Genomic DNA, 106483 nt, shown 5'->3' on the forward strand with positions numbered 1-106483 from the left:
ATACAGATTATAATAAATTGGGGCTGTAGCCATGATCCTTGTGGTACCCCACAGTTTGCCAATTGCCAATTTGGAAATAAACCATTTAATGGTTCAATGGTTCAATTTGATATCAGAGAATATATACAGTATACAACCCAAAATTCCTACTCTTCACAGGCATCCACGAAGCAGAAAAATCACAAAGAATGGATACAGAAACATTCGAACCCTTAGGCCCCACCCCCAACTGATTTCCATTCGTTAGTCACTCTTGTATCCATATCAATATATATCTTCTGTATAGCTTTGGTCTCCATACTCAAGCAATGATATTTCTGCATAGGAGACAGTGCAGATAAAGTTCACTTCATTGATTCCTGAGATGAAAGGGCTGTAAGAAACATTGATCTCTGTGGGCCTGCATTTTTTGGTTATGGGATGAAGTGTATTACTTTACTATGTAAGAATCTGAGGGAGATTGACAGGGTGGATACTGAGAGGCTTTTTTCACATGTGGTTTCATATGAGGGGTCACCTATTTAAGACAAGATGAGGATGAAGTTCTTTTCTCTGAACATCTTGAAGCTTTGTTATTCTCAACTCCAAAATATGTGAAATGGAGTCATTAAATATATTTAAGATGGAGATTGACAGATATTTGAACCATGAGGAAGTCAGTGGCTCTGGGGAGGATGCCAGAAAAGTAATTGTAGGAGCCATGTATTGTGAGTTGAGCATTTATTGGGTTTATTATGCTAAGTAGTCACATGAGTTACGTATTCATGCCTATTTTGTAGCTGGAGGCTGTGGAGGTCATATCTTTGCTGCCAGCTGAGATAATGCTCAATAATGCCTAATTGTATGTTTGCTAATTGCTAATAAAGGATTGGAATTCTTTAAGCGTGCTCCAGCAGAGCAGTTCTCTAGTAAGAGTTCCTGTGTTGATGTGGAACAGAGAAAATCCAAGATACTCAGTGACAAAATGGATACATTTGAGGATCAAAGTCTATGAGGCACAAATTTAAACCACAAGGGGTTCATTCTCAGCCTGCACCAAGGAGGTTCTCTGAACCTACGTCATATCCAATAGCACAAGGTACTTCTAGGAACATTGATTTATGGTATGATGACACTCGTGATTCAGATGATAAAGGTTACCCTAAAGAGCTTGTCAAAAGTTGCCAGGAGGCTAGACCGGAGCAAAGATATCTAACGGTCCAAGCTTTACCACAGGAAAGTTTGGCGATGAGCACGTAATTTCTGTGGCCTATGTGGAAAATGCTCTTTCTTGGCAGTATATCAAATCAGAAGATATGAAAGCCCTTCGAGATTACAATCTTTTCTATAGAAGTTGTTGTGATGGCTTGAAAGATGTGCAGGCCATGCATGAATTGAACATGCCTGCTAATGTGGAGATTGTTGGGGATAACTTGCCCAATGAACTTGGCAAAGAATGGAGGTCGGCGGTGTTTGACCTGCAAGAAAGGAACAACCGTAAGGTTAATTTCACTGATGTTGTAGACTTTATTGAAAGCAAAGTGAAGATTGTTACACATCCAGTGTTTGGGAAAGTATACAAAGCTACATTGCCAGCAGCAAGTAAAAAAAACTGAGTCACAAATTCAAGCTAAAGGAAGAGGCTCTACTGTGGAAAGTGAAACTGAGCCCGGAGCTGATGAAAAGAGTGCAGATTCGGAACTACCCATGAATGAAGCAAACACTGTAGCAAGTAACGCCCTGGTATCTAGTGGTTTTTCAGGCTGGTGATCATGATTGTAAACTTCCTGTAATTCCACTTCAAATGAACTCTAAGAAGGGTAACAATACAGTGGTTACTTAAGCTTTCCAAGATCAAGGAAGTACAGCAGTGCGCCTCATGAACAAGCTTAACTTCACACGACAAGTAACATGCATGCTCTTGACACCATGGTTCAAGAGAACGTTGTGGGTAGCCACGGTGTTTCGGGGTTGGAAGTGGCCGGCTTGGATAGTGAAAACTATTGTGAACTACCTAACATCTATACACAGGAACATATGCCTGTCCACAGAGGGTACGTTCCTCGTCAGAGAGATCTTCATGAATGGTCTCACCTGAATCATGTTTATTTGATGGAAGTTGATTCAGAAATTGAGCTGCTGGTAGGGATGAATCTACCTAAGGCAGTGGAGATGTTGCAAGTGATTTGCTAAGTTAATGATGGACCCTGTGCAACCAAAGCAATGCTGGATTGGACAGTTAATGGACCATTGAAAGGAGACTGCGATGGTGGAAGAGACTGCACTCGGCCAGTTAATGGGACTTGGATGAACTTTGGCAGCAACATTTCAAGACAGATTTCCCAAATGCAGTCAAGAGGGACAACCTGGTTTGGCAGGAGAAGAGCACAATCCAGGATAGACTGCTTACCAAAGAATATATTTGTGTAAACATTGAGGTTTCATGTCTCTTGTGTCTTGGTAGCATGTAGTTGTTATTATAGTATAATAATTAGGGGGCTGGAATGTAGGAGCCATGTGCCTGTTCTCTGTCTGCATTGTATTCTGTGTTGTGGGGTGTATGGGGTGTCAGGGAGGGGTAGCACCTCTGGTGGGAGAACATGCTGCGTCCTTTTCAACGCAAACACAAGGAAATCTGCAGATGCTGGAATTTCAAGCAACACACATAAAAATTGCTGGTGAATGCAGCAGGCCAGGCAGCATCACTAGGAAGAGGTACAGTCGACGTTTCAGGCCGAGACCCTTCATCAGGACTAAATGAAAGAAAAGCTAATAAGAGATTTGAAAGTTGGAGGGGGAGATCCGAAATGATAGGAGAAGACAGGAGGGGGAGGGATGGAGCCAAGAGCTGGACAGTTGATTGGCTAAAGGGATATGAGAGGATCATGGGACACTCCCTCGGCCTCCTGTCCCATGATCCTCTCACATCCCCTTTGCCAATCAACTGTCCAGCCCTTGGCTCCATCCCTCCCCCTCCTGTCTTCTCTTATCATTTCGGATCTCCCCCTCCCCCTCCCCTTTCAAATCTCTTATTAGCTCTTCTTTCAGTTAGTCCTGACAAAGGGTCCCGGCCGGAAACATTGACTGTACCTCTTCCTAGAGATGCTGCCTGGCCTACTGCATTCACCAGCAATTTTTATGTGTGTTGCGTCCTTTTCAAGGCAGTTAGTCCACCTTTGGTCCCCACCTGCATTCAGCTCTCACCTGTGGCTCCCTGTAGCTGTTTGCATGCGACAGTGGCCACACCCCGGGCAACGGCTTCGACAAGCCAGCTAGTTGATGGGTCTCAAACCCTCGGTGAGACAGGGAGATGTCTATCCCAGCATGTGAAGACAGACTCTGGCAGATTGAGCGGACGAGACCAATGGAAGGTCCAACGGTCAAGAAGGCGGTCTCTGCAAGCGTCATGGAACGTGTAGAGCAGGACAAGACACAGAAGACGTCCTGGTCATCCACTGCGCCTAGTTCCATCTCCAGCCGTCTCGACTCTGCCTTGCCACTGGATCCAGATGGGAACTGGGAGGAGAGAGTGAGGCTGACGCTGCGCAACTCTCCCTCACTTAAATCCAAATCACGCGCTAGTCTCGACACCATCATAATGGTGTCAAGGTCCTCATCGACGTCGACGACAGATGAACTGAAATTCTGTGTGTGTTTATGTTTATTACGGTCACTGGACAAATCAGCGGGGGTGTGGTCAATGCAAAGGAGGTAAGTTACGTATTCTTGCTTCATTTCATGACAGTTTGTAGCTTGGTGCTGTGGACATAATGCTCAATGATGCTTAATTGTATGTCTGCTAATTGATGATAAAGGATTGGAATAGGGAATTTGACTCTCTGGAGCAATCGGTGCAGCTGTAGGCGTGTCGCACCAGTGTAACAACTCCGCGGGGTCAGGGGCCGGTGGCAATTGTTTTATTTTGATTTTGGACCAATTTTTGCCACTACGGTGATATTGAATCTATTATTGAATCTTCTATTCCACACTCTGGCCCTCCTCTTATCTCTTCTCCTCACCTTCTAGCTTGTACTCCTTCCCCTCCCCTCACCTTGTTCTAGGCTCTTCTTCCTCCCTTTCCAGTCCTGATGAAGGCTCTCAGCCTGAAACATTGACTGTTCATCCTTCCCCATAGGTGCTGCCCGGCCTGCTGGATTTCCCCAGCATTTTGTGTGTGTTGCTCTGGATTTCCAGCATCTGCAGAATCTCTTGTGAAAGTGATACTGAAGGTAGGACTGGATCAGCCATGATCTTGTTGAATGGTGGGGCAGACTTGAGGAGACAAGTCCATGACCTGTGTACTTGCTTCTTATTTTCTTATGTCACTGCATGCCTCTGAGACTGACACTACCAACAGGCACCCTAATGGAGAAATAACTCTAGTGTTACTGCTTCCATATCTGCTGTAAAGCGATTAACGTCTGCAACCTCTCACAGGGCAACATTCCTAACATCAAGAAAACTTAGGAAATTGCAAATGTTGAAATAAAAATCAGAAGAAATGAGTTGGAAACACCGAGCGCTCAGTGTCTCCATTATATTTTCTGACCCTCTACCTTCTCTATATCAAGGCTGCATCTGTTGTCTCCAGTGGGCCACGTGCCAAATCCAGACTCCTGAAATCTGCCTTCCAAACTCCATCCATGCTCATCAGGTGGCAAGGAAACGGGAAAAAAGAAAAACTGAACAATGAAAGAGTGGCACTCTGGATTCTTCCAACAGCATTAGTGTTTATTCCTTTGATTGTTAATTACATGTGTTGGTTGGTTACCTGCATTAAATTTTCGAATTTACATTCAGCATTGCTAAGCCACTCCCTCTTGTAACAAACTGGGAAGCCATTTGCATATCTTGGGAAATTGAGCATCTCTCCCTGGGGACATGATGCTTCATCTGAAGGTAGGGAAATGGCCATGCCCTTCGAAGCAGCATAAAAGTACAATAAAAATTATTGTCTGCATGGTCTGAAATCACATTTGTTGAACTGTTTGGGACTAAGTACAAGACAGCTCTAAGAATTACTTTTAACAGTTTTGGAAATCTATTTTCTCTATAATTTCTAAAGCTTTAAAAATTAATTTACAACCTAATAAATTGACAGTTTTGTTCGGTATAATTCCTCAATATATTCACGGTATTTCTATGTCAGACCAACATGTAATTGCATTTGTTACATTATTGGCCAGAAGGGCTATTTTATTGAAAGGGAAAGATGCCTCTGCTCCCACTTTGATACAATGGTTCTCTCAGGTGATGTTGTCTCTTAGTTTGGAGAAAATTTGAAGTCGAACTTTTGATCCTTGATTTGACTTTGAGAAAAGGTGGGGTTCTTTTGCCCGCTACTATCATTTGATTTGAGTTAATTAAGATGGTCCCCTTCTGATTCTTGTGTAATTGGATTTGGTTGGCGGATTGATGTCTTTCTTTTATGGAAGCTTGTATGGAGTATAGCTCCGGGGTTGAGCTCCCAATGGGGTTTTTTTTTTCTCGTTTTTTTTCGGTCAGTAGGGTTTTTTTTTGTTTTAGTTAGTAGGGGTTCTTTTTTCCCTCTTTTTTTTTTCCAAAAAAAAAGTTTTAACATTTTGTTTTTTCTTATTATTGGTTAATCAGTTATTTGATACTTTAACTCTTATTGTACATATTGATATGTTGAATTGATTACTTTAATGTTTTTTTGTTGATTTTCAATAATAATTAATAAAAAAGATTTAAAAATGAAGAATTACTTTTCTAAGGATCTTTGTGAATAAGCCTACTATCTTTTGACTGTGGGTAGCTTTTCCGTTTTAATTCATATAATTGGTAGTATAGAATTTGTTCAATGGGTTTCATTGGTTTAGCTTAAGCCCATCTAATGAAATTTATAAAATACTACTTCAGCCACAAGTGCACTTTAATCATTTTAGGCTTCTGTTAATGTTGATTGTGTCCGGTAAATTCTGTAGTGGTACTCATTTCATTCACAGTTTTTCTATTCCATTCAAATGGCCAAATCCTGTAACATTATCTTGATCGGCTATACATATGAATGAATATGGAAGACTTTATAAATTATTCACCTTTTATCTTCATAGTGACAAAGCAGAGGGTGTTGATTTCATAGTGGTTATGTCAACATAAAGTTGAGATTGTTCACCTCAATCTATAAACAACAATATATACAAAAGCAGAAAATGTTGGCATGCTCAGCAGGTCGGGCCGTACTGCCTGCATGTGGAAGAGTGCATGTTCTGCATCAAGAATCCTTCATTCGTGTCCTGGAAGGCAACTTCTGCCAAAACAAGTGTGGCTAGAGTCATACACAGGTGTTAAGATCCTTTTGACATTTCTTGTACGGACAATCCAAGCATTTAATTTGACAATTCAATCAGGATGTGAAAGGCCTTGTGGAACAATGAAAAGCAGAAACAAATAGCAGGTCAATTATCGGAAGGACTGTAGAAATAAAGTCATATGAAGCTCACTGAGAAGGGAGTTATATGATGAGGTCATTATCAACTGATCATCTTGTGGTTAACACGGATGTCCTGAAAAGATTAAACATTGTAAATGTTATTTTAAACCTATTTAATTGTTATAAACAATAATTGATATTCAGTTATTTATGTATAATGTTACCGTAAACTTGTACTTTGCAGAACAACTTCTAAGTAAGAACAGAACGGAGATGTAAATGAAATCTTTGCCTTGGATTAGTTAACTCCACTATTTATAAATTAGTTAAAATCAAACTTGTTCCCATTTCAGGACAATCTCAGAATTTGTCAGAGAATAAATTGTTGAAAATACCATTTTACATCTCAAGGAAAGGCAGAAGTGGTGACATTGACTTCAGGATTTACTCACTGTGGGGCACAGACATTCTGGTTCTATCTCAGTCCCACTCCCCCGGAACATTGGGCACTTCTCCCACAACCTATGGACTCACTCTCAATGATTCTTCATCTCATGTTCTCAACATTTATTGCTTATTTAATTATGATTACATTTATTTTTGTTTGCCCATTTTGTTGTTTTGCACAGCAGTTGTTTGTCCTGATGGGTGTGCCCTTCATTGGTTCGATTGTGTTTCTTGAATTTACTGAGTACACCAATAAGAAAACAAATCTCAGGGTTGTATATTGCAATATACATGTACTTTGATAATTATGGATAAATACTTTGTGTCTTCAAGAACACAGCAGAAATACCTGTACTAAAAGCCCTGGATAAACCAGGAGATTTGCAGTCTGCTGTGGTTTAGATCTGTGGTGTTGAAGACTGGTGATCCAGAACTCTACAAGTAGTCTAGATTTGACCTACAGAAGACTATCTTGAACGAAAAAGCAATTTTCAGTGAAGTTAGAGACTGTATTGGATACACACCCGATATGACAGGGTTTGCAAGGGGAAATTGGGAGAACACACAACAGTTCTCATAGAGGGGTCGGCACTGGAAGGGGTTAGCAGTATCAGCTTCCTGGGTGTCAACATCTTTGAAAATCTATCCTGGGCCCAACATACCGATGCAAGTACGAGAAATGCACACCAGCAGCTATGTTAGGTGTTTGAGGACACTTGGTATGTCACCAAAGGCTACAAATTCCTACAGATGTACCGTGAAGGGTATTCTGACTGGCTGTATCACAGTCTGCTATGAAGGCTCCAATGCCTTCATAGGATTGGGAAGAGCTGCAGAGTGTTGTAAACTTGGTCAGCCCTATCACCGGCACTAGCCTCCCCTCTACGGAGGACATCTTCAAATGGCAATGCCTCAAGAAGATGGCATCCCTTACAAAGGAACCGCACCATCTCGGACATGCCCCCTTCTCAATTGCTACCATAAATAAGGAGGTGTAGGAGCCTGAAGATGCATACTGAACATTTTAGGAACAGTTTATTCCCCTCCGCCAGTAGATTTCTGAATGGAGAATGAACTTTGCCTCACTATTTTGCTTTCTTTTTGCACTGTTTGTTTATTTTTAATATATTCCTATTGTATTTTGTAGTAATTTGTACGCATTGCGCTGTACTGTTCCTGCAAAACAACAAATGTCACCACTTATGTCAATGAAAACAAACCTGATTCTGATTCTACCACAACTCTGCTTCGCCATACTCAGACAAACCAGATTGTTGTAAAAACCCAACACGTGCCTTTACCAAAGGGGGACCAGCTGTCATCTTGTGCCCATTTAGCCTGAATGCGACTTCTGTGCATTTAAACATTAAATGGCTTTTTATCGCCGGCGGAAGTTGACAGCTGCATCAAATAATTGATTTTCGCGGCACAAGAGGATCTCCTATCATCGAATTCCCTGGCCAGACTCTCCCTCCCGATTCAGGAATACATCCTTAAGGGCAGAAAATGTTTCAAAATGTTTTCTTTTTAAAGTTACAGGAATGATGCAATTTGACGGCTGAGCTCATGTTCCAGAACAAACCATATCATTAAAAGGGGTGCATTATTCCTAGCAACTCAATCGTTCGAGACTTAAACATCTTTTGACTCTATTCCGCAATAACACCTTATAGATTGAATGGTGAAATGTGTAATATAAACATCTGAAAACTGGCTAGCTGCCTGAGTTCTCCCGATACGGTGGGCCCCGGCAGACGGCCCTCTCCATGCTGACGGGTGGTTGAGACCGGCAGGCCGCCCCTGAACTGGATACAGCGCCGAGCCCAGCGTTACCTTGTAGCGGGGTTTGTTTCTTTCCCCAAGCCGAGACTCTAAATCAGTGGGCAACATGAAATGGATGTTTAAAGAGGACCATTCTTTAGGTGAGTTTGTCGATGGCCGTTAATACCTGCGGCGATGCGAATTTTAATTTTTTTCCCAGCATTTGACGTACTCAGTCAGGGCCTCACACTGACCTGCGCAGTTTGTATCTTGTTTGTTTTTCTTTAGGGTGTATAAATTGTTTAATTCTAGTTACCCTCATGGGTTTTTGGAAGTGGTACGCCTTACATTCTAACGTTACGTACTTCACGTTAAAACGCGTTCTATGCAGTATTTTCTGTTTTTCGTTGTTTTGAAAACTGTTATTTATTTGCGTTCGTATCTGTAATAGCCTGCCCAACCCTTTTCTATTTCAACAGCCCCCACCCAGTCGTCTTCTTTCCTCAAAATACAAGTACCATAGATAGATCTGTAAGTGTGACCACTTAAACCCTTGTGTAAGAAACTGCATTTATATAATGACTTCCGTCAAAATAATGTTGCAAAAAGGTAAACAAATATTGTACAACAAACTGTTATATAGATACAAGGTTCATTAGTCACATGGGGGGAGGGGATTTACCTCATTTGTGGCTTTGATTGGATAAATATTGGCAAAGCCATGGAGAAATTTCGTCTATTTTCCACTTGGGATTGAGGAAGACATGTTCCTATACCTTTTTTGTGGGTTCTGAGTTGACTAAAGAGTGCTGGCCCAAATCTGATACAGCTATGGATGGTGCAGGCCTTGTGTTTTGACCTATGATGGTTAAGCACGATGTTGCAGTGCTTTTGGCTGCTTGCATGTGGTCTTTTCATGCTCGCATGCGAAGATAACAGGCTGTCGTGCTGGATGACATTCTTTCATTTTGAATGTCAAAGGCCAGAGCTTCCCATAAATTGGTGAGCGTGTTGGACTTCTTTTCAAGGAGGTTTTGAGATTATCCTTGAAGCATTCACACAGTTCACCTGGAAATTTCTTACCCTGATACAAATTGGAGTTGAGTGCTTGTTTCGGGAATCTGGAGTTTGGCATGAAAAATGCTGGTTGAGCCTGGTGAAGAACACAGCTGGGTATGTTATTTTGAAGAGGATGCTGACATTACTTTGTCTATTCTGCTAATGCATTTGAAGGATCTTACAGTGAGCACCCTGCTCTCACAAACAGGCTTGTTATGACAACCTTGTGGTTTCGAATCGATACAAACTTACAGTCAATTAGACCTGAATTTGGCTTTAACACTCACATCCACTACCAGACTGTTCTTGTAATCTCAAAATGAATTGTTGGTGGTTCATATTTCTACCTCTGCACCTTACACCTTTATCCTCCACCTCCACAGCAACTGAAATTCGGTCACGACTTCATCAGCTCAAGAAGTGATGTCTCTCCTCGTTCCCTACCCGACAACCACATTCTGTCCTTTCTCATTTATGTTTTTTATTGTTTTTCACTGACTCCCCATTCCCTAACATATTGAAATCGAACTTCTGATGTCTGTGATGTTGCCTTTTCCTTTGACTGCAGTCTGCTGTACTGGTAGGAATCTGTATGTACATCAATAAAAACAACAGAAAAGCTTGAGTCACTTGGCAGGTCGGGCAACATTTTGTAGCTGACCCAATTCCCACACTTTTCTCCTCCAATGATAGGGTTTCCCTTGTCCTTGCTTTCCTCCCACCAATGGATTATCCAGCATATTTACTGACAGTTTCCCTTCCACTCAGTCTAGATGAGGGGTTCTTTACCCGGGGTCCACAGGCACTTTGGGGGTCTGCTGTAGATTCCAGGGGGTCCGTGAACCTGGATGGGAGAGAAAGTTTGCACCTTTATTTTCACGAACTTCGAATTGAAATTTAGCATTTCCTTCAATTATGAACGTAGCCAACAAACAACACGTCTCTGCGAACAACAGGAATTCTGCAGATGCTGGAAATTCAAGCAACACACATCAAAGTTGCTGGTGAACACAGCAGGCCAGGCAGCATCTCTAGGAAGCAGTGCACTCGACGTTTCAGGCCGAGACCCTTCGTCAGGACTCTGCGAATCAGGATTTTGAGTACTTTTAACCACTGAAACAAAAATTCAAAACCAACTGGATGTCCAACATGACCTGCTTTGTCAAAGACCACCCCCTAATTTAATATACTTATTCAAGTTGAGCAACAATAGCCTTCACACTAATAAGCCCTTAACAGTAAAATTCATTTCTAACTTGCCTATATTTTAAATGTATAGTCTTGTTATTTAATGTGCTAATAAAGAAGCACATATTACTATTTCACAAATCTGCTCTTTTTAATATTTTGCTGTGTTTCAATATAATAGGTTTCTTCTATAATTCTAAGTATTTTATTTTGTATATTTAAGTACATTATTCTGAGAAGGGGACCATAGACTTCACCAGCCTGCCAAATGAGCCCATGGAATTTAAACAAAAGTTTAAGAACCCCTAGTCTAGATGAAGGGTTTTGTCCTGAAACATTGACTGCACTTTCCTTCTACATATCTTACCTGGCTCAATTCCTTCAACAGATTTTGCTCCAAACTCCAGCATCTACAGTGTCTTGTGTTGCCATATATATTGATACCATTGACAGGCATGTTTTCCCTTCTATCCAGCATTCTGATGAGTCTGTTCCACGTGCCCTGGTTTCATTTTGCATCTCTGCCAATTCCTACTCTCCACACAACAACTTACCATGTTGCTCTGAAGGAAGAGCAACTTCTTTATCTTCCTTCCATCTTGATGTGAAACACTGATTCACTTGTACTGGTGCATTTTTCTGTATATCCCAGTTTTCCTTTGTTTCCTTAAAGTGGAGACTAGTAAGTTTTCGATATTGAATGAGCTCATTGATAAGCTTCCACGATCCTCCCTAGTAGACACTCCCAAGTATTCTTCATCGCAATCTGAATGAGGAAAGCTCTCCTAATTTCAGTGTAAATGGTCTAGCTATTCTGAGATTGTGATCTAGGGAAACATCCTCCCTGCACTTAACCTATATGAATGTTGTATGTTTCTGTTCTCTGACCATATAGGTCAAGACAAGAGTACAAGATATCTTGTATGACAAACCTGCTATCCTAGCAATAGTGAATCTTCATTATACTTATGTCCCTTTTCTTTAGATAACAAGACCAAAACATTGTAACTTATTCCGTCAAGTGCTGACTGACTATGCACTGTATAATTGCAGAAACACATTTGACCTTGAGCCTTCAGTTACTGGCCACCTTCACTTCTGATTTTTTCCTTTGGCTGTTTACATTCTTCTAAAGCAGCTCATTATAATAAGCTTTTCATCTTCTGACCACATATTATAACCTTCAGGACTGAATCAAGAATTCAATTTCAGCTTACTAGCCTTTCCAGTTTGTATCAGAGCTAATCAATTCTGATGAAAGGTCGCTTACTATTTCTCTCTTTGCATATCATGCCTGAGTTATCCCTGCACAAGATGTTGGGGAAGCACGGCGGTTTAGGCAGCACCTGTGGAGGGAAATGAAAAGTCAATATTTCGGATTGAGATCCTTCATCAGGACTGGAGAGGGAGGGTCCTAAGCCAAAGTATCTTGGCCTAAAACGTGGACTGTTCATTTCCCTCCATAAAGTTTGCCTCAGTTAGTAAGATCCTCCAGCATTTTGTGAATATTACTCAAAATTTCCATCATCTGCAGAATCACTTATCTCATTCCAGCACAGTTTTATTTCTGATTTCCATCAATTGCAGTGTGTATGTATCTCTCAGTTGTACCAATGTTTTTACTCTCTCTCCTATCATCATTATTTCCTTCTGTTTTGTATATCTTCTCCAGACAGATGATCCACAATTAACAAGCCTTTACCATTCTTCTTTTCTAACTTTTCCCAGTCCATATAAAAAGGCATTGAACATCAAATATTAACTTTTGTTCCTTTCCCCACACGTACTGCCTGAGCTACAAAATATTTACAGCTTTTTCTGATTGTACTAAAAGTTGTCACTTAATACAGTATGAGCCTTTAATGTTATAAAGTGACGTTACTCTGATAGATGCAGTACATAATCACCTGTGGCTTTTATGTAATAATGGATATCTACACATTGATTTTGGTTTAAGAAAACTTGTGTATTTAACACAGCAGAATAAATAATGTAATCTGATTATTGTTGGGATAGTTTTCTGTCTGATAATTAGATGGTGCAATATACAGAAGGTTATATTATGGAGCATAAGGTCTTGCAGTTCCATCAGAAGACAGTTTCCTTGACCTCCTTCCATTTTCTGACTTAATGTTTTAGAAATAGGAGCAGGTGTCCACAAAAGCAGTGCACTATTACAGCTTGTAAAAAGAGCTTTCATTATTTTTTTTAGATCATGTCATCCTTGATTATTCAACACTCCAATTAATATCAAGATTAAAAGAGGAGTAGTACACAGTGAAGATCTTAATTTAAATTTGGCATTCACCGAGTTTAAACCAGATGATAGCTTTAGATGATAAATGAAAATAAATTGATATATGTGAACAAGATATTCTTAATGATCTCTTTAATAGTTGGTAGTAGTTTTCTCATTAGCTTGCATTAATAATTACTTTTCTGCAGGGCACAAAAATTGACATGGAAAATAAATGAGGTTTAAGATGAAATATTTTAAGAAACTGATTCAATGCAGTTTATATTACAGTTAAAATAATCAGTAAAGGTTAAGTGTGTTTTATGTGGATGAAGACTGAGTATAATTCCTGGAAATGCTAAATTTGTTGTTTGCCCCATATACATCTTGCTAATATAATTTTTAATATAACCTTTCACACTTCAAGCTTCAAAACTGTGTCTGCATGTACAAAAGCAAAATGGTGCAGATATTGAAAATCAGAAATATGAACAGCAAATATGCTGAAACTCAGGTTGATCAATATTCATGGATAAAGAAATATGGTTAATGTTTCAGATCAATAATCTTCAACCATACTAGAAAAAATATATAAAATCAATTATTCATCATGTCTTGTACTAAGTGTCTCGACAATGTGAAGGTACTCAAGGGTCTGCGAACTGTCCTCTAAACCCCAAAAGGAAACAGCTGACGGCAGTACTGTGCCATCTGGTAACGTGTTTAAAATGTGTCAAGAGTCTTCAGCGTCATTTCAATCCATGCATTCAGTGATGACCTCATTCTTTGGTTGCACTTCCCTATGACTAGTCCCTGCTTTTCATGTTGCTCTGGATTAGTCAAGGCCGAAGTCCCTAGTTGAAAAGCTGACCAGTTTTCAGAATGCGAGACAAACAGAAGGGAAATCAATGCTCTTCTTCTGTTTTTTGTCCACATCTCTGCAACGTCCTGGCTTACAACTATCCAAGTGCCCTTCCGTTTGCTTACCTCCAAATTTACTACCCACTACTTTCAACTTACTAGGTCCTAAGGTCTAGAATATGCCTCAACGTACTTTAAAATCTACTTCTTTGTCTTGTGACTGTGAACTGAGTCACTGGAGGCACTGAAGCTTAGTCACAGTCATACTTTATTGATCCCGGGGGAAATTGGTTTTCGTTACAGTTGCACCATAAATAATAAATAGTAATAGTACCATCAATAGTTAAAGAGTAATATGTAAATTAAGCCAGGAAATAAGTCCAGGACCAGCCTATTGGCTCAGGGTGTCTGACCCTCCAAGGGAGGAGTTGTAAAGTTTGATGGCCACAGGCAGGAATGACTTCCTATGACGCTCTGTGTTGCATCTCGGTGGAATGAGTCTCTCGCTGAATGTACTCCTGTGCCCACCCAGTACATTATGTAGTGGATGGGAGACATTGTCCAAGATGGCATACAACTTGGACAGCATCCTCTTTTCAGACACCACCGCCAGAGAGTCCAGTTCCATCCCCACAACATCACTGGCCTTACGAATGAGTTTGTTGATTCTGTTGGTGTCTGCTACCCTCAGCCTGCTGCCCCAGCACACAACAGCAAACCATGATCGCACTGGCCACCACAGACTCGTAGAACATCCTCAGCATCGTCCGGCACATGTTAAAGGACCTCAGTCTCCTCAGGAAATAGAGACGGCTCTGACCCTTCTTGTAGACAGCCTCAGTGTTCTTTGACCAGTCCAGTTTATTGTCAGTTTGTATCCCCAGGTATTTGTAATCCTCCACCATGTCCACACTGACCCCCTGGATGGAAATAGGGGTCGCTGGTACCTTAGCTCTCCTCAGGTCTACCACCAGCTCCTTAGTCTTTTTCACATTAAGCTGCAGATAATTCTGCTCACACCATGTGACAAAGTTTCCTACTGTAGCCCTGTACTCAGCCTCATCTCCCTTGCTGATGCATCCAGCTATGGCAGAGTCATTGGAGAACTTCTGAAGATGACAAGACTCTGTGCAGTAGTTGAAGTCCGAGGTGTAAATGGTGAAGAGAAAGGGAGACAAGACAGTCCCCTGTGGAGCCCCAGTGCTGCTGATCACTCTGTCGGACACAGTGTTGCAAGCACACGTACTGTGGTCTGCCAGTCAGGTAATCAAGAATCCATGATACCAGGGAAGCATCCACCTGCATTGCTGTCAGCTTCTTCTCTGGCAGAGCAGGGCGGATGGTGTTTAACGCACTGGAGAAGTCAAAAAAACATGACCCTCAGAGTGCTCGCTGGCTTGTCCAGGTGGGCGTAGACACGGTTCAGCAGGTAGACGATGGCATCCTCAACTCCTAGTCAGGGCTGGTAGGCGAACTGGAGGGGATCTAAGTGTGGCCTGACCATAGGCCGGAGCAGCTCCAGAACAAGTCTCTCCAGGGTCTTCATGATGTGGGAGGTCAATGCCACCGGTCTGTAGTCATTGAGACCACTGGGGTGCGACGTCTTCGGCACAGGGACGAGGCAGGACATCTTCCACAGTACAGGAACCCTCCGGAGCCTCAGGCTCAGATTGAAGACATGGTGAAGTACTCCACATAGCTGAGGGGCACAGGATTTGAGCACCCTGGTACTGACACCATCCGGTCCTGCAGCCTTGCTCAGGTTGAGATGTTTCAGCTGTCTTCTCACCTGTTCAGCTGTGAAGCCCACCATGGTGGTTTCGTGTGGGGAAGTGGTATAGTCATGAGAGCAGGGTGGGGGACTGTGAGGAGGGGTAGGAGGGGAGAGTGGAATATGTGTTGGTTGGGGGCCGACAACAGATGACTCATGGGGGATGGGCAGGGGCCACAATGTCAAATCTGTTAAAGAACAGGTTAAGTTCATTGGCCCTGTCCACACTCCCTTCAGCTCCTCTGTTGCTAGTTTGCCGGAACCCTGTGATGGTCCTCATCCCCCTCCAGACCCCTCTCATGTTGTTCTGCTGGAGTTTCCACTCAAGCTTCCTCCTGTACCTGTCTTTAGCCTCCCTAATCCTGGCTTATTGGTACAAATCTTTCTTCATCACAATAAGCAGGCGTTCTCTTAGAGACCTTCTTTCCAAAATTAAAGTACATTCATTAAGTTTTGTTACTCATAAACACAGGGACAACAGCAAGTGACTCAATGCAACTTCAAAAGTTCGAAGTAAGGTACATTTATTATCAAACTACGCATAATTCTGTATATACTACCTTGAGATTGTTTTTCTTGCAGGCACTCACAATAGAACAGAGAAATACAATAGGATCAATGAAAAACTACACAAAGACTGACAAATAACCAATGTGCAAAAGAAGACAAACTGTGCAGATATTTAAAAAAAAGTAAATAAATAATACTGAGAACATGAGTTGTAGAGTTCTTGAAAATGAGTCCATAGGTTGTGGAATCTGTTCAGAGTTGAGGTAAATGAAGCTATCCATTCTGGTTCAGGAGCCTGATTGTTGAGAAGTAATAACTGTTCCTGAACCTGGTGGTATGGGACCTTAAGGCTTCTGTACCTCCTTCCTGAGGCAAGATGGCAATTTCAATAGCTACAACGACATCATTGACTTCAGTACTGTGTGTCTAATAAATGGTTCTATATTTATGATGGGTGTACACCATAACTCGGATTACATCTATGCATGTTTGAGTACCTTTGCTGTGACACAGAGATGGTCTATAAGCTTTGCGGACAGGGAACCCAGACACCCAAAGTTCGTGTTGTGAGGGGTGACTCTTTGAGTATACAAAATATCCCAGTTATTGTTAGACAGAACAAATATGTTTGTGGCCATGTTTGATGGGTTAATGCCAGAATAAATTGAATGGTGCTGGATTTGATGTAGACCAGTTAAACTAGCCCCATTGTCTTGTGTGTGGTGAATGTGTACGAGACTATCTCAATCACATCAGTTTGCAGACCATATCTCTTAAGCAGCATACTGCTGTGGGCCAGCCAGTGCTTTGTAGATAGAACTGTTTACTTTGAAAACAGTGCTTTTCATTTCAAGCTGTTAACTGATCACAGTTGACGTTAGAACAGGTTTTCTTGAAGATTGGTTCTCGTTTGAATTAATGCCTGCTGTATCTGCATAATAACATAACTCCTGAATCTCTTTGACAGTCTAAGGGATAAAAATTCTGTGGCAGGAGCACTTTACTGCTGCATTTGAGATTCCCTGTTTGTTCAAGGAATGCAGGTTGTTAGAAATCCAAATGTTGAGTAATCTGAAAAACTTAAAACTTTATAAGATTAATTGGCAATGAGTTTTGAATACCAATTGGTGTCGACTTATTGCTCATCAAAACTTGTGTGATGCTCATGACTAATTTTAAACTTGATACCAGACCTCACATCAGTCCAATGTAAAATTACACCAGTTGATAGATGCTGTATATTCCAATGGTTTAGATTCTCAGTGTCAACGTGAGGATTCTACAGTCATATTGTTCGAAGCGCCTTGCTGATGTTTGGCATGTGAAGAACGTCACAGGTCCTCTGCAGTGGACGCTATTGAAGCAGACACTGGATTAAAGCAAGTCTGTGCTTGAAATCCCCAAGTACAATTTATTGTTGTCAAAACCGAGAAGGGCAAACATGTGCTCCTTCACTGTTGAGATCAAAAACCAGACCAACATTTCGGCAGGCTGACCTGGTGCATTTGGTTACTTTAAAGCTTCTACTTCCAGAACAGAAATAAGTGTTTTTTGGCTGAAATGTTTTATACCCTTGTCTTGAAAAGATGAATGATGCATAAACTTTACTTGACATCCACTACCAGGTTGATTGAATTTAGAGGTCATGTTATGATCAGAACAGTTTCAGCACACTGAAGTTGGTTATGGTCGAGGGAGCACACCAGTCCTCGTTGAGTGGAAAGGTTTCAAGTTCCTGGGTGTCAACATCTTTGAAGATCTATCCAGGGCCCAACGTATTGGTACAATACAAAGAAGACATGACAGTGGCTATATTTTATTAGAAGTTTGAGAAGACTTGACATGTCACCAAAGACTTGCAAATTTCTACAGATGTACCATGGAGAGCATTCTAACTAGTTACATCACTGGTGTGCTATGGAGGAGCCACTGTACTGGATCGGAAAAAGCTGCAGAAAGTTGTAAACTCAGCCAGCTGAGTCATGGGCACTCATTCCCCAGCATCGAGGATGTCTTCCAAAGACGATGCCTCAAAAGGGCAGCATTCATCATTAAGAACCTCCTTCACCCAGGACGCGTCCTCTTTGCATTGCTACCATGAAGGTGGTGGTACAGGAGCCTGAAGACACACACTCAACATTTCGAGAACAGATACTTCCCATCAGATTTCTGAATGGACAGTGAACCCATGAACACTACTTCACTATTTCCCCCCTTTTTGCACTACTAATTTAATTTTTTAATAACTTATTGCAATTTACAGTATTTCCATCATGTATTGCAATATATTGCTGCCACAAAACAAAAAAAATTGCAACATGTGCCAGTGATTTTAAAGCTAATTCAGATTCAAAGTAACAAGATACAGTGAAAAGCTTGTCATAGAATCATGAAACACTACAGCACAGAAACAGGTCCTTCAGCTTGTGCCAAACTATTATTCTGCCTAGTTCCATCAACCTGCACCCAGACCATAGCCTTCCAGACCCCTCCCATCTATACCTATCCAAATTTCTCTTAAATCAAACACACGTCCACCATCTTAGTGAAGAAATTCCCCATCATGTTCTCCTTAAACATTTCACTTTTCACCCTTACCCACGATCTCCAGTTGAAGACTCACCAACCTCTGGGGGGGGAAAAAACTGCTTGCATTTCTCCTGTCTATACCACTCAGAATTTTGTATACCTCTATCAAATCTCACCTCATTCTCCTACACTCCAGGGAATAAAATCCTAATCTATTCAACTTTTCCTATAACTCAGGTCCTCAAGTCCTGGCAACATCCTTGTAAATTTTCTCTGCACTCTTTCAAACATAGTGTTGTCTTTCCTGTAGGTGGTTGACCAAAACTGCATGCAGTACTCCAAATTAGGACTCACCGGCATCTTTTACAACTTCCACATAATATCCCAACTCACATACTCAGTACTTTTATTTATGAAGGCCAGTGTGCTAAAAGCTTTTTTATGATGTCACTTCAAGGAATTAGATCTGTATTCTGGGGTCCTTCTGTTCTACTTCACTCCTCAGTGCCCTACCCTGTGCAAGTCCTACCTTGTTTTTTTCCTCCTAAATTGCAACACCACACATTTGGCTGCATTAAATTCCACCTAACATTTTTCAGCCCACTACAAGCTTTGATAGCATTCCCATGCAGGATATTATAAAAGGCCTCGCTAAAGTCCATGTGGACAACATCCACTGGCTTTTCTTTATCCTGATAATTTCCTTGAAAAACTCTACAAGATTGGTTAGACATGACCTACCATAAACAAAAACATGTTGACTATTCTTAATCAGTTCTTGTGTATCCAAGTGCTTATACATCTTGTCCTTCCAATAACTTATCCATTACTGATGTCAGGCTCACCAGCCTATAATTTCCAGGCTTATTCTTAAAGGCTCCTTAAGCCTTTCTTAAACAATGGAACAACATTAGCTATCCTCTAGTACCTCAGCTGTGGCTAAGGACACGTTTATATAGCTCAGACAGGGCCTCTGTAATTTCCGCATTAGACTCCCACAAGGTCCAAGAGAATACTTTGTCAGACACTGGGGATTTACCCACCCTGATTTGCATCAAGCCAGCAAGTTCCTTCTCTGTAATCTTTATACAGTCCATGACATCACTTCCATTTGGCCTCACTTCAGAAGACTTTGTCTCACCTTCTGAGTAAATACAGATGCAATACACTGGTCTTGCATACAGTTCATACAGATCAAATTGATGCCACTGTGCATTGAGGTAGAACAAGATAAAGCAGAGATGATGTCATCAACAATGAGGTGTAAAGATAAAAGCTATAGAGAAAATGCAGTTCATGTAAACGATAAAGTCCAAAAACGTAACAAGGTACATTTTGAAGTCAGAAGTCCATCTTATTGTATAAGAGGTCTGTTCAAGACTGTGATAACAGAAGCTCTCCTTGAGCCTGGTGAAATGTACTTTTAGTCTTTTGGGTATCTACTGCCGAATAGGAGAGTGGAGAAGAGAAAATACCCAGAGTGGGTGGGGTCTTTGATTATGCTGGTTGCTTTACTGAGAGTGCAAAGTATAGACAGAGTCCATAGTGGTAAGGCTGGTTTCCATGATATACTGAACTGTGTCCACAACTGTGCAGCTTCTTCATTTCATGTGCAGAGAAGATGCTTTACCATGGCGATATGTGTCTGGACAGATTGCTTTCTATGATACATTGATTAAAAATTGGTAAAGGTCGACGAGGATACGCCACATTTCTTTGGCCTCCTAAGGAGGTAGAGATGTTGGTAAGCTTTCTTGGTTGTGACATTAATGTGGTTAGACCAGGACAGGATATTGGTATTCTTTAGAGATTCTTTAGAGATCTAGAGTGCTTAAGGAAGTAGCCCAAGAAATAGTGGGTGCATTAGTGATAATTTTTCAAAACTCGTTAGATTCTAGACTAGTTCCTGAGGATTGGAGGGTGGCTAATGTAACCCCACTTTTTAAAAAAGGAGGGAGAGAGAAACCGGGGAATTATAGACCAGTTAGCCTAACGTCGGTGGTGGGGAAACTGCTGGAGTCAGTTATCAAAGATGTGATAACAGCACATTTGGAAAGTGGTGAAATCATTGGACAAAGTCAGCATGGATTTGTGAAAGGAAAATCATGTCTGACGAATCTCATAGAATTTTTTGAGGATGTAACTAGTAGAGTGGATCGGGGAGAACCAGTGGATGTGGTATATTTGGATTTTCAAAAGGCTTTTGACAAGGTCCCACACAGGAGATTAGTGTGCAAACTTAAAGCACACGGTATTGGGGGTAAGGTATTGATGTGGATGGAGAATTGGTTAGCAGGCAGGAAGCAAAGAGTGGGAATAAACGGGACCTTTTCAGGATGGCAGGCGGTGACTAGTGGGGTACCGCAAGGCTCAGTGCTGGGACCCCAGTTGTTTACAATATATATTAATGACTTGGATGAGGGAATTAAATGCAGCATCTCCAAGTTTGCGGATGACATGAAGCTGGGTGGTAGTGTTAACTGTGAGGAGGATACTAAGAGGATGCAGGGTGACTTGGATAGGTTGGGTGAGTGGGCAAATTCATGGCAGATGCAATTTAATGTGGATAAATGTGAAGTTATCCACTTTGGTGGCAAAAATAGGAAAACAGATTATTATCTGAATGGTGGCCGATTAGGAAAAGGGGAGGTGCAACGAGACCTGGGTGTCATTATACACCAGTCATTGAAAGTGGGCATGCAGGTACAGCAGGTGGTGAAAAAGGCAAATGGTATGCTGGCATTTATAGGGAGAGGATTTGAGTACAGGAGCAGGGAGGTACTACTGCAGTTGTACAAGGCCTTGGTGAGACCACACCTGGGGTATTGTGTGCGGTTTTGGTCCCCTAATCTGAGGAAAGACATCCTTGCCATAGAGGGAGTACAAAGAAGGTTCGCCAGATTGATTCCTGGGATGGCAGGACTTTCATATGAAGAAAGACTGGATGAACTGGGCTTGTACTCATTGGAATTTAGAAGATTGAGGGGGGATCTGATTGAAACGTATAAAATCCTAAGGGGATTGGACAGGCTAGATGCAGGAAGATTGTTCCCGATGTTGGGGAAGTCCAGAACGAGGGGCCACAGTTTGAGGATAAAGGGGAAGCCTTTTAGGACCAAGATTAGGAAAAACTTCTTCAAACAGAGAGTGGTGAATCTGTGGAATTGTCTGCCACAGGAAACAGTTGAGGCCAGTTCATTGGCTATATTTAAGAGGGAGTTAGATATGGCCCTTGTGGCTATGGGGGTCAGGGGGTATGGAGGGAAGGCTGGGGCGGGGTTCTGAGTTGGATGATCAGCCATGATCATAATAAATGGTGGTGCAGGCTCCAAGGGCCGAATGACCTACTCCTGCACCTATTTTCTATGTTTCTATAAAGGCATTTATTTTAAACACAAGAGATTTTACAAATTCTTCAGTCACTTGAAATATTGGTATAATTCAACATTGTGAATAATGTATGTACAATTTATTGGTTTCAAATACCAATCCCCATAATCCTAAATAACTTTGGTGTTCAGGGAAGCGAAAGTATCAATAATCTATCTAGTAAAATATATTTTTGTTTAAGGAAATGAAAAAAAAGTCAACCATTGACTGAGATTTCTTTTCAAGGGCATCTCATGAACAAAAGTTTTCCACTTCTATTTGAGCCCCTGTTAGTTAGGGGACCGGTGGCAATAATTTTTACAACCCTGGATTATAGAGACAAATAACTTTGTTTTCTCACTGCTGACTGCTGCTGGAAGGATACATGGACACTGGGTAATGAAGGCACACATAGAAAGTTGGCCTGTTTTGAGCTACGTGCAATTAATTACCTCTTGAAGGAGATTCTATATATGAGCTGCACTGTGACTGTAGCCTAGCAAATGAGTGAACACTACTAAAGATGAAGTAGAATCATCTGTATACGGTTAGACAGATGCTCATGTTAAATTTCTTTCCATTAATAGTGACCTTTTCTTTACAGAACACAGGTGTGTTGAATCTGCCAAAATTAGAGCAAAATATCCAGATAGAGTACCAGTAAGTATCTTTTAAGTAAAATGACTTTTTTTAAACTTTGAGAATTCAATGTGTAATTTTGACAAAAGGGGAAAAATGTTTTTATTCCTGCCTCTATTCCAAAAACATTCTTAAAAAATAATTGGATAAATACTTGAAAAAGTAAACTTTGAAAGTTTATATTATAAGTACAGGGGAATATTATAAGTATGATGGGCTGAATGTTTGCTTCTGTAGAGCTATTGTAATAATAATAAGTACTTCATTGATTCTGAGTGTGAAATTATCTCATTACAGTGGCAACAATTAAAATCACACCTAGCAATAATAAACATAATTATATTAACTAAAGTTTAAAATAATATATACAACAATTTACTAATGTGCAATGATGTACAAAAAACAGAGACTATGATACTATGAGATGTGTTCTCCTGTCACACACAGATGAACTGTTGTATTTGCTTATTGCATTTGGCAGGAAAGATTTTCAGTAATGATCCTTGTGACAGTGGAGCTGAATAAGCCTGCTCAAAAGGGTGCTCTGTTGCTTATTCAGCAGGTCATGGAGAGGATGTGCCTGGTTGTTCATAATGGATAACATTTTGTTTGGTGACTTCCTCTCCACCACAAACTCAAAACAGTCTGGGTTGTAGCCAAGGGAAAAAATGTAGTGGTAAATGTGATGGCTATAGGCATGTCTTCTTGATGGTTGGCAGGAACAGGGCCCAAAGGACCTATTTCTGTGCCAAGTTCAAATTGAGCATATAAACTTAACAAAATAGTTCTTACTTAATACACATTTATGCTTCAGGCTGATAATTAGTTTGAATGAAATGTCAGGGTGTTAGTCGTAGTCTACAGAAAGATATTGGCCCTCTGGTAAACCGGGCTGAGCAATGGCAGATGGAATTTAAATCTGATAATTGTCAGATGATGCATTTTTGGAAGTGAAATAAAGGTAGGACATGCAGAATGAATGGTAAGATCTTATTGAGGAGCAGGGTCCTTGGAGTACATCCAAAAATTCCTGAAGCTAGCACAGGTAGGTAATAGTTATAGAAAACAAATATGATGCTGGGTTTGTTTTCCACGGAGTGGAGAAGGCTAAGGGGGTTAAGAAGTGTACAAAATTATAAAAGGCAATAGATAGCGTAGGTAGCAGTAAACATTTCCCACTGAACAGAGGTACCCTTAACCAACAGATGTAGGTAAGGTTGGTAAGTTTTGAAGGGATTTAGGGAATAATTTGTTCATCCACAAGAGAGGTTGAAGCAAACATCCTCACAACATTTAGATAGTATATGGATGAGCTTGTCAATTGACAAGAAAAAAAGTAGTGGTAAATGTGATGACTACTTGGATCCTTGTCAAAGGCCTTATTGAAATCCATACAGACAACATCCACTTCCCAACCTTCACCTATCTCCTTAGATAAACACCAAAAGGTTCGTCAGACATGTCCTCCCACACACAAACCATGCTGACTATTTCTGATCTGGCCTTAACTATCCAAGTGAAGGTTGATCATGCTCCTCAGAACTCCCTCCAGTAAATTCACAGTCTTAATTCTGTAGATTCAGTTCATCATTTAAGTCTTTATCAATCTCATTTATATATTAACATTCTCAGATATGTCTGAACACCCAATTATGTACTCTTCTGTGAATGTGCCAGAATTAATTTACTTACTTCCAAATTTGGAGTATCTGCAAAAATAAGTTATCTGTACTATCAGATACCAACTTTATTTGTATTTGTTTTATGGTTCTAATAGGTGATAGTGGAGAAGGTGTCTGGCTCACAGATAGTGGATATCGACAAAAGGAAGTACCTGGTGCCCTCTGATATTACAGTGGCGCAGTTCATGTGGATCATTAGGAAGCGGATCCAGCTGCCGTCTGAGAAAGCCATCTTCCTTTTTGTAGATAAGACAGTGCCTCAGTCCAGGTGAGTGGTTTAATTACTTTCACTAATAGCCAACTGTGAGAAATCTGAACCATCTTTTTCATTGCATGTAAAAAAAAACTAAGAATTCAATTTATCAAAATGGGAAGTTGAATATTTTAAATGGGACATGTTTACGCTGAATCAGGAATCAGATGTCTTAATTTTTTTAACATTATTTATGCAGCAGTGAAAATAGGTTTATACCTAAATCTCCAGTTATAGATAATGAGAATTACGTCTATTTTTAATGGGATAAAAACATGTCATGCACAATAGTTAAAAATGCCACTAATAAGTGTAATCATAATTCATTTGTAATATTACTCAAGCCCTGTCTAAATTCTCCTTTTATCATTGTATCTCCATGTAGTAATATTCAGTTCAATTCTCCTTTGTATGCTAGCTGTTTATACAGAATCTCTGAAAGCACAGAGTGTATTTGATGTGTTAGGTTGTGAGTACTTGCAATATGAGGCTAATACACAGAAGTCATACACACAGTTCATGGTTCTGAATTCTAACACAGCATTTTCTGAAATTGAATTCAACTCTTCACTTGTGGGCCAGCATAAGAGGAAAAGAAAAAAACTGCTCAATTCGGTTTGTTCACTCATGTTCTTGAGAAAACACGTTCGTGCTTGGTGTCAGTCCCTTGCTATGTGTTGCTCTCATCTGCTGTAATCATGCAGTTGAATCTACCACCATTGTATGATTTGGATTTAGGAGTTAAGTCATTTTTCACAGTAAAGATCAATTGATTATATTATTATTATTAAAGTATAAGAATGAACCTAAATGAACACAAATTAATCCAGTCCCTTCCTTGGCAGTAAAATTCTCCTGATGGCTCTGTTTAAAAACATTGAGCAACCAGAAAATGAATATGCTATTCTGATGAATATTCATTCCTTGCATTGGGATCCATGTCATATTTGGGGATCCTCTGATCTTTCACAGGTGTTTCGCAGAGTTTACGTTGGGCTGTAAAAAAGCAGGTTATGATGTCTCTTCATAAATTGTAATTCAACTCGTTAACTTTTGTTTTTAATTTCACAAAATACAAAAGGTGGTTATCACAATTTTAATCAAAATGGACTTCTGATAAGTTGATGTTGGTGTGATCATAATTTGTATTGAATTGTGCATGAACAAGTTATACAGGGTAAAACTGAATCCCACTGTCTGTAGCTATTGTGATTACTAGTTGCTGTGAAACAAATATTTATTGACTTATCATGTGCTTGGCTATTGGTGTCTTTAGCTTGTGCATTCTGAAGAAGCACAGATGCTAAAGATGCCAAACTCAGTGCCGGTCAGAAGAAGATGCTAATGTTTCAGAATATTTCAGCTACTTATCTGGCACTTTAATACTGCAAGTTTCCTGCTTCATTAGTTTCTGTTCTTGGATACAACTTCAGAGAAAGTTATTACTTCCTTTAAGGCATAATTTGATGGCCAATTAATTATTCTGTATCAGTCTTCCAGCTGTAGAATTTTGTTCCTAAGATACATCAAGGAGAGATTTTAAAATATCAAAACAGGTTTTATTAATTTTTTAAAATGGCATTAGGTATGTAGTTTTGCAATATTCAGTGAGAGGTGAAGACGCATTCTGATTATTACTGGCGTGAAAACCTGGCATAAGTGGATCTGTTATAGATTGTGCCTAGTTACCTTTTACTTTGAAGTCAATTCACAGTAAAAATTCCAAGTTTTTATTTTACAAATAGAACTACTGAACACTAAGTAGTTTGCTTTCTAGCTATGAAAGATAACCAAATGAGATTCTAAAGGTAAATTACAGATGTAAACAAACATCTAGTTTGATTCTAAATTGAGTCTGTTTAAAATGTAAATCTGCTTATATCCAGCTCAATAAAATTATCAATCTTCTTCCTGCCTCAGACCCATTGCTTCTCAAACCATGACATTTGTCTTTGTATTTCTCACTACTGATTTCTCTGGATTTCTGGTCTCTATCTTCAGCAAATTACAGCTGTACATTTCTTAACCTGTTCTAAAGTCTTTTTTTCTCACCTTTTAGTTGCAACTGTCCCCATAAACCCTCTTCCTTGTTTAAAAAATTTTTAATTTCAAAATCACAACAAAGCCCTGTGACTAGCCTACAACAGGTAATCTTACTCCAAAAATTACTTCTCTTTTGCCTCTTGAACTTCTGTGATGTTTCCTTAAATATAAAGACATTAAATGAGCACATTTTTTCATTAACCTCACTGATTATTCAGCCTTACAAAGTGAGTATACTAGTACAGCAATGTTTAATGTTTATTTCTCTCAATAGTTTGACCATGGGCCAGCTGTACGAGAAGGAGAAAGATGAAGATGGATTTTTGTACGTGGCTTATAGTGGAGAGAACACGTTTGGCTACTAAATATCTGTGCTTCAGCTCACCCACCAATTATGCTCACCCATTGGCAAGCGTACTACTGTAGATACATTATCTTTTTGGAATTTTTTGTGAGTGAAACCTTAACTATTACATTAATACATTTAATACTTGCATTCATTTTGTTTAAATTATTAGTTTTATTTGCAGTTAAATATTGTGATGTGCCTGCTGTTTGAAATTTTTAATTAGTTAAGAACTGTATTTTAAGTTGTGTAAATATGGAATAAGGTGGCTGGAACAACCTAACCAATAATAAAACACATCAGAATTTACAAATGCCTTTTTTCAGTTTTATTTTTAATATAGATATTCAGAATGTAAGACTATTTTATTAACACGAGGAATTCTGCAGATGCTGGAAATTCTCAAATCTCTTACTAGCTCTTCCTTTAGTTAGTCCTGACAAAGGGTCTCGGCCCAAACGTCAACTGTACCTCTTCCTAGAGCTGCTGCGTTCACCAGCAACTTTGATGTGTGTTGACTATTTTATTAATTTTCCTATAAAGTGCTCAAAATATTATGTATCTATAGATAGGCAAAACAGAACTACTTTTTCATGTAAGAGACTCCACATCAAATACCCAACATGTACCTATCCAGACTTCCCTTAAACATTGAAATTGAGCTTGCACGCAATACTTGCGCTGGCAGCTCTTTCTCACGACCCTCTGGGTGAGGTTTCCCCTCACATTCCTCTTAAACTTTTCACCTTTCATCCTTAACCCATGAACTCTAGTTGTAGACTCACCCAACTTCAGTGGGAAAAGCTTGTTTACAGTACTCTTACTCTACCACTCAAAATTTTGTATCCCACTACCAAATCTCCCCAAGGAATAAAGTCCTAACCTATTCGATCATTCCTTATAACCCGGTTCCAGTAATATTCTATAAATTTTCTCAGTACTCTTTCAACCTTATTTACATTTTTCCTGGAGGAAAATGCAAACAATACTCCAAATTAGGCCTCACCAAAGTCTTATACAACTTCAACATAATGTCCCATCTCCTGTACTCAATACTTTGATTTATGAAGATCAATGTACGAAAAGCTTTCTGTACGACCATATTTACCTGCGATGTCACTTTCAATAAATTATGAACCTGTGTTCCCAGATCCCTTTGTTCTTTTGCACTCCTCATTGCCCTACTGTTCACTGTGTAAGACCTACCTTGGTTGATCCAACCAAAGTGCACCACCTCACATTTGGCTGACCTCCCATTTTTCCAGCTGGTTCAGATCCTGCTGCAAGCTGATAATCTTCTTCGCTGTCCACTACACCGCCAATCTTGGTGTCATTTGCAAATTTGCTGATCCAATTAACTACCTTATCATCCAGATCACTGATGTAAATGACTAAAAATGGACCCAGCACCAACCCCTGTGGCACTCCACTCGTCACAGGCCTCCAGTCAGAGGAGCAACCATCTACTACCACTCTTCAGCTTCTCCCAGAAAGCCAATGTCTAATCCAATCTATTACTTCATCTTGAATGCCAAGCAACTGAACCTTCTTGAGCAACTTCCCTTGTGGGACCTTGTAAATGGTCTTGTAGACAACATCCACTGCCTTGCCTCATCAACTTTCTCGAAAAATTCTTTAATATTGCTTAGACACAACCTACCACGCACAAAGCAATGCTGACTATCCCTGATCAATCAATGTCCGTACAAATACTCATATATCCTCTCCCTTAGAATACCTCCCAATAACTTTACCACTGCTGCTGTCAGGCTCACCAGCCTATAACTTCCTGGTTTATTTTAAAATCCTTTCTCTGAATAATGAAACAACAATAGCTATCTTCCAGTCCTCTGGTACCTCACCTGGCACTAAGGTTAATTTAAATATCTCTACTAGGGCCCCTGAAATTTCTGCAGTTCCCTCCCATGGGGTTCGAGGGACACCTTGTCAGGCTCTGGGGATTTATCCACCCGAATTTGCCTCAAGTCATCAAACACCTCCTCCCCTGTAATCTGTATGGGGGGGGCCGGCTGGTGGCCCAATGGCATCAGCGCCGGACTCTGGAGCGAAGGCTCTCGAGTTCGAATCCAAGTCAGGCCACCCCCCGAGCACACTTTCCATCCGTGCCGGGTTGAGTGTCGAGCTAGCCACTCGGTCTCATAAAAAACAAGGGTCAAGTCAGGAACGTTCATATCGTGACCCGGTTAATCCGAAAGGAGACCAGTTCTGACACCACGCGCCAGACAGGAGTGGCTGACTGGTGCGACACGCTAAAAAAAATCTGTATGGGGTCCGTGAAGTCGATGTTATAGACTCTGTGTCTGTCTCCTGAGTAAATACAGAAGCAAAAAAAACTTATCATCTTCCCCCATCTCTTTTGGCTCTACACATGGATGTACCATCTGATTTCCAGAGGATCAATTTTGTCCATTGCGATCCTATTGCTCTTAACATATTTGTAGAATTCTAGGATTCTCCTTCACCTTGTCTGCTAGGGCAACCTCGTGCCTTCTTTTAGCCCTCCTGATTTCTTTCTTAAGTGTTCTCTTGCATTTCTTATACTCCATAAGTACCTCATTTGTTCCTAACTTCCAATACCTGCTGTTCAGCTCCTTGTTTTTTTTTTTCTTAACCAGGGCCGCTATCTCTTGAAAAACAAGGTTCCCTAAAACTGTTCTCTTTATCTTTTATTCTTACAAGCTTTCTACTCTCAAAATTTCACTTTTGAAGGCTAGTTACCAAGTACACCATTGTCAGAAAATAGCCTGCCCCAATCCACACCGATACCATCCAAATTGGACTTTCTCCAATTCAGAATCTCAGCCTGTGGCTCAGACCTATCTTTTTCCAGATTTACTTTGAAACTAATGACATTATGATCACTAGATGCAAAGTGTTCCCCTACGCAAACTTCTGTCATCTGCCGGGTCTCATTCCCTATTAGCAGATCAAGTGCTGCACACTCTCTCGTTGGGACTTCTACGTACTGATTAAGGAAACTTTCCTGAACACATGTGACAAACTATTCCATCAAGTCCTTTTACAGCATGGGATTTCTAGTCAATACGTGGAAAGTTACAATCACCTACTATAACAAATTTATGTTTCTTGCAGCAGTCTACGATCTTTCTTCAAATTTGTTCTTCTAAATCCCGTGGAGCCCCATTAACGTGATCATACCTTTCTTATTCCTCGGTTCTACCCATAAAGCCACACTAGACGAGTTCCCCAGTCTGTCCTGACTGAGCACTGCTGTGGCATTTTCCCTAACTAGTAATGCCACCCCTCTCCCTTTAACCTGTCCCGCTCTATCATGTCCAAAATACCAGTACCCCAGAATACTGAGCTACCAGTCCTGCAACCAAGTCTCACTAATATCATAATTCCATGCTAAATTAAATACCAACAGCATAACAGTAAAGATGTGAACCAGGGCATTACACATTGTTTTACAATATTGAATCACAGTGGATTTAATCTGGCTTTCTTTGACACGGATCAACAGAAAAAGACCTTAGTGTCAAAGTGAAATCAGATCTCTACAAACTGATCTAAATTAATTACAAGTATAAACAAGATACTTGATTGCATAAGCATTCAGCCTTTTTAATATGACACACCAAATCATCACTGGTGCAGCCAGTTGGCTTTAGAAGTCACACAATTAGTTAAATGGAGATTACTTATGTGAAGTCAAAGGGTTTCAGTTGATTGTGGTAAAAACACACCTGCATCTGGAAGGTCCAACAGCTGATGAGATGGTATCCTGGCAAAAACTACACCATGAAGACAAAGGGACATTCCAAGCAACTCCATGAAAAGGTTTTTGAAAAGCACAAGTCAGAAGATGGATAAAGAAAATTTCCAAGTCACTTAATATCCCTTGGGTGTACAATTACGTCAATCATCAAGAAATGGAAAGAATATGGCTTCCTAGAGCAGGCCATCCTCAAAAACTGAGTGACCGTGTGAGAAGGGGACTAGTGAGGGAAGCCACCAAGAGACCTATGACAACGTTGGAGGAGTTACAAGCTTCAGTGGCTGAGATGGGAGAGGCTGCGCATACAACTATTATTGCCTGGATACTTCACCAATTGCAGCTTTATGGAAAAGTGGCAAAGAGAAAACCGCTGTTGAAAAAAAATCACATGAAATCTCGGCTAGAGTTTGCCAGAAGGCACATAGGAGACTCTGAAGTCAGCTGGAAGATGGTTCTATGGTCTGATGAAACCAAAATCGAGTTTTTTGGTCATCAGACTAGATACTATGTTTGGCGTAAGCCAAACATGGCATGTCATGAAAAACACACCATCCCTACCGTGAAGCATGGTAGTGGCTGCATCATGCTGTGGGGATGTTTCACTACAGCAGGTCTTGGAAGGGTTGTGAAGGTAGAGGGTAAAATGATTGCAGCAATATGCAGGGAAATCCTGGAGAAAAACCTGATGTAGTCTGCATGAGAACTGTGTCTTGGGAGAAGATTTGTTTTCCAGCAAGACAATGACCCCAAGCATAAAGCCAAAGCTACACAGGAACAGCTTAAAACCAACAAAGTTAATGGCCTGGAGTGGCCAAGTCAGAATCCAGACCTCAATCCAATTGAGAATTTGTGGCTGGACTTGAAAAGGGCTGTTCACCCACAATCCTCTTGCAGTTTTGTAAAGAAGAAGGGGGAAAAATTGTAGTGTTCAGATGTGCAAAGCTGATAGAGACCTATCAACATGTAATAAATTTAAATCAATTTGTAGAAATTTGTTTTCACTTTGTTGTGAAAGAGTCTTTTCTGTTGATCAGTGTCAAAAAGGCCAAATTAAATACTCTGTGATTCAATGTTGTAAAACAATAAAACATGAAAATTTCCAAGGGAGGCAAATATTTTTTATAAGGACTGTATAGTGAATAGACACAGATTCTTGGTAAGATGCCATTGATCACATCCAGTCAGTTAAAACAGGGGTCCCCAACCTTTTTTTACAGTTAGGGTTGCCAACTTTCTCACTCCCAAATAAGGGACAAAAGTAGCAGTCAAATACGGGACAGCGTTCACCCAGAGAAAGATTACCATGAGCATAAAGCCTTGAGCAGGCACCTGTGTACGCATGTGTGATGTGCGCATGCGCATACGTGCCAATTTTTTTTTCCCCACAGATCGGTTTTGACTTAATCTTCCCGACTACGCTGTACATACATTATTTCTACTTTATATAGGCTGAATACTTATCATATCATTCCTGCTTTTACTATATGTTAGTGTTACTTATTTTTGTTTTTATGTGTTATTTGGTATGATTTGTTAGGTTATTTTTTTGGGTCTGGGAACACTCAAAAATTTTTCTCATATAAATTAATAGTAATTGCTTCTGCGCTTTACACATTTTCGGCACAAAAGGTTTCATAGGAACGCTGTATCTTAGCGGGAAAAATACGGAACAAGGGTGGTCCCGTATGGGACAAACCAATTGAGCCCAATATATGGAATGTCCTGGCTAAAATGGGACAATTGGCAACCCTATGTTCAAGTTCAACAGTGCGTGACGGAATGAGGAAAGGTGCAGCTGACTCATATGGTTTCCTCACAGCCCGGTAGCACATGCTTTGTGGCCCAGTACCAGTCCGCGGCCCGGTGGTTGGGGACCGCTGAGTTAAAATACCCAAATTTTAACCCAGTTCTGATGCTCAGGCAATTCCCTTTCATGAATATTAGTTAACAGTCTTAGGGACTTCATCCTTTTTGGATGATTACATAAATGACATTAGAAAGCAGTGCTGTCTGCTTTCACCATTGTCCCTGCATTTAAGAAAACCAAGGTAGTATGCCTGAATGATTGGCGCCCTGTCGCACTCACCTCAATTTTAAGTAAATGCTTTGAGATGCTGGTTAAAGACTACATCTGCAGCATGTTACACCCACACTGTACTCCCTACAATTTGCCAATCGATGGAACTGGTCTACTGATGACGCCATCACCACAGCAGTACACACTGTCCTCACTCACCTGGAGAAGAGGGATGCAGATGTTAGAATTCTGTTCAGCATTCAACACCATAATTCCCCCAGATTTTCAAGTCAAGTCAAGTCGTCACTTTTTATTGTCATTTTGACCATAACAGCTAGTACAGTACACAGTAAAAATGAGACAACATTTTTCAGGACCATGGTACTACATGAAACAACACAAAAACTACACTAGACTACAGACCTACTGAGGGCTGCATAAAGTACACAGAACAGTGCAGGCATTACAATAAATAATAAACAAGACAATAGGCACAGCGAAGGGCAGCAAGCATTTTGACAGGAAGCTCAGGGACCTCGGCCTGCACCCCACCTTATGCAGCTGGATCCTGGACTTCCTATCAGATCGTCGATAGGTGGTAAGGATGGGCTCCCTCACCTCTGTCCCTGTGACCCTCAACACAGGTAACCCCCAAGGTTGTGTTCTGAGTCCCCTCCTCTACTCCCTTTACACCCACGACTGTGCTGCCATACACAGCTCCAATCTGCTGATCAAATTCGCAGATGACATGACTTTGATCGGCCTTATTTCTAGTGGTGACAAGACAGTCTACCAAGGAAAGGTCAACACCCTGACACAATGGTGCCAAGAAAACAACCTCTCCCTCAATATCCAAAAAACAAACGAGCTGATTGTGAATTACAGAAAGAACAGAGACAGGCTCGCCCTGATCAACATCAATGGGACTGTAGTTGAGAGGGTGAATAGTTTCAAGTTCATCTGTATACACATCACCGAAAATCTCACCTGGACTGCACACACTGCTTCGTGGCAAAAAAAAAACACAAAGCACACCAATGTCTCTTCTACCTCAGGCCACTGAAGAAGTTCAGCATGAGCCCCTAAATCTTCAAGACCTTCTATAGGGGCACCATTGAGAGCATCCTGAATGGCTGTACTACTGCCTGGTATGGAAACTGCACCAACCTTGATTGCTGGGCACAGCAGAGAGTGGTACAGACAGCCTAACACATCTGTAGATGTGAACTTTCCTTCATTGACATTTATAGCAGCAGGTGTGTAAAGAAGGTCTGGAAGATCATCGGGAAAACCAGTCACCCCAACCATAAACTCTTTCATCTGCTTCCCCCTGGCAAACACTACCGCAGCATTAAAGCCAGGACCATCAGGCTACAGGACAGCTTCTTTCTACAAGCCATTAGACTTTTAAATTCACATGTCTGTACATTGTGATGGAGTCATAACACAAAGATTTTTACTCCCTCACATTGTGGGATGGATGTAAAATTTAAATAAATTCAATTCAAATCACCCCAAGTATCATGAAGTTTTTTTTTAAAATCCTCAGTGTAATAATGAAATTTTTGTCAAGAGAAATACCAATGATAACTGCGGCCTTTCAAAATTGCATCTTTTGTTAAAAAGTAAAATCACATCCAAGACCAAAATAGAAAATTCTCCTCAGTTATTGAAGCTCTGAATTTCTTTACTGCCTGTGGAAAAAGTCCATGCAAAACTGAGAACATGGTCAAGATAGAAAGGAATGGGGTGTGTCTGGAAGCTCCAGTTTTAAGCCCCAACAAATTTTCTTTATGACCCTATGGAAAAATAGTATCATTGTTTTAATTGTTTGTATTAGAGACAGAGGTCACAAAGAACAGTACATTTACTGTCCTGAAACATTTCTTCCCTACCAGAACTGATGACTAGTTCAGTCACAACCGGATTTCACATTATACCTATCAACAAGATGCATTTCCAAAACACTATAGATATTATGGTGTCAGTTACATATGAACTTTGCAAACATTTTGTCAGCTGCAGAATAATATTAGTTTCCTGAAGTTACCTTTGTTAGCTTAGGAAACATTAACTCCAATTTAATTCATTTCTAATTATTTGAAATCAATCTGCAGCAGAAGAAGTATTCCAATTAAAACTTTATGTTAGCACATGTTAAGATTCAAAGAATATATTCCTATATTACATCATTCACTATTTTACCTCAATGTAATCTATATCCTTTCCCATAGCTTTTGAAAGCCTAGCAATGCTACAAATGCTATTTCTTAAATATTCTTTTACTGCTACATTCTCCAGTTAGTCCACCTTGCTACTGAGAAGTAAGTGCCAAAATGTCTCCATCCTTATTGGTTTGCGAATGTACTGGTAAAGAAAATCCTCAGAAGCAGATATCAAAAGTTTTTCTTAATCGCTCCTTATAGTATTATTACTCTCCTAGTCTAAACTCTCTGGTTTTTGCACATTTCTACTCCCAAAAGATAATTGTTTCTGAATTGGTAGATTCTGCTCTTGAAAATTCTCTAATTACTACTGACATCCCTAAAAAGGCTAATTATCCTCTACCTGACTCCATCCAAAATCTTAACAATTTTGTTATACAGCTATTCCTCCCTTTTATACATATTTTTCCATCTTTTCAATAACACATCACACACCTATCCAAATTTAAATCCAGGGTGGGTCCTAGCTCTTGTGAGGTGCAACCTATATACCATGCACAGATCCATTCTTGTCCAGTATCGGTCCCAGTGGCCCAGGAATCTAAAGCCTTCACTTCTTTCATCTGCACTATTTGCTTAATAGTATAAATCACTGAGTAATCCCCTTTGATGGTATGCATCTCTTACCTAACCCACTAAAAATCTGCTTTCATTTTGGTAGCTCCAATGCACATGATCACAAACAGCTGCACAGGGTTGTGAACTCAACCAGCTCCATCATGGGCAGAACTCTCCCCATCACCAAGACATCTTCAAGAGGTAGTGCCTGAAGAATGTGGCATCCATCACCAAGGACACTCGCCATTTGGGACATGCCCTCTTATCATTACTGCCATCAGGGAGGAGGCACAAAAACGTGAAGATCCACACTCAATGATTCAGAAATAGCTTCTTCCCAAGAGCCATCAGATTTGTGAATGGTCAATAAACACTAATTTGTTATTCTGTTTTTTTTGCACACTTTTTATACATTGTAATAAAATCACTATAACAAAAATTTTACATCTTTGCACTGTACTGCTGCTGCAAAAGAACAAAAGAATCATACAGGTCAGTGATGATAAACCAGGTTCTCATTCTTTGATGTTGACATGTATCAGTACTTCTGGCTGATTCCCTTTACCAGCACCACTCTGTCCTCCAGATATCCTCACCCTATCCTTTGCCTTGACATCAAGGGGGCAAAACCAAACAACTTCCCCTTGCTTCACTGAGTTCCCTTGCTCAACATTCAGTAGAAATAACAATGATAGTGCAATCTCACATGACTGGAATTAAATCAGCCTTTTACAAATACCCTTGCTCTCTCAGTTCACATTCTTCACACAAGGTAGAAACTCCACCATTGCGATGCATGTTTCCAGCTATTTAATTGCAACATTGACAAGTAGCTTGTTCACTAACACCGTAAATAAAATCATGAGGTCCAAGAACATTTAACAGTGGTACTGAACTAAATTTACAAATTAGTATCCTCACAAAGTTCTTGTTTTTTAGACTAAGTAGAAATTCAACTCCGAAGAAACAGCCTTTAGCGATCAGAGGTAACCAACCATACAGATGAGTAGAGGAGAAAGGAAGATACAAGAGACAAGGCTTTTCAACTTGGGTCCTTCACTCCTTCTTTCCCCAAATCCAAAATAAATTCAAAGGCAAGCTGCAATAGACAATCATTATCAACTAATAATAATGCACCATAATTTCCTTTTATCTTTATAATCTCCAGCTCAGAAATGGCTAAAACCACAAATTATAATATTATAAGTGAGGTAGTGATTACTTATAAAGATTAAGATACTTTTAATTCCAAAAGTGAATTGTTAATATCAAACTTAATTGTCCAAGGTCTTAAAATGTTACAGTATTTATAAATCCTAAGCTTCTTATGGGATAGCAGGGAGGGAATAAGTGCACATTGTATCAAATTGCAGTGTGATACAAATACTTCCATGCAAGTGTTAAAATGATACCTTCCTTTTGTACTTCTGTGATCCAGAGTGGACTATTTAATCAAAGGCAAGTTTTAAATTTAATTGCTTTCAGACGGATTATTCCTTCAAGTTTTGTGAATGAGTGCAAATTTGTAAAATATATCCTCCACCTCATAATATTGCTGAAATAATGGTGGATGTACTCAAGAGATCAAGCAATCTCAATGAAGGAGTTAAGATTTGTGTTCCTGACCTTTGAAGCATTTACTCTCGTTTCACCCTGCATTGATATTGCCTAACCTATGCCAGCCCTTGTTTCCATTTCCCATTTCGAACTTCTGAGATACTCCCTATCTGATGAACAAGAGCAGAAATTTAGCAGGGAACACAAGTTCATATAATGAAAGGAAGTGAGACAGACTGAACATTGCTCATTGTTTCCAAAATGGAACTGTGCCTATTTTTTTTTGAATATTGTAACAGGATACTCATGATTTTTTTTTTTGTTTTGACAGTTTCCACAATTCAAATGCTTAAATCTGAAATTTTATTTCAGCAATCTCCATGAGCACGCTTCCAGGGCTTGTAATGATCAGTCCTTGAAAAGTCAAGTTGAAGAAAATTTCCAGTACTGTATATCTGACAAACACATCTAGCTTTCGATCCTCCTGTGTGCAGCATGATTTTGTGCAAGGAAACTTTACTCCAAGCAAATTTTGTTTTTATATATACAGGTCTTCACCAGGTTACAACAGGGTTCCATTCATGAGAACTGTTTGTAACCTAAACAGTATGCAAGTTGGAAATGAGACCAGCCAGTAATACACTTAAATAAAAACAGAACCCGGCAAAGGCAACAAGTTGCTAAATCAGGGTTCTTATCACTCACTTTCTGATATTGCCACAAACCATTCCCAATCAGAAGAAAGTGTATGTAACCTTGCAGCAGTTGGTAAATCTATCCTGTCAGTACCTGAAATGTTCATTCAAATACACAGGCCATACACAAGTTAGGCAGCCATCTTATATTAAGAGAATATTTGATATTCATCCAGCAGTTAATGTAGTGAGTACAAGTCTCTATGAGAAACCTTAACTTTGTTTTCTAAAGTAAAGACTTTTGTGTTTTTAGGGCAACCCAGTATAATTGTTACAAATTGATGCCAACAATGTTCATTTCTGGAAATATTATGCATTAAATATGTATTGTTGGATCCAGGGTACTGTGGATGAGATTAATCTCTCCATAAACATGAGCATTAAAGTACCACTGAGTAGTGTTTGAAGAGGAACAGAAAAATTCTCAAGTTCTGCCAAACATTTATCATTTCAGGTAACAAAAGAAAATTAAAGTTATGACAAGCTATGATAACCAAGCAGTTTACCACAAAGTGGAAAGTGTATTTCTAAAGTATATTACACTACTACTCTACAGAGACCATATCTCCTTACACAGTACTGATTGATTATACTTAGTCTCTCAAATCTAAACACTCATGGTATAAGTGCCCCCAGACTGTGCTGGGAACCTAGTTCAAATCTTGAACTCCACTAGTGTTCTTGCTGCAAATGATTGCTTGGCAATGGAGCGTCTGCCTGTGAGGGCTGGTGTTGTGCCCAATGGGGTGAGCAATGTGGCTACCCACTGCGAAATACGAGATTCAGAGTTGCTGGGTACTTGCAACACCTGCTCTTTGTGTTGTGATACTGTCAAATTCTCCAACTCCTGAGCCTAGAAATTACTCTCTGCTACAAAGCTCAATAGTAGAGAGCTTCAAACACATCTAACACACACAATAAACATCTATGTAATGCGTCAATAAATGGACTGGCTGCTGCCAGTATTCAGTAGTGACCTGCATTCACAGAGTCAGCTAGGTGCAGCATGAACCCTATGTTGTGACACCTGAACAGCTGCACCACTAACCCCAGCTCAATATCAATACCGATAGGTAGCTTTTCACATCAGACTGAAGATGATCCATTGCTGCGAGGGTAGCAACCAAGGACGGAGATATGCATCAAATTCTCAGTACATCAGCAGCTACAGGAATGGCAGGGTTTGCACCAGCACAATCAGTGATAAGTCTCTCCACATATAATGCTATATCACTCCTCTTTGGTACCAATTCCACTGGAGCTCTCATGCTCCAGAAATACCTCCTAACCACTAAGTGAGGTACCAGTGTATTAACTGGAAAGTGCAATGGAATATCCTGAGGAGAGAACAGTCACTACACAAATGCAAAATTCTTTCATTTATGGGTAGCAAGTCAAAATTACCATGTGAGAGACTACTTCTGTTAATTATCCCAATACACTATTTCACGTATCTTTGCAATACGTTCTAATGTGCTTGAAAATGGAAAAAAAATGAAGCTCAAAATACTTACATGCAAAGATGTTTATTTATGAAGTATGGGAAAGTGCTTTTGAAGTAAGTTATTAACCGTAGGCATATGGTTTCTTTACTATGCCTTTTCTTAAAAAGTGTCCCATACTTTGCAAAACGAACACACTAGAAAGTCACACACATCAAAGTTGCTGGTGAACGCAGCAGGCCAGGCAGCATCTGTAGGAAGAGGTGCAGTTGACGTTTCAGGCCGAGACCCTTCATACTTGGGAGAGTTGTTTATAATACAATATGGCCAAAGAAAGAGGTTAACAAGTATGGATTATTAGCAGAGAAAGAAATAAATCTAAAATTATACACACAAAGAATTAGGTTCCTAATGCTACAAACCAAATAAAAATATAAAAAGGTGTCTAACTTGCACTACTATTCCAAGCTATTAAATACCAATAACACAATTCTGGTAAATTACTAGAATTGGAGGCCAACAAATTTCCCTTTTAGTTTCAATCTAGGAATAGTCAACAATCAGTTTAATTAAAAGCTAACAGTTAAAAAAAAATTGCTCATACATGTTTTATCCCTGCAAGATTTCAAAGGCAAAGATAAAAAAAAATCTGCTGTGACCATCCACATGGCAGAAAAGGCAATTATCTTTGTCATGTTACTGTATTGTTTGCTACCTAATAAAATTGTAGCAAGTCCCTTGGGGTTCTAATCCACGTTACAAATGCTTGCTTCAGTACTTCATTCCATGCTTGTTGGTAATCTGCTGCAGCTTCCTTGAATTCCCAGTAAGTTTTTAGTTTAACGTTTCTGTAAGAGCAATGTAATAATGAGTAAGAGAATAATCATGGTTATGAATAATGAAATACTAAAAACAGGAACCTAATATGATAAAAGCTTCACAAAATAAAATTTAAAATAACAATTCTTCTCTTTATTCCCTGGTTATATTTTCATACAGTTGTTCTTAGTCAACAGTTGTTTTTAATGCCACAAGTCACAGACACCTTTTCTACATCAGCAACCTGCAATTTGTGGTAACTATAGTACCAAGTAGATATTGCACATGCCATGCTATCAATATCATTTGTTTTCTTTTTGGTGAACAACTTCAGAGTACTGCTTCATTGTACATGGCATACTTCTACAGCATCATAATTAAAGATTTGTCATTTGTTTGAATTCTAAAGCAATGCAAATGGAGAAAATCCAATTTGTACATTGCTCAAATTTGAAAACAATGAATACAATTTCACCAAACACTGCATAATTACTGAAGAGACTGGGAGATTTTCTCTATGTTAGGGATAGAGTGGGCAGTATAGTGATGCAGAATTAGTGCTACTATCACTTGCCACCATCTCCTAACCCCATCCCCCCCCACACCTGGTGCTACCTGCCTGTCCACTTACACCATTCCTCAGTTCACCAATCAGCTAAGTTCCTATCCTACCACTCTTTAGCCAGAGAGTGGCGGACCTGTGGAATTCTTTGCCACAGGCAGCTGTGGAGGTCAAGTCCTTATGTATATTTAAGGCAGAAGTTGATAGAGTCTTGACTGGTCAGAGTGCGAAGGGATATGGGGAGAAGGCAGGAGATTGGGATGAGAGGAAAATTGGATCAGCCATGATGAAATGGGGGAGCAGACTCGATGGGCCAAATAGTCTAACTCTGCTCCTATATCTTATGGTCACTCCCCCTCTCCTCTTCTTACTCGTCATTTGCCCACTCCACACTCAGTCTGGATGCAGGGTTCGACCCAAAATGTTGACACTGATTCCTCAGATACTAGCCAACCACCGAGATCCTTCAGCAGATTGTTTGTTGCTCCAGATATCAGAATCAGCAGACTTTTGTATTCCAGTCTGGGGTTACCTGTACACTCTGCAGAGTACCCCTGTGGCCTTAAAAACAAGTTTGGATACTGTTGTGGGCAGGAGAACAACCTAGCAGGGTAAAGCCAGAGCGAGAAGGTCTCTGGCACTGAGCCTGGCTCTGCGGCTCAGCAGGGAAGGGCAAGAAGGTGAGTGCAGTGGCGATAAGTGAGTCAGTAGTTAGTGGAACAGACAGGAAATTCTGTGGACGTGAAAGAGACTCCCGGATAGTATGTTGACTCCGAGGTGCCAAGGTCAGGGACATCTCAGATTGGGTCCACAGCATTCATCAGGGGGAGGAACAGTGAGCAGAAGTCATGGTACATATTAGGAACATAGAAAACCCACAGCACAATACAGGCCCTTCAGCCCACAATGCTGTGCCAAACATGTACTTACTTTAGAAATTACCTAGGGTAACCCATAGCCCTCTATTTTTCTAAACCACGTACCTATCCGGGACCCCATCGTACCCACCTCCACCACCGTCGCTGGCAGCCTATTCCACACACTCACCACTCTCTGCGTAAAAAACTTATCCCTGACATTCCCTCTGTACCTACTTCCAAGCACCTTAAAACTGTGCTCTCTCATGTTAGCCATTTCAGCCGTGGGAAAAAGCCTCTGACTATTCACATGATCAATGCCTCTCATCATCTCATACACCTCTCATCCTCTGTCACTCCAAGGAGAAAAGGCCAAGTTATATTGGTACCAACAAAAAAAGGGATGAGATCTTGAAGAGGGAATATAGGGAGTTACGAAGCTAAAAAGCAGGACCTCAAGGGTGGAAATCTCTGGATTGCTGCCTGTGCCACGTGCTAGTGAGGTTAAGGATATGGTTTGCCAGGAATGTGTGGTTGAAGAATAGGTCCAGGTGAGTGGGGTTTCAGACTTGTAGATCACTGGGACCTTTTCTGGGGAAGTATGACCTGTAGAAAAGTGACGGGTTATACCTGATCTTAAGAATGACGAAAGTCCTTGTGGGCAGATTTGCTAGAGCTGTTGGGAGGGTTTAAACTAGGTTGGCAGGAGGATGGGAACCAGAGTGATAGGTCAGATGATGGAACAGTTGGTGTAAAGGTAGATGCAATATATAGGGAGACTGTGAGAAAGAATAGGCCGTGGATAGGGCATAAGCTGTCAGTTGGATGGATTGAAGTGTGTTTAATGTGAGAAGTATGAGGAAAATGGATAATGAAATTAGGGCTCTGTGGTGGAATGAATCAGATTTGATCAGGGAGCTTAAGGGAGAGTAACTCTTGGGAGGCAGTGATCATAATATGAGAGAAGAGCAAAGATGTGATGTTGAGGCTTTATAAACATTGTTCAGCCTGCCCTTGGAGTATTGTCAGCAGTTTTGGGCCCCCTATCTGAGAAAAGATGCACTGGCATTGGAGAGGGTCCAGAGAAGTTAACGAGAATTATCCCAAGAATTAAAGGGTTAATGTATAGGAATGCTTGATGGCTCTGGGCCTGTACTCGCTGGAGTTTAGAAGAATGAGAGAGGATCTCATTGAAACCTATCAAATATTGAAATGCCTAGATAGAGAGGATGTGAAGAGGAAGTTTCCTATAGTGGGCAAGTCTAGAACCAGAGGACACAGCCTCAGAATAGAGATGAGAAGGAATTTCTTTAGTCAGAGGGTGGTGAATCTGTGAAATTCATTGCCATGGATGGCTGTGGAGGCCAAGTTATTTAGCATATTTAAAGCAGAGGCTGATAGATTCTTGGTTAGTTAAGGCGTCAAAGGTTACAAGGAGAAAGCAGAATGAGGTGACAGGGATGATAAATCAGCAATGATGGAATGGTGGAAGAGACTCGATGGGCCAAATGGCCTAATTCTGCTGCTATGGTCAGTGACTAATGGTGCTCCACAGGGATCCATCTGTTCTGAGATCGCTACTCTTTGTGATTTTTATAAATGACCTGATGAAGAAATTAAAAAGGTGGGTTAAGAAGTTTGCAGATGATATTAAGGTTGTTGGTGGTGTGGATAATGTAAAAAGTTAACATAGGTTACAATGGGACATTCCCAGGATACAGAGCAGGGATGAGAAGTAGCAAGTGGAGAAAAGTGTGAAGTGATACACTTTGGAAGGTCAAAACTTGTTGGCAGAGTAAAAAGGTCAAAGGCAAGATTCTTTGCAGTGTGGAGAAACAGAAGGACCTTGGGGTACAAATCCACACATACCTCACAGATGCCTTCAAGTTGAGAGAGTGATCAAAAAGGTACATGCTATGCTGACCTTCGTTAGTTGGGGGATTAAGTTCAAGAGCCGTGAGGTAATTTTGCAGCTCTAGTGAACTCTGGTTAGAGCACACTTGGAGTAATGTGTTCAGTTCTGATCACTTCATTATAGGAAGGATGTGGAAGCTTTTGACAGAGTGCAGAGATTTACCAGCTTGCTGCCTGGGTTACAGAATATATCTGATGAGAAAAGATTGAGTGAGGTAGGGCTTTTCTCTTTGTAGTGAAAGAGAATGACAGCAGACTTAACAGATATATTGGACAGCCAGGGTGACATTTACTAACACAAGAGGACATACTTTTGAGGTGAATGGGAGAAAGTATAGAGGGGATGTCATTGTTGGATTTTTAAAAAATATATAAAAGAGTGGTAAGTGCATGGAATACATTCCCTAGATGGTGATAGTGGCACACAGAGTGGAGACATTTGTGAGACTTTTAGATAGGCACATGGATGAAAGAAAAATGGAGGGCTATGAGGGAGAGAACAGTTAGATGGATCTTGGAGAAGGTTAAAAGACTGGCACAACATAATGGGTTGAAGGGCCTGTAATGTGCTGTACTGCTTTAAGTTTTATGTCTCCGTACAACAATCACAATGCAGTTGAAAGGTTATGCTGTGGGTAAAAGCTTTTCCAGGACCCTAAATCCATAAGACATAGGAGCAGAATTAGGCCATTCAGCACATCAAATCTGTTCTGCCATTTGATCATGGCAGATTTATTTTCCCTTTCAATCCCATTCTTCTCCCTTCTCCCTATAATCTTTGACATCCTTACTAAGCAAGAACCTATCACACTCCGCTTTAAATCTACCCAATGACTTAACCTCCCCAGTCGTTTGTGGCAATGAATTCCACAGATCCACCACCCTCTGGCTACAGAATCTAACTAAGTACATCTGTTTGGTATAAAAATCTACTACAAGCTGCACTCAACATACTTTATTTTCACTCTTAATTGAATTCAGCACTGAGTGAAAAATAAGCCAAATACACTCCACATGTTGGCCAATTTGAATTATTAGGCTCAGTATCAGGACACCAAACTTACTTAAGTCTGGGAATAAACAGCTTGTCTTTTCAAACTGAAACAGCTGCAAAACATTTACCTTTTGTATCGGCTCCAGTGTGACAACGTTAAAAATAGATTTGTTTCTGTGCTTAAACATACGACCATGCAGTGACCAATAAAATTCTGTGAGGCAACATCATATGATACACATTACCTCAAACTTTCAAAATTCTGTGTAATTAGAAACATACAGTGAAGCCTTCTTATTTAAAGGCATGCAATAAGTAAAGGCAGCAGTGTTCCAGCCCCCAACTGCTGTAAATCCTGCATATTCAGAAATCAAGAATATGTTTACTTAATAATTATTTACAGAACATGGGCACTATGGGCAATGCCAATACCATTACTCATCCAAAACTACCCTTAAAAAGGCGGTAGGAAGTCACTTTCTCGAACCACTGCAATCTTTCTGGTGATAGTGCCCATGACATATTATCGGTTAGAGAGTTCCAAATTTGGATATAGTGACAATGAAAGATTGGCAGTGTGTTTCCGTTTCAGAATATCATGTGAGTTGGAGGGAAATTTGATAACGTTCTTAATTATCTCAGGGTTAGGTGGTTCTATCAGAGGAGCAAAGGCACTAACTGTGGGCATTTAGTAGTTGGCATACAGTTAATGCATCGATAGTGAGGGAGTGAATGTTTGGGGGCGGGGGGTGGAAGGGCTCAATCAAGCAGACCTAATTCTATATGATTCTGAGCTTCTTTGAGTGTTATCAGATGCAGTCATCCAGATAATATTCCATCGTACTCCTGATATCTAGCTTGTTGAGGATGAAAAGGCTTTGGGAAATTAGACAGTGCTTCACATAGTAGGACACCCAGCCTCAGACGAACTCTTTAAGCTATGGTATTTATGTATCCAATCCAAATGAGTTCCTGGTCAATGGTGATCCTAGGAAGTTGGAGGAGAACTCTGAGATAGTTGTACCTTTGAATAAGGTGTGGAAGAGCTTAGGTCCTATTAGTTGGTTGGCATATGTTGCAAAGCTCATGTCCAAATGTCATTTAGGTTGTCAGGGAGAAGCAGGTTCGTGAGTTCCATAAGTGAGACAGAAGACACTAATTACAAGTAAGCACATTAACCATTTATTTTACAGACAAACAGTGAAACACTTGAGATCAAACATCAATGTCAAACAAGTACTCATCGAAGCCACTCTTAAGTTACAAAAACTATGTCACTAAACATTCAGTAATACTTCAAACTCAACAGGTACTTTGTTAAGTCTCCCCAAATTACACAACTACTGAACTAAACATTCAACAAACAGGTACGTAGCTATGTGTGCATGCAGATCCTCATATATCTATAGCACGCTTTTCCAGTGGTCCTTCAGCACTGGTCACAACCTCAGTGTGAAGATGAGCCCCTGGAGACAGAGAGTGAGTCTCTTGCACATGCTGCTCTTATACCCCTGAGGCGCCCAGAACTGGAAAACAATGGGGAAAGAGCTGCTGCATCCTTCAAATAGGCCAATCAACGACTGGGATAGCAGAAGGACTTTCTATTGGCGAGTAAATTAACACTTCACATTACATGGCCTGAACATTTTCCATTTCATGTTGACTGTGAAAGGAATTGTACAATCAGCAGCAAACATCCCCACTTCTGATCTTACGAGGTGGAAGGAAAATCATGGTTTAAGCAGCTGAAGAAACCTCACTAACCTGAGGAATCCTTGCAGCAATATCCTGCAGCTAAGATCACGAACTCCAATAAACACCTTCTTCTGTGCGGATAAACCTAACTAATAGACTATTTCATGATTGATTCCAACTAGCTTCAGCTTTATCAGATGCAGCAATATTATCCTCATGCAAGGACAATTACATTATTGAACTCTGGAAGTTAGGTTTGGACACATTTGGACAAACACTGCAAAGAGGTCTGTACCTGAATAGTCTTGGCAAAACAATTCTGTTGATGGCCATAATACAATTTCAACTAGCTTAATAAAAAGAATGAGTGATTGATCTTTCTTGTAGTATGGCTGATAATTGAAATAATGAGTGCATGGAAAATGTTGCTCATATAGAAACATGGACAAAACTGACATGCAATCAATTTAGTAGAAAGTGTACTTATCTACTTGGTTATACTTTTTAGGCAAATTTTTCTGAAAGCTGCAAGGAATAGAGTATTTGTTCAGTAACATGACTGTATATGATAGATGATCTGAGTAAACTGCAAGACATAAAGAGCGCTTGCTATCTGGAACCAAAATGGGCATGTTCATTTTGTAGAGAAATATTAACACATTCAAGTGATTGATGCAAGAAAATACTTCTAAAAATTGCACATACAAGCTAACAATTTTGTTGCAATACTCCAGAACTTCAACTAAAAGAGTTTATTGAAATGTTGAAGGGCAACTCAAATACCAGCCTCAAATTACATTCCCACACTACATTGGATCAATTTCAACCACTCACTTAAATAAGCAGCCTCCAACTTAAATTACAGGTATTTCTAATTCATTCCTAAAAGAATTCATTATCTTGCTTTACTTAGCACCATTCACTGAGAAATATCCTTCCTCACAGAGGCACAGTGAATGCTGAACATCACTGAAATAGTCAGAGATGAGCAACAGAGGATTAAAATAACTTTTAAAGGCAAAGTAGGAGGAAGATGAAGGGATTTAGCAGAATTGAAAAGTGGAAGAAGAAACAGATTAAGATGGCAAAAGAAAAAGTCATGAGGTCAGAACTAGGAAATCAAGTGGTTGGTTTACAATATAGTGAATGTATTGTACATTAGGTTTAAAACTAGTTGATGAACAGTATCCTCATAAAGACTGAAATATATGAATAATGAACTAAAAATATATTAGATGATTGGGATATTATGGTCAGGGAGAAACTGTATAAAAGAAAATCCGATGTTGAAATGTTTAACAAAAGATTTTGGCAGAACTCTAAAGGCAGCAAGCTGTAACTCTGCCTATGAGTAAGGGCATACAACATTCCTCAGGACAAGATGAACACACTTTGCTAGCTGGAAGACAAATAAGGGAAAGGGAAATTCTAGAACAAATTTCTTTGTAGATATACAGCACTTGAAAATGTACTTGCCTGAAGGAATTGCATAAAAATTCTAAGGCCACTCAGTGTCAAAAATGAAAAAAGCCATGATCACGTTTGCAAACCATAGAATCATTGACCGTGACCTCTGTTAGTTCAGTAACAAGGTGAGGCAAATTAGACACAAATGGGTCATTGGAATGCTAATGGACTCCTCAAAATAGGAAATATAAGCTCTCAGGTAGGCAGCTAACCAGGCAATGGAGACATTACGCTAACCTTGGCATAACATCTTGATCAACTCGAGCAGACCTGCAAAACATTCACTACAGCCACTGCATTATACTTTAGCCCTTTGTTTTTGTGATCTGCTAAAAAAGTTAAAAATTTACAAAAACTGCTTTGGCAAGAATTAAGGTGTGTCAAATGTGAGTCATCCCACAGTTGATGGACTGAATTGTAAAGCATTGACAATGATCTTGGAAGTTACAAAACTGTATTGACAATTTTGGATAGGATCACAGCCTGGATTCAATTATGGACCGAGTATATCAGGGATGAACCAAGAGTAACTACCCTGAACACCACAACTAATTTAGTAGCAAGGGGTATCAATGGGAAAACACTCCCATAGTTAGATTGCTGCCTCACACAAAACAAATGGTGGTGCTTGCCAGAGGCCCTAAGGACAATCACTACAGAGATTACGTAGTGCACAAGTAGAACTATTTTCAGCAGCTTCATCAAGATCTTCTTTCCATTATGAGGTTGGAAGTGAGATAGAACATGACAATACAGGCCCTTTGGCCCACAATGTTGTGCCAATCTTTAAACCTACTCCAAGACCAATCTAATACTTCCTTCCTGCATAGCCCTCCATTTTTCATTCATCTACGTGCCTAAGAGTTTCTTAAATGTCCCTCATGTATTTGCATCTACACATCCTCAGCACCCACCCTCACTCTGTGCAAAAGTCTGCCGCTGACATCTCTATACTTTACTTCAATCAGCTTAAAATTATGCCCCCTCATATTAGCCATTTACACCCTGGAAAAATGGAACAGGCTATCCACCCTATCAATGCCCCTTATCATTTTGTACACTTTTGGCGAGTTGCCTTTCATCCTCCTCACCAAAGAGAAAAACCCTAGCTTGCTATGTTTTACGAGTCTGTGGTCTGTGGTGGCCAGTGCTATCATGTTTGCTGTTGTGTACTGGGGCAGCAGGCTGAGGGTAGTAGACACCAACAGAATCAACAAACTCATTCGTAAGGCCAGTGATGTTGTGGGGATGGAACTGGACTCTCTGACGGTGGTGTCTGAAAAGAGGATGCTGTCTAAGTTGCATGCCATCTTGGTCAATGTCTCCCATCCACTACATAATGTACTGGGTGGGCACAGGAGTACATTCAGCCAGAGACTCATTCCACTGAGATGCAGCACAGAGCGTCATAGGAAGTCATTCCTGCCTGTGGCCATCAAACTTTACAACTCCTCCCTTGGAGGGTCAGACACCCTGAGCCGATAGGCTGGTCCTGGACTTATTTCATAATTTACTGGCATAATTTACATAGTACTATTTAACTATTTATGGTTCTATTACTATTTATTATTTATGGTGCAACTGTAACAAAAACCAATTTCGCCCTGGGATCAATAAAGTATGACTACTACTACTACTACAACAACAACAGAGAACACAGAAACAGGCCGTTTGGCCCGCAATGTTGAACTGAACTAATGATATTAGTAACCAAACTAATCCCTTCTGCCTACACAGTGACAATATCCTTCCATTTCCTGCAAATTCATGTGCCATCTAAGAGGATCTTGAAGTGGTTGTAGGCTTCCAGTAAGATGATGGTGCACTTAGGTGCAGCGGACTCTCTGAATCCAACCAATGGTGTGATTGCTTGCACTTTATGTCAACATCACGGTTGCTGTGAGGTCTAGGCTCTCACATTCATGCCTTGGGGTCACCTCTTGCAGCCACAAAGAAAGATGCCAGAGCTGGCTGTGTGCTACCGGTCCCAGGCTGAGTTGGAGGCTGGCACCTCCCGTTGGTCCTGCCCTCCAGCGTTCGCTTAGTGGGAGACAAGCTGGATTGCCTCCAGTTCATTTGCGGCTGAACTGTGCGCAATGTAAGGAACTGCTGTTATCCTACAGCCACATTTCTTGCAGACACTCAGGGACTTGGGCTATATTATTATTTTTAATTTTTCTTGTATCTATGTTTTCTGCTAACATAATTATATATGTTCTATGTGCTGTGTGCAATTGTTGGTTCTGTGTTTTGCACCTTGGCCCCAGAGGAACACAATTTCATTTGGCTGTATTAATGTATATGGTTGAAAGACAATTAAAGTTGAATTTGAAAGCCTCTATCATATTTGCCTCCACCATCACCCTAGGCAGTGCATTTCAGGCACCCACTACTCTCCTTTAAATTTACCCCTGCATAGCTTCTTTGTACTTAACCCTCTCACTTTAAATACATGCCCTCTAATATTAGACATTTCAACTCTGGGAAAAAGATACTGGCTCTATGCATGCCTCTCAATCTTATAGACCTCTACCAGAACCCCTCTTAGCCTCTGCTGCTCCAGAAAAAAAAATCCAATTTTATCCAACCTCTCCTTATAACATGTGACCTCTAATTCAGCCAGCACCCTGGTAAACCTCTTCTGCATCCTCTCCAAACTATCCTTCCCAACAAGAAATGAATGCAATACTTCATATGTGGCCTAACTGCAGTTTTATAAAGCTGCAGTGTAACTTCCCAACTCTTGAACTCAGTTCCTTAATTAATAACAACAAGCATGTCATAAGCTTTCTTTACTACTTTATCAGTAATATTCTCTTCTCATTGCTGCCATCAGGAAGGTACAGGAGCCTCAGAACTCACACCACCAGGTTCAGGAACAATTATTACCCCTCAACCATCAGGATCTTAAACCAAAGGAGATAACTTCACTTGCCTCATCACTGAAATGTTCCCTAAACCTATGGACTCACTTTCAAGGACTCTTCATCTCATGTTCTCGATAATTATTGCTTCTTAATTTATTATTTCTTTTTGTATTTGCACAGTTAGTTGTCTTTTGCACACTGGTTATACAACAAGTTGTTGTGATCCTTCATTGATTCTATATATACTTTGATAATAAATTTATTTTGAATTTTGAACCTGTTAGCCGCTTTCAGGGAGCTATATAGATGACCCCAAGATCCCTCTGCTCATCAACATTGTTACAGGTCTTGCCATTAAAAGTCTCTTACATTTGATTTTCAAGGTGCAACACTTCACATTTGGCCAGGTTAAACTCCACCTGCCATTTCTCCGTCCAAATCTGGTTCTGATATGTATCCCATTGTACTCTTTGCCAGTCTTCTACACTACCCTCTTATCTTCATATCATCTGCAAACTTCCTAACCCATTCAGCTACATTTTCATCCAGGTCCTTTATACATTTCAAAAACAGCAGATGACCTAGAATGGATCCCTGCAGAACATCACTAGTTGCAAACCTCCAGTTAGAATATGTCCCATCGACCACTACCCTCCATCTTTTATAGGCAAGCCAATTCTGAATATAAATGGCCGATTCACTGCGATCCCATGCAGCTTAATCTTCTGGTTGAGCCTCCCACGAAGGACCTTGTCAAACGCCTTAAAAAAATCTATGTAGACAACATCCACAGCTCTATCTTCAACAACTGCTTTCAATACCTCTTCAAAAAGCTCCAAAGTAGTATGACCTGACTTGTCCTACACAAAGAAATGCTGACAGTCTCCAATTAGGCGTACATTTCCAATTGCTCATAAATTTTATCCTTGAGAATCATCTCCAATAACACCATTAACACGATATTCACTGGACAATCGTTTTCAGGATTACCCCTATTTCCCTTCTTGTATAATAGAACAGTATAATAGGACTTTGCCTGTGGTGAGAGAGGGCATGAAGATGTTAATCAAGGCCCTAGCAATCTAAACTTGCCTTTCCTAATAACCTGGGGTATATCCTATCAGGCTAATCAAGATGAAGACTTATAACTCTTAATGTTGTTTCACAACCTCCTTCTTTATCTTGAAATTCCTAACAAATTTGCATGCTCCACACTGATCTTCCTATCCTTCACATCCTTTTCCTTGTTAAGTACTAGTTCTCCTTGGTTCTTTCATTTTAGACCACAATATTAAAACTGCACAAGATTAATAATATTCTATCAGCTATCTTTTCTTTGAGAGTTAGTTTCTAATAAAAGTAAAAGTATGTCATTTAATTATTCCTGGCCATATCACAAGAGTCTGTTGAAACAAAGAATTTTGTTAATGTTCCATAAAATTTTTTTTTTAAATTGTCATAGTGCCGTCACCACCACATACTTAACAGTTCAGATCCAGTCAGAATAAACTTGGATTGCAAACCAATTTGGCATAAAGAATCTAGTGTTTTCCCAGCATACATGACGAATAAACTCTTCTTGGGCCTCCAGCCGGGTACAAGTATCAATTATAACTGACGTTTCGATGACAAACTCTGCCACCTTCATCAGGGATGATGCCCGGGCATGTCTAATCTGGTGGTATTTATACCCCTGTTGTCCATCCCTCCTGATTGGATAGTCCACAGCCATTTAGGTTTTCACTCTCCTGCCTTGCTTACAATCGAATTCCAGTTCTCTCAGCATTTATTAAAATTCTTTTCCTCCAGTTTTATTAAATGGCTTCCTTTACCAGGCGTTGAAATTGTGTGCCATCAAAGTCAATCCTATGGCAATTGCAAATGCAGTGTTCTACTATCATCGATTTCCCTGTCTGGCCGATATACGCTGCTCCGCATTCACAGGGAATCCTGGAAACACTGGCCAACCTGAGTCCCAGGTCATCTTTGACCCACATAAGCTGTGACTTGAGCCTCCTTATGGATTTGTGGATGGTATTAATCTGGTATTTCTTCAGGATCCTGGCAATCCTCCAGAAACTGTAGGAATATAGGGAAGACAGGCAGTAGTGATGGGTTCCTCCTCGTTCTTTGGTTTCTTGGCTTTCCTGTCAGCCGTTTTAAGCACCCGATTGATTTTCTTCACCTTGTATCCATTCTGTAGGAACATTGTGCATAATCATATTATTTCCTCAGGGAGACCCTCCAGGTCTGAAATAGTTTTCCCATGGTAAATCAAAGTAGAAAGAACCACTCCACTTTGGGCCAATGAATCCTGAAGTATTACCAGGCATCATCCCGACGAAGATGGCAGAGTTTGCCATCAAAATGCCAGTTATAATTGATGCCTGTACCCGGCTGGAAGCCCAAGAAGAGTTTATTTATGATTTGGCATAATTTATGTTTGGGTTTGGAAAAATAGGGGATTACGTTTTGTTCCATTGTTCCACAGGCAAAACTAGATGAACAATTGTGTGTTAACTAGTGAGGTATGGTGGCAAATGCAAACATGGTCAAATTATTCCCTGTGGCTAAAACTAACTGTATGAAGCATTCTGCCTAACTGAACAAACATCAAAATCATGAACACTGATTTCTCTAAATTCCGTTAATGCCTCTCCTCCCCTTCTTACCCCATCCCTTATTTATTATTCCCCCTCCCCTCTCTTTTTTCTTTCTGTACCTCTCATAATCACTCCTTGCCTACTCTCCATCTTCTTCTGGGCTCCCTTCCCCCTTTCTTTCTCCCTGGGCCTCTCATCCCATGATCCTCCCCCTTCTCCAGCTCTATATCCCTTTTGCCAATCAACTTTCCAGCTCTTAGCTTCATTCCTCCCCCTCCTGTCTTCTCCTATCATTTCAGATCTCCCCCTCCCACTTTCAAATCCCTATCTCTTCTTTCAGTTAATCCTGACGAAGGGTCTCGGCCCGAAACATCTACTGTACTTCTTCCTATAGATGCTGCCTGGCCTGCTGCGTTCCACCAGCATTTTGTGTGTGTTGCTTTAATCACCAAAAAAGGCATCTCTCACCCTGAAGTCTAACAATTAGGAACTAAAGCAGTTCATTCATCTAATTTTGTTCACCATGCCAGTTCTGATTAATTTAATCATTTACCTTTTCCTCCATATTCTTCAATACTCGTCTTCCAAGTATCTATCCTATTTCAAGACGTATTCTAGATGTTCATTCTGTGCAATGTTTTCCCTGAGATTACTTTTAACCCCAGATTCAGAACAAATTCCAAGACCGTCTTTATTTGTTTTTATATTCCCCAGAGATAAAAATAATTTTCCCATTACTAATTCATTATTTTCAACACCTCAATCACATTATCTCACCTCAGAGGACTATATCAAAACATTTGTTACGGTGGTTTAATTCCTATTTTTATTAAATTATATTAATTTTAGTGACTTGTGTAAATAACCCCAAATCTTCACTCTTGGGACCTAGTAGTGTGATCTTCTGCAATACAGAAAAGTAAACATGTGCCCATTTGTACACACATTTGTAATGAACTGTACTTGCCAAGGCAAAGACAAATTACCCATGCACTGACATTTAAACTATTACTTTCAGAAAGAAATTGAGAAGAGTGTTAATTATGTATTTCATTCTTAATAATACGCTAATAAACATCTACATCACGCTACATTTATATACTATTAGTTAACACTTAAGAAGTAAGATTACTAGGAAGCACTCTACTCTTTAAAAAAAAAGTAACTCATTGCAATACTATAACTGACATGATATTCTCGTATAGTAATCTTCAATGTATTCAAGCCGTCGTTCTGTAATCTATACTTGAATAAAAGTAATGGCTTTCATTGTTAAACAGTCCTCTAATAAATGCACTCAAATTATAACTACCTTGTAAACCAACAATATTTGATTAGATTTTTATAAATATTTCTGTATTTTGCTAAATATACTGTGACCTACCGAAGGGATTCTGGATAGTTCTGTTCAGAAAGAAAAGTGAGGAGCTCTTGGAATAACACAAAAAGCTCAGCCTTGCAAATTCTACACCTATAAATAAAAAAATCAGCTTTAGCACATTGTAACACCAAATTTATTTGTATTAATGATGCCACTTCATCTCCAAACATTGCTAGTCAGTTTCTTAATGGATCCACACACCACATCTTACATTAATTGGGAGGATTGCATTTCTACTGGTATTTTAAAGGAATGCTGCACTTGTATGTTACTGTGAGTGTTTGATGTACAAAGATCCCAAATTCCTCTGTACACTTAGCTATCACTATTTAAATAATCATCTGACGCCTGTAGTGGATAATGTCACATTTATTTATATTATCCTGTCTTTGTCCTGTATGTGTTTCACTCAATGACATTCCTTACATGACCTTGAAATTTCTTGCATCTTCTTCACATTCGCCATTCCCATCCTGTTTCACATCATCAGCAAACTTATAAATATAGAATTTTGATCCCTTATCCAAATCATCGAGAGACATGTATAGCCCAAACAATGATCTCTGTGGTGCCTCAGTAGTCACTATCTGCTTCTGAAAAGGGGTATCCTGAGAGGATGAGGAACACAAGCAAGGTCGCACAGTGAAATGAACCACCTGCTGCACGTCATCCGTTCTCTCAGAGCCTCCTTTAAGTACGGGACTGAAAACAGCAGGAATAGAAGAGAGAAAATTGAGAACAAATTGAAATGTGGCGCTTCTATCAATTCTTTCCATTCTGTAATTGACGTAGCCTGACCATATATTGATTTACAATGAACCTCAACTGTTTCAGGTGGAATTTCCCAGTGATGAATGTGGGTTCACCTCTTATTACACCACAGTGCGACCAACCACTTATCTAGTCTATGCTTGGTCAAACCAGTGTAGAGGAGACCACATAACGAGCACTAAATGCAATACAGTGACTAGGTAACACACTAAAATGCTGGATGAACTCAGCAGACCAAGCAACAGAGTAAAGAGTAAACAGTCAATGTTTTGGGCCAAGACCCTTCATCAGGACTGTTGCTTAGGATTTCCAGCATCTGCAGTTTCTCATGTTAGTGCTCCCCCTTCCCCCCCCAAACTCTTGCCCTGCTCTGACCCATTGGTTTCAATCTGCCCATCATCCCTTCCACATCACCTCCTCCTAGCCTCCATCTTCTATACCCCAGCTCCATCCGCCCATCATGCTTCTCCACACCAGGTTTCACCCATCGCCGCCAGCTGCTGCTACACCCCTCCAGCTCATCTCATCTCCCTTCTACTCCAGTCCCAATGCAGGGACACCAAGTATCCCCATCTATACAAATGTTGTTTGACCTGCAGTGTTCCAACAGCAATTTTAGTTCAGTTCCAACATCTGCTGTATCTTATGCCTCTCCAAAAAAAGTCTTCTTAAAAACCTCTTTCTGTTCAAGCTCTCAGTTTACCTCACTGTCTTTGTCCTTCGCTTGCCATGTAAATCTATCCAAATTCCTTATCAAAACGTTTCTTGGGATGTTTTCAATCAGCTACAAGCAATATTTTGTTATCCTTCTCAAAATTCAGCATCTCACATATTTCTGTATCAAATTATCAAATTTCAACTGACATCTGCTCTATTAACCAACTCCTCTTATTGACTGCTGTGTATAGAAAGGAATCAAGAATACCCTGACTAATGTTAGACCATAAGATATAGGAGCAGAATTAGACCATTTGGCCCATCGAGTCTGCTCCACCATTCAGTCAGGGGCTCATCCAATTCTTCCAGTCATTCCCACTCCCTTGCCTTCTCCTCAAACCCTTTGATGTCCTGGCTAATCAAGAACCTATCTATCTCTGCCTTAAATGTACCCAATGACTTAGCCTCCATAGTCGCTCGTGGCAACGAATTCCACAGATTTACCATCCTCTGAATAAAGTAATTTTTCCGCATCTCTGTTCTAAATGGACGTCCTTCAATCCTGAAGTCGTGCCCTCTTGTCCTACACTCCCCTACCATGGGAAATAACTTTGCCATATCTAATCTGTTCAGGCCTTTTAACATTTGGAATGTTTCTATGAGGTCCCCCCTCCCCACCTCCATTCTCCTGAACTCCAAGGAATACAGCCCAAGAGCTTCCAGATGTTCCTCATAAAGTAACCCTTTCATTCCTGGAATCATTCTTGTGAATCTTCTCTGAACTCTCTCCAATGTCAGTATATCCCTTCTAAAATAAGGAGCCCAAAACTGCACACAATACTCCAAATATGGTCTCACAAGTGTCTTATAGAGCCTCAATATCACATCTCTGCTCTTATATTCTAAATGTTAAATTAATGTTAAATTAATTTTAAATGTTTTATGGTGAATGTACAAAACTTATTTATAAATCAACAATATCTTAACTAATTAAAATGAATGATCTTTACCTCGCTTGTGGGGTTCCAAGTATCTTTTTTGTGGCTCCTTGTTTATAGCCATTTACAGAGACATCTAGTGGCTGGTCTGGTATAGCACTCCAACTTATTGCTGCAAGGGATTTTTAAAAAGGAATTTATAAGGTAATGACTGTCATAGAATGATTTTTGAAATTTTTTTTTAGAGACACAGCAAGATAAATCAAGCAATTAGTACATACAAAAATAGTATTACATCACTATAGTGAACCCTAAGTTGGCTTGATTTTAAAAAAAGCTGCATTTGGAAAAGGAAATATGGTAATTTGTGACCAAAGTTGATTAAGGGCAATTAAGATGAGAAACATGTTCCCTGCCTGCTCAGAGTTAAATGACTGTGACTCCTGTACAAAAGTCCAGCTCTGAAGCAGTGAATGACATCTCTCTGTCCTGTGAATTTCCATTCAGAGCTGGGAGCTGTACATGTGGCTGGTTTTGGAAGCTGTACGATGGAGGGTGGGAGGAAGAAAAAGCAGAAATGTTTCGGGTGGCAGCCGTGTATGCCCACCAATATATGAGTACAATACCCGTTCAATGGAGTCTATTCTCTCATGATCTTTATCCCATTATCAATAGGTTTAAGAGTAGCTACTCTTGTTGAATATACATACTGTACAAAGTTTATTCAATTACTACAGTATCACAACAAAAACCTACACACAATATTCAGACTACATAAAACACACTATTCATGGTTTCAAATTAGAATATCATTATCACTCTTAACAACACACTTATTCCCAGAAATCCCCCCACTGTACTCATGGATACCACCAGCTTCTTCTCCAGGGTCACCTGGGCACGAACATAACCCCAAGAGGAGTAGGCAATCGGCTTGGACAGAACCTTCAATTGTGCACTACAGATAGCCACTTCCCTTCAACTATCTGGTCTTTAACCAACCTGCACAACCTAAATGACCTACCTTGGTATAGCAATACTATGACCGCTTTGCACTGCAATGGACTTTGTTTTATTGTTCTAATTGTGTACTTGCAAAATCTGCATATAGTTTGTTTTATTTATATTGTTCATGTAAATGCTGCTTATCTTATACAAAGTGTCTGTGATGGTGCACATGATAATAAACTCAACTTTGTCTTTGACTAGATCAAGATATTGCTCATGAAGTCCACATGGCAGACAACAAGTGAACCATTGTAAAAGAAACCATGCACAGGCAACTTCCACTAAACAACATAAATTTTAATTCCTTCTGCAACTCTTCATAAAATTAAGTTGTCCTTGCCTGGATGAATCAAGACTTAACATTCTAGACATGGCTGATGAGTGGTAAATAGAAGTTTCAGCATGTGAGTTCCAAGTAACAGCCAGCTCTAATACGAGAATATCTAACCACCTACCCTTGATATTCAGGTGCACTACAGTGGCTAGTTTTCCAACATCAACATCATAGGGGTCACTATTGACCAGAAACACAACTGGATCAACTACTTAAATACCATGCCTTCAAGAGCAGATCAGAGGCAGGGTATACTGCAGATAGTGCCTCACCTCCTCAGATTCTGAAATCTCCACTATTTACAAGATACAAATCAGCAGTGGTCTTGCCTCAATAAATACAACTCCAACAGCTCTCAGGAAGTTCAACACCATTGAGGACCAAAGCAGCCTGGTTGATGGCACCACATCTCTGCCACAGGTACACAGCTGACATAATGCACTGCGGTTACTTGCCTAGGCTACTCCAACAGCATCCCCCACCATCACGACCAAAACAAGGGCAGCAGGTGGAGAGTAACAGAACCCACTTGCAGTTCCTCTCCCAGTGCAATCTGACTTAAAATATATTGCTGGTCCTTTATTGTTGTTGGGTCCAAACCCTTGAACTCCATAACCAGTATCACTGTGGGAATTTCTTCAGGGGATGACAACTGCTCATTGCTTTCTTCTCAAGAGCAATTAGACAGACAACAAATGCTGATTTTAATAGCAACCCTCAGATCATGAAAAATGAATAATAAAAAAATTATGTTCATACTTTAAATGGACTACACACTATAGAACAGAAGCATTCCATTTATAAGTACAGTTTATTTATAATAAACAAATATTCTGCATAAAACACTTTTATTCATCTAATGAAAGTTATACAAAATATACAACCCAGAAACAGGAACATCCCAACACACCACTGTTTACCCTCCACAAGCCTTCTTCCATTTTTCCTAATCAACAGTGTAATCCTACATTTCTTTCTCCTTTACACACTATCTTAAATACTCTTAAACACATCTATACTATTTACCTCAAGTTTTTCCTCTGGTACCATATTTCATATTCTCACTGCTCTCTGGGCTAAGCTTTCTTCTCAATGACCTATATTGCTGTTTTATGACCATTTTATAATAATGACCTCAAAAATTCAAAACTCAATCTGCTCAATACGTTTTCAGAAAAGCACTTTAAGTTGGCCAGAGTTTTCAAAATTTGGCACAAGATCATAAAAGAGGGCACTACAGCAGATAACCTAAAGCTGTCATTGATCGAAGAATGTCCAAAAGGTGCATTTATCCCAAGCTAACATGTTCAGCAGTAGTGGGATATGCAATGGCATGTGCAAGTTTTCAACTATGAAAAGAATTACCAAAATTTATTTTAACTTTATTTCAGCAGTTACGTGAAATTGACAGCATGAGAATTGACTGCTGTCAGACAACTTAAGTGGTATTGAAAATTTAATATTACAACTCTGAAACTTCATTTCTTCAGAAGGTCATACACTTTTTTCACTTCCACTTTCACATCTCTTTTAATAACATCTCTCATTAGCAACCTGTACATGATTTAAACTTAATTTATGTATTCTGGCTAAAATGCTGGATCATAAATTGTTTCATACCATTTCTGGAAAGCATTAAAATAGTATTTTGGGTTACCGTAATACTATTTGCAAAAGTTATATGAACATTGATTTCTTCAAATACAAGAGGCTCAGTCAAAACAATTTCAGTCATAATGGAGAAGGTGGATAAACAGACGAAGTAATTGACTTATGAAATAACAAAAACATCAAGAGTTAGACCTGTTCCACTAACAGCATTGTAGCAACCATACAGCTTTGTTTTAATGAGGTTAATGTGTTAAAGATTAACAATAAATTTTCAAGCAGCAAGTAGAGAAGGCTGAATACAGACTAAAAGACAAAGAGAGTAAGATGGCACTGCCTTGTGGTCAGCTAATTTTATACTTCATAGGTAAGAAAAAATTCCATTCAATTCATAGGTAAGAGTCAACCAATGAGAAAGCTCTACTCAAATAATGCAGCACCAAGAAAAGCTTCTAGAACTTTCCAGAATTATACCAATGTAACCACTAGGGAATACGCTGAATAATTGCATATACATACTGTGGTCTATTGGAAACATACCAAACTGTTACATGGAAATAAGAACTACTTAAAATACAAGCAAATAATTAATCATTAATCCTCAAAGAAAACAACAATTTAATAGTCTAATCTAAGAACAGTCAGATCCAATAATGGGAAGAATTGTTTTTGTGCTGATGTTCAGTGATTTGGCTGTCAGAGTGATTTGTATACAACACAAGTTAGTGCAAGACAACATGCAGATGAAGTACACAAAACAAGGTATGGTCTTTATTGCAAGAAAAGTTGAGAACAAGAGTAAAAGTGACTTGAAGATTAGCTCTCCCTAACAAGAAAAATATGGGGGAGTACAATGAAGATTAACTGGACTGATTCCTTTTACGGGAATTGTCTTATGAGGAAAGGTTAATCAGACAGGGTCTCTGCTCTCTCGAGATGGAATGAGAGTAACATTAAATGATACAAAATTCTTAGTGTTTTTATGGTAGTTGTAGTGATAATGTTTTTCTTGGCTGCTGTGTCTAGCACGAGGGGTCTATCTCAAAATAAGGGGTGAGTTGTTCAAGACTGAGATAAGAAGAAATTTCTTCATCAACAACATGGAGAATCCTTGCAAGCCTTTACACAAGAATGCTGTGAAGATTTAATATATTCAAGGACAGGGATCAGTAGAGTATAGGATATTATGGAAACCAAGGGTTGTGCACTCAGCATAGGGAATTGGCATTGAGATAAAAGATCAGCCACAACAACACTGAATGGCTGAGCAGGCATAAGAAGCTAAGTGACTAAGTTTCTTGTCTGTTCTCCTGAAATTCTGAAAAGAATTTGTAAAAGTAATTGTTAAAATCAAATTCAATACCTGCTGCACAAGGTACAAGCCTCCCTTTGCTGGAATCATAGTTACTTTGCGCTGAATGGCGACTGTGTGCAAACTCCAGCTGTGACTGCTGCATCTTCACATCTTGCACTCTGAATTCCTTTGGCAGTGAAGTTATGTTACGGCACCTTTAGAAGGCAAAAGCAAATAAACAGTTAAGAAACATTCTCTCCAGATATAGATGAAATCTTTTCTGTATTACTCAGTTGAGATAATTACATCTTTAAAACAGTTTTTACTTAAATATCTAAGCAACTGGGTAGACACATGCTTTCACACTTAAGGTTAAAGTGTTTTAAACCAAATCATTTCTAGAATATGTCAAAGTATGTAGTGTTATCTCTGCAAAAGCATTAGTTCTATAATACAGGGCCTTGTAAAAGTATTCAGCCCTAACAACTAGCTTCACATTTTACTGTCTCATTTTCTAAATTTGTAGTAGGATTTTTGAGCTAATCTACAAAACATTGTGCATCATGTCAAATCAAAAGAAAAAATTCCAAAACCTGCCAACAATTTACTAAGAATTAAAAACCAAAATTGTGAGGCTGAAAAAAACATTCATCCCCTTTGTAATTACTACACTAGCTTTCCTCAGGTACAGTACGCTACATTACTTTACCAACTCACCTCATCCAATTTGTTGATGTAGAAAATTGGACGATCAGCTGCTTTCAATAAATTCTTAAAAATAAGTACCCCTTTTCTCTGTAAGGTCCAACAGTATGGTAGATTTTCAACAGACCAAACCAAAAAGATGACAAAAGAACTTTCAAGACAAGTCAGAGAAATTATAATAGAGAAGTACAAGACTACGAGACTATCTTAAAGACACTGAACATACCTCTGAGTTCAGTGCAGTCCATCGTGAAAAAGTGGGAAAAATATTAAACGGCAGCCATTCTACCTAGGTCAGGCTGCTGCTCGAAACTTAGTTGCCAGAGAAGATTAGTACTTATAAGAGAGGCTACTGTGACACCAACAGTCACTCTGAGTGAGCTGTAGAGGTCAGTAGCTGCATCTGGAAATGGAGTTCATGACTCCTCAATCTCCAAGGCCTTGTACAAAAAGGGTATTTATGGAAGAGTGGCAAAGGGAACACCATCCTTACTGTAAAGTACGGTGGATGTAACAGCATGTTTCAGCAGCTGGTCCTGGAAATCAGGTCAGGATTGATGGGAAGATGAATGCTGCAAAATACAAACAGATCCTGGATAAAAATCTACTAGCCTCTGCCAGAAAGCTTAAACTGGGGAGGAAGTTCATCTTTCAGAATAACAATGACCCAAAACACACTGCCAGATCAACCACTGAGTGGCTTTAAATGAAGAAAACTAATGCCCTTGAGTTACCCTGTCAGAGTCCTCACCTTAACCCAATCGAACATCTCTGGCAAGACCTCAAGATTGCTATCCACCACCACTCCCCAACTAACCTGGCACAGCTTCAGCAATTTTGCAAAGCGGAATGGACAAATCTTGCTCCATCACACTGTGCAAAGCTAATAGTTTCAGCCAAAAAGATGACTGGCTGTAATAGTTGCAAGGGCTTGTTCAACTAAGCACTGAAAGGGGGATGAATACTTTTGAACTACTGACATTTCAGATTTTGAATTTTTAATTTTTCATGCTTTACAATTTTCACTGTTTTTGGGGCTCCACTTGGGGGGGGGGAAGGAGCATGTGATACACAAATAAAAATTCTCAGTTAAATTTATCGAAACCCCTGGCTGTAATCCTCATTTATGTGAACAAAGAGTTGGGGCTGAATAATTTTCCAAGGCACTGTATAAAAGAAGCAGTTTACAGGGCATTGCTAATTTTGCAGATCTAAAGGCAACCAGAGCTCAAAAACATTACAATGCAAGTTCAATGGGCACACAAATTCCTAGTTTTCAACTAGGATTAAAAAACATAAGCACCAATTATACCATTTAATGGTGGTTTGTTGAAATGTAAGCAGCCATGTCGCATCTTTCAAATTTTAAAGATTTGGATATGTTCAGGTTTAAAGTTGCTGTTGACCAGGAGAACATTCAATGATACCAAGAACACAATAGCAAAATGTCATTCACACAGACTATGAACATGTAAGGATATGAAAAAGGACATCCATTATTGTTTCCAATGATTAGGGAAATGTTTATGAAGTATTGTGAAGACTTGACAAAGATCTCTGCCTCTTTTAACATGACAAATTCCTTTGCTGTACTGTGTAATTTTGGATCTCATAAATGTTACATAATTCACAAAGATCAAAAAAGCATGTTGGAAAATTAATTTCAGCTAACTTGAATGATATTAACTTACAGTGAAGGCGAGGAGGCTGTGCTCCTCCGCCTAAACACTGCTTCCTAATAAGGCAGTCCCAGCTTGCCCCCAGTCTCTTGCTATTTTATGTACAGTATGCATACTGCCCACTTTACCCAATTAGAGAAAGATTTCCATCAAATATTTTGATGCAAAGTTAATCAATATCTTCTGCAATATGAGGGCTATAAATGGGTGCTCTATGAAGAGGTAGCCATTTTACTATCAAAGACATGAATCAATCTTTAAAAAAAAAGGCAGAGTATGACCATAAAAATTTGCTAATTTCTCATTGCTGCTAATCAATTTCAGGTTGCCAAATTAAACTTAAATGCACCAAAACAAGGGAGTCAGGTGACATTTGAGTACTGGTTGGTTCTTATCCACTGGGATAGAATTGAGAGGGCTAATCCAATTCAGTTCTGGATATTTATCAAATTTAGAGAAAGGAGACATTCATTACATCTATTTGGCTGATTTGAAATAAGATGTCTTCCAGACCTATAATTTATTCAGCCTCAACAGTAACCTTTATTCTCTAGTTTTATTGATTAATTTGAGTTTCCTGTTTCAGCAATGATGCAATTATACTTAACTAGGAGGACAGCTGAATTCAATCTGTCATCGGGCTTCAATTATACCAGTGCCTAGGAAGAATGTGGAAACTTGCCTCAGTGACTGTTGTACAGCGTGAGGAAGAACACCGAGGAGTTGAGAATAAAACATATCAACTCCTGCCTGAGAAGCAACTTGGACATATTCCAATTTGCCTATCAGTAAGGAAGGTCCATGGCAGATGCCATTTCCCTTGGCAGTCAATAACATCATCCCTCAAAATTAATCAATAAGCCCCAAGACCTTGGCCTCTATTCCTCCTTGTGTAATTGGATTCTCAATTTCCTTACTTGCAGAACCCAGTCAATTTGGATTGGTAACAATATCTTCTCCACAATCTCCATCAGCACGGGTGCACGACAAGGCTGTGTGCTTAGCCCCCTGCTCTACTCACTTTATACTTATGACTGTGTGGCTAAGCACAGCTCCATTGCCACCTTCAAGTTTGCTGGTGGCACCACTGTTGTGGGCCAAATCAAAGGTGGTGATGAATCACCAGAGAGGAGGGAGATTGAAAATCTGGCTGGGTGTTGCCACAACAACGACTTCTCACTCAATGTCAGCAAGACCAAGAGCTAATTATAGAATTCAGGAGGAGGAAACCATAGGTACTCATCAGAGGATCAGAGTGGAAAGGTCAGCCACTTTCAATTCCTGTGTTATCATTTCAGAGGATCTGTCCAGTATCCAGCATGTGACATTATGAAGTAAGCAGGGCAGCACCTCTATTTCATTAGATGTTTGCAAAAATTCAGAACGACATCCAAAACTATTCTAGATGTGTGGTGGAGAGAATATTGACTGGTTGCATCACAGCCTGGTATGGAAACACCAATGCCCTTGAATGGAAAATCCTACAAAAACTAGGGGATGCAGCTCAGTCCGTCATGGGTCAAACCCTCTCCACCACTGAGCACATCTGCACTGAAGAAGGCAGCATCTACCATCAAGAACCCCTACCACTGAATCCATGATCTCTTCTCACTGCTGCCATCAGGAAAAGTGGTACGGAACCTCAGGACCCACACCACCAGGTTCAGGAACAGTTATTACCCCTCAGCTATCAGGCTCTTAAGTCAGAGGGGATAACTTCATTCAGCTTCACTCTCACTGAACTGTTCCCACAACCAATGGACTAATTTTCAAGGATCCTTCATCTCATGTTCTCAATATCTATTGCTTATTTATTTATTTATTTATTTATTTATTTATTACTAATTTCCTTTGTGTCTGCAGTTTGTTATCTTTTGAATATTGGTTATACTTGTCGGTCATGTTGGATGCAGTCCTTCATTGATTCTATTTTATTTCTTCGATTTACAGTGTATGCTCACAAAAAAATGAATCTCAGGGCTGTATACAGTGGCATATATGTACTTTGATAATAGATTTACTTTGAACTTTGATTTTATAAGATGAGAAGTACACTGAAATTAGCAAACAGGACAGATAAAGGATCTTTCAACACTAACTCTGACAAATGTATCAAGTGAATACATCTAAAGTTGTAACTAACTGGTTTAACAAGATAAATCAAGTTTAGTGCTTAAAATTTTTGAATGACTAATAAATACTGCATATTGAACTATTAGATCTCTTTAAGCAAACAAATTCAAATTACTCAGAGTAGATTTCTTCCTGCATGGCCTGTGCATGTTCTTCAAAATAAATCATTATTACCTATCTATTATAGCCCTCTTCATGACATCATAGTTATACGGACAGTGTCCTACTACAATAGAAGAGAAATACACTGGCTCCTTGAGGAAGTGCATGAGAAGTGCTCCTTGACAACCAAGAATATTCCAACGTGCAAGTTTATCACTACACGACATTGATAATGTTCTGCTGCCTCTTCCTGGTTTCACTCTCAATGATTCCACACAGTGATAGTCAACTCCAGGCTTCAGAGAATCCTGAAGGCCACCTGGCACACATTTAGCGCCAGTTCGGTGTATATCCAAAACTTTATTTTGCATCTGTTTGGTTTTCTCCATAGCCAATGAAAACGTATTTTGAGATGGAGTGGTATAACAGTTGCTCTTGGACATTATTTCTGCTTCATAAAGTTGATTATTGTTGATCTGGATAGTATTACTTTCTTTCTCAGACAGATGACCGGGTTTGTTTTCACAAACACTGCTACTTTCAGGTAAATCTCCATTTTCATCAGCTATTTTTATCCTTTTTTTAGGAACCACTGTAAAATTTGCATCGCCTTTTTGTCTTTTGCCCTGCAGGTGCTCTTCATAATGGAATAATTGTGCATCTTCAGTATTTTTATTAACTTGAACAGCAATAATATTTTGCTCTTCACTCCCCATGGCTCTCATGTTCATAGAAGGTTCACTGTAATTTTCTACCTTTGGAATAATAGAAGCATCACCACCTACGAGGAACAGATAAGATTTCTATCAAATCACTCAAAAACTTCATCGTCGTTAGTCTTCATACTTCACTGGAAGAAATATACAGAACTGAGGCACCTCAGAACAAAATATGAATTATAACTATTTCTAAATTGCTAATTACAGATCATGCATTTGCTGTTGATATCCATTTTCCAACAGCTTCCCATTTTAAATTATGGTATTAAAAATGATGATTCTGAAGATAAATGTGATAGCAGCTTGGTAGTGTAGAGGTTAGCATAATGCTTTACAGCACCAGTGATCACAAGATTGTGGTTCAATTCCCACTGCTGTCAGTAAGGAGTTTGCACATTCGCCTTGTGCTGCGTTGGGTTTCCTCCCACATTCCCTTCCCAAAATCATACAAGTCAGGGCTTGTAAGTTGTGGGCATGCTATAGTGGAAGCATGGCGACACCTGTGGGCTACTCCCAACACATCCTTGGACATGTTTGTCGTTAATGCAAAACAACGTATTTCACTGTATGTTTTGATGTAGATGTGACAAATAAAGCTATCCTTTAATACTTTAATCTTTACACTCTTTATTGCAGGGTGAAAATCTCAAATATCAGAGGGCATAAAGTAATGAAAGAAGGAACTAGGATCTTTGGCCAAATCGCTCTGTGCCAACCAACATGTTCATCAAAGCTTCTCCCATTTGACCCAAATCTCTTTTAAACTTTTCCCATCTGTGTACCTACACAAGTGCCTTTCAAACGTTGTTATTGTACCTGCCTAAACTATTTTGTCTGGTGGCTCACTCCATATACAAATTACTCTTTATTCACCCAATGATTTTATACCCCTCCATAAGGTTTCCCCCTCAGTCCTCTATGCTCCAAAGGATGAAGTCCTAGCTGCTCAGCCTTTCCCTCAGGCTCTTGAGAACAGGGAATGTTCTTGCAGGTTTTCTGTGCAAACTTTTCAGCTGTGAAGGTGAGCAGAGTAAAGCTTAAAGGATTTGTAACGCAAGATCTGGTACTCAGTTCCCACTCTGCAAGCATGGACAGGTAGGTACATGGAATGTGCTGCCAAGTGGATACAATGGAAACAATTAACAATTTAGAGGGAATCACATAAACAGGACGAGGATGGAAGGATAAAGACATGAGCAGGCAGATGGGATTAGATTAAATTGGCATCATAGTTAGCACAGACATTATGGATGAAAGGACCTGTTCCTGTGCTGAGGTGTTCTATGTAGGAGTAACTTGAAAGGCCACAGATTTGATGTTTGAAACAACAGTTGATTTATTAAAAAAAAAACTGGTGCATACCAGGTGACCAGTCACAGCTGATTTACCCGAATATGAACCTGGAACAGCTTTTACATTCTCAGTTGATGAGATTACCAGTGACACTACCTTTTGATAACAGAATGGTGGTTCCAGGAAGATTTAATCAAGACATAGGATCAGAACTAGGCCATTCAGTCCATCAAGTCTGCTGAACCACTTGATCATGGCTGATTTATTGTCCCTCTCAAACACATTCTCCTGCCTTCTCCTCATAACCTTTGACTCCCTTACTAATTAAATACCTATTAACGTCCTCTTTAAATGTGCCCAATGATTGCTGTTTGTGATGATAAATTCCACAGAATCACCACACTCTAGCTTAAGAAATTCACCCTCCTCTCTGTCCTACAGGTACACAATTCTATTCTGAGGCTGTGCTGTCTGGTCCTAGACTACCCCACTTTAGGAAATATGCACTGCATGTCCACTCTTACTTTTTCTACCAAAAACCCTTCCTTCATTAATTTCCTCTTAAAAAAAAATTTCGTTCCTGGGATCATTCTTGTAAACCTCCTCTGGATCCTCTCCAGCAATTAGCTGATAGGTTGCAGAATAAAATGATTATCCACAGGTCTTAGACTCCCCCCTCTATTGGAAATATGCACCGGCACGTCCACTGTATCTCGGCCTTTCAGTATTCGGTAGGTTTTAATGAGATCTCCTCATTCTTCTAAATTCCAATGAGTACAGTCTAGAATCAGCAAATGCTCTGCATTCATTAACCTTTTCATTCCTGAAATCATTCTTGTAAACCTCCTCTGGATCCTCTCTAGTACAGCCTCTCCAGTAATTAGCTGATGGATTACAGAATAAAATGATTATCCGTGGGCGAATACACTCTTCTTGGGCTTCTAGCTGGGTACAGGTATTGACTATAACCTACATTTCCATGACATTAGGGGTGAAGATGGCGGAGTTTGGCATTGAAACATCAGTTATAATCCATACCTGTACCCAGCTGGAAGCCCGAATATTCGTCATATACACCTGGAAAGCACTAGATCCTTTTTTTATATTCCACATATCTAACAGTAAATCTAATTTTCTACCAAAACAACAGGTGCACACTATAATATTATTACTCAAGTTCCTGAAACTTGACGACATCGCTTCTATGCTCCATGTTGCTACTTCAGGGCTTTGTCTGCAGTTTCCACTAGAACAATCCATAAAGAAGTTTTCTTCCATCTTTCAATTTCAAAACTTGAAAATAAACTCAATTTGACTTCAAGATGAAAAAGGAATTATTTCTGGAATTATTTAAGTAGTTGAATGCTGTGATAACAGAAAATGAAAAATATGTTTATTCTGGTTCACGGTATTTATAGATTCTAAATCAATCTGCCTAATAAAAGCATTAAACAGTCTAGACACATTGAGAGAAAAGAGAAATGGAAGAAAAAGGAGCAATTTGGACACTAATAGTTCATTACCAATTTGATAGAGTAAGATTGTTTACCCTTGATTTAAACTAGGAGTTTTCCACTCTTCCTAAATTCTATATAATTTACACAGAAAGCTCAGGATTTATTTAATCTCAACAGCAATAAGTGACAATTGAATCATTAGTGGGACTCTAGTTCAGAGCAGTACTATTTGATGTTCTATTTTCTTAAATTATGAACAATGAGATAAATCATTATCTTAAACAAACATGGATAGAATGCATTTATCACCCTGCATGCATCAGAAATGAAAACCATAGATGAAAAGCTGACCACGTAGAGGAAATATGGATATCATAAATGAGTTATTTTATAACCTTTGTGAATTATGTTTTGGAGCAATGCTAAAGTGGCTAAGAAATCATATTTCAGAAATCAATCTAAACTAATTACAAGAAAAAAAATGACTAACATAGTTCTTTCAGTGATACAACTTCTGCAATATGCTATGTTTTACCTGTCTCTGTTCCTGTTCAGAGTTACATAAAATCCTTGAGATTATCAAAGTGGCCAACAGGAACACCATCACAAATGACACAGCTTGATTCACATCAATTAAGTATTCCAAAAAGCGTACAAACAAATAATAGATGAATATCTTCTTTTGCGGGACATGACATATACCCATTATAAGGAAAAAATACTTAAAAGTAGAACTCACTACTCAAATTATTCCATATCTTTCCCTCATTCTTTTACTGATGCCTGCATCTAGTCATTACATTTCCTACAAAATCTTCAAATTTCCATTTCTCTCCTTTCCTTGGACGGTTTAAAATATTTCACTGTTCAAAATTCAAACAATCAGAAGTTATTCTACTAGTTAACTTACATGGAGTGTGGCTAATAAAGAACACAAAGGTAATGCCTGGCTTCAGTTTCCATTTTCCCCTTTCGCTGCTTGTGATGAAGATGCTATTTTTATTTTTGAATGCCTCTTTAAGTTGATGATACAAGTACCTACAATACAGAGGTTGAAATAAATGAAAATTTATAATGGTAAATAAAAGCATCTTTGACATTTCCATTTAGGATTATTAACATCTAGAATCAAGGTGTGATGAAAACTTAAGTTTTCAACTTAGATCAAAACCAGTACTCTTCGTAACTTTGAGTATATTTTTCATCTTCCCAATGGTTTATCTTTCAGCAAACATTGATTATATTATGGTCTAGTGTATTAAAGCAGCAACATGCAGGAACAGGGACTGAAGAGATGTAGGAATGGTTTTTTCCATGATATCAAAATTCAGATTTTGAAGTTAATGAAATAATTTATTTAGCCACACACTCAGACAGGCACAACAATGTTTCACATAGATGAATAAATCATTTACTTTATTTAGAAGCAGTTCAAGAATCTCATCATGGAAATGTGCCCCTCTCTTTAAACAATAATAGGATAATTAATATGCATTTGATGCTGAACACATAGTATATAGTACATTGTTCTTTAGGCCCAAAACTAATCAATGCCTAATACATTCAATCAATTCATTCCCAATGAAGGGGCTCCACAGGTCATGGATGAACTGAATTACAAAAATCCAGCCATGCATATTCTGCCATATATTACAAAAGATGTTTCAAGCTAATAATATTTCCTGATATTCACTAATGTACTGTATATATTCTATTAGTTTAATTATAGGTTGCATTGGGATGATTATTAAATGACATGAAATTACAGTAAAATTACATCAATATAGAAAATCAATCATTCTAACATATAGAGAAAATTTCTAATGGAGAATTCCAATGAACAGAATTGTTACATAAACTAGGAACCGTCTTTATTTCCTGACAGAATGAATGAGCAGTATTAACGCCACATAATTTGGTCATTATTTACTCAGGTAAACACTTAGCATCTTTAAAAACAAGTTATGGAACAATGTACTTTAGTACAAGAGTAAAAAGAATTCCTTCAAGAGGACCACTACCTTGTTGTGATTTGGAGGTTTGCGTGCCTCAATGACCCAGAGAGCTATGCTGGCTGAAGTTGGGGCTTTATGCTTTGGCTCTTGGTAGGGTCACCCATGCCAAATAGGTCAAGGGTAGAGGCTAGTCCAAGAGTGGTTCACTAGTCCTCCAGGTTCAGGGGTTCAGCTCAGGGCTAACAACCCTGACTGGTAAAACAGAATTGTTATGAAAACAGCAATGAAAAATCCTTCTACATCTGAGTAGTCAAGGACAGACAGAGATGGAGGACCTTCATTCCTAAATGCCAGCAGTGTAACAGGCAGTAAGTAAAAAAGAAAAAAGAATTCATCGAATTTTTATCTTTGCAAGTCTAACAACAATTTAAATTTTGACTTTTTAAAATGATAATTTAGAAAAGAAAGGCTGTGTTTAATAAAGAATAAAGTGCTCACCTCAGGAACCCACGCCGTGCAGTCACCTCTGCATGGCTGTCATTAACAACATCACCTAGAAATATTGGATAAATATGAAACATGCAAACAGAACAAATCAAAATATCTTTATAATGAGAAATGTGAATCTGCTAACAGTCGCAAATGCTACAATAGTAGAGTTGGTGGTGAGGAAGGTAAAATCAATGCCAACATTCATTTCAAGAGGTTTAGAATACAAGAGCAAGAATATAATGCTGAGGCTTTATAAGGCACTGGTGAGGCCTCACCTTGAATATTGTGAACAGTTTTGGGCTCCTCATGTGGGCACACGGCCAAGTGGTTAAGGCATCGGACTAGCGACCTGAAGGTCGTGAGTTCAAGCCCCAGCCGAGGGAACATGTTGTGTCCTTGAGCAAGGCACTTAATCACACATTGCTCTGCAACGACACTGGTGCCAAGCTGTATGGGTCCTAGTGTCGTTCCCTTGGACAACATTGGTGTCGTGGAGAGGGGAGACTTGCAGCATGGGCAACTGCTGGTCTTCCATACAACCTTGCCCAGGCCTGCGCCCTGGAGAGTGAAGACTTTCCAGGCGCAGATCCACTGTCTCGCAAGACTAACGGATGCCTTAATTTGGGCTCCTCATCTAAGGAAAGGTGCTGGCATTGGAGAGGGTTCAGAGGAGGTTCACAACGATGATTCCGGGAATTAAAGGGTTATCATATGAGGAACATTTGATAGCTCTGGGTCTGTACTTGCTGAAATTTAGGAAAATGAGGGAGGATCTCATTGAAATCTTTCGAATGTTGAAAGGCCTGGACAGAGTAGATGTAGAAAGGATGTTTCCCATGGTGGGGGAGTCAAGGACAAGAGGGCACAGCCTCAGTATAGAGAAGCATCCACTTAAAACAGAGTTGCAGAGAAACTTCTTTAGCCAGAGGGTGGTGAATTTATGGAATTTATTACCACAGGCAGCTGTGGAGGCCGGGTCATTGGTTGTATTCAAGGCAGAGCTTGATAGGTTCTTGGTTGGACACCACATTAAAGGTTACAGGGAGAAGGCCAGGGAGTAGGACTGAGGGTGGGGGGGGGGGGGAAATCAGCAGTGATTGAATGGCAGAGTAGACTCAATGGGCCAAATGGCCTAATTCTGCCCCTGAATCTTATGGCCTTAATAAACTTTGCAGATTACATTTTCACTACAGCTAAGTCAGCTCTGATTTGTTGGAAAAATTTATATGTTTGGCAGGGATAAAAAAACATCAGATGTGTATGGCAGGCCAAAAACAATTTCAAGACTGACAATTACATAGCTACTCCTCTTTTTGAAATAATTTCAGAGTACAAGCTGTTTCTGAACAACTCACATAGAACATAGATACAGAGGAGGTGTTGGGGTAAGTTGTTTTTTTTTTTACGCAGAGAGTGGTGAGTGCGTGGAATGGGCTGCCAGCGGCGGCGGTAGAAGCGGAAATGGTAGGGTCTTTTAAGAGACTCCTGGACGGATACATGGAAATTAGAAAAAATACAGGTAAGCCTAGGTAGTTCTAAGGAAAGGACATGTTTGGCACAGCTTTGTGAGCCGAAGGGCCTGTATTGTGCTGAAGGGTTTCTATGTTTCTAGCTATAACACGTTTGAGAGATTAAGTTATTGATGTCAGCGGCAATGCACAAACAGGATGTTCAGGTTTTGGGTGTGAATGCATATTCACCTTTAATGGCTAATGATTTATAATCAAATATACATTTTGCTTCTTGTAAATGAGGCAACTTTTAAAATTATTACTTTATTTGGACATGAACTTTAAAATATTTCTTATTAGAAATTGATTTGTATTTTAACTGTAGAATATATCAATCTTAATTACAGCAGTACAAGGGAGCTTTGAATGCAACTCAAGTATTTCTTTGGAAGTGTGATAAAATTTCAGAGGCAGTTTTTTTTTAAATCCAACTTCCTTTCTATTACAAAAGAGCACTATAACCAGAAGGGAAAATGACACTGTCTAATTATTTGGCTAATTAATACTGGGAAAATAGCAGACACCTCACAAAACAATTTTTAAGTAGAAAAAAGTAAAGACATGTTACAGTTGCACCTGTCAAACTTGCCATTTCTGTTCTGCTTTGTCATTCAAACAAAATGGAAACCACTGAAAATTATTTGTGAGGTGTCAAGAAAAGGCAACTTTGTTTCATCAAGGGAGGAAGGGAAATAAAACAAATACAAAGCTCAATTATTTTAGAACACTAATTTCTTTTCAAAGTAATTTTACAATCGACAAATTAAATATAACACAAATTTGGTGACAGACCCATACGAAGAGTTCAATTACCTTGAAGTCAACGGAGAAAAAGGTTTTGAGCCAATACATTGGGGGAGAAGGCTATTTCTGTTCTGTTCAATCAAAAGGAACTGATCCATCTTAATTGGTTTTCAATTTACGCATGGAATATGAACATTTCTGTCTATAATTGTTCTTAAAACAGTAATGATGACTCACATTGTTGTACTAAGGGAGGAGAGGGGTATTCCAACAGTGTGGTTAGGTAGGGAATTCCCATTTTTTGACAAAGTAATAGCTAAGGGGGATGATGGGAAGAGGACTCAGGTATAAATTGAGTTTACTGACCGTGAAGTTCTAAACAAAGATCTTAAGACCTTTAAAGGGATGATGATGGACTTTAGGTAGACTAAGCCTGCACTGCTCCGTTACTATTGATGGTGAGGACGCAGATGTGATGAGGACCTACAGGTACCTGGGGGTGCACCTGGATGACAGACTTGAGTGGAGCACCAACACAGAGGCTGTATACAAAAGGAACCACAGTCGCCGCTACTTCCTGAGGAAACTAAGGATCTTTGGAGTATGCAGGCCTCTCCTTCACATATTCTACCAGTCTGTTATCACCAGTACAATCTTCTATGCGGTGATGTGCTGGGGCAATGGCATCAACACGGGTGATGCCACAGGCTCAATAAGCTAATTAGAAAGGTTGGCTCTGTTATGTGTCAAACTGAACAGACTGGAGGCTGTGGTAGAACAAAGGACCCTACAGAAAATCCTGGCAATTCTGGACAACGTTTCTCACCTGTGCATACCATCTTGGCTGATCAGAGGAGCACTTTTAGTAACAGACTAAGACAACTGCGCTGCTCCAAAGAGTGCCATATGGGGTCATTCTTACCCTCGGCCACTAGGCTCTATACTGAGTCAATTACAGCCGGGGAGTGATGACGCCCTCTTGTTAGACTGTTTGATGTAATTTTGTTTTATTCTTTCTCACTTCTCTTCTAATATTTGTACATTTGTATATCTGTGCACTTGCAATGCTACTGTACACTGTAATTTCCTTTGGGATTAATGAAATATCTATCTATCTATCATAAGACTATAAAACATAGGAGCAGAATTAGGCCATTTGATCCGTTGAGTCTGCTCCGCCATTACATCATGGTTGATATATTTTCCCTCTCCCTATCTCCTGCCTTCTCCCCATATCCCTTCATGCCCTGACTAATCAAGAATCTACCAACCCCTGCCTTAAATATACTCAATGACTTGCCCTCCACAGCTACCTTAAGCCCCATCTGATACAGTAACTACAGGTACCCTCACTAAATGATGGTTATGCTACAGCTACCTACTCTTCAAAAGCTAGTTCACTTCTCTGTCTATCCTCCACAGCAAGTTTAGCTACCAATACCCACTATTTCAGCAATGAGTCCCTCTTCCCTATCAAGAAGGAGATACTTCCAACTAACAAAGTAGTTAAACACAGTTAAGCAACACACATCAAAGTTGCTGTCTGTAGGAAGAGGTGCAGTCAACGTTTCAGGCCGAGACCCTTCGTCAGGACTAACTGAAGGAAGAGTGAGTAAGGGATTTGAAAGTTGGAGGGGGAGGGGGAGATCCAAAATGATAGGAGAAGACAGGAGGGGGAGGGATAGAGCCAAGAGCTGGACAGGTGATAGGCAAAAGGGGATACGAGAGGATCATGGGACAGGAGGTCCGGGAAGAAAGACCGGGGGGGGGGGACCCAGAGGATGGGCAAGAGGTATATTCAGAGGGACAGAGGGAGTAAAAGGAGAGTGAGAGAAAGAATGTGTGCGTAAAAATGAGTAACAGATGGGGTACGAGGGGGAGGTGGGGCATTAGCGGAAGTTAGAGAGTCGATGTTCATGCCATCAGGTTGGAGGCTACCCAGACGGAATATAAGGTGTTGTTCCTCCAACCTGAGTGTGGCTTCATCTTTACAGCAGAGGAGGCCGTGGATGGACATGTCAGAATGGGAATGGGATGTGGAATTAAAATGTGTGGCCACTGGGAGATCCTGCTTTCTCTGGCGGACAGAGCGTAGATGTTCAGCAAAGCGGTCTCCCAGTCTGCGTCGGGTCTCGCCAATATATAAAAGGCCACATCGGGAGCACCGGACGCAGTATATCACCCCAGTCGACTCACAGGTGAAGTGTTGCCTCACCTGGAAGGACTGTTTGGGGCCCTGAATGGTTAAACACAGTTCATTTGTTTTCAATGATACACATTTAAATTCAGATAACATTCTTAAAACATATTTAAAACTCAGAGGATTTCTAATTTATAAAATAATTTCAAATTTCAAACTACTTCTAAAGCACAAAGGATTTCCAAAACACAGATACAATTCTTATAAGCTAAAAAGACATACCAACAAGTTGTAGATGATTAAATAATCCGTTGTAGAAATCGGTCAGGGGAAAGGACTCTAGTTCACCATATCTTCCTGTCATGCTTCTTGATGTTTCTTAACCATTCTTAACAAGCCTGGCTGCTCTCTTACATTCATACTGTTTTTCTGCCACTTGGGTGACCTCACACACTTGCTATTTTCTCAGTTACCTTTTTACACAAATGGTCTAAAAGTTTCTGGAGACAGAGATCCCAGTACCCACAATTGATGCTATGAAGCTGACTCTGAGTACTCAAACCTTCCAACATTAATAGATCAGCTATTTGATGTGCTAAATGATAGTATCAATCTGGTCTGAAAGCTTCCTTAAATTGAATAACTTATCTAGCATTTCTGGTTTGATACAAGCCTAATTAAGATCAGCTTATCATCTTACACTGCTTGTCTTGAGCAGTTAGCTCCTTTCGGTGGGCGTGCATGTCTGTCTGCTATAGACAGTGCTGTTTGTTTGCATAGTTTTCAGTGGTTAGCACAACACTTTACAGTACATGTGACCTGGGTTCAATTTCTGCCACTGCCTATAAGGAGCTTGCACGTTCTCCCCATGACCACGTGGGTTTCCAAAGACCTACCAATTGGTAGGTTAACTGATCACTGTAAATTGTCCCGTGATTAGGATAGGGTTAAATCAGTAGGTTGCTGTGCAGCGTGGCTCGAAGGGCCTACTCCACACTGTATCTCTATAAAATAAAAAGATAAAAGAATATTGGTTGAAAGCTTAACACAACTCTTTGATCTTTAGAAGCTCACAGCTACTGTTTTCAGAAAGCTGAGCTTGCCAAAAAAGAAGGGCTCCCGGCCTGGACACTGAATATCCATTGCAAAAGTCAATCATGATCAAGTGGGCAAAGGAGCAAGTCTGATTGAATATCACTTCAGACCATCTTTTATGTTCTTAATTACTTCAATGAAAATTGGACCGGGTAAATGAACCTAATTATTAAGCATATGTAGATTTAATTTCTGAAAGTTATCACTGACTTCACTTTAAAAGATCCTATTACATAAATAAAATAGCACTGATAAATATTATAAGAGAGTTTGACAAATGAATTACGCTATTTATAATCTGACAAACAATCTAATACTAAAACTCTCATGCTCTGTCTGTCTGTCACCTCCAGTTAGTGCAAACAGCGGTACTTTTTTTTTGGCTAAATTGAATTAAAATGCGCGAATTTACAGAATGCAGGCAAAGTTCACGGTTAAATATTCGTATAAAATTGCACATTCCCCAAAAATCAGCAGGCTGGCTTTCACCCGAGACCCAATCCACCATCATGGAAATCAAGACGCGACAGCCCAACGCATGCGCACGGCCAGCCTCAGCAGCGACACCTACTGGAGCAAAAGGGCAAGGCAGCTCTATTTCGAGGGGTCACATTCTGATAATCACCATTAGCACGTGCAGGATTGGGACAGATATACCTGCCATCCTTCAATAAGAGATAATTAAATATTGTAATGATGTACTTCGAGACACCCATAAAAACCCTTTGCTGCAGTCAAAGGACAGCGGTGACTATATCATGCAACACACATCAAAGTTGCTGGTGAACGCAGCAGGCCAGGCAGCATCTCTAGGAAGAGGTACAGTCGACGTTTCAGGCCGAGACCCTTCGTCAGGACTAACCTTCGTTCGGCCTGAAACGTCGACTGACCTCTTCCTAGAGGTGCTGCCTGGCCTGCTGCGTTCACCAGCAACTTTGATGTGTGTTGCTTGAATTTCCAGCATCTGCAGTATTCTTGTTGTTTGCGTGACTATATCATGTCCATTTAGGAGACTGCCAACCACATCATCAAGAATAATCAGCATCCTTTGGTGTTAGTGCTTCATATCGTCTATCCAGCATTAAGGTAAAAAAAAAAAAAAAATGGTCAGCCTAATTATGCCGTATGGAAAGGGAAGGGGGACATTATGGTCAAGAGATGACGTCAAACGTCATCGGGAAGCGGCGAGGAGAAGGAAAGAACAAGAATTGGATGAGGCCAGGGCCACAGGACTTCAGGACCAAAGAGTCAGGACAAAAAAAGATGAGAGAAGAAGAGACAGAGGAGGATAGGCATGCACGTCTCCAGGATCAGAGACAAACAACAAACAGCAGAAGAGCTGAAGAGACGGGGGATGCACGTCTTCAGAATGACAATGAGAGGCACAAGGGTGGCAGATAAACCAGAAATGATGCCATCAAAAGTGTCCTTCGTTAAATGAGAGCAGCTATATTTGCTTTGCTACACGTCGTTCTTCTTTAATAAACTGAGGTTTTCTACTTCAGTTTCCAAAGCAAAGCGATACACCAATAGCATTCAGGAAAATGTTATGTTCATTCTGGTCACATCAGACTGCACTACCCTTCTCTCAAAGGGTGCCCCAACAGGTCACCCTGTTGTCTTGTAAAATACAAACATGACATTGAGGAAGTATCATTACCTAACTGATTTATCATAAATACATACCATTTTTACTCATTTTTGTCTGTCCAATGCATTTTGATCCAGTTCCCATGGCAACAACTTCCAGAAATTCTGCAAAAAATAGAGTCTCCTTAGAAACTTCCAGATTCCTTTATTTCAAACATTACCATGTGAATGCCAGCAAGATTATTGGACCAGCAGTCAGACTTCAGTACCATGATCCATGGAAACAAGTTCAAAGCTTACCATGACAGCTGAAAGATCTACTGTGTATTCAGTAAAATAAATCTGGAGTTTATTTTTTATAGGAAGCTCATAACCACGATGAAGATATTATTAAAAACATTCGTCTCCCTCAAGGAAGGAAATCACTGTGCTTCTCTGGTCTGGAATACAGAGGATTTGAGCCCCACCAACGATTCTTAACTACTTCCTCACTTTGGGGAAAAAGTAGATTTTCCCGACAGTATTCATGACCTGTGAGTGAATAAAAAAAGTAATCCCAGTCCAATGTGATCCTCTGAGATGCTAACTTGGTGAAAGATGGAAAAATAAAATTCTGAAAGATAACTCTGCCTATTACATGCCCTCTTTCTTCAAACTCCCACAAATATTTTTCTTCATTCAAAATTCTTTCCCATGCACCACTCTAAGACAGCATGAATCATAATGCTTGGGGTCCTCAACGTCCTCACTTGATTTCAACATCTGTTCACTGTGGGCATCGTTTAATCAGATTCATTTACTTATCATGAGTACATCAAAACATGTATCACAAACAAGAGAAAATCTGCAGCTGCTGGAAATCAAAGTAATACACTCAAAATGCTGCAGGAACTCGGCAGGCCAGGCAGCGTCTACGGGAAAGAGTAAACAAGTCGACGTTTCCGGCCGAGGCCCTTCACCAAGACTGATGAAGTCCTAATGAAGTATCTCAGCCAGAAATGTCGACTGTTTACTCTTATCCAAAGATGCTGCCTTGCCTGCCGAGTTCCTCCAGCATTTTGAGTGAACTGTTTCATTTCTGATAGCAACCAAAACCACCTAAGGATGTGCAGGGGGGTAGTACACAAGTGTCATCACATGTTCTGCTGCCAACATAGCACACAGAACAAGAGCAACAAAACAACAGCAAACCAAATCAACATACACAAAATATTGGAGCAGGTCAGGCAGCGTCTGTGGAAACCAAGCCCCTTTCCTAAACACACACACACACACACACACACACACACACACACACAGTCCTCCAATCCCAGGCCAGGCCATCTGTGAGCCTCCAGCGGACTCTGAACTCCAGGTTTCAAACTCTGGACTTGCTGACGAGGGGACCCCAAACTCCAGGCCTCAAGTTCCACAGTTACCAACTCATGCACATAGTGGGGTCATCACCCCTCATTCCTCCAGTCAGCACAGACCTCCAATTCCACCGATCCCACTGGGGACTCACTAACTGGTGGGGGGGGGGGTTGGTGGTGGTACACCAACACTCGTTCTCACTGTTCTTCTTCCGCATTGCTTGCCATCAGCCTGCCATCCATCCACAGATGGCCTTCAAATGCAGAGCAGAGGCCTAGACTCCAGCCTGACCTCCAACTCCCCACATTCCTATCCCTAAACCCTAAGCTGACCCCGAGCACCCCTCTCTGTCTCCAAAGCCATCCTTACAAACCTAAAAAAAAAGCTGTCTGAGCCATGACCTCAATGGAGACCATAGCTTGGTGCCATCTTCACTGGAATCTTATTGCAGCAGCATGGGGCAACATCTACAGATAATATTCCAAGCCAATAACATTGATTTAGATCATTTCAACTTAACTCCAATTCCAAGCAAAAAAGGTAATAAACTGACAGTGTCACTCATTGCATATGATGGTACACAAAACCAACTTCTGGAACATTATGTAGTCTCACGAAACATAGTTCAGCTGAACAGTTAAGGAATCTATTTCTGCCCAGAATCAACAAAGTATAATGTAAGCACTGAGCTGAAGTCCCTGCCATCATTAACTCCATCAAAGAAACATGTCCATTGGTAGGAAACCCCTTTTGCTCTAAGTATGTTCAGTTGTTCAACATGCAAATCACTCATATCCTCCTTGTTGTTCAGCATAAACATTTACTGATGGAAATTACAAAAACATATTACTTTCAATCTTCAGCCAAGCAGAATAGTTATGGAAACTGGATACATCATCAAGATTTCAAATAGAGAAATTTTATTCTAGTGCTGGAATTAAATGCATTGACTTTCTGTTGTAAACTCACCATCACCTCTGAGAGATTCTAAGCCAAGCTATTGAAAAGTCTGAACCATCAGAATTTCTATTCATTATTTGTACTCCACATCAACGCAGGATTTGGTGTAGTCAAGTCAGAAAATAAAACACACAAAAAGCTGGAGGAACTCAGCAAGCTTCCAAATAATTTGATAGTTAAGCATGCCAAATATGCACAGTTCCACTGCTAGAATTTAATTAATTAAAATTAAGCTTTTTACCCCAGCACAGCACTTGTAAACTTGTAATTCCAAAGGCACAGTTGGATATTAACGTGAAAATTGTCATAAGTAACTTTTCAGAGAAATAATCCACATATCTCCCCAAGACTTTCTTTAATAAACCCAGTGAATACAATGTTTCTGTAGATACTCCAGGACTCAATGGGAGGACCCTTCCTGCCTATGATAACTTCCCATTGATACCCGATGGTAATTCTCAAAAATAGCATTAAGACCATACCAAAGAACAAAATCAGATAGGGCCACCTCAGGCAATTTGTGAATCCAAAATAATTACTAAATTTGGGAAAATTGAAAACAGAAAAAAATGACTGTTGTAAAACTAATCTTAATTTACCTTCCTCATGTTTGTAATTTTCCTGACTGGGTATGTCTATTGAAAAGGCTATTGATGGTCTTTTCACTCCACCAACCCTACACAGGAAATGGCTGTTACACATTTGGTGACTAGCCCTTCAACTTTTCAATATTTGCTGGAGCAATTCACCAGATTTGTTAAGCACCCGCCTTATATTAATTGCTATTAATATAGAAGGCTGACAATCTCAGATGATTATTTGAAAATGCTATCAGCAAAGCGTTCACTGAGAGATTCAAATTTAACGTTCTGGAATGATAATGTGACAACTGAAAAGAGTCTGCTGGCAAGTTTAGCTAATGGCATCATATGTTGAGTCTAACAAGATTATCAAATTTACTTTAGACATTTTTGTTTTATTTACAGAGCATGAAATGTTATAAGTCTGTCATCCATGTAGCAAAAAAACTGCACCGATCAGAACAGGACCAAAACCAGTATAACAGGCTCTGGAGATGGGTCAGAAAGCAAGGTTAGCCGTGGCCTGTAGACTGCATGCTGTACACAATTGAAAATTATGGAAATAAACAGTGAGAAATAATCAAAAGTAATAATTTCTCATTAGTATTAAAACAATCACCATATTCACACGTATTTGACATCAAAATTTCACAATGTTTAAAATGTGCATCTATAAAACATTCCCCATGACAGATAGCAGAAATGTGCTGCTGTCTCACCATCATTGCTCTTAATGCTTGGTTTCTCCTCAACTTTTACCACAGCAGCGAGTAGAGTCCATTCTCGTCCTGGATCCGGCAGACCTTTCTTTGGTAGCTTGGTAGAATAATGTGTATAGCACATACTGGCAATTTCATCTGTTGTCCACATTGCTGAAAATCTCATGAAGAACAAGAAAATAAATTGCGGTTACAAATGAAAACAGGAACAACATAGAAAATACTTTGGGTTGAAGAAAAAGTCATCATCAACACACACAATATGCTGGATGAACTCAGCAGGCTAGGCAGCACCATTGAAGAGTAAACAGTTGATGTTTCAGGTCCTGAAGAAAGGTCTTGGCCTGATAAGTTGACTGTTTATTCTTTTCCACAGATGCTGCCTGTCCTGCTGAGTTCCTCCAGCATTTTGTGTGTGTTGTTTGGATTTCCAGCATCTGTGGATTTTCTCAGGAAGGTTATCACCAAAATGTTTTTTTTCTTTTTCAAGCTCTGAATTTTGCACAATTGCCCCAAGCAATGTTGTCCTCACTACCTCACAGTTAAAGAGATTAGCTTTATTTGTTGTCTGTATATCAAAACATATAGAGAAATACATTGTTTGTGTTAATAATCAACACAGTCCAAGAATGTGCTGAGAGAAGTTCACAAGTATCACCATGCTTCTGGCAACAAAATTGCATGCCCACAATTCCTTACAGAGAGTGGCGAGTCTTCCGTTCACTGGTGCTGTAAAGCACTATGCTAGTTGTTATGCTACTGTACAGTCCCATACATTTCTTCAACACTCTACCTCAGTCACATCTCTGATCACTTCCCACTTTCTATTCTGAACTTGTCTTCATTCTGTGCCTATTCAATGGAATAAATCAATACACCAGAGACAGCAACTTATCTTGTTTATGATAGTTTGATATGGCAACTGCTCTGTATGTGACTGCAGGAAACTGCAGTGATGTGGAGACAGCTCAATACTCCATGGGAACCAGCCTCCCCTAATGGACTTTGTCTATACTTCCCACTGCCTCAGTAAAGCAGCCAGCATAATCGAAGACTCCATCCACCTTGGACATTCTTTCTACTCCTCTCTTACACTGAGCAGAAGATACAAAAGCCTGAATTCAGCACCAGCAGACTCAAGGACTTTTGTCAGGCTCTTGAATGTACCTCTTGTAAAACATGAGTTTTTGACCTCACAATCTTCCTCATTTACCTGCACAGCACTTTTTCAATAGTGCTTAGATTCGATTCTTCATTCTTACTGTTTTACTTTGTTCTACCTCAGTGCACTGTGTAATGATTTGATGTGTATAAACAGGGCACATAACAGGCTTTTTCCTGTATCCTGGTAGTCGTAACAATTATAAACCACAGATTCCAATCTCCATTTCCTCTCCAAAAATGAATGAATATGCACTTACTGCTCAAATGATTGAGTTACTCCAAACAAGTTTGTATTACTCCAAACAAGTTTGTCCTATGATGGCAATTAAACTCTTTTCAAAGCCATTAATATCATGTTGCAATCCAGCCTTCCTTGTTCTTCCTGGAACATAGATCAGTACAGCACAGTCATAGTATTACAGAGCACAGAAAAAGACCCTTTGGCTCACAATATTGTACTGACCTTTTAACCTACTATAAGATCAATCTAACCCTTCCCTCCCACATAGCACTCTATTTTTCTTTCATCCATGTGCCTATGTAAGAGTCTCCTTAATGTATCTCCCTCTACCACCACATCTAACAATATGTACCATATACTTACTGCTTTGCTTAAAAAAACCTACCCAACATCCCCCTTATACCTTACGCCAATCACCTTAAAAAAATGTCCTGTCGCCTTAGTCACTGCCACCTGGGACGGTGCTGCTGGGTGTCCACTCTATCAATGCCTCTTATCCTCTTACACTCCTCTATCAAGTCATTTCTCATTCTTCTTCACTCCAAAGAAAAAGCTCTAGGTTGTTCAGTTTCATCCTAAGACACATCATCTAACGCAAACAACAGGAATTCTGCAGATGCTGGAAATTCAAACAACACATGTAAAAGTTGCTGGTGAACGCAGCAGGCCAGGCAGCATCTCTAGGGAGAGGTACAGTCGACGTTTCAGGCCGAGACCCTTTGTCAGGACTAACTGAAGGAAGAGTTAGTAAGAGATTTGAAAGTGGGAGGGGGAGGGGGAGATCCAAAATGATAGGAGAAGACAGGAGGGGTAGGGATGGAGCCAAGAGCTGGACAGGTGATTGGCAAAGGGGATATGAGAGGATCATGGGACAGGAGGTCCGGGGAGAAAGATAAGGTGGGGGGAACCCAGAGGATGGGCAAGGGGTATATTCAGAGGGACAGAGGGAGAAAAAGGAGAGTGAGAAAGAGTGTGTGTATAAAAATAAATAATGGATGGGGTACGAGGGGGAGGTGGGGCATTAGCGGAAGTTAGAGAAGTCGATGTTCATGCTATCAGGTTGGAGGCTCCTCCCACTTCCTCCAAACTAAAGGAGTAGCTATGGGCACCCGTATGGGTCCTAGCTATGCCTGCCTTTTTGTTGGCTTTGTGGAACAGTCTACATTCCGTGCCTACTCTGGTATCTGTCCCCCACTTTTCCTTCACTACATCGACGACTGCATTGGCACTGCTTCCTGTACGCATGCTGAGCTCGTTGACTTTATTAACTTTGCCTCTAACTTTCACCCTGCCCTCAAGTTTACCTGGTCCATTTCCGACACCTCCCTCCCCTTTCTAGATCTTCCTGTCTCTGTCTCTGGTGACAGCTTATCCATTGATGTCTACTATAAGCCTACTGACTCTCACAGCTATCTGGACTATTCCTCTTCTCACCCTCTTGCAAAACTGCCATCCCCTTCTCGCAATTCCTCCGTCTCTGCTGCATCTGCTCTCAGGATGAGGCTTTTCATTCCAGGACAAGGGAGATATCCTCCTTTTTTTAAAGAAAGGGGCTTCCCTTCCACCACTATCAACTCTGCTCTCAAACGCATCTCCCTCATTTCACGTACATCTGCTCTCACTCCATCCTCCCGCCACCCCACCAGGAATAGGGTTCCCCTGGTCCTCACCTACCACCCCACCAGCCTCCGGGTCCAACATATTATTCTCCGTAACTTCCGCCACCTCCAACGGGATCCCACCACTAAGCATATCTTTCCCTCTCTCCCCTCTGCTTTCCGCAGGGATCGCTCCCTACGCGACTCCCTTGTCCATTCGTCCCCCCCATCCCTCCCCACTGATCTCCCTCCTGGCACTTATCCGTGTAAGCAGAACAAGTGCTACACATGCCCTTACACTTCCTCCCTTACCACCATTCAGGGCCCCAAACAGTTCTTCCAGGTGAGGCGACACTTCACCTGTGAGTCGGCTGGGGTGATATACTGCGTCCGGTACTCCCGATGTGGCCTTCTATATATTGGCAAGACCCGATGCAGACTGGGAGACCGCTTTGCTGAACATCTACGCTCTGTCCGCCAGAGAAAGCAGGATCTCCCAGTGGCCACACATTTTAACTCCACATCCCATTCCCATTCTGACATGTCTATCCACGGCCTCCTCTACTTTAAAGATGAAGCCACACTCAGGTTGAAGGAACAACACCTTATATTCCGTCTGGGTAGCCTCCAACCTGATGGCATGAACATCGACTTCTCTAACTTCCGCTAATGCCCCACCTCCCCCTCGTACCCCAACCGTTATTTATTTTCATACACACACTCTTTCTCACTCTCCTTTTTCTCCCTCAGTCCCTCTGACTATACCCCTTGCCCATCCTCTGGGTTCCCCCCCCCTTTCTTTCTCCCTGGGCCTCCTGTCCCATGATCCTCTCATATCCCTTTTGCCAATCAACTGTCCAGCTCTTGGCTCCATCCCTCCCCCTCCTGTCTTCTCCTATCATTTTGGATCTCCCCCTCCCCCTCCCATTTTCAAATCTCTTACTAACTCTTCCTTCAGTTAGTCCTGACGAAGGGTCTCGGCCTGAAACGTCGACTGTACCTCTTCCTAGAGATGCTGCCTGGCCTGCTGTGTTCACCAGCAACTTTGATGTGTGTTGCACACATTATCTAATCTAGTTTCCTCAAAAAACATATTACCTAGTCTCTCCACACTGTTTACATCTTTCCTATAATGAGGAAACCAGAAGTGAACATAATACTCCAAGTGTGGTCTAACAAGAGTTTTATAGAGCTGCACCAGTACCTCACAGCTCTTGAACTCAATCCTCTGACTAATGAAGGCCAAAACAGCATACATCTTCATCACCTTACCAACTTGCATAGCAACTTAGGGGAATCTATGGACTTGAATTCCAAGATTCCTCTGTTCCTCCCCACTGCTAAGAATCCTGTCACTGTTTTTGGAAGGTCAAGCTTGAAGGCAGAATATATCTCTTCACACTTCTCCAGAATGAACTCCATCTGCCTCTTCTAAGCCCAGCTCTGCATCCTATCAATATGCTGTTATTAACTATGACCACCTTCTACATTATCCGCACCGCCACTAACCTTTGTGTCATCTGCAAATTTCCTCATCCAAGTCATTTATAGATATCACAAAAAGCTCCATTCTCCACCACCCTCTGCCCTCTGTAAGCAAGCCAATTCCAAATCTATGCAGCCAAGTTTCCACGAATCCTATACCTCCTAATTTTCTGAATGAGCTAACCATGAGGATCATTGTCCAACACCTTACTAAAATCCATATACGTACCCACTGCTTTACCTTCAATTTGTTTTGTCACTTCCCTGAAAAAGTCAATCAGACTCGTGTGGCCTCTCACAAAGCCATGCTGACTATCCCCAATCAGACTATGCTTCTCCAAATGCTCATAAATCCTGTCTTTTAGAATCCTCTCCAATAGTTTGCCCACTATTAAAGTAAGACTCACTGGTGTATAATGCTCAGGATTATTCAGCTCCGCTGTCACAAGGATCGTTACAGAAAATCTTTCCTATCAAATGCAATAAGCATATACAACAGGTCATCTGTGTGACAGGAGAACTCACATCATAATACAATAGTCTCTGTTTTATTATTTTGTACATTATTGCACACTGGTAAGTTATTATTCTGTACTTTATTATTAGTTATTATAGTTATTTATTATTATTATTGCTAAATATGTTTTTTAATGGAAGAGGCCATCATGAACAACATTTCCACCATGATAAAGCAACACCAACCCCGACAGTTGGGTCATGTCATTTGGATGCCTAATTTGCATCTTTCCAAACAGATCTTTTATTCCTGTGAAGGTCAGCAAGCCCTTGGTGAGCAAAGGAAATGCTTCAAAAATAACAAAGTTCAAAGTATATTTATTATCGAAGTACATACAAATCACCATTCATTTTCCAGGGTTGTCAGCCTGAAGAAATTCAACAATACATCTAGAAACTGGGGAGACTGCACTCCAGAGAGGCACCTGAAAGAAGCCTGTTCAAGAGGGATCTGCACTACATGACAGCAGTCTCTGCTGGGCTGCAGAAAACAAGCAGCAGCTGAGAAAGGAGAGAATGAACAAAAAAAAAGACCCAGTCGCCACTTATTCGTGTCCACACTGCACTGAAATAAGTGGATCCCTGACCAGCCTCTGCAGCCACCTGAGGACCCACCAACAGACAGCTCCTCAGGGAGCATCATTCTCGACTCAAGTGATCTCACTATTACTACATAGCCCTCCATTTTTCTGTCATGCATGTGCCTACCTAAGAGTTTCTTAAATGTTCCCAATGTACCTACCTCTAACACCACCTCTGGCAGGATGTTCCACACGTTCACACGGTCTGGTATCCCTCCTACACTTTCCTTCAATCACCTTATAATTATGCTCCCTTGGTATCACCACTTCCGTCCTGGGAAAAAAGTCTCTAGATACTCACTCAATCTATGCCTCGTATTACTTTGTACACCTCTATCAAGTCACCTCTCATCCTGCTTCACCAGAGGAAAAGTTCTAGCTTGCTCAAACTATCTTCATACAACATGCTCTCTAATTCAGGCAACATCCTGGTAAATCTCCTGTGCACCTCTTCCTATGAGACAACCAGAATTGAACACAAATTTCCAAGTGTCGTCTAACCAGAGTTTTACAGAGCTGCAACAACACAATGTTTTTCATTAGTTCCAACACTGCCTTTTCTTAACGTTGAGGACCTTAGTGCCAGTGCGGCATTCAATATTATCATCCCCTCAAAACTAATCAATGAGCTTCAAGACCTTGTCCTTAGTACTCCTTCTGCAATTGGATCCTGGTTTCCTCATTTTCAGACCCCAATCAGTTCACATTGGCAAAATTTTCTCCACAATCTCCATGAGCACAGGTGCACAAGGCTGTGGGCTTACCCCACCCCCTACTCTACTTGCTTTACACCTTAGACTGTGAGGCTAACCAGTGCTCCGATGCCATATTTAAGTTTGCTGATGACACCACTGTCACTGGCCGAGTCAGTGGTGACGAGGGAGATTGAAAATATGGCTGAATGGTGCCATAACAAGAGCCTCTCACCCAATGTCAGCAAGACCAAGGAGCTGGTTATTGACTTCAGGAGGAGGCTGTGAGCCAGTCCTCAATGGGGAGGATCAGAAATGGAGAGGGTCAGCAACTTTAAATTCCTCGGTGTTATCACTTCTGAAGATCTGTCCTGGGCCCAGCATGCAAGTGGCATCACAAAACAAGCACGTTAGCATCTCTACTTCCTTAGAAAGTTACAAAGATTCAGGATGACATCTTAAACTTCGACAAACTTCTATAGGTATGTGCTAGAGAGTATATTAACTGGTGGCATCACGGCCTAGTATGGAAACACCAATACCCTTGAATAGAAAATCCTACAAAAAGTAGTGGATACTGTCCAGTCCATCACAGGTAAAGCCCTTCTAATCACTGAGCACATCTACACGAAGCACGGTTGCAGGAAAGGATCATCACTCCAAGGACCCCCACCATCCAAGCCATGTTCTCCTTTCACTGCTGCCATCAGGAAAAAGGTACAGGATCTTCAGGATCCATGCTACCAAGCTTAGGAACAGTTATAACCCCTCATCCACCAGACTCTTGAACCAGAGGGGATAACTTCACTCAACTGCACTTGCCTCATCATTGAAATGTTCCCAAAACCTATGGACTCACTTTCACAAACTCTTCCATCTCATGTTCTGAATACTTACTGCTTATTTATTTTTTTAATTTTTTATTTGCACATTTTGCTGTCTTTTGCACATGGTTGCTTGTCCAAGCTCAAGTTTAATTGTCATTCAACCATCCATGAATAGCTATGAATAGCCAAACAAAACAGAGTTATTCTGAGGCCAAGGTTCAAAACAGTACCAACAGACTCATAAAGCACAAGAAGATAGCAAGCACATATAAGATGTCAGCAAAATACAGTCACACAAAAATACACAGTCCAAGACCCTCAGTCCATGAAGGTTGCAGAAATTTGCAGCCGACCACAGTGCTGCTTGTCTTCTGCCATGCAAACACTGGGAGGCAGCAGCGAATCCAACTTGCGCGCTGTACCACACCACCACCATTGGAACGCATTGACTCTGGTGCCTCTTTCCTGGGCGGCTGTAAACAGGCAACACCACAGTTTGAGGCCTAGCCCTCGCTACAACCAAAACCTCGCAGCTTCCCCGTCATCCAGCAATAAATCAGTGAATCAGGCTTGCAGCATTTCACATTTAACAATCTCCAACAGGGTCTTGCAATCACAAGAAAAGCAACTAAGACAATCAGTCACTGTTAATCTGCACAGCTCCTTCACTCACTGACTCCTCTGCCTCTGATGCAGGCAGTGCACGATCCACACCAAGTCCAACTCCTTCGGTTTCTCTGTCAATGAGCAACTCACTGATGGGGTAGACCTGCAATACTTTAAGTTCTTAATGCTCAACAGGGTCTTGTGATCGTAAAAGAATACTTTTAGAAAGGACAATAACAGCTTTGGTTAACCCCGAAGAAACCACTGTGATCACACTGGAAGTCTGAATCTGAATTGGAAGTCCATCCTGTGGAGTGCTGTCTTTCATTGATTCTATTATGTTTCTATGTCCGCGAGAAAATGAATCTTGGGATTGTACATGGTGACATATGCACTTTGACAATAAATTTACTTTGAACATTGACATGTTCCTGCACATTAATCTGACCTCATTTTGTCAAGGTCAGTCTTTCTTCCTCACTACCTTATAACTCTCACGAGCTGTCTGATTCTTGCTTCCTAGCCCCTAAGTATGCTTCCTTCTGCTACTTCTATTTCTATCTTCACCAAGCAGAGTATTTGTTCTCTTCTCATCTTACTCATTGTTTCTTTTGTTTCCTCTCTCCATTCTCTGCATATCACAATGTGTATCTCTAATTGTCCTCAATTTGGAAAAGTCTTGGACCTCAAACACTTAATGACAAACACGAATTGACAATAAACTGGACTGGTCAAAGAACACTGAGGCTGTCTACAAGAAGGGCCAGAGCCGTCTCTATTTCCTGAGGAGACTGAGGTCCTTTAACACCTGTCGGACGATGCTGAAGATGTTCTACGAGTCTGTGGTGGCCAGTGCTATCATGTTGCTGTTGTGTGCTGGGGCAGAAGGCTGAGGGTAGCAGACACCAACGAAATCAACAGACTCATTTGTAAGGCCAGTGATGCTGTGGGGATGGAACCGGACTCTCTCACGGTGGTGTCTGAAAAAAGGATGCTGTCTAAGTTGCATGTCATCTTGGTCAATGTCTCCCATCCACTACATAATGTACTGGGAGGGCACAGGAGTACATTCAGCCAGAGACTCATCCCACCGAGATGCAGCACTGAGCGTCACAGGAATTCATTCCTACCTGTGGCCATCAAACTTCACAACTCTTCCCTTGGAGGGTCAGACATCCTGAGCCTATAGGCTGGTCCTGGACTTATTTCATAATCTACTGGCGTAATTTACATATTACTATTTAACTATTTATGGTTCTATTACTATTTATCATTTATGGAGCAACTATAACGAAAACCAATTTCCCCCGGGATTAATAAAGTATGACTATGACTAATGTTTCATTGAATAAAGATGTTACTCAATAAACTAGGTCTTTTAGCATCTTGGGTTTTAATTTGAACCTCCAAGCAGTATTTTGTTTTAAGTTTATACACTGACTCATTCCACCTCATTGTTGCCCGATACAAGGAAGTAGCAAGAAGAAAAGGCTAGTAAACAGAATGATTCCTCTGTATTACAATCCTTCTCCAAATCAGAATTTTTTTTTTTGTAGCTATTTGTGCAGAGATCAACATGCAGGTTTACTTTAGATTAAATCAAAATAGAAGGCACATTCTTATCCACAAAGTGGTTCCCTTAAAAGAAAACATTTGGCAAAGCCTCACAAGATATACTGTAGGTTTACTAGCGAAGCTCAGTCCCCATTTCAAGAGCTCATCATTTGTGCAAACAATGCTGGTATGGTATGAAACCAACAGATGATCTGCACTGCCTTTCCCCAGGTAACACATGTTAATATAAAGAAATCAGTGTCACTCGACTACTAAAGTTCCTAGCTACAAATGTGGAACACAAGTTTTTGCAAAGACAAAAACATCTGACATATTAAAGTCAAACAACAGGAATTCTGCAGATGCTGGAAATTCAAGCAACACACATCAAAGTTGCTGGTGAACGCAGGATCTCCCAGTGGCCACACATTTTAATTCCACATCCCATTCCCATTCTGACATGTCTATCCACGGCCTCCTCTACTGTAAAGATAAAGCCACACTCAGGTTGGAGGAACAACACCTTATATTCCGTCTGGGTAGCCTCCAACCTGATGGCATGAACATCAACTTCTCTAACTTCCGCTAAGGCCCCACCTCCCCCTCGTACCCCATCTGTTACTCATTTTTATAAACACATTCTTTCTCTCACTCTCCTTTTTCTCCCTCTGTCCCTCTGAATATACCTCTTGCCCATCCTCTGGGTCCCCCCCCCCCTTGTCTTTCTTCCCGGACCTCCTGTCCCATGATCCTCTCGTATCCCCTTTTGCCTATCACCTGTCCAGCTCTTGGCTCTATCCCTCCCCCTCCTGTCTTCTCCTATCATTTTGGATCTCCCCTCCCCCTCCAACTTTCAAATCCCTTACTCACTCTTCCTTCAGTTAGTCCTGACGAAGGGTCTCGGCCTGAAACATCGACTGCACCTCTTCCTACAGATGCTGCTTGGCCTGCTGCGTTCACCAGCAACTTTGATGTGTGTTGCTTGATATATTAAAGTATTAAGTTTCATAGTTCTAAGTAAATTTATTATCAATGTACAGACAGTCTTAGGCACATGTAAAAAAAATTATGTAAAGTGAAGATGCTTCCGGGGAGGAGGAGCTTAGGAGGACGATGGCACCTAACAGCAACTCCTTTGCTTGCATCTTTGGAAATAGCGCTCTCTCTCTCTCTCTCTCTCTTTAAAATCTCTATTTTCCCCTTTCAGGGTTCTTTTGAAGACCCTGACCTGACTTCAGTGACTTCAGTTCTTTGCAGGAATGGGACCCGCTCTTGGGGTTTCATGACTGGCCGTTATTTGGCACGCCAAGGGCTCGGCCTAAGAGCTTCACTCACCTTTGGTTGTCTGCGGTTTCGTGGCTCTGGAGACAGGGTGGGTGGGGTGGGAATCAGAGGTTGGTGTCCAGGCAGGTGATCAGTATGTCAGAGGAGTCAGAAGATCTAAAGCAGTGTGCCTGGAGACCTGAGATCTTTGGGCACAGAGCTCAAAAAAAACAACGCAACGGACTTTTAACATTGTAAACCAGCGAGTTGTTTGTTATGTCTCCTCCCTTCACTGTGAAACGGAGACACCTCTTTCTCCCTTGTTAGGGAGAAAGCCTGTGGTATGTCAAATACTGGGTGCACGAATAGTCTTTGGAGTACTGCAAGTCTGTGTCTTTGCTGTTGATTTGCTGCACGCTTAAATACTCCTGTGGTGGGTGCTGATACTTTTTTGCTGGTGGGGGAAGGGAGGATCATTGCTTGCCGCCGCTCACGTGCAGGATGGAGGGGAGCTGGGTGGGACTTCAGGGTTCTAACATTTAACTGTCATTCATTCTTTGGAGTCACTCCCCTGTTTTTCGTGGATGGTTGCGAAGAAAAAGCATTTTAGGATGTGCACTGTATACATTTCTCTGACATTAAGTGTACCTTTGAAATAATGAAATGAAAAATTTCTAAATATCAAAAAAATTACTATAAAGAGCAGTAAACAGTAAAAATTAAATCAAAGCAATATTTGGTGTGACCACCCTTTCCCTTTAAAACTGCATCAGTTCTCTGAGGTAACTGTTGTGCGGTTTTATAAGAAGATCGACTGGTAGATTGTTCTAAGCATCTTGGGGAACTTGCCACAGCTCTTCTGCAGACTTGCTTCTGTCTCTTCAGTTAATCTCAGAGAGCCTTGATGATGTTGAGATAAGGCTCTCTGGAGGCCACACCATGAACTCCCAGATCTTCTTTTTGCTGAAAATAGTTCTTTATGACCTTGGCCATGTGTTTGGGGTCACTGAAGTTGTGACCAATTAGACGCCTCCCTGATGGATGAGAATCTGCTTGTACTTCTCAGCATTAATTCTGACCAGATCACCAACTCCATTTGCAGAAATCCAGCCCCAATCCTGCAGGGAATCTCCACAATGCTTCACTGCTGGCTGCAGGCACTCATCTATGTAGTGGACTCCGGGTCTTCTACAGATAAACTGCCTCCTGCTTGAGCCAAAAAGTTCAGACTTTGACTCGTCAGTCCAGAGCGCTTGCTGTCATTGTTCAGGACCCCATTCCTTGCATTTTTGTGCTTAGCTGAGTCTCTTGCCTTGTAAGTTCCACTTCAGAGGAATGGCTTTATGGCAGCAACTCTTCCACGAAGCCCATTTCTGACAAGACTTCTCCAGACTGTAGAGGGGTGTACTTATGTTCAAATTTCAACGAAAATGTTATTATCAAAGTGCATGTACATTACCATATACAACCCTGAGATTCATTTTCTTGAGGGCATACTCAGCAAATCTGTAGAATAGTAACTGTAGCAGGAGCAACGCAAGATGAACCAGAGTGCAGAAGACAACAAACTGTGCAAATGCAAATATAAATAAATAGCAATAAATAACAAGAACATGAGATAAAGAGTCCTTAAAGTGAGATCACTGATTGGAGGAATATTTCAATGACAGGGCAAGTCAGTGTGAGCCTGATGGTTGAGGGGTAGTAACTGTTCTTGAACCTGGTGGTGAGAGTCCTGAGATTGTTATGCCTTCTACCTAATGATAGCAGCCAGAAGAGAGCATGACCTCAGTGGAGAGAACCTCTGATGATGGACGCTGCTTTCTTATTCTTTATTCATCTTTTTATTGATTTTTAAAAAAGCATAAATACAATCAAGAGAATGACTTCAAATATATATATCAGTAACAATATAAACGAAGATTAAGATAGACATTGTCAAAATCATAAATATTGTTAAACTAGTATAAAATATATAATAAAAAAATGAAAATAACAATTCTCCTCTTACCAGTTTATGAAGAGAAAGGAAAAAACGTCGGGTTTTAAATGAAAAGAAAAAAAACCATTACGCTATTAAGAAAACAAACAAAAAAAGGGACCGGGTAGTCCATTTTGAGGATACGACCAAAAAAGAAAGACTTTCTGATCAAATCTAAAACTTCGAAAAAGACTGAAAGAGTGATAAGTCAAATTAAATGAAGATATTGGATAAAAGGTCGCCATATTTGCTCAAATTTAAAGGATGTATCAAATGTCCGACTCCTTATTTTCTCTAAACTTAAGCAGGACATAATGGAGGAGAGCCAATAAAAGACCGTAGGTGGATTAATATCCTTCCACTTCAATAAAATGGCTCTCCTAGCCAGTAAGGTCGAAAAGGCTATCATACGTTGAGCGGAAACAGGAACATTTCCTGCTTCCGATGGGATAATCCCAAAAATTGCCGTAAGCAAAGTAGGTTGTAGATCCAGATCCAAAACTTTTGAAAGCATTTTAAAAACATCTCTCCAAAGGTTATCTAGCTTTATACAAGACCAATACATATGAGTTAAAGTGGACAGGGATGCTGCTTTCTTATGACAGCATTTCATGTAATGTGTTCAATAGTTGGGAGGGTTTTTACCCACAATATACTGAACTGAATCCACTACCTTTTGTATGATTTTTTGTTCAAAGGCATTGGTATTTCCCTACTAGTCCATGATGCAGCCAGTCAATATAATCTCCACTACACATCTATAGAAGTTTGTCAAAAGTTTTAGATGGCATGCCAAATCTCCGCAGACTGCTAAGGAAGTAGAGGTGCTGCCATGCTTTCTTTACAATTGCACTTACATGCTGGGTCTAAGCCAGGTCCTTTGAAATAGTAACACCCAGGAATTTAAAGTTGCCAACCTTCTCCACATCTGATCCTCCAATGAGGACCTCTGGTTTCCCTCTCATGAAGTCTATAATCAGTTCCTTGGTCTTGCAGGCATTGAGTGAGAGGCTGTTATGACACCACTTAGCCAAATTTTTAATTATCCTTCTGTATGCTGATTCATCACCAGCTTTGTCTCGGCCCACAACAGTCGTGTCATCAACAAACTTGAAAATGGCATTGGAACTGTGTTTAGCCACACAGACATGGGTGTAAAGCCAGTAGAGCAGGGGGCTAAGCACACAGCCCTGTGGTGCATCTGTGCTGAAGGAGATTGTGGAAGAGATGTTGTTGCCAATCCAAACCGACAAGCAAGGAAATCCAGGATCCAGTTGCATAAGGAGGCATCGAGGCCAAGGCCTTGGACCTTATTGGTTAGTTTTGAGGGGATGAAGGTATCGAATGCTGAGTTGTAATCGATAAAGAGCATCCTGATGTATGCATCTTTGCTGTCCAGATGTTTCAGGATTGAGTGAAGAGCCAAAGAGATGCCTTCTGCTGTGGACTTGTTGCTCCGGTGGGCAAAATGGAATGGATCCAAGTCACCTCTCAGGCAGCAGCTTATAAGGTTCCTCACCAACCTACCTCTCAAAATACTTCATAATTGTGGATGTAAGTGCAACTGGGCGATATTCATTGAGGTCAGTCACCATGCTCTACTTGGGCACCAGTATAATTGAACCTGGTTTGAAGCAGGTAGGTACCACATACCACCAAAGCAAGAGGTTAAAGATCTCAGTGAACACAGCAGCCAGTTGGTCAGCACAGGTCTTTAGTATGTGGCCAGGTAGCCTGCCTGGTACTACTGATGGACTCACTCTCCTGAAAGCAGCCTGCACATCAGCTTCAAATACTGAGGTCAGTGGATCATCAGGGGATGTGTCGGGTTCACCATGGCTTCTCCGTGTTCTGTCAAAGTGAGCATAGAAGGCATTGAGCTGATCTGGAAGTAAAGCCCTGCTGTCTCCCATGTTGCTTGATTTAACCTTGTAGGAGGTGATAGCATTCAAACCCTGCCACAGCTGTTGAGCATCACTCGTTGATTTGGTCCAGAATTTCCACTTTGCCCATGAGATGGTTTTCCAGAGATCATACCTCTTGTAGCTTTCTTGGTCTCCAGACTTGAATGCCTCTGTATAACAATTGTGGTTTGTATCCAAGCAATCATTTTTAAAGAGCTTAATTTGATGGGTACCAGGTTTGGGTGTCTCAGAGACCGCTGGTCTCCTGGGATTTTAACACACAACAGTCTCTGGAATTTGCAGAGAATGCTGCAAAAAGACAGGGAAGGATGAGTGGTAGTTCTGTGGGCAAGGACGCTTTGTTGATGGAAGAGGTCATGGGATGGTGGCCAGATGGACTAGTTCAAGCTGGTGGGAGGGCAAAAGTGGCACCGAGTGGCCACGCACTGCAGTGGTGGTGCAGGAAGGGGCATCTCTGGGCAGACAGTGCCTCAAGCCTTGGTGTGGATGGGCTGCACCATGAGCGTGCAGTTATTAATCACTTTGTTGGGTGCAGCAGGTGCCTCGTGAAGTGGCCTTTGAGGATATAAGATACTGAGAGGACATGACAAGGTAGATATTGAGACATTTCCAATCGAAGATGAGGCATTCCAGTTGCAAGATTAGGCAGTGGTCATTTAAAACAAGCTGTAGACTCAGCCACCTCTATCACAGGCACAACCCCTGATGAGGTAGTGGCTCAAGAAGGTGACATACATCATTACGGACCTTTACCATCCCAGACATGCTTTCTTTTCATTACACCACCTTATTATTCCTCCTCTGCACTTTTGCACTAAGTAGTAATTTTTATGTCTTACATTGTACTGCTGGTGCAAAACAACAAATTTCATGACCTATGTCAGTGATTTAGGCAGATTATTAGCTTAGCAGTTTGTGTAACACTACTACAGTGCCAGTGAACCAGGTTCAACTCTGCTGCCGTCTATAATGAGTTTGTACATTCTCCCCATGATCCTGTGGTTTCCTCCCACATTCCAAGGATGACAGGTAAGTAGGTTGATTGAGGATTTGGGTGTAATTGGGTAGCGGGGTCTCACTGGGTTTGAACAGCCTGCTACCGTGCTACATCTCTCAGATTTTTTTAAAAATCAATCTTCCTGCAAAGTACAGGTACTGTTTAACCTTTCTCTGAAGAAAAATTACATTAAGATCTCCTGTATGATACTATCCAATGAACCAACAATGATGATCGAAAGTAAGATGTGGGCACAAAATTTTATTATTGCAGTGTAGGGAAATGAAAATCTTCAATCTGGAGCTTAATAACACTCCCAAACAGTAAATACATAGATCGAACATACTATTAAGAGCATGGGTAGGCCACTCAGCCCCTTGACCCCGTTCCACTATTCAACAGAATCATCTTGAGCTGCTGTAGTTTCAACTCCTCTACTTTCCTATCTAGCTGAAGCCTGAAGTCCCACATCACCAGGTCCCAAAACAACAACTTCTCTTTCAGCTATTTGTTTCTTGAACCAACCGGCAAACTACTGACCACCAGCAACACCATGAACACTTTGCACTAAAATTGACTGTTTTTATCTCATTCTAGTTATTGTAAATATTCTGTATAATTTATGTTTCATTTTTTTTCTTGTGAATGCTGCTTATATGCTTATAAGTTTTCATTGCACATGTGCATACACGTACTTGTGCATATGACAATGAATTTAACTTTAGCTTTTTGACAATGACATATCTTAGTATTATCAACAAAATGAATAATTCACTTAGTATTGCAGAAAACAATTATTTATCATTGGATTCATCATTAAACTTCCGTCCTGAATGAAATATTGGGATTCCCAGAAAACTGTTAGCATCTGGATGAAGAACATATGCTTTATAACTGATGATTAATGTATATATTTCTTTGAAAACCCTAAAACGCATGAATTTGGACGGATTATCTCAGCTTGGTATCCGCATACCTCTAGTAGCTGCCTGCTTTGGCCGAGTGATAAAAAATTAATTTATGAACGTGTCAAACTTTCAACTCCACAAAAGCAAATACTTTCACCACACACACACACACACACAAAATGCCGGAGGAACTCAGCGGTCTGCAGCATCAATGGAAGGAAATGAGCCGAGACCCTTCATCAGTCCTGACGACAACAGTTTCTCCAGCATTTTGTGCATCTGCCTCAAGATTTTCAACACCTGCCGCTTACAGAGCGTTACCTTCAGGACGGCGCTTCTCCGCCGCGAAGCCAGGACGATGTCACTGCACATGCGCATTCTCTCCTCCTACGTAAGGCCCAACCGTTTGATCTGATCACGTGCTATGCAGTCTGATAATGTGATTGGGCGATAAGTTCAGGGCTTCGCTGAGTTGAGTTGGAGTGTGGAAGCTGGTGCAGAATGATTCTGGTAGGGATGTGGGTCGGGTCTTTGAAGTTGCTCCATTAAAAAAAAGTCACATGAACCAGCAAACGCCGTACGGGAAGGCTTTGGGTTAGGAACATTCAACATCATATATGGAGAGAAAAAGTTCCCGGAGATTACTGCTGGTCAGAGCTGGAGATGTGATCAAAAGGATCCACTCGGAAAGTGAACTCTTTCTCCTACAACAGACCTACTGAGTGTTCCTGGCTTGTTTCAGATTCCGGCATATACGACACATCATGCTAATAGTATTATTTAAAGATCACGTTTACTGTCCTAATTTTCATACAAATACCATGAAAGTTAACTTTTGCGGTAGCAGTTCATATACGACGAACATATTAAGTAAACTTAAATTAACAAATGCTATATAATTTACGGACGAAATAAATTTAACGACATTAGACCAAGTCTTAACGAACTAGCCATTTCACCATCAAAGTGGGAAAAAATGAATCTCAGGGTTTATTCTTGGACAAAATATTATATTGAGACGTGTCGCCTTCAATGAACTTACAAGATATTGCTGCACTATTTAAGAGTAGATAAGTTAGCCCCAGTGTCTTGGCCTATAATAATGTATTTGAAAGCAAATAATACATCTTGAATAAATTTACTTTGAATTTTGAAATACTAAAAATGCATTGTATTTAAGACAAATCCAAAATTTGAGGTAGGTTTGCTTCAAGCAATAAACATTTTGAAGAAAACCTGGACGAAGTAGAAAAGAATCCAAAAATTATTGTGTGCATTATTGTTTGCAGCAAATATTTTCAGAAATTATTGTGGTGTAACAAAGAAAATGATGCCAACACTTTTCAAAATTATTGCTGATGATGCTGAAACTTATGTTGTAGCACCTCAAGAGGCAGTTGAAATATCTACATAAGACCATAAGACATAGGAGCAGAATTAGGCCATCTGGCCCATCAAGTCTGCTCTGCTGTTCAATCATGGCTGATCCTTAATGTTCTCCTCCTCAACCCCATTTCTCAGCCTTTTCCCCATAACCTTTGATGCCGTGTCCAATCAGGAACCTATCAATCTCTGCCTTAAATACACTCTACAACCTGGCCTCCACAGCTGCATGTGGCAACAAATTCCACAAATTCACCACCCTTTGGCTAAAGAAATTTCTCTGTATCTCTGTTCTGAAAGGGCACCCCTCCCCCTATCCTGAGGCTGTGCCTTCTTGTCCTAGACTATCCCACCATGGGAAACATCCTTTCCACATCTACTCTGTCCAGGCCTTTCAACATTTGAAAAGTTTCAATGAAATCCCCCCTCATCCTTCTGAATTCCGGTGAGTACAGACCCAGAACCATCAAACGCTCCTCGTATGATAACCCCTTCATTCCTGGAATCATCCTTGTGAACTTCCTCTGGACCCTCTCCAATGCCAGCACATCTTTTGTTAGATGAGGGGCCCAAAGCTGTTCACAATACTCAAGGTGAGGCCTCACCAGTGCCTTATAAAGCCTCAGCATCACAACCTTGCTCTTGTATCCTAGACCTCTTGAAATGAATGCTAACATGGCATTTGCCTTCCTCACTACCGACTCAACCTGCAAGTTAATCTTCAGGGTTTTCTGCACAAGGACTCCCAAGTCCCTTTGCATCTCAGATTCCTGGATTTTCTCCCTGTTTAGAAAATAGTCCGCACATTTATTTCTACTACCAAAGTACATGACCGTGCATATTCCAACATTGTATTTCATTTGCCACTTTCTTGCCCATTCTAATCTGTCTAAGTCCTTCTGCATCCTACCTGTTTCCTCAACGTGACCTGCCCCTCCACTAGTCTTTCTATCATCTGCAAACTTAACAACAAAGCCATCTATTCCACCATTTAAATCATTGATATACAGCATAAAAAAAGCAGTCCCAACACCAGCCCCTGTGGAACACCACTGGTCACTGGCAGCCAACCAGAAAAGGATCCTTTTATTCCCACTTGCTGCCTCCTACCAATCAGCCAATGCTCTAACCATGTTAGTAACTTTCCTGCAATACCATGAGCTCTAAACTTCGTAAGCAGCTTCATGTGTGGCACCTTCTCAAAGGCCTTCTGAAAATCCAAATATGCAACATCCACTACACTGCCTTTATCTATCCTACTTGTAATCTCCTCAAAGAATTCCAACAGGTTTATTAGGCAGAATTTTCCGTGAAGGAAACCGTGGTGACTTTGTATCTTGTCCTGTGTCACCAAGTACTCCATCACCTCATCCTTAACAATTGACTCTAACATCTTCCCAATCACTGAGGTCAGGTTAACTGGTCTATAATTTCCTTTCTGCTGCCTTCCTCCTTTCTCAAACATTTGCAATTTTCCAGTCCTCTGGCACCATGCCAGAGTCCAATGATATTTCTATTGCCAGCACAATCTCTAACGCTACCTCTTTCAGAACCCTAGGAAGCAGTTCATCTGGTCCAGGTGACTTATGTACCTTTAGGTTTTTCAGCTTTTGAGCACCTTCCCTCTTGTAATAGTAACTGCACCCACTTCTCTTTCTTCACACACTACAACACCAGGCACACTGCTAATGTCTTCCACGGTGAAGACTGATGCAAAATACTCATTTAGTTCATCAGCCATCTCCTTGTCCCCCGTTATTATTTCACCTGCCTCATTTTCTAGCGGTCCTATATCCACTCTCATTTCTCTCTTATTTTTAACATACTTGAAAAACTTTTACGATCCACTTTGATATTATTTGCTAGCTTACTTTCATATTTCACCTTTTTCCTTCTAATGATTTTTTTAGTTGTTCTTTTTAAAATCTTCTATCTCCCCACTAATTTTTGCTTTGTTGTATGCCCTTTCTTTAGCTTTTACAATTGCTTTGACTTCCCTTGTCAGCCATGGTTGTACTATTTTACCATTTGAGTATTTCTTTATTTTTGGAATGCACCTTCCTCATTTTTCCCAGAAGCGCACGCCATTGCTGCTGTGCTGACATCCCTGCCAGCAGCTCCTTCCAATTTACTTTGTCCAACTCCCCTCTCATCCCACTGTAATTTCCCTTATTCCACTGAAATACTGCTACATCAGATTTTACTTTCTCCCTATCAAATTTCAAGTTGAACTCAATCATATTGTGATCACTGGTTCCTAAGGGTTCTTTTACCTTAAGCTCCCTAATCACCACCAGTTCATTACACAACACCCAATCCAGTATAGCTGATCCCCTAGTAGGCTCAATGACAAACTGCTCTAAAAAGCCATCTCTTAGGCATTCAACAAACTCACTCCCTTGAGATCCATTACCATCCTAATGTTCCCAATCAACCCGCATGCTAAAATCTCCCACGACTACCTTGCCCTTTTGACTTGCCTTTTCTATTTCCTGTTGTAACTTGTGGTCCACCTTTCAGCCACTGTATATAACTGCCATCAACATCCTTTTACCCTCGCAGTTTCTTAATTCAAGCCACAAGGATTCAACTTCTTCCAATCCTATGTCAAATTTTATTACTAATTTGATGCCACACCAACCCCTCTGCCTACCTTCCTATCCCTTCAATATAATGTATAACCTTGGACATTCAGCTCTCAACTACAACCATACTTCAGCCATGATTCAGTGATGGCCACAACATCATACCTGGCAATCTGTAATATTGCAACAAGATCATCCACCTTATTTGTTATACTATGCGCATTTAGATACAACACATTGAGTACTGTATTTGCTGTCCTTTCTGACTCTGCATCCTTTATGATTTGACGTTCAGCCTGTTGGCTGCAACTAAGTTCCATTACCTGCTTGCCCCTCCTGACAGTCTGACTGCACGCTATCTTTACTTTTTTACCATCTTTCCTATCCTGAGTCCCTTCACTCCAGTTCCCACCCTCTGCCAAGTTAGTTTAAACCCTCCCCAACAGCTCTAACAAACCTGTCTGCAAGAATATTGCTCCCCCTCAGGTTCAGGTGCAACCTGTCACTTTTGAACAGGTCACACCTCCCCAGGAAGAGATCCCAATTATCCAAGAACCTGAAGCCCTGCCCCCTGCACCAGTTTCTTAGCCACACATTTATCTGCCAATCATCCTGTTTCTACCCTCACTGGCACTTCTTGCCAGCACTGAGAGATCAATAATTTAACCTTATTGTGTCTATTTTCAACAGGCTGCCAAAACAAATGGAAGTGTATTGGAATTATTAGTCCAGTTTTTCAAGTTTGAAAAGAAGGAACAATTGTCAAGGATAAAGTAACTGTAAATGGAAATATTTTTACAAGTTAACTTTTATTACTCATGATAACAGTGTCTTAGGTTTTGTAATATTTGGTCTTAAACTTGTTTTGTGCTCACATGATTGAGGAGGGTGTGAACTGCTGAAGTTGAGATAATTGGTTGTGCACTATTCTACAAATCGAATGGTTTCTAAGGTTGTCATAGACTGGGGGGGAGGGGGTAGTGGGGATAAACTCCCACTATCTATAAAGTGCTCCAAATGGTGTGTGACTCGAACAGCCTCTGACAACCAAGTCCAACTCTTGCCCTTCACGTGTGGTTTAGCTACTAGGGCCAGCGGAACTGTTTCTACCGACGACAGAAGGGGCAAAGGCAGACCACTGGTGCCTCAAAACCAGTTGCTTCGGGCAGGTGGGGCTCATCATCCTTGGACGGCAGCACACCTAGAAGAAGGAAAACTCTGATTTTAAACCTCCGCTGCCTTACGGCCATACCCCACCATGGGAAAGGCTTCAGTAGTAAACCCTGAGGAAGGAATTTTAAATTTAGAAATCCATGTTCACACAACATCATCTTTGAGGGGAAATCTATAATACAGTATGTCTCTTCTCAGCACTGCATATGCCATATGTTCTTCCATCATCTTGGTTAGGTTGGCACTGTTGATGTGGACTAAGGAACACTGACATAAACAAGCAGCTCTGTGTTCAATGTCAAGTGTGTTTTCTATGTCTGGTTACACAAGTGTTAGTTCTATGAAGGTTTCCATGAAGGCATATATCACAGACTTTATAATGGAATTTAACTACTTAACTATATCCTAAATGCAGCAAGGCTTGGGTTTTCTACTTTGACTGCTCTTTGAGGCACAAATGGGTGTTCTCCGTTTAATTCTGCAGTGACTTTGGAAATACTGAACCATGATGCAGAATCAGCTGAGCATTATTTGTCACATGTACATCAAAACAGTGCAATGTGTCATTTGTGTCAAACGAAATTGGCGAGGATTGTGCTGGGCAGCCCGCAAATGTTGCCACGCTTCTGATACCAACATAGCATACTCACAACTCACTAACCCCAACGGTACATCCTGGCAATGTGGGAGGAAAATGGAACATCTGGCGGAAACCCATGCAGTCACGCAGAGAACTCCGACCTCCTTACAGGCAGCAAATCTCAAAGCTGCTGCACTAGCTGTTGCGCTACTGTAAGGCTCAGAATTGGTCAGAAATTTAGTTTCTAATAAAGAGTCAGTAATTTTTCCACATCTTGTACAGCCAGCCGAGTATTTCCAGGCAGACTGTTGAGAGACAATGGCAGTCTAATGAACTGATTTGTTTTTTTTAAACTTGAAGGCTCCTATGGCAGAGAAACAGACCATTTGAGCCACCATATCCATACTGACTGCTGCTCATCTACAGTAGGACCATTTGCCCTCATTAGAACGATATCCCTGAATGTCCTGCCTATTTAAGTATCCACCTAAATACCTCCTAAACTTAGTAATTGTACCTGATTTCATCATTTCCAGCATGTTCTGGATATCAACTGTGCAATCAAAAAGAAACTCACCCCTCAGATCCCACTTAAACTCGGTGCTCCCGTTTGCATCAGCTGCACCGAGGTCAAGAGGGTTGAGAGCTTTCAAGTGACCAGGAGTGAACACCAGCAATAAACTATCCTGGTCCAACCACATTGACATGTGGCCAAGAAAGCACACCAGCTCATGCCTGCTTCTTCAGGAAGCTACAGAAAATTCAAATTCAAGAAATTCAAGATTGTTTAATGTCATTCCCAATACATAAGTATAAAGGAAAATGAAATAATTGTTATTCCAGGTTCGATGCAGCACAAAAAAACCCACAAAAGATAAAGAATACAATTTTTAAAAAACGCAGGAAATGTCTATAAAGTAACACTAGGCACAGGAGTATCTGTGCATGAAGTGGTTGATAAAGTGGAGGTGATAGAGGGTATGGAGGGGTAGGTTAGTGGCTGGAAGTGTTGATCAGTCTTGCTGCTTGGAGAAAGTAACTGTTTTTGAGTCTGCTGGTCCTGGCATAGATGCTGTGTAGCCTCCTCCCTAATGGGAGTGGGGCAAACTGTCAATGAACGGGATTGGTGACATCCTCCATGTTACTGGCCCTTTTCCGGCAACATTCTGTATATATGTCCTTGATTTTGGGCAAGCTGGTGCTGGTAATGCATTGGGCAGTTCTAGTCACCCGTTGTCAAGACTTCATGTCCACCACAGTGCAGTTTCTGTACCGTGCGATGATGCAGCTTGTCAGGATGCTCTCTACTACACATCTGTAGAATGATGTGTGTATGGATGTGCAAAGTCCAGCTCTCTTCAGCCTCCTCAGAAAGTAGAGATGTTGGTGAGCTTTCCTGATTGTGTGGAATGTGTTCTGAAACCATGAGGCTGTGTGAGATATGCACTCCCCAGATACTGAAACTACTTGAAGTTTCCCCTCCTGTGCCACAGATGTAAAGAGGGATACGTGGGGCAAGTTCTCCTGAAGTCGATAACCATCTTTGTCTTGTTGACATTGAGGAAGAGGTTATTTGCCTGGCACCAGGCCTCGAGCTCTTCCATTCCTTCTCTGTAGGCTGTCTCATCTTTGTTGGTGATGAGCCCCACCACAGTTGCATTGACAAACTTGACAATGTGATTACTTTGACACATCCCCAAAGAGTCTCGGCCCCAAACATTGACTATACTGCCTGGCCTGCTGAGTTCCTCCAGCATTTTGTGTGTTGCTTGGATTTCCAGCATCTGTAGATTTTCTGTTTGCCCCTTTGACCCTTATCGGTTTCCAATTGTTGCACCACAGCTTTGTATGACAACTGCTCAGCCTGTGATCACAAGAAACTGCAGAGTTGTGAAGTCAGCCTAGCATGTCATAGAAATCAATCCCCCCTCCCCCCACGGACTTTGTCTACCTCTGTTTACACTTTTCATTGTCGCAGTAAAGCAGCCAACATAATCAAAGACCCCACCCACCCTGAACACTGTCTCTCATTGCCCCTCATTGCCCCATGGGAGGGGATAAAAGTCTGAAAGCATGTACCACCAAGTTCAAGGACAGCTTCTAAAT

The 106483-nt window shown here is 40.5% G+C and overlaps 2 protein-coding genes across 5 annotated transcripts; one reads left to right on the plus strand and one right to left on the minus strand.

Annotated features, from left to right (window-relative positions):
• Nucleotides 1–8583: 8583 nt before the first annotated feature.
• Nucleotides 8584–27380, plus strand: gabarapl2 (GABA(A) receptor-associated protein like 2). The gene is made up of 4 exons (XM_072279808.1): nt 8584–8742; nt 22709–22764; nt 24521–24693; nt 26996–27380. The coding sequence occupies exons 1-4, from the start codon at nt 8709–8711 to the stop codon at nt 27084–27086; spliced, it is 354 nt and encodes a 117-aa protein (XP_072135909.1). The 5' UTR covers nt 8584–8708; the 3' UTR covers nt 27087–27380.
• On the minus strand, nt 9962–99040 carry adat1 (adenosine deaminase tRNA specific 1). 4 transcript variants are annotated; one of them, XM_072279806.1, is made up of 12 exons: nt 98978–99020; nt 83740–83864; nt 82319–82479; nt 78802–78870; nt 71632–71686; nt 70089–70216; nt 65782–66490; nt 61160–61305; nt 56919–57018; nt 54484–54570; nt 39394–40169; nt 9962–10484 (listed from the first exon to the last, which is right to left on the minus strand). In XM_072279806.1, the coding sequence occupies exons 3-11, from the start codon at nt 82467–82469 to the stop codon at nt 40037–40039; spliced, it is 1578 nt and encodes a 525-aa protein (XP_072135907.1). In that variant the 5' UTR covers nt 82470–82479; nt 83740–83864; nt 98978–99020; the 3' UTR covers nt 9962–10484; nt 39394–40036. The 4 variants fall into 4 exon arrangements, with proteins under 4 accessions (XP_072135907.1, XP_072135908.1, XP_072135905.1 ...); XM_072279807.1 differs by lacking the exon at nt 83740–83864 and having other exon boundaries at nt 98978–99040; XM_072279804.1 differs by lacking the exons at nt 83740–83864; nt 98978–99020 and having other exon boundaries at nt 82319–82484.
• Between the last annotated feature and the right edge of the window lie 7443 nt (nt 99041–106483).

This window comes from Mobula birostris, chromosome 15 (genome assembly GCF_030028105.1).
Source record: "Mobula birostris isolate sMobBir1 chromosome 15, sMobBir1.hap1, whole genome shotgun sequence".
Taxonomy (NCBI): domain Eukaryota; kingdom Metazoa; phylum Chordata; class Chondrichthyes; order Myliobatiformes; family Myliobatidae; genus Mobula; species Mobula birostris.

Coding starts and splice junctions, on each gene's coding strand:
- gabarapl2 (XM_072279808.1), top strand. CDS start 8,709: ATGAAATGGATGTTTAAAGAGGACCATTCTTTAG. Junction 22,765..24,520: donor AATATCCAGATAGAGTACCA/GTAAGTATCTTT, acceptor TGGTTCTAATAG/GTGATAGTGGAGAAGGTGTC. Junction 24,694..26,995: donor AAGACAGTGCCTCAGTCCAG/GTGAGTGGTTTA, acceptor TTCTCTCAATAG/TTTGACCATGGGCCAGCTGT.
- adat1 (XM_072279804.1), bottom strand. CDS start 82,484: ATGAGATTTTCAGCAATGTGGACAACAGATGAAATTGCCAGTATGTGC. Junction 78,871..82,318: donor AAGCATTAAGAGCAATGATG/GTGAGACAGCAG, acceptor TATTTTTTGCAG/AATTTCTGGAAGTTGTTGCC. Junction 70,217..71,631: donor GCACGGCGTGGGTTCCTGAG/GTGAGCACTTTA, acceptor TCTGTATTGTAG/GTACTTGTATCATCAACTTA.